Below are 144,179 nucleotides of genomic sequence, written 5' to 3'. Positions count from 1 at the left end.
CTAAAGAAACATTATATTTGGCATCATTGCTAAGCACAAAACTAAGTAACGTATCTAATAAATATATCTTGGCTTCTTGCTGCCTTTTTATTTTGTCTTCCTGCCTTTCATCAATGTGTTATTCCTTTGGGGCATAGGGTCTCTAAGGGAAACTTATAATTGTTTATAAATACCATGATGTCAAATTGTACAATCTTTGGGCTATTTCTTGGGAAAAATGAAGAAAGCATGCCAAAGTTATCCAGCTCTAGAAGGTCAGAAGAAACAGAAGCCTGCTTTTAAATTACCTCCTTCCTTTTTCACTCTTGCTGTGCTTCTGGAAGGGAAAGTCAACACGATCTAATTGTAAGTGACTGGGATTTGATATGCTGGTTAATGATTATCCAAGGGGAAGAAGGGTTTGCCAGGCTGATACACACTCAGAGCATTTCCGGAAGAGAAGCAGTAACAGCCAAGCCAGGGAGCCTGATCACTGAGGGAAATACCTCTTCTTTAATTGGTCGCAAAGCATAATCATACTTAGTGTAGGGAAGACATTTAGAAAATGGATTGACTCTATGTACCCGTTCCTTTGTTTTTTTCCTTTGCAGGAAATATTATCGTTTTAAAACTTTAGAGTGCAGAAAAAAGCCAAGGGGAGGACAACTTTGGTTAAAGAGGAAATGTGTGGTTCTAAAATGTTTACTCCTGACCTTCTACTTATTTTTACTTTCTAAATTGTTATCTCCCTCTTAGTGACTCATTGTAACACTAATTTTTCATTAGGTAACTCCAGGCTTTGAAAACTCTTTCCAGTATTCTCTATTAAAAGAGCTTTCTAAACTCTTTTTGTTTCTTTCTTCTTTATGACTTTTTTTTTTTTAAGATTTTATTTATTTATTTGACAGACAGAGAGATCACAAGTAGGCAGAGAGGCAGGCAGAGAGAGAGGAGGAAGCAGGCTCCCTGCAGAGCAGAGAGCCCGATGCGGGACTCGATCCCAGAACCCTGAGATCATGACCTGAGCCGAAGGCAGCGGCTTAATCCACTGAGCCACCCAGGCGCCCCTTCTTTATGACTTTTTAAACCAAACTTATTATCTAATGTTTCCCCAAAGATATAAAACATTAAATCTGAAAGACAGATTTTTCACAAAACCTGGGAATGATTTGAAGCTTAAAAAGAAAACGTTTGGAGGTTTACTGTTAAGACCTCAGAGCAAGACTTGCTCCTACATCCATCCTTCCTTCCTTTCTTTCTTTCATCTTTTAAGAATTTTTTTTCCTAATTTGCTTATATTTTAAAAAAATAAGCTCTATGACCAATCTGGGCTTAGAACTCATGACCCCAGGATCAAGAGTCACATATTCTACTGACTGAGCCAACCAGACACTTCTCATTTGCTCACATTATTGAACTATGTTTTGTTTTTTCATATCCTTTTTTTTTTTAAAGATTTTATTTATTTATTTGACAGAGAGGGATCACAAGTAGGCAGAGAGGCAGACAGAGAGAGAGAGAGAGAGAGAGAGAGGAGGAGGAGGAGGAAGTAGGCTCCCTGCTGAGCAGAGAGCCCGATTCGGGGCTCATCCCAAGACCCTGGGATCATAACCTGAGCTGAAGGCACAGGCTTTAACCCACTGAGCCACCCAGGCACCCCTCTTCATATCCTTTATGAAGAATTTCATCCCTTAAATGTTATAATCTGCCCCTCCAAAGTCAGGAAAGAGATACTGACGTTAAAACCACTCATCTGTGTACATGCAGTCCTCATTATTTAGTCCCCACAGACTTCAGAATTATCACTCCCTACCTGTCTTTGAATGAGCTCTTTTGTATTGGCACGGATAATTGACCAGAAATCCACCATGTAAATAAGAATGGAGGAGGACTACTAAAGATAGTAGATCCTTCCCCCTTGTCTTTAACAAAACTATTCACGTTATTTTATAATCGTTGAGGCTTTATTTATTTTAAAAATTAACTTACTGATCACATTATTTGCCAAAGAATGAGGTTGGATTCTTACTTTATACCATATACAAAAATTAACTCAAAATGGATCGAATATTTAAACATAAGACCTGTAACTATAAAGTTCTCAAAAGAAAACATCAGGGAAAATCCTCAAGGCATTGGATTTGGCAGTGATTTCTTGGCTATGACACCAGAAGCATATGCAACAACAAAAAAATAGACAAATTGGACTTTATAAAAATTAAAAACTTCCGTGCATCAAAGGGCATTATCAAGAGTGAAAAGCCAACCCACAGAATGGGAAAGAATATTTACAAACTATACATCAGACAAGGGGTTAATATGTAGACTATATAAAGAACTCAGTCCCACATCTCAATAAGACAAATCACCTGACTAAAAAACAGGCAAAAGGCTTGACTTGACCTTTTTCCCAAAAAGATATACAAATGGCCAATAAGTACCTGGAAAAAAAAAAGCTCCAAATCACTAATCATTAGGGAAATGCAAATCAAAACCACATGAGATACCACCTCACACCCATTAGAATAGCCATTACAAAAAAGAAAGAAACAGAAAATAACAAGTCTTGACAAAGAGGTGGAAAAATTGAAGCCTCATGCATAGCTGGTGGGAATGCAAAATAGGGCAATCACTATGGAAAACAGTATAGGTTCCTCAAAAGACTAAATGTAGAATTAGCATACTATCCAACAATTCCACTTCTGGCTATATACCGAAGTAATTGATAGCAAGGACCTGAACAGCTGCTTGTATACTAATGTTCACGGCTGCATTATTCACAATAGCCAAAAGGTAGAAATAAATGTCCATCCACGGATGAATCGATAAGCCAGATATAGTACTGCATACAATAAAATATTTTCAGTTTTTAAAAAAGGGCACATGCTAGGGCGCCTGGGTGGCTCAGTGGGTTAAAGCCTCTGCCTTCGGCTCAGGTCATGATCCCAAGGTCCTGGGATGGAGCCGGCATTGGGCTCTCTGCTCAGCAGGAAGCCTGCTTCCCCCCCTCTCTCTCTACCCGCCTCTCTGTCTGCTTGTGATCTCTGTCTGTCAAATAAATAAAAAAAATCTTAAAAAAAAAAAAAGGACACTTGGTTACAACATGGATAAACCTGGAAGACGTTATGCTAAATGAAATGAGCTGGATACAAAAGCACACATAGTACATAAATCCACTTTTATGAGGTACCTGAATAGTCAGATTTATGGAGAAGAAAGTCGAACAGTAGATACCAGGGCTGAGAAGCTGGGGCAGTAAAGTGACTTGGGAGGAGGTGACGCAGAGTTATTATTTACCAGGTAGAGAGTTTCAGTTTGGGATGATAAGAAAGTTCTGGAGCTGGATTGTCATGATGATTACACAACAGTGTGGATGTACTTAATGCCATGAATCATACGCTGAAAAATAGTTGAAGTGGTAAATTTTGTGTTATACATATTTTAGCACAATTAAAAAAATACACACATTTGTCTATATGTTCTTAATCTGGACTTTCCTAACAGCAGATCCTGGGAGACAAGGGTTTGAGAGTGAGTAGTCTGTTTGGGATCCCCGGAACCATTGTCAGCAAGTGGGGAAGAAAGTCAAGAGAAGACAAGCAAGACGGTTTATGCTAATGCACAGATGAAACGTGATCTGGTTGGGAACTCTGGGATCCAGCACAACACAACCTGAGAGCTAACTCCCTGGTTGGGTGAAGGAAAAGGAAAACGGGTCCACCAGTTCCCATCAGCCTTTCTTAAAAGGCTACTCCCTAAACATCTACTCATTCCCCTGAGCAGGTGCAGCAAAGTAGACGCCTGTGGCTTGATAAAGTCTTTGGGCAAAAGGATCCTTATCTGTCACCTGGACATACTAAAGGCTGAGGCACTGACAAGGTCTGCCTCAAATATTTAATTCAGACTTAAAAAAAAAAAAACAACCTAATTCAAATGGATTGCATAGTTAAATAGGAGGAGATTTCTCAAGGAGGCAGAACTTCAATACTATAGGATAGGATTTACAGGACATGGAGCATATATTAAGCACCACATCGCCCCCATCCTGTGACTGTGGGATGTCTATCTGTAGTATCTTGTGGTTTTGGTCTAAGTCTGATCCTATCTCCTGCTCCAGTAAGGAAAGGCCCCCGCTAACTCCCTTCCTCCTGAAGGAAAACTTGGGCCAAAAATCTGTTTTCTTCTGAATGTAATTAGAGCTCATTTAGTTCCTTTTATATCCCAAAACCTCTATAAATATCTACAGCTTTTCCTGTAAGTATTAAATAAAAGAAGGAGGTGAGGTCGAAGGGGAGGCCAGGATAGGAGTTGGGGAGGGCATCCAAGAACGAAGCTAAGAGGGACTATAAAAGAAGGAGAAAGATCAAAGCTGAATTCATTCACATTTCAATGAATACCAGGGACAACTCGCTTTGGGAGACTATTTATTGTAGCATTGTTTGAAACTTTGCAACTTTCTCTTTGGTGTTTTATCCGTTTCCTGTTATAATTAACAAAAAACCCAAACTTAACCAAACAAAAAGCCCCTGGAAAACTTTAAAAAGGTTATGGGATGTTAAGGCCATCATGGAGTCACATACATTTTTTGATGTAGGGGACACTGGGAGGACTAAAATCCTCTTGGAGACGTCATTGAAAATGAAAGCTGACGATACCTGCCTCATGAAGGGGGAAGAAAAAAAGGAGCCCACCATACCTTTTCCCCTCGGCGTACGACAATTTGTCACTCTGTCTTGAAGCTGAAGGAATCCCCACCACCTGGTGGAGTGGGTGACGAGACCATAGTCTCTTGGCATGCTTCATGTATCAAAACCTTCCCCATGGAAACGCTGCAAAGTGTGATGATTAATTTCTTAAGTACTGACAACAAAACTACAGTTTAACTAGGTTTTGCCTTGAAGACAAAATGTCTTACCATTTCTCACTTTGGAGACCAAACCCATTTTTCCTTCCTTCCTTCCTCCCTTCCTTCCTTCCTTCCTTTCTTCCTTCCTTTCTTTCAAGATTTGTTATTCATTTGACAGAGAGACACGGTGAGAGAGGGAACATAAGCAGTGGGAGAGGGAGAGGGAGAAGCAGGCTTCCCACAGAGCAGGGAGCTCAATGTGGGGCTCGATCCCAGGCATCACCTGAGCTGAAGGCAGACGCTTAAAGCCTGAGCCACCCAAGCACCCTTAAAACCCATTTTCATGTCAGGAAATTCCTCAACTGGAAGATTTAGTGAGAGGAAAAGTTAATGTTAACCATAGAGGAGTTCTTGCTTTTCATTTACCTGTCTGGCTTGTATTCTTAGATTTACACATACATGAGCTCGTAAGCCATAACAAGACACAGAGAAACTTTAAATACATGTTACTAAGTGAAAGAAGCCAATCTGAAAGGCTAAATGCCATATGATTCCAACTATCTAACATTCCGGAAAAGGCAAAATTATGGAGACAGTAAAAATATCAGGGGTTGGGAAGGGAGGGATGAAGAGGCAGAGCACAGGACATTTTCAGCTGTGGAACCGTGCAGTAGGATGCTCTAATGGTACGTACATGTCGTTAAACATTTGTCCAAAAGCATAGAATGTACAACAGCAAGAATGAGCCCTAGTGTAAAAGGAAGACTTTGGCTAATAATGATGTGTGAACAGAGGTTCACCAATTATAATGAAGGCCACGCTCTGGTGGGGGATCTTAATAATGGGCAGTGTATGTGGGGGAGGGCAGAGGGTGCGTGGGAAATCTGTGGACTTTCTGCTCAACATTGCTGCCAACCTAAAACTGCTCGAAAAATAAAGTCTGTTAAAAAAAAAAAGTGTACTATACTTTCAACTATTGTGTACTTATAGCCATACCTCCTCTTTCCTGGATCTGAGAAGAGAACCGTCTTGAGTGGATGTCACCACCTAGTGGCTAATATGGGGAACTGTCCAATGCCTGCCTGCCTTCTTTCTCCTTCAAATGCACGGTGAACTTGTAATATACCAGATTTTCTTTTTGATAGTCACTGTTCCAGCTCAGTAAATCACATTAAAGATGCGCGCGCGCGCGCGCGCGCGCACACACACACACACACACACACACACACACACACCCCAAACTCCTCTTATAACCTTCCCTCCCCACTGTTGCAAATTATTCTTCCTGCTTTTCCGCTAGGCAATTTTGTTATTTCCCTCTCTGTCCTTCTTCTTTTTCTTAATTTGTAACTTCCCTCACTCAAGTTAATGGAAAGCATATGTTTCACATATAATGAGGCACATTGAAACCAATGTTATAAATTTTAAAACTTTTGTGTTCCTCAGAATTGCTCGTCTTTCCTCATAAAGTTTAATGGGGATTTCTCCTCGTCTCTCAATTAGATCCATTTTTTCTCAATCACCAGTATTTAAGTCAACATTTTTTTAAAAGTTTTTATTTATTTATTTATTAGAGAGAGAGAGAGCACGTGCCTGCATGCCAGTGTGGAGAGGAGCAGAGGAGGAGGAAGGGGGAGAGAAGCTCACGCAGGGCTCCATCTCAAGACCCTGAGATTAATGACTCCAACTGAAATCAAGAGTTGGCTGCCCAACCAACTGAACCCCTGAAACATAAGGCAACATCTTAAAATCACTTAAGATATCACTTAATACGTAGGTATTTGCTGATTTGTCACAGGAAAACTGGTAGGATAAATCAAGAACAAATAAAGATAATTTATTATCTTTAGGGTTGAATGCAGGGATAGAAGAGACTTCCTTGAACACAATGTTTATTTAAAAAAAGCAGCTTAGGGCACTTGGGTGGCTCAGTGGGTTAAAGCCTCTGCCTTCGGCTCAGGTCATGATCCCAGGGTCCTGGGACCGAGCCCCACATCGGGCTCTCTGCTCAGCAGGGAGTCTGCTTCCCTTCCTCTCTCTCTGCCTGCCTCTCTGCCTACTTGTGGTCTCTGTCTGTCAAATAAATAAATAAAATCTTAAAAAAAATAAAGTAAATTAAAAAATTTAAAAAGCATCTTAATTGAAGAATTTACACAACATAAAATTCACTCAATTTAATGACTTTTAGTAGATTTACAAAGTTATGCAACCATCACAATAATCCAGTTTTTTAAAGTAATCTCTGCCAAACATGGGGCTTGAACTCATGACCCTGAGATCAAGAGTCACATACTCTACTAACTGAACCAGCCATGCACCTCAAGAACAATCCAATCTTAGAACATTTCCCTCAGCTTCCAAAAAAATTTTGCCCTTATTTGAAGTAGCTCCTCCTTTCCCTTTTTTTTGTTTTAAGATTTTATTTATTTATTTGTGACAGAGAGAGAGAGAGAGTGTGCACACAAGCAGGGGGAGCATCAGGTAGAGGGAGAAGCAGGCTCCCCACTGAGCCAGGAGCCCCATGCGGGACTCGATACCAGGACCCTGGGATCATGACCTGAGCTGGAGGCAGACCTTTAGCAGACTGAGCCACCCAGAAAAAGAAAACTCCTCATTTTCAATCCTAGCCCCAAAGTCTCACAAAGTCCATCATCAGCCAGGTTGTTTTACCTAGGACCCTAACCAGAATGACCTTACTGCATGGCTCCAAGGAAAAACATACTTATGACCCATGTAGACGGTGCCTTGTGAAGTCGTACCTCTCCTCCCTGCCCCCAGGCTGCCGCTTAATCTCTATTGCATGAAGGACAGGTTATAATATTAGTCAGTAGTAGAATATCATGACATAGTTACAGTTTCTTTCTTTTTTTTTTTAAGTAGGCAGTGCACCCCATGTGGGGCTTGAACTCACGACCCTGAGATTAAGCATCACATGCTTTACTGACTGATCAGCCTGGTGCCCCAGATAGATCATGGCATTTGTAGAGCAGAGACTCACTACAGCAAAAGTTTTCGACTACTCAAAACTGTATTTGTATTATAAAGCCACACTATGTGTAACAGTAGCTGGAAATTATTCATCTCCATCATCTAGTGAGAAAAACAATTAAATGATGATTTGAGGTTTTTAAAATAGACTTTAGTTTTTAGAGCAGATTCAGGTTCACAGCAAAATCGAGTACAGAGATTTCTCACATGCCCACAGGCCCCACATGTATAACCTCCTGCATTATCAACATTGCCCTATTTGCAGTTTTATGTATCTCTCCTTGGAATCTGATTCTAGCAGGAATGAGTGATGAGGTCATTCATTCATTCATTCATCTGACAAGTATCTGTTAAGTGTTTATTCTATACCAGGCACTGCTTCAGATGAAGAATAAACAGTGAACACAAACTCCCAGACTTATATCTGGAGAATCCGAGCACTAATCAAACACCCCCACACAAATGTAACCGTAGAAAGTGCAAGGAGACAGGGGCTCACAGTCTGTAGAAAGACATATCAAAGAGGTTGTACAGGAGGGACAGTGACGCATCACCTACTTCTCTTCTAGTTTTTTCCACATCATTTCCCAAGCTTCATGCGCGTAAACTCCCCTCCACTTTAATGGTCCCGACTCTTGCCTTCCCAGAAGCCCAGACAAAACAGATGAGAGAGGGAGTCATCAGCCCCTGGTCCTACCCCCTGCTACAGTCTGGATACAACTGTATGAAGTGAGAACATTCAGAACGCTGCACTTCACACAGCCTTCTTCTGAGCACTCTCCATAAAATGCCAGGATGTTAGACCAAGCGGGAATTCGTCTCCTCAGTGATTGGAAAAGTGAGATTCATTCAATAAATATAAATTATATATCATAATTGAAAGAGCCATATCACCCTGGTTGAGTACAGAACAAAACAAGCATAGGACTGTCTTAAGGCCTGCCAGATACTAACAATATAATACTAGCAAGAAAAACACCAGGGCGAGGAGTTTAGACTTGATGTATTTAGTGATTAAAGTGTTTCCTTGAATTTCCAGGGAAGCCTAAATAACTCATCAAATGTTAAAAATCAAAGAGTTATAATCAAAGAGCTTTTGGGGCGCCTGGGTGGCTCAGTGGGTTAAAGCCCCTGCCTTGGGCTCAGGCCATGATCCCAGAGTCCTGGGATTGAGCCCCGCATTGGGCTCTCTGCTCAACGGGGAACCTGCTTCCTCCTCTCTCTCTGCCTGCCTCTCTGCCTACTTGTGATCTCTGTCTGTCAAATAAATAAATAAATAAAATCTTTTTTCTTTAAAGAGCTTTTAAAAAAGTCTTCATCAGGGGTGCCTGGGTGGCTCAGGTCGTGATCCCAGGGTCCTGGGATGGAGCCCTGCATTGGGCCCCCTGCTCAGTGGGGAGCGTGCTTCTCCCTCTCCCTCTGCCTGCCACTCCCCCCGTTTCTGTGCTCTTTCTCTTTCTGTCACATAAATAAATAAAATCTTTAAAACAAACAAACAAACAAACTCCACAAGAGTCATCTCATTCAGAAACTAAGCAAACTCAAAGTTAAAGGCAAAACATCTTTCATAAACTGAGAGAAAAACTGCCGACCTGAAATGATATACTTGGTAAAAACAACTTTCAAAAATGAAAGCAAAATAATTTATTTTCAGACAAACAAAAGCAGAGGAAAGCAAGGGCCAGCTGACTGGTATTGTAGAAATGTTAAAGGAGATCCTCAGGCAGAAGGAGTACAATGTCAGACGGAACCTGAATTCACACAAAGATATAACACCAAAATGGTAAAAACAGAGATTTTTAAAAAGGCTTTCCCCCCTTTAGTGTTAATGAATTTTTAAAGTGATTGTTGAGAGTGAAAATGCCAACAGTGTATAAAGGAGTTTATAATATATGAAAAAGCAGAATGTGTGGAAACATGAGCACAAAGGAGAGGAAAAAGCAATTGGAGGAACGTTTTGTAAGTTTCCCACACTATACATGAAGTGGTCCTATATTATTGAAGGCAGACTGTAAGGCCAACCACTAAAATTGTTTTAAAAAACAGTGTAACTAATAAGCCAATTACAGAAATGAGTCACCATAAAATGAGATGGTGGTTATAATTCTTTCAGAATCTACCAACCAGACATCTGCCTGGGGTCTCTATGGACTGTCTCCCTCCATGTGTTGTTGTTTTTTTTTCTTTTTTTAAGATTTTATTTATTTATTTGACAGACAAAGACCACAAGTAGACAGAGAGGCAGGCAGAGAGAGAGGAGGAAGCAGGCTCCCCGCTGAGCAGAGAACCCGATGCGGGTCTTGATCCCAGGACTCTGGGATCATGACCTGAGCCGAAGGCAGAGGCTTTAACTGGGAGGCTGAGCTACGCAGGCACCCTTGGACTGTCTCCCTCCTTAAAATTCTGCCGTGGTGTTGCAGGGTTCTGCGTGTCTGTCTTCAGCAGAAATATACTTGTACACGACTCACTTATGGAGAAATCAGAACTCCTGATGGTTCCTTTGCTTGACCTCATCCCATACCTCCATGAGAAACAGCTGCAGAGCCGCTGAGCCTCCCTCCCAGCATCCAGACCTGGCCTCTTGATACATCGTGTATAATACAAAGATCCAATAAACCTCTTTTCTCAAAATACAGAAGGGTTGAAGAAACAGGAAAACTTTGGAAGCTTCCCATTGCGCTAATCACAAAGGTTTCAAAAAATTACAATCTCGGGGCCCCCTGACTTGTTCAGTGACAAGAGCATGTGACTCTTGATTTCTGAGTTGTGAGTCTAAGCCCCATACTGGGTGTAGAGATGACTTAAAATAAGAAAATAAACTTAAAAAAATTAATATCTAGAACCCACATTTTTAACAAGCTCTAAAGATGATTCTGATGAGCCCCAAGTCTGAAACATACTGGAGTAGGAGATCCACAGGCTTTAGAAGGTGATAGGAAGGATGGGTCCACCTGTGAGAGCATGGAGAAAGAGTTTCCCTTGGGAACTGGGATTTTTATTTTTTATTTATTATTTTTTAAATGAAATTAAATTAAATTTTTACTTATTTGAGAGACAGAGAATGAGAGAGAGAGAGAGCATGAGAAGGGGGAGGGTCAGAGGGAGAAGCCAGTCCCCTGATGAGCAGGGAGCCCGATGCGGGACTGGATCCTGGGACTCCAGGATCATGACCTGAGCAAAAGGCAGTTGCTTGACCAACTGAGAAACTCAGGTGCCTGGAACTGGGATATTTAAATAAGTTCTCCAAGTGGTTCTGTGTACAACATGGGGGAAATCTTACCTCCAAGATGACAGCGACTAAGCATGAAGACTTTGAACCCAGATCTTAAGTACTACTATTATTACCTATGCAACTTTTGGGAAGTTGGTTGGAGTTACTGGATCTCAGTTTACTCATCTGGAAAATCAGGCTGATAATAGTGCCCACTTTGTAAGGCTGTAAGGGTTGAATGAGTTGATTAATGTAAAGTGTTTGAAATATAACAAACACTCCATTTTCAATAAAAAAAAGAGCTTCATTTCCATTAGAACGTCCCTCCGCAAAGAAAATTAAAAGTGTTGGATTTTTATTTACAAAATCACTGGGCCAATGTTTAATGTCCAGATTCCTGTTAAAGTTCAAAGAGTTCAAAACCGTGAGAGGTTTTTAAGCAGGATATATGATTCCATTTTCGGTACTCTATTATTTGCCACTAATCCGCATGTCTATTTTTACCAAGATGTCTAATCTTAGGGATTCATTATATCCTCAGAACTGGAGTGCCTACAAAAAGTCAGCTTTTTAAAAATGTGAGTTTGTAGCAGATGCATGATTAAGAAAACAACTAAGTCTTTTAAGATAACAATTTTTGGATGGTTCTGCGTCCCCCCAGGTCTCTTATCTGATTTAAGCTCCTTCATACATCAAAATATTTGTTCTAAAGTTGACAAGAGCTTGGGAATTCTCAACAGATGGGATCTTAAATGGTTCTGGAATACTTCAGATTATGTGAAACAAAACAAACTAAAAAAATAACTCTAATCTTCCCAGGGTTTTATAAAATTATAAAAAGAGTTATTATCTGTTAAGAATTTCTGCCTCACCATGCTTACTAAAATGCTTCCAAGACGAGCATTTATGGCTATTGAGACATCATATATCTACTACTCAGGTATGATGCCAAAAGCTCTTGATTTCAGTTTGTTATCGGGGACCTAAGTGCTCTTCTTTGCAGATGTACCACAGTTGTCCTCTCCTCCTCCTCCTTGATTAAATTGTGCCTGTGACTTGGGAAGTTGGTAAAAGCAGAGAATTTTGCTACCTCTCCTACCCCCACTCCAGTAACAGCTTAGTGACAAACAAGGGATCTCTACCCCAGATGGATTTATTTTGATATTGTACCTTCTATCTGTAATGTTTGATGAAATCAACAAAAACGTTCTCACATTAAGATCAGGATCACATTAAGATCATGGGGTCTTTAGCTCTCATGTCTTTTATACTAATATTTCCTATTCTCCACACTCATATGATCAAGACATATTCGCAAATTCTTTTGGTTGAATAATTGATAATGTATTCGAGACATCCTTAAGTGCCTTGGGCTTGGCTTTGGCGAGTGACTTGCCAGATCCTTTAAGACCTAGAGTCAATCTGGTTCTTAGCCCTAGGGACCGAGCAGGTGACATTAATCAGCAAGCAAAGTATTTGAATGACTTTAAAGCCTGGTAACTCTTAGGGTTCCTCAGCTCTCTTCTCCTCCTCCAGACATTCTAACAGCTTCAGTTTCCATCACTGTGTTGATGGCTATCAACTCTACATTTTCAACCCCAAACTCTCTCCTGAAATCCAGACCCACACAATCCACTGACTGTTGGGCATCTCCTCTTGGATATCCCTTGGCTACCCTATGGAATTCATCATCACTTCTCTCCCCTCCCAAAATACCACTGATTTAGAAGATGTTTCTTATCAGAGTGAATGACACACCATCCACCCAGTTTCTCCAAGCAAAACTCAGACTTGTCTTTTCCTGATCACCCTCCAACATGCACGCATAAATATTCATTATCTTTCTGTTTATATCCAGAATCCACCTAAATTTCTTCATGGCTGCTGCCCCCATCTTCATCCTTAGTGTCCCTCAAAAAGCCTTCCTTTAGGGGTGCCTGGGTGGCTCTGTGGGTTAAAGCCTCTGCCTTCTGCTCAGGTCATGATCCCAGGGTCTTGGGATCAAGCCCAGGGTCCTGGGATCAAGCCCCACATCGGGCTCTCTGCTCAGCAGGGAGCCTGCTTCCCCCTCTCTCTGTCTCTGCCTGCCTCTCTGCCTACTTGTGATCTCTGTCTGTCAAATAAATAAATAAAATCTTTAAAAAAAAAAAAAAAAGCCTTCCTTTACTTCTAGCTGCTGGTCTTGTCCCTTTCCGATTGTCTAACTTCAGCTAGAGAGATAGTTCTAAAATAGAACTTAGGTCATGTCACTTCCTTGCTTGAACTTCCTCCCAGGGTCCTTTGCTGCCCTGTAAATAAACACCAACTCAGCAACTTGTAGTACTCAAAGCCTTCAATGCCAACCCCCCTCCTCCCCTCTTGGACTTTGTTAACTCCTAGGTAGCTCTAAGTCTAAGTCTAAGTCTAAGTCTAAGCTGAGGTTGTTTTTTTTTTGTTTGTTTGTTTGTTTTGTTTTGTTTTAAATTTCTTTTGGGAAACCTTCCCTGAAGTTCTCAGAGTGGGTCAGCTTCTCAGTTCCCACTGTACCTGAGCTTACCCTTCATAACACTTACTTTATATTAACTTGTCTGACTTCTTCTTTATACTGGAAGATCCTTGATAGAAAAAACTATGTGTAGTTCAGCATCGTAATAACATTGCCTGGCAGGTGTTCTGCAAATATTTATCGTGTGAGTTAATGAACAGGGTCACCTCGAGCAAAAGCGTCAGTGCGACGTATGTCCTTAGTGTATGGGTATGTGCCCTCTAGCAACAGAATAAAACACCAACTAGGAAAATTTAATATTCAAGATTCTGTGGTCCTTAGAATAGAACTGTGAGCCATTAATGGCAACGTATGATTCTTGTTATGTTCAGAAGGAACTGGAGTGAAGCATATAAAAAAGCAAGGAGATTAATTCATTTATTAACACAGAAGGTCCTTCTGCATGCCAGACCTCGGGAGAGGCTTTGGAAATGATTAATTTTCATGAGATGATTAATACCTGTTGACCGCTCCCCAGGAGTTCCAAGTGAAGTGGGTGTTAGACTCACAGAATGCTAAAGCTGAGGGAGACAGAAACGACATTCAATTCAGCCCCCTCATCTTACAGAACACACGTAGATGGTTTCTGCAAATTACTCAATAAGTATATAAAAAGAGTGTTTTCTCCTTTACACACCTGCACTCTACCCACCTTCAACTAATCTACTTCCTTAAAAAGGGAACACCATATCAGTGATATTATGAAATCACAATCAATATAAGCTCACCTCGGAAGGAAAAAAGAAAGAAAACATATAGTCCGCCAAAGTTGCGCAGAGGGGAAATTCCTATTTGAAATACTGGCATCATTTATGATGAAAAAAAAATTGTATGAAAGAGTTACAAGCCATCACTCATTAAAATCATCAAGCTGTGTCAGTGGGATATGGAAAGAATTTGATTACACAATCATTTGACTCAAGCATTTTACTGACCAGAAACTGGTTTTAAAAGAGAGATGGGTGTTATTAGACTAAGAGAGAAATGGTTTTTAATGGACATTTTAGGAGCTTCAGTAAAGTGACCCTTGGTGTACATTTCCACGTGTGGATGTCAGGCAAAGATCGGCAAACTGGTTTGCCCCAGGTGAGGTATGAGGAAGTGGCCTACTGCTCAGAATGTTTTTCTTGGACGAGACAGGCACCATTCCCAGGGTGTGTGCCCCAGCAGAGAAGACCAAGCAGAAGGCAGCTTAGAATTAAAAGGTTGAAAATATCTACATTTTCAAGTCAGAAAACCAGAAATGCTCACTTATGGAGGATAGTCGATGCCTTAAATATCTGCTTCACTCACAAGTCACCTGCTTCCTGGAGCTCTGAACAACCGCAAATGGGGTTTTGCATGGACTGGGTTTATATTTAGAGGGTCACTGACCTTAAGGGACTTCATGTGGGCAAAAGGTTTCTGTAGAGGTTAAATAGAGCGTCCACTGACAATAGTTGCTACATTATTATACAATTACATATATATGCATACATATATACTTTATTACATACACAGATTACTTTTACATATGCATACATATACATTAGTACACATATATATGACTATTACATATATATTATATATATATTTAAAGAAAGAGAGACTCATGGTACATTATAAAATCACACATACGGGGAGAAATTTTATTAATAAATCAGACTACTCCTCTGTCAAACTTCAGGCATGATTTTCCCTGTCTTTTTTTGTTTTGCAGACCACGGGAGTGTGGCGAGGGTGGAGAAAAGCTTTTATGTGGAGGGGTGTTATTCACTAGAACAGCAATGATAATGCTCTGTTCCTTCAAGTAGAAAAGTCAAAAGTTACATCTCGTCTGAGAGATTCAAACCGCCTTTAATTTATAGGTTGATCTCTTGTGATTGGACTGGAATGCAATGGAATTTCAATTAGGCATCCTCACCACGGAGAGAACGAAACAGCCTGCATTTTCTAATTACGTGAGCACCGAGGCTTGGATGATAGATGATGGGAAGGAAACCTCCAGGCAGGAATCGTGATGTGCTTTCCCAGTGCTCACAGCACTTACTTCCTTTAATATACATTTTGAAACTGGTGCCTGCTTTCCTTCTGCTCCTTCCTACACTGGCTATATGAATTTAATCATTTGGCCTCTGCTATCCTCTACTTGTTTTGAGTGTGTGAGGCTTATTTTCCTTTTTTTTTAAATTTTTTTTAAATCTTTTTTTTTTTTAAAGATTTTATTTATTTATTTGACAGAGAGAGATCACAAGTAGGCAGAGAGGCAGGCAGAGAGAGAGGAGGAAGCAGGCTCCCTGCTCTGCAGGGCAGAGCCTGCAGAGCAGAGAGCCCGATGCGGGGCTCGATCCCAGGACCCTGAGATCATGACCTGAACCGAAGGCAGCGGCTTAATGCACTGAGCCACCCAGGCGCCCCACTTATTTTCCTTTTTCAGCTATCAGCTTCTAGAGATTCGGGATGAACAATACATTGAAAATAGTGTAATGACTTATTGTGTGTTGCCTGTGAGGTTGTTCACTGTTCTATTTTACGCTCTTTTGAATTTGTTTACAACGTCCTCAGATTTGGAATTATTATCCCAGTTTTACAGTTGAGGGGACAAAGGCTCACGTCACATATATATTTTTTAAGAGGGTTGTTGTTGTTTTTATTGTTTTTAAAGTAATCTCCACACCTAACGTGGGACTTGAATTCATGACCCTGAGATCAAGAGTCACATGTTCCCCAGCCAGGTGCCCCTCTCGTGTTGCATATATAACTTACCCAAGCCCCCTGCTGCTCTGTAGCAGAGCCAGAATTAGAAGCCAGCCTGATTCCAGAGCTTGGAATCTTTCTTGCATCATACCCTCCATAAACCCCAGCCCCCCTGCTCTCGAGTGTCACAGAGACCCCAACCTACCGTGCTTACTCAATAAACACTCACGGAACTGAGGTGAATCCGGGTGGAGACTTCCTCCCCATATCAAGTGAGCAAGGCTTCTAAGGAAACAGAAAGCCAAGCAGATGTGTAGACAGAGAAGTTGACATGAGACCTGACCCACCCACGGGGCTTCCTCACCACTTCCCAGTCCAAAGGCGAAAGATTTCAAAATGACTCCAAATGAATTTTGCATAAGTGGGACAAAGAATTCAAAGCAATGCTTGCCAACTCACTTGAGAGATGGCTAGGAATGAATTTGGTTCCAACTGAGCAGAAATTCAATTTTGGCATCCACTCAGCTCAGAAAGAAGGTCAGTTGTTTAAAATTGTGTCTCAAGGAAAGGCTGAGTGTCACAGGTGATTATCTTCAAAATTCTCCAGCGTCCTGAGGGACCTGACAGGCACAGAGAACATTTGCATAAGCATTGATTAGCCATGCTCCCAGCTTGGTTTGTACATTGGCAGCCTTCACCCCAGGGCACCCTACCATCAGGTTTTCTCAGGTCATTTTAAAATCTCATTTCCCTACAGCAACAATTCTTTGTTTGTGTTCCTCTTGCATATCTTTCTTGGAGCAGACAAGCCATCATTCTCTTTGTTCTTAAGGAGGCAGCCAATTATGGATTTTCATACTTGGGATTCTGAAACATGACATCTGAGACAGGCTTACTTTTATCCACAGATTCCCTAGAGCATGATCTCATTACCGACAAGGTATAATGCCCGTAGTCTTGCAGAGAACTCTGGGAGAAATGCTCTGTATTGACCAGAGATATAAGTAAAAGATCCTTAATGCATGAACCAGCATTTACTGAAACCAAAGAGTGTTAGATAGCCTACAGGATGGTAGGAAGGGGCTGAATATCTTCAAAGGGTTCTCCTAGTGGCTGGGTGGGGCCATTTTTCCGTCTGGTTATGGGGAAGCTATAGGGTTTGCAATAACGACAAACAAGTCTTATCTACCCTTCCACTGGAGGGCAGCAGCAAGATCCTGAGGGGGAGCAGAGCTGAGAGGACTCTGGTTGAAAAGTACAGAGGAGGAGGAGGGAAAAGGCCAGATGTGAACCCACTATAGTGCGAGTTGTTGGATGGAAGTCTGGAAGAGCAGCTCTGCCAGAAGCCAATATAACCATGTCCAGCCCGCTCTTCAGCAAGTCTCTACTGAGGATCTGGAGGTCTTTCTCCCTAGTGAGTTACACAGCCCTCCAGCTGGAGCTACTCCGTACACGAGTTCTGTCTATCTGTAGCTTGGCTCCCGTTGGCATATTTGGCTGGCCTAATATCCAAACCTTGTAACTTTCCTGGACCCTGGCAACCCCTGATACAGGGTACTTACAGTGCATCTGACCTGTCCTAAACTAAACCTGGGTTAACTCTTCTGTCGCCTGTGGCATTTTTGGTTGGAAAAACCAGCTTCACGTCTCCATGACTCTGATGTGACTACCTGAAATGCTAAGCAGTGTCAAAAAGCTGATCATTTTTTGAGTACCGTTGTCACTCATTTATTCATTCAACCTACCAGTATTTACTGAGTACCTTACGTGTTGCTGGGTACTGTCCTAGGTGCTGGTGATAAAGCAGTCAGAAAACAAAACAAAACAAAACAACTAAAAAAACCAGAAACAAACCGATACCCAAACCCCACAAACAAGAAATCCCTGACCTCGTGGAGAGATAAGAAAATTAGATAAGACTATTATAGAAAAAGTATGCTGGATGGATGATACGAAGCCATACGGAGAAAAATAAGGCAGGGGAGAGAGATAAGGAATGGAGTGTATGTGGTGGGGAGGGGCTGCAATTTTAGAAAGGTTAGCCAGGGAAAGACTCCTGAGAAGGCAACATTTGAATCAAGACCAGAAAGGGGTGAGGGAGCAAGTCATGAAAAACAGGTGGGGGGAAGGGCATTCTCAACCAACGACCAATGACCAATGATAACATAGTGCAAAGATCCTGAAGCTAGAAAGTTCCAGGAACACTAAGGAGGCCAAGAGAGGCTGAGTTGAGTGAAGAGAGGGAGGGTAGGAGGAAGTAGGGTCAGAGAGGGAATTGGGCAAGGGGGTGAGAGGGATGGAGGCAGGACAGAGGAGAGGACTTTTAGCTCATTGAAAGAACTTTGGAAGCTGATGGCTTCAGTTATATATGAAATTTTCATTTTTGGTGAGAAGATATAAAGGATGCAATGGTGTGGCTAACTGGGTAGGAAAGAAAACTAACAAGTTCCCATGGATACAGAAGTACATTTCTCTCAGTAGGGCATTGAGATGGTGGTGTTTGTTCACCATGGACTCAAATCTTGTCTTTCCTTCAGCTCCTTTTCTAGCCACATCTCACTCTCTCACTTTGTTCAGACTCTGTTCCAGTGGTGCCTACTGAGTGAGGCCTTCTCTGACTACTTTGTCTGGAATGGTGCCTTGGCCTCTCTAGTCCCTTATCCTGTTTCATTTTTCTTCAAAGCATTGCCATCATTATAGCATAGTTGTGAGTCAATGGGTCAGTTCGTCTTCTATTTTAACAGCATTGTTCTGGCTACCATGTTGAAAATATATTGAAAGGAGGTGAAAGAAGAAGCAAGCAGACTAGTTATTGATAGAATGTTGTTTCTCAATGGTTTCAATAATAGTTTACCGTCCATTTAGAAGATCTTGTACCTTTGTTAATATCATAATCCATTTAAGGATAAGCAACAGGAGTTCGTTATGGGTATACATATTCTCTATTCTTAAACAATGCCAAGAAATACAATGGTCTGACAATTGTCCTCTGACTTTTTTGTCTAAATTATACAGAACAAGATAAAAACACAGAGAAGACATCTCCCTAAACTGAGCAATAGCATTGGGCTAAGAAGGGACAAATTGATTGTGTTGTCATCTTTGAGGTTCATGAAACCAAGCTGCCATCTTCCACTATGGTAAATAGGTGTCTGTATGAGATACATACAGACTCATGTGACACGGATTAGAGAGGATAGAATTTTTAGAAGCATTTCTTCTACTGATTCTGCCTCTGGCACATCTGATACTTTCAGGCCTAGGGACCCTTCCTGGGACTTGTCTTCCTTTTGCTAAATAGGAACAAAAGGCTGACTTGCCTTGTCAGATGCTTCAGCTCTGCAGAATCTGGAATGAAATTGCACTTGTGCAGGGGACGGGAAGTTGTGAAGCATTACTGGGGAAAGGGTCTCCCAGTGGCCAAACCCATCTCAGAGCCAAGGTCTGCGCTGCTGGGAGATAGAGTGTAGGCCAGGCGGTGGAGTGGATGAAGGCATAAAGATTTCAGTTCTGCTCAGTCACTAAATGATTCCTCTCTGGGCCTTAATTTCCTCAACTTTGATGAGGGAAGGTTATGATACATGTAGTGAGAAAATGAATTGTAAAATAATGTTTCTAGCAGGATCCCATTTCCTTATTTGCCTGGATAATATAAAAAAAAACAAACCTTTTCTATTTGTGTTGTGAGTGTCACAAACATAGTATATAGATATATGGAGGATATAATACACAGATTTATACATAGTATGTTTAGAAGTACATAAAGATATAGATACACATACATGCATAAAGACAAAGAAAATTTTTCACCAAATGCTTACCTCTTTGGCCTCTAAGTCTCTCTTTTCATTACTGGCACTAAGCTCACTAGGCCAGGGATCATCCCTCCCCCAAGGATGCGTGGTGAATCTGCACTCCAACTCGATTTTCCCCAAGACTCTCGGATGCTAGCAAATAGTGGTCCTAGAATCTTGTCACAGAGCAGGCACCCACACTCATCCTTTGGGTCCCCAAGCTGAAGGTTGTTTTTCCCTATTTGCAAGCACATCCCAATACTTGCCCCATAAAAAGGAAGAGTTACAGAGGTGGAATCCCTCTTCTGGAGCACAGCCCCATGCCGTGTCTAGTTGTACCCAGCCCAAGTTCATCTGTCCAGAGAAGAGAAGGAAGAGTCCTTATAACGGCTTCCTTTCTGAACTGCATTTCACCCTGTGCTAAATGCTACTTGCAGCTAGCTGCTTGCGAGCACTTGGATTATTGGCATTCAAAGTATCGGCATGAAAGTGGGAGAGGGTGGGGTGCCTGGCGGCTCAGTGGGTTAAGCCTCTGCATTCAGCTTGGGTCATGATCCCAGGGTCCTGGATCAAGCCCCACATGGGGTTCTCTGCTCAGCAGGGACCTTGCTTCCCCTTCTCTCTCTGCCTGCCTCTCTGCCTACTTGTGATCTCTGTCAAGTAAATAAATAAAATCTCAAAAAAAAAAAAAAAGAAAGAAAGCAGGAGTGGGGTGTGTTGGTTGGGGGGGGAGTTGAAATGGAAGTGATGAGGAGAAAGATTATTAACCTGGATATACCTTTACAGCGTACTTACTTAGGTAAGTGGCATTTGTAGGACAGGTGGTGTCGTGGACAAATGGATAAAGATTTCCGTTCTGTTGCCTCCCTCGTCCTCATTTGTTAAAATGAGCATACACTGTCAGTTAAAACCCAGTCAAGAAAAGTAGCCACTAAAGATACTCAAGAAAAGTAGCCGCTAAAGATACTCAGCATACTTTCGAAATGCAATGGATGATCGTCCTTTCAAGGTGCGTGCTGACTCGCTGTCCGGCGGCCTTTCATGTCGTTAGGAGCACTTGGCCAAGCACTTGTGCTTTGCTTGTGCTGGTCCCATTGATGGTTATAAACTTGGGGCTAATTCCCGAGACTGTTGTTAGTAGATTTGCAAAAGAGACAAACATTTTGATATTCACACAGATCTTTTAAAGACTTTGAGCTTTTAAAGACACTTTAAAAAAATGAATTAATTTCAGAAAGAAATTAAAGCTTTTGGGTACCTTAGCTAAGAGTAAATTTGAAGAATTAAAAAAGAAATTCTACTGAAATTGGGTTAATAAAACCAGTTTTCAGACCTAAGGGAATCACAGGGAAAGGAGAACTATGGAGCATCCCAGACATTGTCTGACCTTTCTGACCCCTTAGCTTCTGGTTCTTCTGCAATGATTCTTCCAGATTACATCTTTTACAAACCAGATCTGACCCTGCAACTCTACACTATAACTGTTGGCCCTCATTTGACCTGTACTCTTTTAGAGTTAAAGTTTGTGTGATCTTAGCTTCTTTGGTTACTCTTTTTGCTACATTCAATGTCCTACCTTACTACTTCTCTCCCAAACTAAAAACATGGCAGTGGTCTCACTTTTAAATCATATTGTGTCTATTTCTTTATTTTAAAAACATCTTATTTATTTATTTATGAGTTAGAAAGAGTGAGAGAGGGGTGGGTAGGAGCAGAGGAAGAGGGACAAGCAGCTTCCCTGCTGAGCACAGAGCGTAATGTAGGATTCCATCCCAGGACCCCAAGGTCATGATCTGAGCTGGAAATCAAGAGTGTGATGCTTAACGGACTGAGCCACCCAGGTACCCCTGCATCTATTTAAAAGTGAAATTGTCAGGGGAGCCTGGTTGGCTCAGTGGGTTAAGCCTCTGCCTTCGGCTCAGGTCATGATCTCGGGGTCCTGGGATCGAGCCCCTCCATTTCCCCCCCAAATCAGGCTCTCTCTGCTCAGGAGGGAGCCTGCTTCCCCTTCCCCGTCTGCCTGCCTCTCTGCCTACTTGTGATCTCTCTCTGTCAAATAAATAAATAAATAAATTTTTTAAAAAAAAAGTGAAATTGTCATTGTGTGTTTCAGTTTCTGATATTGCTGTCAAAGGCAGACCATTCCTTTAATTGTATTGCCCATGTCCCATGTGAGATTTTGTAGACAGAGCTGTGCTGATGCCGTTGAATCTAAAGATGAGGGTTTGACACCAGAAATATACTTGCACCAAAACGCTAAGCATTTTTTTTTTAAGATTTTATTTATTTATTTGACAGACAGAGATCTCAAGTAGGCAGAGAGGCAGGCAGAGAGAGAGGAGGAAGGAGTCTCCCTGCTGAGCAGAGAGCCCGATGCGGGGCTCGATCCCAGGACTCTGGGATCATGACCTGAGCCGAAGGCAGAGGCTTTAACCCACTGAGCGACCCAGGCACCCCAAAACGCTAAGTATTTTGCATGGTTTTCATTACTTGGGTAAAGTAAGCCAATAATTCACGTTGTTTTCCATTTCCTAGGTCTTCTTAAGGGGAGATTTTAAAAGATCTGGCTTGAAAAGTGTGTGCGTGTGTGTGTGCATGTGCGTGTGTGTGTGTATGTGTGTTAATTCAAATGGCAGGCAATTCATCAACATGGATTATATAAGCTCTAACTCTCTGTGGTAAAAATTCCAGAAATTTAAAACAATGTGCTAAACCGTTACTAAGCCTTCTTAAAAACACCCAATCTATTATTTATTTCCTCATCCTTCCTCCCATTATTTGAGAAACACACTGGCAAAAGTAATTTCTTTCATTTTCCTATCTCTTCTCGCATTTTTTCCCCTCAGGTTACCGTTTTACAGATGATTTATTTATATTGGCTATTGTAGTTCCCAAACATCACAAGGCTTATGTTTATGCATTTAAATCTTCTGGGACTCCACCAAAGTGATTGCTTTCATCGCGTTCAATATTCATCCTTTCCATATCAACGAGTTTCTAGGCGATTTTCCACAAGGTTCTTGGGGCATTTTCTTGCAATTTTATCTTGGAATGATTTAGGACTTGAGAATAATCATAGAAAAAAAAAAAAAAAAGAAAGAGCTACCCATCTAGGATATGACTAAAATCATTGAAAATGAGGCTGACCTTAAAGATAATGTTCATCAAGCATTTTGTAATTAAAAAAAATTCAGAAAGTATAGTGTCTGAAGTTTCAGTATTAGCTTGGCAGGTATACAGGGGTCTGCTGTGAGGCAATGATCAGGTTTTTCCAAATCATCTCTCTTCATTCACATTCTTGGCAGAGTGTTTGCAGTAATCTATCTTTGAGAGCTACACCTGAAAATTTAAGCATGAGGTCTTAAAGCTTTTAAACTGGTGGGTTTGATTTTGGTATGCTAACTCCTTTCTTCAATGTTTCATTTAAAAAATTTTTCTCTTAAAATTTACTCTTCCTTACACAGGGATGAATTAGACCAATTAAAAGCGTACACATGGGATCCTTTCTGGACTTTAAAATTCAGAGATTGTTTACAACAAAAAATAAGTAGAGTGGAAATTTAATAACCAGTGCAAAGACCAACCTATACAGCCCTGGTTCCTCTAAGTAGGAAAAGATTCCTGAAAACAAAATATCCTGGTTGTATTTTATGTTGAAAGAGAAAAGGGAGACCCATGAGGCTTGGGGTGTTCTAGACAGAGGTACAAAATCTCTACCGGCTAAATTGATGGGGTCTTTGAGGGACATGATCAAGTTAAATGTCATGACGAGAACGAGTTTCAGCAGGACTAAAGGCAGATAATGTCTGTCCTTGAATGATTACCCCAAAATTATTGGGTTTTAATTACAGGGTCTTGTTCAGATATGGTTGCCATTTATAATTTGTGTCACTGATTTGCCTAAGTATATATATTTCATCTTCATTATTCATGGATTCTGAGTTTATTTGCTAAAATTTATTTGTAACCCCCAAATCAACATTCACAGGGCTTTTGTAGTCATTTACAGATGTGTGTAGAGGTTGAAAACTTTGAGTCACCTGAAGCACATGTTCCCAGCTGAAGCTGAATAATGGAGAAGAAAAACAAATCACCCAGAAAGGAGGACGATTATTGCTGTTATCACTGCTATTAGTTCTTCTACCATTTTTCAGATACATATGCATGCACAGCATTGGGACATAATCGAAGACAGTTTTGTGTGCTTTTTAAAAAAACTAAATATGTTATTACCATTTTCTAACTTCAAAGAGCGTCTGGGAATCGAATTTCCATGACTGTATTCCTCCTTAGTCTCACACAGCAAACCTAGAAACCTCCTGGGCTAACTGAAGCCTCATTTTCTACCTTCAAAGAGTCTGGGGGTTTGTCTCCTAGTACTACTTGAACGAGAGTCTCTTTAGAAAGTGTAATGTAAATGTTTTACAGTTTTCTCTGGAGTTCTCAGGGACTAAGTGTAAGAACATAAAGTACAAACATTTTGGAAGCCAACTGGGAGTACCTGGGGAAAATGTATGCTTAAGGAGAAACATGTGCACAGAGAGAAAAATATTCAAAGACGCTCAGTTTAGCCGTCCTTATAACAAAAACAGTAAGCATAGTAAAACAGTAAAAAAATAATAAAACAGTAAAAAAAATTGCAACTAACCAAAGTGACCATCAATAAGGGAGTGGATAATAAACGGTGGTATATTCATGTGTTGGAAGACTACAGAGCCATGAAAAGAAATGGCGTGGAACTGCTTAGGTCATTGTGGGTAAATCTCAAAAGCAGAGCGCTGAATGTAAATAGTAAGTGGCAGGACAGTACCTCGAGCTCACTTACGAGCGTCTGGTTCACAAATGCACAAGGATAGGCAATGAAGAAGGAAGGACGCAAGCAAAATCAGCCTGCTCCTCCTGCCGTGAGCTCAGAGCCGTTCCTGGCTGCACAGCGAGGGTGGAGGGAGTTGTGGAAGTCCTGGACCTTCCGGATTGTAAAGCAGTGGTTTCCAGACTGGGTCTCCAGCTTCTACCCAGTGTTTGTTTCCCACTGTAAAAGTCCCACTCCAGCTTCGGCTGCTCAGGATTTTGTAGGTGAACGACCTCACGGCTCCTGTGCTGGGCGACACGAAGAAGCTAAGCCACACCTTTGGATTTCCTGTGGTGGGCCTAAGACTGGCCTAGGAGAGCTGGGGCTCTGCAAAGACTTTGGCGCATTGCTCCTAGCATCACCCTCTTTTCAGTGCACCCCCTTCCTGGCCGCCTCCTGGTCTTGAGCCTACTCTCAGCTCTTTGGGGCTTGGTGATAACTACCGATTGTTTTGTCCGCCTCTCAGACTTCCTCATGTTCCGCCTTCAAAGTCTAACTCTCGGGGAGTTGTTCCCTTTATTCCCTCTGTGATCCTGGTGAGCCCCGCCCCTCAGTCACGTGACCCAAGCAGGCCCAATCAGGGCCTTATTTGAAGTTCCTCGAAGGGATGTGGAAAAGAAGTCGTGTGTGTGTGTGTGTGTGTGTGTGTGTGTGTGTGTGTGTGTGTGTATCTGAGGCCAGGGCTCCCCGAAACAGTCTTAGTCTACAGGGTGGAGCGAACCTGTGTGGAGAAACAGGCAAGGTCCGTGATGGGTGATGGAAGAAGAGAGAATGAGTCCGGGCGTTGGGGAGTCCCTCTCTCCTGGGGCTTGGTTTCTGCGGCTCCGCTCGCTCTTCAGGCATGTGAATTGCCCTAGTATCCTTCCACAAGCAGTGAGCCGATAGCTTTCCTTTTTATTTCCCCCTTTAAACTGGTTTGAGTTGGATGCCTGTCTTTGTGACCTACAGAGTCCTGGCTAATAGAGTTATCCCTCACTCAGCTGGCCCATCATTGCCTGTCCTTGGTGTGAAGAGTCCAGTTGTCACATAGTTCTCTCTTATTCTCTTCCAGTCCTTCCTCAAAGGACACGGTCTCTCCTGGTGCCTTCTCTGCGCTCTTCTCTCCTCTTCCCAAAGGGGTAGCCAATATCACAATGATTCACAGCTTGGTCTTTTCCAGTAACATGCTTATACACATATACATACAATATTAAGAAGATATATTTTATATAACATATTTATTTAATATATTATATATTTGTCATATATTTATATATTATTATTTTTTTAAATTTTTAAAAAAGATTTTATTTATTTATTTGACAGAGATCACAAGTAGGCAGAGAGGCAGGCAGAGAGAGAGGGGGAAGCAGGCTCCTCACTGAGCAGAGAGCCCGATGCGGGGTTCCATCGCAGGACCCTGAGATCATGACCTGAGCTGAAGGCAGAGGCTTAACTGATAACCTTAGTTATTAAGTTTAATAACTTAACCCTATTATTATTATTTTTTAACATAGAGTTGGGATCTACAGATGTTGTGGCAGAGCAGTGAAAGAAATGTTTAAACCCCCAAAGAGGACACACCCTACACTTGTGCAATCCAGTCTTACACAAAAGAGCCTGCTGGTTCTACTTTCACAGAGAGATCCAGACCCTCCCATCATGGAACCTCTCTACTTTTTACAGTGAGTTGGAGGATCTTTATTTTTACAGTAGCGTTTTAGTAGGTGGTGCAGGTTTCCTTATAGGGTGAGATCTGCCATTGTTGGGAAGATGCTTGATTAAAGCCACTCCCTAAACAAAGATGAACCTCTAGAAGCTGAATAAAGCACTATTCTGCAGAAAACAGGAGGAAAGTGTACCTCTCGCTCCAGGGCTGAAGAGCTAGGGAGAATGGTGGTGAGGGTGTTCAAGAATGGCGTATGCCTTAATAGAAGTTGGCCAGTTCATGATGAGGCATTGCCTGTAGTTGTTTTTTTTTTTTAAGTACTTTATTTTATTTACTTATTTGACAGAGAGAGATCACAAGTAGGCAGAGAGAGAGAGAGGAGGAAGCAGGCTCCCTGCTGAACAGAGAGCCCGATGTGGGACTCGATCCCAGGACCCTGGGATCATGACCTGAGCCGAAGGCAGAGGCTTTAACCCACTGAGCCACCCAGGTGCCCTGCCTGTAGTTTTTGAAGTCACAAGATGCTTTGGTGTGAATGGAAAAAAAAATTTTTTTTAAAATATGCTCTCTGGAGCCCAATGCAGGGCTTGAACTCAGGACCCTGAGATCAAGACCTGAGATGAGATCAAGAGTTAGACACTTAACCAAATGAGACACCATGTAGAACTTCTAAAGAGCTAGACATTCTGTAACCTCACAGCACATTCAGGTGCATGGTGGTGGATTGAATTAACTCAGGGAATGGGTAGAAATATTAGGTGGTACTTGCCTAAGTATGCAGATTTAGAATTTAAAACAAATTAACAAGATAACTGCTTGGCAGCAAAGTATAAGAAACCCCAGACATCTGTCAAAAAAAAAAAAAAAGACACTTTGTTAAACTTTACTTCAATAGTCTTGTAAAAGGCAGTGTTATGGTGTTTGCTTGATTTTGGTTCTAAGGACAAGTTGCCTCAAACAGTACTGTATCTGTTAATATGTGAAAATAGGTTGCTAGGCCTAATCTTGTCATCAGAGGGAAAAAAACAGTATTTACATGACCAATGAACTATTTTTTTAAAAAAAGAGTTTATTTATTCATGAAAGAGAGAGAGCGAGACGGCACCTGAACGGGAGGGGGGCGGCAGGAGAGGGACAAGCAGACTCCACACGGAGCATGGAGCCCAATGCAGGGCTCTTAATGGCATCTAGAAACCAAGACAAGAAGTCATTTGATCCTTTCCAAGGTAGCACACTGTCAGGAAATCTGTGGAAAGGGAAGGTAACCTAATTTCTTCTGTGCCTGACTGTCCCATACTTCTGTGTACCATGTGACTGTTAGCTTTTTAGCTTCTGTCAAGAAAAGGAAAACTAAGAAAGGTCTAAGAGAGAGTCACAGAAGAGAGGCAATGTCTATTTTATTTTATTTTATTTTTAGTATTATTAACATATAATGTATTATTTGTTTCAGGGGACAGGTCTGTGATTCATCACTCTTACACAATACATAGCCCTCCCCAAAACACAACCCTCCCCAGTGTCCATCACCCAGCCACCCCATCCTTCCTACCCCCTTCCACTCCAGCAATGAGAGGCAATATCTTTATCCCAGCGAATCTACTGCCAGGAAGGGAGGGAGAAACTGAGGGCTAGCTCATTGCAAAGGCTCTGGAGAATCTGAGTCTTTACTCCCCAGAATTCCACAGAGTTGAGTAATGAACTGAGAAAAATTCTGAGAATCAAGTCAAATGAGGAAGAACAAAGGGTTAACTGTTTCTCTTTGGAATCTAAGAAGAAAAGTGGACCAAAGGAAAATGATTTAGGATCACCAGAATTTAGTAAGAATGCGTGAAGAAAAGACAAAATATTTGTTTCTATTCTTAATCCCTTGTTGACGGACTTAGTATAGTTTAGTAACACTTGATGGAGTTAGCTATTTTTATATGCAGTTCTGTTTTTATTTTATTTATGCCAAAATTTCCAACTCGAGCAAACCACGTCCATGGCAAAAAGATTCCTGTTTCTCCAGGAGCTTAACCAAACCCATGACTGTTTTCCTGGTGTCTAGAAACCTTCAGTAAGCAACATAGCTCAAGAGGAAATAACCTTTCTGGCATTAAGTTAACAACCTAAAAATATGGCATAATGGTATGCTGTACTCCCACTCTCAGACATCTTTGCTCTTCCTGTTATTCTAGCAACTTCTTTTTCTTAAATTCAGGTGGATAGCAGTGCGGGAAGCTGGAGTCTAGAATAACCATAGTGACTTTGATTTCTCGCTGTGAGGAAGAACATGCTCTTGTGGCCATCCCTCCAGCATCTTGATATCTATGGGGACAGGAAAAAACTACAGAGATCATGGAGGCAGGACATGGCAAGCATCCAAGCGGACAGCTGGACACTTTCTGCCAGTGCATTCTAGGGAGAGCTAGCCTCTGACATTCTCTGCGGTGGCCAACAGAAATGAATGGGGTCAACTCTGAAAAACAGTCACTTCTCAATTTGGAAGGGGGACAGGTTCACTGTTAAATGAATGTGGGCATTTTCAAGACTGAATTATCATAAATAAAGGCAGCAGAGTGGAGTAGAGAGGGCGTGAATGGGCTTTGGAATCAGACAGCCCTGAGTTTAAAGCTAGACTTCCCGATAACTAGCAGAATCATATATAATTTGTCACAAAATTACGAGACACAAATTTTGAGACACAAAATTTTCACCGAGTGAAATCCCTAAGAGTTCACTCTTCTGTCAATTTCTAAAATGCCATAGCTCGTCCTGTGCCCACCAACCCATTGTTAAAATTTTCAACCTTTAAATCATTTTTGTATTTAGCATCTACACAAACCATTTGACTCTTCATACAAATTAGTAAGGATTCTCTAGAGAGACAGAACCAGCCTAGATTTATACAGGAAGAGATTTATTATAAGGTAATTGGCTGAGAAGATCCACAATCTGTATTCTGCAAACCAGAGGCCTAGGACAGCCAGTGGTGAAATTCAGTTTAACCACCAAGGCCTGAAAACCAAGGGAACCAAGGACCAAAGAAGACTGATGTTGTCGCTCAAGCAACCAGGCAGGAAAAACCAGATTCTTCCTTCCTCTGCCTTTTTGTTCTGTTCAGGTTCTCAATAGATTGTGTGATGCCCACTCGCCCTGAGGAGGGGACCAGCTTATTGAGTCTGCTGATTCAGATACTGATTGAAATAATTTGATCTGGAAATACCCTCACAGACATATCCAGAAATAATGTGTAGCCAAATATCTGGCCTCCTTGTGATCCAGCCAAATTGACCATAAAATTAACCATCACATAATGTATATACTGTTGTTATATTTATCATATTTTCCTTTTTTCCATGATGAAAAAATAGGCCCCATAGGGACTAATGGAAAAGACTATATCTTATAACTCTTTATGTCCACTTCAGCAAAGAAGATTCGTCCACTGTTGGGACTGTTTTTATCATTCCTGGACATTTAGCATCCCTGAAACTCAACACTAAATACCAGTAGCATCTGTAAGTCATGGTGACCACAAAAATGCTCTTATAAATTTCCAAGGCTGTACCAAGGATGGTACAGCCTTTGACTGAAAATCACTACTGTGTCTAACACATTGTAAATGTATGTTCAGCATTATGATTGTTTCATTTGTTGTAGTAGAGAGATCTCAGTCTAAAATCCATTACTTCTTAGCAAAAAACGAGCTTGAGAAATCAGTTCATTTGATATTCTTTCAATCCTGGCTCTACCCACTAATCTTTGTGTATCCTTTATGCCTATGATGCAGTTGGCATTCTCTGAAGTTCAGATCTAAGATGCTGTACAGTTCTGTGTGTGTGTGTGTGTGTGTTCTTTCTTTTTCTTCCTCCCCCTCCTTCTCCTCCTCCTTTTCTTCTTCTTCTCCTCCTCCTTCTTCCCTTCTTCTCCTTCCTCTTCCTCCTCCCGTTCTTCTTCTTCTTCTTCTTCTTCTTCTTCTTCTTCTTCTTCTTCTTCTTCTTCTTCTTCTTCTTCTTCTTCTTCTTCTCCTTTTCTCCTCCTTCTTCTTCTTCTTCTTCTTCTTCTTCTTCTTCTTCTTCTTCTTCTTCTTCTTCTTCTTCTTCTTCTTCTTCTTCTTCTTCTTCTCCTTTTCTCCTTCTCCTTCTCCTTTTCTCCTTCTTCCTGTTCTTCTTCTTCTTCTTCTTCTTCTTCTTCTTCTTCTTCTTCTTCTTCTTCTTCTTCTTCTTCTTCTCCTCCTCCTCCTCCTCCTCCTCCTCCTCCTCCTCCTCCTCCTCCTCCTCCTCCTCCTTCTTCTTCTTCTCCCTCTCCTTCTCCTTCTCCTTCTTTTTACTTAGGGAGTTCTTTGGGGATCAATAATTGTTGAGAGCAAGGAAGGAAGGAGAATTAAGCAGAGGGAGAAGTTGGCAGAGTGTGATTCAGATTCAAGAAAGGCCAGAGCCAATTCCACAGGGCTCCAAATTCAGATGACCCTTCAGAGTTGTCCAAGCTGGAGGAAGGGAGCCAGACCTTAAATCCTGTGCCAATATGCCCTTGACTGTAGACTGTAGAAATGCTGTGAGCTGGGCTGAGATAGCTCTTTTCAGCAGAGGACTGGTATCAGAGACAGCTGAGAGCTGAGGGCTCTTGGTGTGTCTTCATGGGTCTAGAGACCAGAAGTCCAAAATTGACGTGTCAACAAGGCTATGTTTCCTCTAAAGGCTCTGAGTTTGAATCTTTCTTTACCCCTTCCAGGCTTCTGGTGGGTCTACATATTTCTTGGCTTAGGGCAGCATAACTCCAATCTCTGCCTGTTATTACTTGGCCTTTTTCTTCTTAATTGTGTCTTCTCTTTTGTCTCTTATAGGAATATTTGTCATTGGATGTGGGGTTCCACTTTTATGATCCAGAATGATCTTGGCTCAAATTCTTTAACTTAATTGGATCTGCAAAGATCCTTTTTCCAAATAAGCTCACAAAAATACCAGGAAAATGACCATTAAACAAATCAGAAGATAACAGAAACAAACAAACAAACAAAAAAGAGATAGAGAGAGGTGAAACCAGACGAAGAACAGAACACAACAATATACTGGATCCTGGGTGTATTTCGGTCTGTTCATTCTACAAGAAACTAGATCCCAAAATAGGAAAGAAAGAAAAATGTGTATATATAAAAATAAGATTGAATACAATGAAAGGCTATCCAAAATGAAATATATATATAACATAAATGTAAAAATAAAAATTTAAAAAGAATTAAAATTAGAATTGATAAAATAAGAAAGCAGCTTGTAAAAAGTGGTTGGTTTTCTATTTGTAGAACTGCAGCAGTTCTTTTAATTTCGCAGGTGTTGAGAATGATTTGCTAACTATCTAGCTGAATTCCAGGGACCAGAAGAAATTAGGGTCCCCTATTCCTCTGGATCTTGAGTTTTCCCCCAAAAAGCTCACATTCGCAGGTTCTAGAGGAAGGGAGCCAAACGTTTATTTTGGGGAGCAACAATTAACCCCTTAGAAAGGGTTAAAGGTAAACGTTCCAGCTTCCTTCCGTAGATCAAATATGCTAATTTTCAAAAGGAAAGAACTTCTATGTGAAATGCAATGTCACCTTGGGGGGTCAGTTTTGAAAATTTGAGAGTGACCACGATTGGGGCACTACTGGTATAATGGCAAGGGTTTGGCATGCTCACTGCCTTGCCACGTATGAGACACTCCGGCATAAAGGACTGACCCATATTCTATATAACTTTTCAAAATCCTACCCAAATGGCATAAGTCCCTAGGTCACTGATGTAGGTGAAAAACCTATTACTGTCATCTGGGTCGAGCACATAACTCCATCTTACGAACAACAAGAAGGTTAGATCATCTGTGGATTTGACTTCAGAGTAGTGAAAGGGGCATTACAAGATATTTATTGTAAAAGGGAGTTGTTGGGTCTGATAGGCCTGAAAGTCACTTACAGGAATAAAAAAATCCCCCTAAGGTGTTGTTCTCAAATCTTTTAAGTGAATTTTCTAGTTGGGAGTATTTTATTAGCATTTCCTAAAGTAATTACAACTGTCAACCTCTCCTTGACTGAGGCATACTTGGATTCAACCGCAGTTCATGGCAGTGTCTTAGAAACCATCTAGAGCTCCTAGCATGGGAAGCGGAGTACCATGTAGCGAGACCTCTTCCCCAGTTCTGTTGGGTGACCCAGGAACATGGTGACCAGCCTCTCTCTGACACTTAACTTTATTATCTTTCATACAGAAATATCATACATCCAGTGATTGTTGTCTAAAGATAAATCTGATTAATCAAATTATCCCCAAATAAATTGTGAGGATTTAAATACTAATGAGATACTGAGAATTAGGAATCCTCTGAATAGAAGGAAACTCATCAAGGCTTATACGTTTCTCTGTCCCACAGCCTACCAGTGCAGACATTTGGAGATAAGAAAGTGGGGGAGGATAATAGTCCATACTTCAAAACCAAACTCTCCAGTGGCGCCCCTGTAATTAACTCCATTAATGGTAGACTATGACCTATGTTTTTAACATCTGTTTTCCTACTCTCACATTGAGTGTCAAAACAATATCTTCTGAAAGAATTGGAAAAGGAGTGCCAGGGAACCCAAAACCTGAAAGATGCAGCTCCTCATGGATGGTGGCCTTCAAATGAAATCTCTACCATGGCCTAAGAGTCTACAAGATCTGGCTTCCTGACATTTCCTCCCCTGTCCTGCTTCTCTGTCTCCCTCTGTCCTTAGTGTCTTTGTCTTGCTTCTTGAAAGTGAACCATGGTTTACGGTCCGTGTCTCCCCTTGGAACTCTCTTCTCCCAGATATTTCCTCATGCCCCATATTTTATGTCATGTACCCTTGTTTTCTGATTTCTTTATATAAAATAGCCCTCCCAATCAATTGGATTCCTTTACCTTAATTTATTTTTCATCTTAACAGCTGACATCTCATTACACATTTATTCGATAACTGGTTTATTGCTCTTGTCTCCCACTGGAATGGAAGACACACAATGGCAGGGACATTGCCTACTTCACTGCTTTATCCTTCATGCCCAGAACAGAATGGCATATAGTGAGCTCCCAGTAAATATTTGATTTTTCTTTCTTAATTTATGTTTTTTACCAGATCTATATTTAATTCCAGGTTGATACTTATTCAGAAGTACCTTCTGCATGTTTTCTTTGTGATTTAAGTGATATTCTTCTCTAGGGGCAAGAGATTTGGTCTTCATTTTTGTTATTTATGGATTTCCTTTTGATAATTAATAAATAGCTTTGTCTGATCAGTTTTTTATTTCCATTCCACCAATTTGTTGGTTATGGTTTAAAGAACTAGTCAGAAATCTGGCTACAGAGGTAAGCTAGGTTTTGAAGGCCTCCAAACATGACTCAGCGAATTCATTATGTAGATTTTGCAACCCGAGACCATTGAACATGGGCAAGATTAATAGAATATTGTAAGGGGATTTACAGGAGATGATGGGAATGTAGACTGCCTGAATTGTTTATTATTTATGCTGTACTGGGAAAAACAGTGGTTACTGGTTATCATAGTATAATTACTGGTTATTAGACTGTAGACTATAAGTCCATGAGGATAGAGATCTTGTCTCTTTTGATCACCTCTGTGTATTCAGGACCTAGAACAGTGTCTAGTATATGAGTTGGGGTTCAATAGATGTTTGAATAAATCACTGAATGAAAGAAGGAATACTGCCATTGGGGAGGGGGCAAGAAGATACTCTGGAAAGTAATGGTGGTAATATTTCTTCTCTTCTCTTTTCTTTTCCTTTCCTTTCCTTTCTTTTCTTTTTAAAGTAGGCTTCATGGCCAGCATGGAGCCCAACACAGGGCTTGAACTTAGGACCCTGAAATCAAGACCTGAGCTGAGATCAAGATCAGACACTTATCCAACTGAGCCACCCAGGTACCCCGATACAGGTAATATTTCTTATGTATATGCCTTTCTTTCACACTTCTATTATCAGCAGAATAATTCAGAGCCCTATCATCACATTCTTAGATTCACTGATATATTTTATCTTAGTTTTGGAAAAACTTAGCTAACAGTATCAATCATCTCAGAATAAGAAGGGTTGAACTCTTCGAGTGTTACTTTTAAAATTCTTTCCTCACAAGAGTTTGTGCTAGAACAATAAAAGTATTCTTTACTACGTGATCAAGTTTTGTACCATGATCACTGTAGTAGGTTGAATGGTGGGCCCCAAGATATATTTCTCTGTCCTAATCCCTAGAACCTGTGATTATTATCTTTTATGGCAAAAGATGTGATTAAGTTAATGCTTATCATGCATTATCCAAGTGAACTCTAAATACACTCCCATACACTCCTCGTAAGACAGAAACACAGAGGAGGAGACACCTAGGAGTGGAGGAGACAGTGAGTGGCAGGACCACAAGTCATGAAATGCTGACAGTGACTCAAAACTAGAAGAGGCAAAGAATGAATTCTCTCCTGGAGCCCCTGCAGGGAGTGTGGCCTTGCTGACCCCTTGATTTTGGATTTTTGCCTATAAAACTGTAGGAAAATACATCTCTGTAGTTCTAAGACACCTCACATGTGAAGATTGGTTCCAGCAGCCATAGGAAACAAATGCATGCACCATGAGGGGAGCCTGGGAGTCAAGGTCGTTTAAGCATCTGCCTTCGGCTCAGGTCATGATCTCAGGGTCCTGGGATTGAGTCCCGCATCCCGCCTTCTTGCTCGGGTGGGGAGCCTGCTTCTCCCTCCCCCTCTGCTGCTCCCCGACTTGTGCTCTTTCTCTGTCTCTCTCTCTTTCTCTGACAAATAAATAAATAAAATCTTAAAAAAAAAATTGAGTTGCCATCAATTTTCCTAAGAGTCTTTCCTAATCCTTTGGCATTCTGATCAGTCTCTTTGGACAGACTGATCCTGTCATCAGTGTTGATCTTTTTTCCTTCCACTGTAAACCAGTAGTGCCCTGCCAGGGCCCGTTCACCAAGGGCTTTGGCTTGGGACGTGAGCAGTTTCCTATCAGTGAGGTGGTGATCAGCTGAAGATTAATTTTATATAACAATTTATGTTTACATAACGATCCACTCTTCAGTAAGTACTGCCAAATTATAACCTCTTTTGCTGCCCTGGCTCAACTCATAAGTGGAGACTCAGAATGAAGGACCCGCCTGAACTCACTGTAAGTAAAGTTAATTCAGAGAGATCAGTGTGGCCTCCATAGAACCGTTGGAAAAGTCTATCAAGAAATACTTGGCCTGTGTCCCAAATGATGGACCAGAGGTTGGCTTAGGGAGAGAAGGCATTGGAAAAGGGCATTTTAGGGCATTCTAGGCCTTAGATGGCTTATGATCTGAGCTGCATCCCCTGCCAACTGTACTTGGTAGGTCGCCATTAAATGCCTTACTCAATCAAGCTATGTCTGAGGTTAGGAGGCTCACTTGGGGCTTTGGTTATGCAGACAGAATCAAAAGCAGAAGAAGCAGGTCTGGGTGGAATTTCCAGCCTACATTTTCACTCTGTTTACCCATCTCTTTCTGAGCACCTGGAGGGTGGCAGATGGACGCCACTTAATTACCTTCCCAGAAAGGAAGTGAGAAGGACAAACCCAGTTTTGATCTGCAGTCAGGCTAAGTGGCATGTTCTGTTCCGTCCATCTACTGATCTCAGCTGTGCCCTGCTACCCTGAATAGGCACTGGGATCCTGACCCAACATACAAATTAATAGTGTAACCCTTTCATTTATTTTGTAGGTACATTCCTAGTACAGCCTGTCAATTAAGTTGACATAAATTGGACCCAATTTCCCCACATTTGGACACAGCATTGGATACAAAAGTCCAAAAATCTGGGTCAGGTCCTGGTCAATTTGATTTTCTAGATTTGTGACTCAGAACTTCCTTGAGTCTCAGTTTTTCGATCTCTAAAAGGATTACTCTCCCTCTCCCAGTGAGATCGCGTGTGGCTATCTTTAGCAAACATAGTATTCCAGGGGCTGCTTGAATAATATCTGGCCTCTCCCTTGGACCATAAGCTCCACAGGGGCAGATGTTGTCTTCCTTGTTCTCTCTTGAATCCTCAGATTAATGGAGTGTGTTGCATACAGCAGAGACTCAACAAACACTTGTTTCAATAAATAAATGAAACAGGTATCACTTCATATTCCCAAGGAGGCTGAAGTCAAAGATGTGAAATCACACATCTTTGGTCTCCTGGACACAGAAGTACAGGACTGCACTTTTTTTTAAAAAAGATTTTATTTATTTATTTGACAGAGAGAGATCCCAAGTAGGCAGAGAGGCAGGCAGAGAGAGAAGAGGAAGCAGGCCCCCTGCTGAGCAGAGAGCCTGATGTGGGGCTCGATCCCAGGACCCTGGGATCATGACCTGAGCCGAAGGCAGAGGCTTTAACCCACTGCGCCACCCCGGCGCCCCCAGCAGAGTCAGAGAACAGCTCATACTCTGATGTCACACCATTCTTTACGTCACAGATTTGTCACCACTATATCATGCAAACTGTTCTATGCATCCTTATGGACCCCGGCATGCTTTGTGAATGTTTTTCTTTTTCCCTGGGAAGGGTTTTTTCTCATCTGCCTTTATAAGTTTTCTAGTGCCACTGCTATCCTCAGGTTTCTTTGCAAAAAAGGGCATATCTGAAGTCCCCTTTGTGGATAAGTAAATCATTCTCTGTCATGAAAGGGAACACTGAATCATATCAGCGAGGTCTTGGACAGTCTGGGCAAAAAGTATTCATCTAGCTGAGATAATTTGTCCCTCAGGAAAAGTTCTGAAATGTACCTCTAGACATCAAGCTTTAGAATAAGGACATTATCTCAAAGGTAATCTATGTGAACAGGTACTCATGTAATGATGAGGCAATCGGAAAAAGTGGTAGGCTTTTCTCCACCTGTTTGTTTTGAGTGTGTCTGGTTCTTTCCTTAGTCCTCTGTTTGCCTGATCTATGAAATGGGTGTGTGAACACCACACCTTCCAGAAGGACTATAACTTTGACGTCAGCAAGCTTCATTAGTGGCTGTTGCCTAACCAAAGAGAATATAGGAGAGGTGGAAAGTGTTTTTTAATTATGTCTCCTCACATGCCAGATGCCACGCATCCAGCTTTCAGATGGAGATTGGCATCAAATAGATCAGCCAAGGAAAGAAACATGGAACAATAGAAACAAAAAGCAGAAAAAGGAGCCCCAGAGAGGCTGTTGAGTATCAGACCTTTGGTCTAGGTTCTGTGTCTCAGGAGAGTGTGATTGAGACATCATGTCTCTGGATCTGGATTAGGCAGGCTGAGCTTCAAATCCCACACTAGGGCCTTTCTGTAAGTTACCTAAATGTCTGAGCACTCTTTCCAAGACTAAAATGGGGATTGTTATCCAAAGGTTCTGGGGTTGTCATGAGACTCAAAGATGGGTATGTAAACCACACACTCCATTGTATCATTCATAATTACCAGCTGATACTGTTTCTGACACTCTGGGAGAGAGAAGGTATGGTTTGATGACTCCCCTTGTACATACAGCTCAGGCTGAAGAAAGTAGCCAATTGTTCTCTTACATGCTAGGAGAAACTATGATCTACTAGTTACCAGTAGCTAGATTTTTTTTTTTTTTAAGATTTTACTTATTTATTTGACAGACAGAGATCATAAGTAAGCAAAGAGGCAGGCAGAGAGATAGAGGAGGAAGCAGGCTCCCTGCGGAGGAGAGATCCTGATGTGGGGCTCGATCCCAGGACCCTGGGATCATGACCTGAGCCAAAGGCAGAGGCTTTAACCCACTGAGCCACCCAGGCGCCCCCAGTAGCTAGATTTTGAAGATGAAATTTTGCTTCAAAAATAATCTGTTGCCTCCCTTACCCATAAGTTTTGTTTAGTTTTGGTTTTCTCTTGAAACATCTCTCATAAACTCACCCTGGATTGTGGCTAAAGTCACTGGGCAGGAATGAACAATGAAATGTAAACTTGTCTCATCCTGATGAGTTTCTTCTCCCATTCCAAGTACCTTGGTGATGTTGTCTTCTTCTGCATGTCCCTGCTCACGCAGACACTAAATATGGACTCAAGCCTACAGAAGGACGTTCTAGAGCCCGAACGACCACACAGGCTCTTCTACTTGCCTTGAGGGCTCCTCACCCCTCATGTCTGTGAGCCTTCTGTTCTGTGGAAACGCTAACATATTTTACAAGAACTCATGAAGTTTTCTGGGGCAAGAATTGCAGCTGTCAGAATCTTTTGTGAGACAAACTGCTCTTGGGCAGAGCCTTGAGGGAGCTAATGTAGAAATGAAGTCCAGGTAAACATAAAACTTTTAGGGGCACCTCGGTGGCTCAGTGTGTTAAGCCTCTGCCTTTGGCTCAGGTCATGATCTCAGCATCCTGGGTTCAAGCCCCGCATTGGGCTCTCTGCTTGGCGGGGAGCCTGCTTCCTCCTCTCTCTCTCTCTGCCTGCCTCTCTGCCTACTTGTGATCTCTCTCTCTCTCTGTCAAATAAATATATAAAATCTTTAAAAAAAATTTTTTTTTAAAAATAAGACTTTTACAAAGGTCAGGAATGGAGAACCCAAAGATGTAAGGGGCGAGTTGAAAAGTCAAGCGGGGGGTTACTGTTAGTTTAGCCCAGATATCACCCCATATATTAACAAGTAACCTTGGGCGTGTTACCTAACCTAAGTCTTATTTTCCACAGCTTTGAGATGGGGATAATGAGTATCTATCTTAAATGTTTATTACTGTGATTAAGTAAGATAATGTTAGTGAAGTGCCTTATAGATTACCCAGCACTTAACAGACACTAAAAAATATCAACTGCCACATGCTTTCTACTGACCCTCTTTCTTGGATGGTGATGTGTTGCAGTTGGCTCACACTAAAGCTAGGGCCCGTTGCATAAATTTCTGCCCCATTTTCATTTCAGGGACATTGTGTTTGTAGCTGGAAATTTGCTGGTGGCATTATTTACACCATGGAAAGTGGCAAATGCCATCGGGCAGGGCTTTCTTATCCACTCCCCTCCTTAGAAAGCTTGTTGGTAGATATTTACCAGCCTACTCCTGGGTACTGACCAGGTAATTTGATATTTCTGAGTCTCAATTCCTTCACCTTTAGGTGAAGGAGAATAAATGCATTCCACCCATCTCACAAATAACAATGAAAACCCAAAAATGACTGAGAGTAGTAATGATTAATATTAATCAGCCAGAGAAGGTGGTAATGGCATTTCCTCCACAGAAGGGCTCTCGAGTCCCAGTTTTTCTGAGTACCCTGAGGAGGTAGAAGGACCACAGGGTGAAAATCTCAAGTACAGTAAGGTTGGCATACCTACATTCTAACCAAATACGGTCAACAAACATGTAAACCCTATACCAAATGCCAAAGATAAAACAGCGGTGAAGATAGTCTCTGCCTTCAGGGGGATTATGGACCAAGCCAAGCTAGGCAAGGGAAGCAGAATAACAATCCTGTATGGTAAGTGTTATGACAAGGGTGAACACAGATGCCTTTGGAAATAACTGTGTGGGCTAGTGCAGCATCCACTAGCCATATGTGGCTATCGAGTATTCGAGTTGTGGCTCTCCCAGTTGAGATGTGCTGTAAATGTAACACACCAAACTTTGAAGGCTTAGTAAAAAAAAAAGTAAGCCAACTCATAAATAATTTTATTATATTACTGACATGTCAAAATATCAATATTTTGGACACATTAAGTTAAGTGAAATATATTATTAAAATGAATCTCAGTAGTTTCTTTCTATCTTTTTTAATGCCACTGCTAGAAAATTTAAAATGGCATCTGTGCTTGCATTATATTTTTATGACCATTCCTATATCTTTGGAGAAATGTTTATTCAAATTTTCTGCCCATGTTTAAATTGGGTTGTCTGTCTTTTTGTTGTTAAATTATAAGTGTTCCACTAGACCCTTATCACATAAATGATTTGAAAATATTTTCTCTGTGCCTTTGGCAGGCTCCCTGCTGAGCATGGAGCCCCACTTGGGCTCAATCTCATAACCCTGAGATCATGACCTGAGCTAAAATCAAGAGTCAGATGCTTAACCGACTAAGCCGTGCAGGAACCCCAAAGCTCCTTTCAAGATTGTTTTGGCTATTCTGGGTCCCTTGCATTTCCATGTGAATTTTAAGACCAGCTTGTCCGTTTCTGCTAAAAAGGCAGTTGAAATTCTTATAGGGATCAACACTGAATCTGTAGATTAGAATATTGGGCCATACTGCTATCTTAACAATAGTAAGTCTTCCAATCCACGAAGATTTATTTAGGTCTTCTTTGACTTCATTCTTGCAATGTTGTGTAGCTTTCAATGTGCACAAAAACTTTTGTATCTTTTCCTAAGAATTTTTTTATTTTATTGATAATATCGTTAATGGAATTGTCACAGTGGGATGATAGTGATTTCATCAGGACTGGCTTGGACCGCTTCCTCTAATCTCCCCGTTAAGCTGTCTGCCTCTGGGAGTTTCACACCCAGCTTCTGCGCTCCTCCAATTGCTGGCTGATTGCTCTATTGCTTAGACAATGTCCGGGTTGTCAACTAGCTCTCCCTCCGATCCGGCTAAATTTGAGGCTTTTACAGAGGTGGCTTTTGAGGCAAGTCTTTGAGGTTTGCTTTGACCCCTGGAGGGCTCTCCTTAGTTGTGTGTTTTCCTGGTTCTTTTTGATAAACCGCTGATCGATGATTTAACTTGTTGCTCTCATGGAACTACCAGCCTCCTCTTCATTGCCACCCCCCAAATCTCCAACATTTTTAAGAGTGATCTTAGGCTTGAGATTCTCCATATTCTGTTTCAAAGAAAGTCAGTTCCTCTGGGAAAAGCTTTGGAACTTTCTCTTCTTATGGATTGCCTCTCCTCCTGGCAAAATCTCTGAGCTTCTGCTCGGGATGTAGAAACAGTGGCTCCCTTCTCCTGTAGTGATACTGCTGCTTAACAAGCAAGGCACTGAAAAAACAAAACCAAACCATAAATGAGCAGGGGACTGGATGAGTGTAAGATCTTCTGGTCTTTTTAGTTTGCCTCTCCCAGCATGGAGTCTCCGCCCTGTGAGTGAGCTAGGGCAAGGATGGTCAGGGCTCCAGTGTTTTCCACCTTCCAGTTCTGGGGCCAAGCCTTTGGCCCTGTAAGTGTGAGATGGATGGAGGAAGGGAGTCCTTTTTCTTTGGGTCACACTCACCAGGAATTTAACTTCAGCACCTCGGAGATGGAAAGGATGAAAAATGCTGATGCTTTGCCCCTTCTGGTAAAGGGAGCCTTGTCTTCTGGGCCACACCCATCTGGACTGGAGCTTCTGTCATGGCACCGAGAGAGAGATGAGGGAAGAAAGGAGAGGTGTTGGCTCAAGCGACCCTTGGTGTTACTACAAAACTGCAGACCCTTGGTGTTAGTACTGAGATTACTGAGATTTAGTCGATTTTCTTGAATAAATGTTTCATTTGTTGTATGCCATTAGCGCGACTTTCAGAAACCGTAAGTGCTTGTTTATGTGCAATTTTCACCAAAATCATAGGTGTTTCCTGTGGAATGGATCCACAGAGCTCCTCATGGTGCCCTTCTGGAAGTGGACATACTAATAATTTCTTTGAACAAAACTCCAAAACCTAAACAGTACAATTTATTGGTACTATATTAGAATAAAAGGTTTTTCTTCAAGAATGGGAAATCTATAAGAAGTGAATTGGTCACTACCAGGTGGCAGACTGTGATAAAATATTAACCGAAGACATCAATAAATAAAATATTGCATATTTTTCATGGAAAAACAAAATATATAGGCATTCATGTAGATCTTTAAGGAAATGATGGGGAAACTAAAAATAGACAATGGATAGGAATAACTGGCTTGCATGAGGAGGAAACTCAGAGCTAATAGGTTCATGAGGAGAGAGAGCCTCATTAGTAGTCATAAAAATGTGGTTAAAATAAGATTCCACTTTAATCCCAACAATGGGAAAATTAAGTTATTTGCTGTCAAATACTGATGAGGGGTGCCTGGATGGTTCAGTTGGTTAAGCGTCTGCCTTTGGCTCAGGTCATGATCTCAGGGTCCTGGGATCGAGTCCCACGTCAGGCTCCCTGCCCATCGGGGAGCCTCCTTCTCCCTCTTCCACTGCTGCTCCCCCTGCTTGTGCTCTCTCTCTCTCTCTCACTGTCAAATAAATAAATAAAATCTTTGAAACAAATGAACAAAAAATACTGATGAAAAATGGGGAACAAGAACCTCACATACTGTTGGTGAGATTGTAAGCTTTTGGAGAGCAATTTGGTGGCATTTAATACAACTGATTCTGCATTTAGCCTTTGACCCAGGAAATTTCATGAAATGAAATTCATGAAAATGAATTTCATGAAATGAAATTCATGAAAATGAATTTCATGAAATGAAATTTCAAATTTCATTTGGTAAATATCAAGTATTTACCAAAAGCATTTGTTAAATACTTTAGAAAATCTTCACAAAGAAACTGGGGGAAGGTGATTCATGGCAACACTGTTATTATTGTTCATCAGAGTGAAGATCTGAAATCCACCTCAAAGTGCATCAACAGAGAATGGATGAACATGTGTGGTATAGGCATATTATCAAATACAGTGTATTAGTCAAAAATAATGAACTAGATATATCAATAAGGACAGTTCACAGATGCAAGTATGAATCAGATATATCAATAAGGAGAGTTCACAGATGCAATATTGAGTATAAAAAGTGAAAGCAAAGCAAAATGAAATGTCTAGCCTAATACAATTGGTGTGGAACATAAAATAACACTTTATGTTGTTCATTGTTACACAGATTTGTGAATAAAGATAAGGATGGTGGAATGATATTCCTGATATACAGGAGCAGGGGTACGCATGGTGGGAGATCAGATGGTAAATGGCAGTGGGTAGGGGAGGTGAAGATGACAAAAAAATAAATGCATAAGAATTAAGTTAAAAATGGACCATACAAGGACACAGGAGAAAAAAAAAAGAATATGCAAGTAGTGCTATCAGTAACATGTCCCAAACTAAGAAGCATGGTTGGTCCCATTAATGCAATTCTGTGTGCCCATGAGTCCAGTAATGTTTTTTGATGACAATAAAATGAGATTATATATGTATAAGTGATTAGCTGTGCACCATCTTTGCTAGTTCTCCTTGCCTTTCTGAATACCTCACAGGTAGAGCAGCAGAATCAGGGAGATAAACACTCAAGATAGACCTTGCAGATTCCTGCAAAAATTATAGTTTGAATTATCTTAGTAAAAATTAGGCATGAATTACTGCTATAAAAATAACTATTCATTCCTCTAAGCTGACCAGTGGTTGAGTCAAGTAGAGACCAACTGGGAGTACAGAGTTTAAAAAGAAAATATTTCAACAAGGAAAGCGGTCAAGGCACATATGAATTAGACACAGAAAATGAAAACAAAAAATTCCTGGACAAAATCTGTAAACCTGGAAATATGGTCCAAATAGTGCCATCTGCTCATAAAATCATGGAGAGGCTGTTGGAACTTTCCAGCACTGGGTTGGATGGTCTCCACAGAATTCTGTGGCACCAGATCTTCAGGAGCATATCCAAGGGAAGAAGGCCACTGGGATGCTTTCACTCTTCTTGTCTTGTTTCTGCACAGCAATTCCAAAAGCAAAGAAAGTGAGGGTTTTCCCTCATAAAACACCAGCCCAAACTAAACTTACTTTTACTGAACTAAATCCAGGAGTGTCCCTACTTGATTCCCACCACCCATCCAAATCATAATCACTCTTCAAACTTCATCTCAGGTCCAAGGGAGAGTGGAATAAGAAAGGGCATTGGATACAGACAAACCTGGTTTCAAATTTAGATCAGCTTCTTATCAGCTGCATAAACTTGGGGCATAAGTTTTTTATTTTTTGAGGGTTTTTTTTTGTTTTGTTTTTTGAGGGGTTTTTTTTTGTTGTTTTTTTTTTTTTTTTTTTTAAGAGGGACAGGGGATTTGCAGAGGAAGAGGGAGAAAGAGAACCTCAAGCAGGCTTCACACCCAGCCTAGAGCCCGACACAGGGCTCAATCTCACAACCCTGAGATCATGACCTGAGCTGAAATCAAGAGTCAGATGCCACCCATGTGCCCCACTTGGGCATAGTTTTAAGTTTCACTGTGCTGTGATTTCCCGAGTAAAATGGCAGGGCTGTAGCGAATACCTAACTTTGAAGTTGTTGTGAGAATGAAAAAATCAGAGCAGATGCTTGAGCTAATATTTACACATTATTTCCTCTTCACCTGCCTTGATTACTCTTATCCCTGTCCATCTCTCCCTTTTTGGAACTTCCCCAAAATATGCAGGTGCAACTCAATAACTTCCTTTTTTTTTTTTGAGGTTTTATTTATTTATTTGACAGAGAGAGTGAGAGAGCACAAAGAGGGAGAGCAGCAGAGGGACAGAGAAAAGCAGGCTCCCCATGGAGCAGGGAACCTGACATGGGGCTTGATCCCAGGACTCTGGAATATGATCTGAGTAGAAGGCAGATGCTTAACCCGCTGAGCCACCCAGGCGCCCCTCACTAACTTCCTATCTTGACTGTAATCTCATTTCATGGTGTAAGTCTTATCTCACCAGGAAAATCTCGGCATGAACTTTCTTTCCCTTTTTTTCACCTTACCTACGGCCTCCTCAAGCCATTTCCCCCTTCCTGTGCTTAGCAGACCTGATACTTATTAAAACCTTGTGGGCATCATGATAAGAATGCTCTCAGCCTTCCCAGAAACCTCCAGGAAGACATCTCAGTCAGGTACAAAATGTCTGGATGAGTGTGGGGGAAAATCTCATTATCAGAAAGTGAAGGAAAATGTCAGTGTTGGACTGACAATATCAATGCAGAGGTAGTACCAAGTGAGTGAACTTTGTCCTTATAGTGCCAACCTCAGGCAACCAGAGAAACCAGCTGGTTTTTCTTTTCTCATCCCTTAAGAACCCAAATTCTCCTTATCCTGCTGCCATGAAGGGAGGTGGACAATTTATTTCTTCTATGATAAATCTAAAGTAGATAATCACTCTTTTCTCCAGATAATAAGGCAACACTTGTAGTCAAAAGGGTTCTCTTTTTCTAGTTCATTTATTTCTTTTATTTTTCCCATTTATTTCTTTTTAAGATTTATTTATTTTTTTGACAGAGAGAGAGATAACAAGCAGGGGGTACAGCAGAGAGAGAAAGAGAAGCGGGCTCCCTGATGAGCAAGGAGCCCAATGTGCGACTTGATCCCAGGACTCTGGGACCATGAACCAAGCCAAAGGCAGACACTCAATTGACTCTGCCACCCAGGTGTCCCTCTAGTTCATTTAAACTCATATGATGATACACTAAATTACAGAAGTAGGTCAGTTTTATCCTACTGCTCCCAATCAGGAAAATAGAGTTTAATTGGTAAGGGAGGGTAGTGATAGCTAAATTTCTTATAAAATCTTTAAGCCAGGGGCACTTGGGTATCTCAGGTCATGATTTCAGGGTAGTGAGGTCAAGTTTGTGTCGAGCTCCACGCTCAGCGGGAAGTCTGCTTGAGATTCTCCTTTTGCTTCTTTCTCTACTTGTTCATGCAAATGCACCCTCTTTCTCTCAAATAAATACATTTTAAAACAAAATCTTTAAGCCATATGGATGATTTCATGACTTTTCATCTTCCCAGTGAATTTTTCCAGTGAATCCTTAAGATTCACTGGGAAAAGAGATGCTCCCTATTTTTCGGGTGCAGAAAGTCAGGTGCTCTCCTTGGTGGGAATGCACATGGGATGCCCTTTCAGTTTCCATGCTTCCCAGAGAGCCAGTGGTTCCCAGAGGGCCAGTCACTCAGCCAGCTCCACATGTCCTATTGCCAAGGCTCTCCAGTCAAGGTCTTTACCCTTCTGCATGTAATACAAATTTTTATGACAAGCTTATAACTCTCAAAGGAACTTAAAGTAATTATATTTTGGCTTTAATATAGATGCCATTTGTCCCACACATTTACATCAATCCAGTTATAGTTCAATTTACACTATTGGTATTTGTGGAGTAGATACTGTGAATAAAGCATTATATAAATGCTTAGGAAAAGCAGTTCTCACTCATGGAGGGAATAGAAGAAGGTCTGGAGAGATTTTCCTCTTTTAAAGACAGTTTTGTTGAGGTTTAATTTACATGCTCATAAAATTTACCCACTTTAAGGGTATGATTCAATGACTTGTAGGACATTTGCAGATTTGTGTGAACATTATCACAACCCAATTTTGGAAGATTCCCATCATGTCTGGATTCTTAAAAATATATGGATGCCCAGGACACCCAAAGCCATGTAGTCAAACTTTTTTTATTTTTTTAAAAGATTTTATTTATTTATTTGATAGAGATCACAAGTAGTCAGAGAGGCAGGCAGAGAGAAAGAGAGAGGAGAAAGCAGACTCCTGTGGAGCAGAAAGCCTGATGTGAGGCTCAATCCCAGGACCCTGGGATCATGACCTGAGCCGAAGGCAGAGGCTTTAAGCCACTGAACCACCCAGGCGCCCCTGTAGTCACACTTTTTGAGGGTGATTTATACAGCTTTCCAAGTGGTTGTGGAATGCAGAATGTGGAGGACTGCCGCAGAGGATACAAATACAGGTGTTTCCTAGTCCCCACTCTTGGAACTTATAGTCTACAACTGTCCCAACCTAAGTACTAGCGACATTTTGAGCTGGATAATTCTTTATTGTGAAGGGCTCTCCTGTGCACTGTATGGGGTTTAGCAGCATCATTGGTTTCTATGTACTAGTAACACTCTCTCCCCCTATTCCCAAATTAAAACCACCAAAAATATCTCCAGACATTGTCAAATGTCCCCAGGAGGAAACTGGCTCCAATTGAGAACCAATGGTTTACAAAGGCAACAAGACAAAACTGCAAATACGCTGAAAGCTTGACAGAAACGGTAATACCATGAAAGATACCCCAAAAAGCTATGCCTCAGTGTGCTACAGTGTCAAGATGGTGGGCTTTCAAGCAACACATGTTTAGACCACTATCCCGGCTCTGCCAGTGACTGGCTTTATGATCTTGGATAAGGTAGCCAAATTTTACGAACCTATTTTCTTATAGTAACCATTCAGGATATATGTAGCTTAATATTATCTGCAAAATGAAGATAATGATACCTTGGCAGGAAGTGCAGAGGTAGGGCACCAAGATTTCGCACACAGTAGGCACTTGGTAGAGTCTTACATTAATTGGGCATCTACCCAGCCAGGCATTGTGATAAATACATTACATAATATTGCATTTCATCTTTACTACAATCTTAGGAATTCTGCATAATGATCATCCCTAGTTCACAGATCTGGGTACATCTTTAAGCTGAAACTTAGAGTCGAAATTGATGAACTTATCAAGGTCTTGGTGTTTGGTAAAGAGGGAGGTTAAGGAAACAGATGGGTCTGAGTATTTGTGAGCTGGGCTCTATGGCAGTGCTTCTGAAACCTGCTCGTCAGAACAGCCCCCTGGTATGTCATTAAAAATGCACAGCTACGGATTCAGAAGTTTTGTGACTCTGTATCCTCTACAAGTGCCACAAATGATTTCTATGAACATCCCAGTTTGGGGGTGGTTGTTACGGTACTTCTCATAAATACTAAATAAGTGTTAAATAAGAACTAAGCTAGCTAAAAATTCTGGCTTGGAAAATTAGGAAAATGGGTAAGATTTCAATAGAAATAGTAAGGAAGGAATAGCATAAACAAAGGTAAGAGGCTTACATGTGGAGGCTGTGCCTGGGTATTATAGTAACAAGAGCTAATGTTGTTTTACATTGACAGACACTGTCCTAAGCATATTACATATATCATCTTATTTAGTTTTCTCAAACCACTTTGTGAGGTAGATACGATTATTTTCTCATTTATAGATGAAAAAAACTCAAGTGCAAAGAGGTGGGGTAACTTGTATAAGATCCCATAGCTGGCAAGTGGTCAAGTTGGGATTTGAAAACAGACTTACGTCCCATCCTCTTACCAACTGAATCAAAGTATCTGAGGCTCCAAGATGTATGGAACTTGCCCAACATAGCCGCTCATTCTCAAAGATTAGATAGACACCTGGATTTGTCTATTCCCAAATCTTGATTCTTCCACTACATCACAATTGTTTCACTCTAAATTACAGGGAGCTTTGGATACTGGAGCTTCCAAATTACTTAAAAAATACTTATTTCATGCCCATCCTTGACTCAATGAATAGTCACAGAGTGCATACAGTGGACCAGAGCCACAGAGCTACACAGGGCTAAGGCATGGTTGTGTCCTGGGAGGATCACAATCTTGTGTGGAAGCAGATGCAGAAGCAATTAATTCTAACAGTAGGGAAGTGTGAAAAGCACTCTGTCTAGAGAACAGAAAGGACTAAACTCTGCCCAAGGTAGTAGAGACTTGAAGAACAAGCCCAGGAGACATGCCGAGGACAGAGCCTAATCTTAATTCTTCAAATAATAGAGCACGGTTGAAAGCAGAGTCAAGATGGCATTTTAAGATTCATTGATGGTAGGATGGAAATCAGTTGTGAGGAGATAAATTGTTAGTCCAGTCAGGAAGTTATGATAGCATTCTGAGAATAAGACACTGGGGTCTTAAATTCGGGCCATGAGTGTGGGAAAGAGAAGGTCGGGGGAGATGGTGGAGAATATGTGCACCGTGAACATGCAGTTAGTTACTAAGTCCTCCTATGTTCTCTCTACTGGGCAGGAGGACTTACAGCGGGAAAGGGTATGAATAATCATCCATCAGTCTATCTATCCATCTGTCCATCCGTCCATCCAGCCATCCAGCCATCCAACACTGACTGAGAGCCAGCTATGTGCCAGACACTGGTCTAGCCATTGGGTATATAGTCATGAACAAGACAGCAAGGGATGAGCCTGGTGGTGGGTATTATAGAGGGCACCTATTGCATGGAGCACTGGATATTGTGCATAAACAATGAATCTTGAACACTGAAAAAATAAAATTAAATAAATAAAACAAAAAGACAGCAAGGGCTGTGCCCTACCAGGGTTTATATTCTAGTAGGGGGATATAAATTTTGAGCGATGTCTTACCGGAAGGATAGTGGTTCACTGTGTAGGTAAGGGAGTCAAGACTTTTCCAGTAGAGACGATAGGACATACAAAGGCACAAATGTAAGAAATAGCATAAAATATAATTAAAGCCCTAAGAAACTTAATGTGGTTGGCTCATAGGATATGTGGTGGGATGGCAAAGGTGGGAAGGAGATGAGGAAGGGCCAGTCAGGCACAGAGCTGGGAGTTTGGGTATTATCCTGTGGTGAAGGGAAGGTTTAATTAATTGTGCAATGTCTCTGCCTTCCTCTTCTCCCTGCTGCTGTGACCTCTCCTCCTCTGTATTCCAGTCAGCACGCATGCTTGTCATTCCCGTCAAATGAGTCAGTGGAGATGGGAGCATTAATTTATTTGAGCAGACATGTGTCAACATCATTTGGAGAAAAGGCACCAGACCCATTACACACACTCAAATAACATGATTAGGACTACTTTGAAAGCAGCAAAGCTCGGGCCTTTCTAATTCAGTCCTGAGTGGTTCAGCCCACTCTGCTGCTCAGTCTGTCTCTTTACCGAATTTCTACTATCCTATCTTCCCACCCCTCATCTCCTCTTTCCCTACATGAGTGCACTCACGCGCGCGCACACACACACACACACACACACACACAGACACACTTTGCCCAACTCTGTCTCTCTCCTGTTATCTTAATTCTTGTTAGGGCAAGTCGTAATTCTCACTGGATTGCCATAGCAAGGAAGGAGTAAATTCTTAGGACCTATCTCCCTTAATGTAGGGGAAGGTACTAGAATAAAAAACATAGTCTGATCCTAATCTCCTTACATCTTTATTAGATTCATGAAATTGTAAAGGCAAGATCTGGACAGGCTCTTAGAGACTGTCTAATGAAATCTATCCCTTTTGTTTTAGGGAAAAAAAGGCCTCAGAGAAATTTATCCAAAGTTAAGTAGGCTCTGGAGTTGAAAGCAACACAAGCACTTTCTAGTTTCTTAATTAATGGGGGATATGCGTGAGTGTGTATGAGTGAGTGTGAGTCTGTGTATGTGTGTTGAAGAGGAGTGTGTGGTAGAAAGCCTTGGGGCTATGTGGGAAAGTGGAAAAGGTAAGACACAATCTCAACAGTCACACAGCTAGGCTTTAGAGATGTTGGAACATTCTTTAAGTTCTGCAGGAGTCAAATGAGCACAAAATCTAGGCCATCTGGCCATGCCCTCAGCATCAGAAACTCTTAATTCCTCCTTAAGGGTTACACCTTGTGATATCCCCATTCTTCTAGATCTCTGTTTCTACTGTTCCCACTGCTTCTTCTATCTCAGGATAATGACTTGAGAAAAACCTTATTTGTCTTCTTTATGGCTTATGCTGACTCTTGGCTTCTCCTGATTGTGGTTTCTGCTTGTTGGTTCTCTCTATGGGTAATTCAGTTTGAGCCCATTGCTAACTCTCTCTCCTTCTGTCTAGCCTTCAAACTCCCTAGGAGAGAGGGACTGATTGGTTCATTTAGTCTCATGGTTATTCTTTTTAGACAAAATTCTTTTGCCAGCCCTTCTTGGAGAGAGCCACCTGGCTTATGGATCCACTGTCCTTGGCCCTTCACCTGTGACCAGGGAAGCGGGAGTTCGCTTTTGTAAGATGGGACTGCACAGGTGGCGGTGTTGAAACTCCTCTCCAAGTAGACTCTCCATAACATGTAGTTACTAAGGTAGGGCTTGAGTCCAGGTTCAGACTTCTACATTAGTGCCCTTTCCATTATGCCAAACTCGCCTGGGTTCTCGATGGTTCTGTGTATTTCTTCCTCACCACCTGCCTGTCCCTTAGCTTCTCAAGCTGTGCATAGCATCCCATTGCATTCACTCTCCCACAGAGCAAGGTCCACGCTTAGATCCCAGAATGATTGAAAAGGACCCAATAGAGTAATTATAACTAAGAAATGGCTTGGTCTCCTTCCTTGGGTATTGACATTTTAATAATGTCTTAAGCTGAGCAAATTACCCTCTAATGTGGCATTTCAGACTGCTCAAGTAGGAAAGAAGAATTTGGGAAGGAGCAAATTTTCCAGGGCTGCTCCAATTACCATATAAACGGCAACTTACTCTGTGCCGATAAACAGACCTTCCAGCCTTTCTGCATACATCGTCTCCTCTGTCACCACCACCTTTATTTCCCTGATGAAGATTAAGAAGTTAATAAATTTTCTGGGCACAACCCAGATGAAGGATGTTGAGATGGCACAGATAACCACTTTTTATGCTCCAAAAGAAGCTTATGCAATACAAGGTGAAAGATGACAAGTCCCAGTATAAGGGAAAATTTTTCTAATTTAAAGAATTCTCCAACTTTCTATTACCCATTGCATTCTCCTGCAAGGCAGAGGTACAGTGATTCACAGACCTGGAATCAGTTGTCTTGTGCTTCAGGACAGAGTTATTAATCAACAGCATTATCCTCATGCCTTCTACAGACTGGGTAAGATTTAAGAAGAGCCCATTAGCACCCAGTACAGAGTGAGTAGTCCCCATGGAAAAATCCACTGTAAATATATATTTTTTAGAGATTTTATTTATTTGAAAGAGAGAGAATGAGAGAGAGAACACATGAGAAGGGGGAGGGCCAGAGGGAGAAGCAGAGTCCCTGCTGAGCAGGGAGCCTGATGCGGGACTCAATGCTGGGACTCTATGCTCATGACCTGAGCTGAAGGCAGTCGCTTAACCAACTGAGACAACCAGGTGTCCTCCACTGTAAATATTTTTATTTTTACATTTATTTTATACATGTTTCAAATAGAATTGAGAATAGGTACATGTATATATATATGCATATATGTGTATTAATATTCTATTTATCTAATTTCATGTTATATTACAGGAATTTTTATATAACTGAACATGTGAAAGATGTTATTTTCAAAAGATGTTATCCTAATAAACTACATAATATTTTACCATTTTGATATACTGTATAAGTTAAATATTTCCCTCTTGGTGGATATTTAGGTCATTTTCAAATTTTCACTATTACAATGATGCTGTAAAACATCCTTATTTGCATTGATTATTATTCCTTAAGATAGATTCTCAGATCTAGAAATAGCGAGCTGAAGAGCATGATGATCTTTTAAGCAAAAAAAGTTGTCTTTGGGACGCCTGGATGGCTTAGTCGGTTAAGTAGCTGCCTTCAGCTTGGGTCATGATCCCAAGGTCCTAGGACTGAATCCCACATCGGGCTCCTTGTTCAGCTCAGCCTTCTTATCACTCTGTGTGCTACTCCCCCTGTCTGTGCTCCCTCTCTCTGACAAATAAAATCTTTTTTAGGGGCGCCTGGGTGGCTCAGTGAGTTAAGCCTCTGCTTTCGGCTCAGGTCATGATCCCAGGGTCCTGGGATCGAGCCCCACATCGGGCTCTCTGCTCAGCGGGAAGCCTGTTTCCTCCACTCTCTCTCTGCCTGCCTCTCTGCCTACTTGTGATCTCTGTCTGTCAAATAAATAAATTAAATATTTTAAAAAAAATCTTTTTTAAAAAAATTATCTTTGAGGCTGAGTTGTAAAGAAGATGCAGGGGCTGATCTCGGAACAATGCCAGGACCCTCATCTCAAGTACAGAGAAAACTTAATGAGTCAATACTCTTGTTTGCTCTATCGTGGGAAGGGAGCCCACTTGAGGTGTGACTTCCATTTTGTCTACCTTTTTGTTGGAGAAATATGTGACCAGAGTTTGGAAAATAAGTCAGTCCTCTAACATCATTGGCCACCTCCCATTCTCCGCTTAAACCATACTCTCCCTTCAATAGCCTTCTGACTACTCTTAGAATACCATCCAGGGCCCACAAGATCCACACCGCCTGGCTCTGACTGCCTTTACCACCACCTTGTGATACTTTTCCCTTCCTTAGCTTCCTTCAGTGGCATGAACATGCCAGGCTCTCTTAAAAAACCTTAGTCCAGCTTTTTCTCTCTGTCTGGAAGATTCTTCCCCACACTGTTTATATAACTTAGATCTCTCTTTCTCTTTAGGAGTCAGTTTAAGCATTCCCTCTCAGAGGTTTCTTACCTGACCATGGCACTCAATCTTTGTCTGCTTTTCAGAACTTATTAAAATGTGCAATTATTTTACTTATTTCTCTGTTACTGGTTTTTTTTTTTTTTTTTTTTTTTTTTTTTTTTGCCCCCTCGGCTTCCCATGCATGATGGGAGAGCAGGTTCTGAGCATACCATGTAAAATCTGGAAAAAACCTGGAGCTTAACACAGTGACTGGCATGTAGTAGGCATTGCTTGACTATTTATTGTTGAATTTCTGATGCATTTGGCCAGTTGCAGCAGTGAGACAGATATAAGATATAAGTGAGCAGATATAAGAAAGAATTATGCTAAGGAATAAAATCCATTTCCCCATTCCTCCCCTGACTACTGCCAACCTCAAATCCTGTTTAGCCCAATTTGGCAAACCATGAAATAGGAAACGTGTATTTCTCTACCTGGCAGAAAGCCCATGGAAATTCCACATAGAAAGCTAACTCTCAGTTTTATTTTCTTCATTTTTTATTTATTTAATTTTTAAAAAAGATTTATTTTATTTATTTGAGAGAGAGGGAGAGAGAGCATGAGAGGAGAGAGGTCAGAGGGAGAAGCAGACTCCCTGCCCAGCAGGGAGCCTGATGTGGGACTCCATCTCCGGACTTGAGGATCATGACCTGAGCTGAAGGCAGGGGATTAACCAACTGAGCTACCCAGGTGCCCTATTTTATTCGTTTTACTTTATTAAAGGTTTTATTTATTTTTAATTTTTTAAATTTTCTTCATTAAAAATTATTAATTTTTAATTTTTTAAAAGATTTATTTATTTATTTGACAGAGAAAGCACAGCGAGAGAGGGAATATAAGCAGGGGGAATGGGAGAAGGAGAAGCAGTCTTCTCACCAAGCAGAGAGCCCGATGCGGGCCTCAATCCCAGAACCCTGGGATCATGACCTGAGCTGAAGGCAGATGCTTAATGACTCAGCCACTATGCGCCCCTTCATTTTTTTTTTAAAGACTTATTTATTTATTTGAGAGAGAAAAAGGGAGTGAAAGAGAGTGGGAAAGAGAAAGGGAGTGGAGGGGAGGGGCAGAAGAAGAGAGAGAATCTCAAGCAGACTCTGCACTGAGTACAGAACCCAATGTGGAGCTCCATCTCATAACCCTGAGATCATGAGCTGAGCTGAAGTCAAGAGTCAGACTCTTAACTGACTGAGCCACCCAGGTGCCCCTCATTTTCTTCATCTTTAAGAGAAGCATAATTATAGTACCTGCTATACAAGGTTATTCTAAATACAAAATTAGATAACACATGTCAAATACTTACTTATCAAGGAACCTGGTATAAGATAAGTGCTTGGTAAACCTAAGCACTGCGGACATGTGATGTTGTGCTGGTGGGCCTGAAGATGCTAGTGATGAAGATGGTGATGATGAAGATGATGATTTAAGAAGACTGACTTCCTGCTTGAACTCAGGGAACACCCTTGGAATTAACAGTTCTCATACAACCTTAAGGGTTGTTTTTTTGGTGAAGGTGGGATTCAAGCAACACAAATTTCTTCTCTTACAATTCTGGAGTCAGAATTTTGAAATCAGTCTCATTGAGTTAAAAGTCAAGGTGTCAGCAGGACGGTTCCTCTTGAAGCTTGTAAGGGGACAATCTGCTCCTTGGCTTCTTCTGCTTCTAGAAGCAATCTTCATTCCTGGGCTCATGGCATTGTTCCATTTTCAAAGTGCATCATTCCAATCTCTGCTTCTTTCATCACATTGCCTTCTTGTTCCTTTGCCCTCTTGCTTCCCTCTTATGAGAATGCTGGTGGTTACATTTATGACCCATTGGATAAGCTGGGATAATATCCCCAACTCAAGATCCTTATGTCTGCAGAGTCTCTTTTACAAGGGAACATGCACGGGTTCTGGGAGTTAGGGTGTGAATATTTTTTTGGGGGTGGGGGGAGATTATTCAGCCTACCACAACCACCCAACATATCCTCATTTCCCACTTCCCCAATGTAGATTTAGGATGATCTGTGAGGTCTCCATTGCATACAAGCTCAACACCCTTGTTCTCAATTTTGTTGTGAGCCTCATCCCTGGGTAACTGAACCCTCCACCGACTATGTACCTGCATCCAAGCAGCTCAATGAGTCTGGAGAAAAATGAAACTGAGCCAGCAGATCCCATCTTAGTTTGTTTTCTTTCTCTCCCTCCTTCCCTGCCTCTCTCTCTCTTTCTTTTCTTCTTTCTTTCTTTCCCACTTTCTTTCCCTTTCTTCCTCTTTCTTTCTTTCTTTCTTTCCCTCAGATCTGAACGGGCCCTCGCATTATGGCAGAGCTCTTGACATAGACCAGGGCATAGACAGACAAGGGAGAGAATCATTCACTTTGAGACAATTGGTAAAACAGAAGGGGAAAAAAAGGTAGAGCAGTTTAAATGGGGATAAGATGATCCACATGGATTAAAAATCAATTGTGAGGAATGTTTGTCCTGACCATGAGGAGGATAAAATAATGCCAGTTGGAGAAAAATGCTGATAAAAACAAAACAGGGAGGAGAATGGGCCATAGAAGGAATTGCTATTTTATTTTATTTTAATTTTTTTTAAGATTTTACTTTTTTATTTGAGAGAGAGAAAGAGAGAGAGAGATCACTAGCAGGGGGGAAGGGCAAAGGGAGAAACAGACTCCCCACTGAGCAGAAACCCCAATGCAGGGTTCAGTCCCACGACTCTGGGACATGACCTGAGCCAAAGGCAGATGCCTAATCAACTGACACACCCAGGTGCCCCGAGGGATTGTTACTTTAGAAAGAGGAGTTAGAGAGGACTTCTCTGAGGAGGTGGCATATGAACCCAGGATGCAGTGAGGGAGTTCACAAAGAGGTTGGTAGGCAAGGAGAATAGCAAGTTTAAAGCCCCTGAGGCAGGATTTGCTTGGTGAGGTTGAGGAGTAGCATGGAAGTGAGTGTGGCATGGGAGGGAGTAGTGTCTGGAGTTGGAAGGGTCTCCAAGGAAGGTCTTCTTGGAGGACTTGATGTCTTTTTCCTGCTGCTCCTCTGGTCAGGGAGACAGATTCCCCATCTCCTCCTCTCAACTAGAGAGCAGTGCTGCCTTCAGCCATGCCTGGTTTTCTGTCCTGCCTGCTGGGAAGCTCTCTTGGATGCCCTGGAAACATAAATAATCACAGCCTCCTGCCTTGTCCCTTGGCTCTGGAGTACCTCCCTATGGGCAAGTCATTGCTTCTCAAGATCTCAGCATCTGCACTGGACCAGCTCTACCTTTCTGTGAGAGTCAAAATGACACACATCTCTTCCCAAGTACCAACATATGAGTCAGCATCACATGTCAGATTTTTTAGAGGATTTACTTCTTTCTATTATATTTGAAAAGAAATTCTGCTGTCTCCTCCATTGTCTAGTTTTGTTTACTTTTCGTATTTTTTTCCTTTGTAATATGATTTGCATTTTTCACCTATAGGTTGAAGACAGGCTCAAAGTGTAGAAGGTACCAGGAAGAGGTGAGAGAAGAGGTTGGAACTTAGAAGGACAAGTGAGAGCAGATGAATAAAGCAAGGGTAAAGAAACAAAATAGAGCAAAGGAGGAGTCTGATCACCCCTGAGAAGTCAGCTTCCACACCATTGCTGCTAATGCCTTCTTCCTGATCCAGGGCATAGAGGGGATGTCCTTGACTGTCTCCACTAGGGGTGGCTTGGCATGGCCTGCCTCCTGCTGCTGAAATGTCAGAGGTCTGCAGAGCTTATCTTCAAGGATGTGGATGAGAACTGGACCTTATGGTTTTGCTTTTTGCTTGTTTGCTTGAAGAATCTTCAAGGTTTTATTGATCTTATGTTGTTCCTATATTCTTATGTTTCATAGGAACTAGGACCATAGCTCTATAAAGAAAGACATTCTGGGGGCTCCTGGGTGGCTCAGTTGGTTGAGTGTCTGACTCTTGATTTGGCTCAGGTCATGATCTTGGGGTCGTGGGATTGAACCCCATGTTGGGCTCTGAGGTGAATGGAGAACTGCCAAAGGAATATTTTAAACCCCTGATAATTTCAAATCTTCCAATATTAAAATAATCCACAAATGATGAGGGGGCAACAAGTGTTTGACACCATGACCTTGTCCCTTATGTTTTCTTGACAATTTCGGAGCCTTGTGACATAAGTCTGTTTTTAATTCTTTGAGGAGCTTCCATACTGGCTTTCCGTAGTGGCTGTACCAATTTACATTGCCACCAACAGTGCACAAGGCTTCCCCTTGTCTCCACATCCTCGCCAGCACGTTTCTTGTGTTGTTGATTTTAGCCATTCTGACAGGTGTTAAGTAATATCTCATTGTGGTTTTGATTTGCATTTCCCTGATGGTGAGTGATGTTACGCATTTTTTCATGTGCCTGTAGGCCATATGTCTATCTTCTTTGGAAAAATATTCATTTGAATCCTCTGCTCATTTCTTTTTATTGGATTGTTTTTATTTTTGTTTTTACTATTGAGTTGCATAGTTCTCTATACATTTTGGATATTAACCCCTTATCAGATATATCATTGGCAAATATTGTCCCCCATTTGGTAGGCTGTGTTTTCATTTTGTTGATGGTTTTCTTTCCCAAGATTTTCAGTTTGATGTAGTTCCACTTGCTTATTTTTGCTTTTGTTGCCTTTGTTGTTTGGTGTCAAATCCAAAAAATCATCACCAAAATCAATGTCAAGGAGCTTCCTAACTTTTTTGTTCCAGATGTTTTATGTTTTCATGACATACATTCAAGTGTTTAATCCATTTTGAGTTCATTTTTGTGCATGTGTAAGATAGTGGTCCAGTTTCGTTCTTTTGGATGTGGCTGTCCAATTTCCCCAACACTATTTACTGAAAAGACTGTCCTTTCCCCATTGTCAATTCTTGGCTTTTTTATTGTCAATTAATTGACTATATATGTATGGGTTTATTTCTGGACTCTATTCTGTTCTGTTCATCAGTATCTGTTTTAATGCCAACACTCTACTGTTTTTCTTTTGATTACTATAGCTTTGTAATATAGTTTGGAATCAAGGAGTGTAATGCTCCCAGGTTTATTCTCTCTCAACATTGCTTTGGTTATTCAGGTTCTTTTGTGGTTCCATAGAAATTTTAGGGTTGTTTATTCTATTTTTATGAAAATATTGTTGGAATTTTGATAGGAGTTTCATTGAATCTGTAGATTGCTTTGGGTAGTATAGACATTTTAGTAATAATAATTCTTCTAATCCATGAGCATGAATATCTTTCCATTTATTTGTGTCTTCAATTTCTTTCATCAGTGTCTTATAGTTTCCAGTGTACAGGTCTTTCACCTCCTTGGTTGGATTTATTCCTAGATATTTTATTATTTTTGATATAATTATAAATGGGATCTTTTTCTTAATTTCTCCTTGATAGTTTGTTACAGAAATACAACAGATGTTTGTTTATTTGTGCCTTCGGTTTTAAATTTGGCCATCAAGCTGGTCAAAATTGAGGACTTAAAGATAAAACTCAGTAGTAACAATAACATTTGTAATGAAAACAATGTAATTATTGTTTGTTTATTTTTGACAGATCTCCTCACCTAAAAAGAGTGCAAAGAGTAGTCCTGCTGGGTGGGCCTGGGTTCAAGTTCTAATTCCGGTACTTAAAAAAATATATAACTTTAGGTATATGGTTATATTTCTTCATGTCAGAGTTTTTCTTGTGTGTAAATGTGGATAGAATACCTGGCTTATACATGTGTGGATTAACTAAGGGGATCTATCTAGCAAGTTACCTAGCCTGTAGGGAAGGCTCATTCTCCCTTCTTCTTTTTAACTTTCCTTCCTCCTCTCCTCTTTCTCCCTCTTCCTTCTGATTGTTTAAAGAGCTGTATGGCATTCCAAAGAAACTTACAAAGTACGAATGTACAAAAATAATTTTAATAAAAGTGTGTATGTTTTTCTCAGGAAACATGTCAGTGTTTATAGCAGGTGTCATACGAAACTCATAGCAATGATAAGATGAGGGAGAAGAAAAGGAAGGAAAAGTCTACATAATTTCCTCTCTCTCTTCCCCACCCCCGCCCCCATCTCTCCCTCTGTCTCTTTCTCTCAGAATATACATTCCCGGAGGGCAAGTTTTCCAAACATATTTTTGTATCAACACAAGTAATGTATTCTAGAAAAAAATTAGATTTACTGTTAATCTTGAATTAAGTAAGCAAAAGTTTTTCAAGCCTCTGTATGGACAGCATTGTTCCAGGTGCTGTGAGGTGATACAAACATGAATAAGAACGTTCTCTCCTTTCAAGGGGCTAGTACTCTAGCTATAGTCGCATACAATCTTACAGAAGTACAGAACTGTAACACAATGCAGACAGCTATGCATAAAAAGAGCATGTGTTAGAACCGAATAACCTAATTGTCCTTTCTACAGGTGTTTGAGGTTTTTATATCTAAGGAGGGTATGAAGACGTGGGGCAAAGCTGGCACTCTTGACACCAGCCCTGGTCCAATCCACCAGCCTCTCTAGTCTGGGTTATTTCAGTAACCTCTTAACTGGCATGCCAACTCCCCCACAGGCGATCCTCAACACAACAGCCAGAGCAATCCAGACAAACACACGTCAGATCATGAAACTCTGCCTGATGTCTTCCTGATTCACTGTGAAAAAGCCAACATTTTATCCATGGTCAACAAAGCCCTGTGGGATCCTGTTCCCGTTGTCACTCTGTCCTCTCTCTTACCACTTTCTAGCACTTGGCTTCCTTCCTTCCCTCCTTCCACCCTTCCTCCCACCCTCCCTCCCTCCTTGCCTTTCTTCCTCCCTAAAGATTTTATTTACTTATGTATTTGAGAGAGAGAGTGAGAGCGTGAAACAGGAGAGAGGGTCAGAGAGAGAAGCAAACTCCTGGCTGAGCAAGGAGCCCAACATGGAGCTCAGTCCTGGGACTTCAGGATCATGACCCAAGCCGAAAGCAGCCACTCAGTGGACTGAGCCACCCAGGCACCCCAGCACTTGGTTTTCTTAGGGTTCCTCCAGAATAATGGGAACACTCCTGCCAAGGCTTTGGCAGGTGTTGCTTCTCCCAGACACCTGCTTGGCTCCCTCCCTCCCCTTCTCAGATCTTTATGCAAATATGGTCTTCCTTGATGATCTTATTCAAAAACTGCGATCTTTCTCTCTCTCTGTTTTGTCTTGTCACCATCATCCTGTAGAACTCTCTCAGTTTGCTGGAGAGGCCATAACAAAGTACCACACACTGGAGGACTTAACAACAGAAATTTATTTTCTCACAGTCCTAGGGCCCAAAGAAAGAGAGCAAGGTGTCTGCGGGAATGGCTTCTGTCTCCCTGTGTCCTTACTTGGTCTTCTTTCTGTACATGTCTGTGTCGTCATCTCTTCTTATGATGACAACCAGTCATATTGGAGAAGGGCTCACCCCAATGCCCTCATTTTACCTTAAATATCTCTTTTAAGGCCCCATCTCCAAATACAGTCACATTCTGAGGTACTGGGAGGCCAGACTTTAACATATAAGTTTCGTTGGGGTTCAGTCATAAAAATAACTTAAGTATTTGTTTTCATCTGTTTCTTAGTAAGTTCTAAAACAGCAAGGGTTACCATGAGTGTTGTTCGTTGCCATGTACCCAGAACTCAGAAAAATGGCTGGTGCATCAGGGATGATTAACCAACATTTGAAATGAATAGGTAGTAAAGGAAAAGACAAGAAAGCAAAAATAATCTTTCAATAGTTTGGCTATGGAATGGCTGGGGGCAATGCAGTTTCGAGAGCTTTCTTCAGTGAGGGTCAACTGGTGAGGGGGAGACAGGTCTTAGATTCTTCTCTGATCTTAGCTGATTCTTGGCTGGATAACACTGCATTTCCAAAAATGTGTCATTTGTTCCTGCCACCAACAGGTGTACTCCCCAAGGGACTGGGAAAGAGTTTGGCTTTATCCCTTGGCCACATGAGCTTGGACTAGTTGCTTGCCTCTCTGAAAATCTGTTTCTTCATCTGCTAAGTATGGTTTAGGATTCTTGCCTCACAGGATTAATAGAAGATATCTGTGAAAATGTCTGGCATATAGTATTCACTCAAGCTAAAGTTTCTGACCCATGAAATTTCAAGTTATACCCTTCTCAGAGCTCTACAGAGATAACACTCCACCTCTTAACCCCGCCTTCCCCATCCTTAAGTCTTGTTCTCTGCCTTCCAAATCCTTCTATCTCAGCCCACTGACAGAAGAATTTGAAAAAGAAGCAATAGAAATGAGGGTGTGTTTTTTTTTCATGGTTTGTAAATAGATAAATTACTGTATTAGGGAAATGGTAATTTAATGCCGTAAGGTGAAACTCATTTTACAGTTACTTTGAAGAGAAAAATTGCATAAAATACCAATTAACAACCAATAAAATCATGTATAACCTTTGCGTTTTAAAATAGTAAACAGCTTTATGTTAAGGACAGAGTTTAACTGATTTTTAGAGTAGGCATGTAAGTAGGATAGCTTTTCAAACAACACTGTTCATAAGTCACTTCAAGAAATGACTGCTTTAAGATAAAATGTCTACAGTGTTCATCATTATGAATTCTTTATGTAGCATTAGTTTTAGTGCTGTGAAGAGGGAGGGCTGAAACAACATTTTTGTTTACACTAAGCTTTTAAAATATTTTATTCTAGTTTTTATTATTTTTAAAGATTTTATTTGACAGAGAGACAGGGAGAGCACAAGCTGGGAGACAGAGAGAGAGGGAGAAGCAGGTTCCCAAGTGGGGCTCTATCCCAGAACCCCAGGATTATGACTTGAGCCCAAGGCAGCCACTTAACTGACTGAGCCACTCAGGCGCCCGAGCCTTTTAAATATTTTAAATATTTCAGTAAAATGATTCTTTTCCAAGCCAACTGTGGTTGTCCATGTTGCTTGAGAACTGACTTTAGATTCAAACAAATTACTTCAACCAAACCTAAGGCACGATTTGGGCAGAATGTCCTAAAATCTTAACACAGTTTTAAGCTTTAATTACTGGAAAAGTGTATATGTTACAAACAACAATAACAAATCATTTGAAAATGTTATTTCAACTTCTTTTGCCTTTATGAAGTTTGAATAATCAATGTTTTATTTTAACTTTCTTTTTTGTTTTGGTCAATGTTCACCATCTTCAGTTAGAGGGACAAAAATTATAATTAAATGTGTATTATCCCAAAAAACAAAAAAAAATGTTGTGACTATACAAAAATTTTTAAAAATTAAACTTTCAAGTGTTTCTTGGTAAGTTTGTAACATGTATACTTCTGCAAGTACTGATGTTTGAAACCACGTTAAGACCTTTGGGGCACCCCTTGGGAAAGGGTCTCTGTATAGTAAGTGCTGTGAAGAATAAAAGTGGAAGATTTAATCAGAAGGGGAAATTTCCTCTCAAGAAAAAAAAAATCCCCTTTTCTTCAGATCAGTTGCTGCAGGCAGGGTACCAAAGACCAATCATCTAGGAAACCACAAAGGCCTTTGAAGGAGTTATGCAGGGTGTGTGTGGGGTGGGGAATTGGGATATGGGATCATATTAATGACATTTCCATTGCTTTAATGACCCTGGATCCAGTTTTCTCTGGATGAAGTTAATGCTGCCCTTATCATTTATAGAAGCTGAAAGAATAGCCCAAGAGACATGCTACAGTGTCTGTTTATCCAAGTGATTTTCTACAACCAACAGCCTATTCTGGTGAGATAATCTATGTATTGGCTAAGCAGGTGAGCTATGAAGCCATAAGACTTGGGTTCAACTCCTGTGTCCACCAATATCTGAGTATGTGACTACAGGCAATTACAGAAGTTCTATAAGACTCAATTTGCCAGTTGGTACAGATGGATGATGAGGGGCTCCTGGGTGGCTCAGTTGTTAAGCATCTGCCTTTAGCTCAGGTCATGATCCCAGGGTCCTGGAATAGATAACTAAAATCTTTAAAAAATCTTTAAAAACAACAACAATGACAACAACAAGGGGATAATGATATCAGTAATACATACCCCAGAAGTCTGCTGTAAGAATCAAAGGAAATAATGCATGGGAAGGGCTTCTGTGGCGTCTGGTATATGTGAAGTGTTCAATACACGTTGCTGACTGTTAGTGTCACTCTGATTACAGTGCCCAAACCCTGTCTCTGGTCCCATCATAAATAGAATCATGTTTCTCCATTTGAAGTTGGCAAAAGGAGAAAACTGCTCCTTCGTTTTGCAAAATGCCCAGTTGAAAGGCAGGGTTCTCGGTGTCAATGCAAAGGAAACTAAAGGGCTGTACATAAAAAGTGAAAGATTTCTTCCTTAGGATGTATAGATTTTTCCATGCAAAATAATGTGGGGTTCTCTTAAGATAGACCTTAGAAAGGTTTGGGGAAGTGCAGGGAGGCTAGGAAGAGGAAAGATGCTATAAAGACCTCAGTAGAGAGGGCTGGCCCAAGAAGCAAGGCGGGAATCTTCAGGGGAGAGAAGGCTGCTTTGCTCAGGTTCCCTTTAACAGGCAAATGGAGCTCAGGACAAAAGCACGTAATCTAACTTTGTGTTGGATGGTAACCATGGTCTCCCTCTGCCAGAAATCTGACTCTTTCTTTAGGCCTTCCCAGATGGGCTCCCACTTGAAATGAAACTTTCTTATACTTTACTGTCACTCTACATTTGCATCCAATATAATAATTATTTAGGCATTCAGCGAACATCCATTGCATAATCTGTGTGCCCGGCTCTTGCTAAGTATTTAAGGCAGTGTGTCAAAATCTGAATGTATTTATATACTTCCAGTAACACGTCTTTCAATAATAGTGTCACCCCTTAAAGGCAGAAGTCACTTTTATTGTATGACTTACTTTGTCGTACATTGTATGACTTACTTTGCCTAGCAATAGATGTTTGCTGAATTGGATGGAATTAAATAACAGAGACGAAACATTAGGATGAATCTTGATTGATGATTTCAAATGGTAGAGATTCCAGGCAGAGAAAATGCACTCCACAAAATTACTTAGGAAAATGCGTGGTGTGTGCTAGGAACATGAGAAATTCTTATTCGCCATAACTAAGGGAGTGCTGGAGGATGATGCAGAAAAGGGAGGTTGAGGCCATACTGTAGAGAGCTTAAAGCTGAAACAAAAATTTTATACTTAATTTTTCAATCAATGGGGAGCCATTGATTGTTCTTCAGCAGATGTGAGGAGTAACGAAACCCGTGATTTAAGAAGCAGACTTTGGCCATGGTGTGTAAGAGTGTTGGGCAGATGAGCTAAAGAGAAGTAGGCCAATAATCAAACTAAGTAGTTCATCTAAGCCAAGATGTTAAAAATTTCGATTAGATTGTTTGTAGAGAGAAATGGAAACAGATGCAAAGACAAAAGAGTCTTTGGTAAAGTACAGGTCTTAGCAGCAAAGCAGATGGGAAGGTTGGAAGGTGGGAAAGAGAAGGCAAAGAGGAGGAGGAGTCAGGGATGGTTTGGGAATCTAGGCCTGTGGATGAGAAAAATGTGGTGCCGTAACAAAACCAGGGATTGCACAAAGAGGCATTGGTTTATTTAGGAAAGAAATTGAGAAATGAAAGGGTTTCTTTATTTGTTTATACATTTACTTAATTTACGTACTTAAGGATGAAGGTCCTTGGATATTATAGGGATGGGGAAAACCAGAAAAGAGAGATTTTTGAGATGCAGGGGGAGAAAGAGTGTTGCTTTTAGAAGCCAAAGAGGGGAACTCAAGACCATGAAAGGGGGCATCAGCCTTGGCAAGGACAGGTGCTTCAAGCGCTGAAAAGGAAGTAAGGAAAGAAAAAGAGGTGAAGTCAGAGGACAATTCAGGCTCATGGAGAAGGGAGCAGAGAAAGCTCACACTGCAGAACCGTCATCAGCAAGACGTCAGAGGAGGGTGATGGGGCCGAGGTGGAGGGAGAGGATTGGAGGGAAAGAGAAGAAGAGAAAGAAGCCTGATCGCTGCCACAGAGCCTGCTCATCTTAACTACTTGGTCACTGAGTGGGTGAAAGGTCAGGCAGAGAGAGAGCAAGTGAGGAAAGGTGAGAAGCTGGTGACTTGATAAATCCCAAAATGGACGAGCAACTCCTGAACAGAAATGAATGATGCTCCAATGTGATACCTCCACACCTCCCCACATCGGATCGGACGTCCTCCTCCCCAAATACTTTCTTCTTCAATCTTCGATGTCCTCAGACTTTAAACAACTTGAACCCCTCTGGGCAAGGAGAAAGTATGTTGTTGGAGCCAATTAAAATCCCAGGACTTTGGGGCACCTGGGTGGCTCAGTGGGTTAAAGCCTCTGCCTTCTGCTCAGGTCATGATTTCAGAGTCCCGGGGTCGAGCCCCGCATCAGGCTCTCTGCTCAGTAGGGAGTCTGCTTTCTCCTCTCTCTCTGCCTGCTTCTCTGCCTACTTGCTCCGTCTGTCAAATAAACAATAAAATCTTAAATAAATAAATAAATAAATAAAAATCTTAAAAAAGAATCCTAGGACTTTGGGAGTCGAGAGAACCACAAATGATCACTTAGTCCATCTTTATCATTTTGCACATCAGGAAGCTTAAACAAACCCAAACAGACATGGAACAGTGCAGTGCCTTGTCCAAATTTGCACAGCTGGCTAAGGTCAGAACCAAGACCAGGAGTCAGATTGCCTGTTGTTCCTTTCTTGACACTATATTGCATTATATCAGAATAAGCAATTTTTAAAAAATCTGTTCTAACCCCCAATTCTAATGTGTCTATGAAGAAATATTACACTTCCCCACCTTTGTGTAATTAGAATAGTTTGTGAAAGATTATCCTCTCAAAAGGGGACTGGAGAAGGGGAGTTGATTTATTGAGTACATACTAAAGGAAAAGCGCTGTGCTAGGAATTTTACATATTTTATTCCATTTATTCCTCATATCACCACTGTGAGAGAGTTTTTATATCTTATTACTGGAAAAGCTCAAAAAGATTGAAGTACTTTCTCATACCCACCCAATTAATAAGTGGTATAACAGATTTGAGCATATATCTGGTGATTCCTTAAACCCATTGTCTTTTTTTTTTTTAAGATTTTATTTATTTATTTGACAGAGAGAGATCACAAGTAAGCAGAGAGGCAGGCAGAGAGAGAGAGAGGAGGAAGCAGGCTCCCTGCCAAGTAGAAAGCCCGATGCGGGACTTGATCCCAGGACCCTGAGATCATGACCTGAGCTGAAGGCAGAGGCTTAACCCACTGAGTCACCCAGGTGCCCCAAACCCCATTGTCTTTCGATTAAACTAGTAAATTTTAAATATAAAAATATAAATATATTTAACAAATATATATAACATATATCTAAATTATGTAATAACTATAAAATACAAAAATTAGATATAAAACTATCAAACTTTCTTAGCAACTTTCACATGAACTGAAAAATTATTTAAAAAAAAAGCTTATGGCAAAATGAAGATATTATAGGCATGGACTCCTAAGGTGCATGGACAATGGGCAATTCAAGGTGAGTCCCATTTTTCCCAGTGCCGACGTTCTCTCCTTCAGGGACATGAACTAACTTAATCACTTCACTGTTCTTGGGAGTAAGACTAAGTTGTCATACCTTCAAAAGGTTGTCTATTTTATTTTTCAAATCATCCCTCTCTTATCATCCAAGAGAGAAGGAAGCTTCTGAAACAGTGTCTATATCAAATAGACTTTGCAAGTCTATTCCCATTTGATCTTATCCAAGAGTGCCTTCATTGTAGAATGTCACCATGGAGACCTGATCAAACTCATGCTCATGCACTTAATCTTGTAATCTGTTGCTGAATGGCTGAAATGCCTTCTTAGGCCAAAGAATGGCAAGCTCGTAAATGAATTTTTGAAGGAAACAGAGCTGCGGACAAAATATTTAACCTAACTATGGGACATGGTATTTTGATAATGTACAAGATTATACTTACTGTTGCAGCAAACAACTCAGGATGTTTAAATTAAGGCTTAGAAAAGGAAAATGTACAATCAGGTGTGTTAACTATTCTGCTGCTTGTCAACTTTTCTAAGTTTGTTTCACTGAATCAATATTTACTGAGTTAGGTAAATATCTTGAATCTTGACTATGGCTATGGAGATTTGAAGATGATTAAGATAAAGACTTTGGCCACAAAGAGCTCAAGATTTGGGTAGGGACATGGAGAGGTAAGCGAACTATAGTATAATGTCATACATGCTGTAACAGAGCCATCTGGGAAAAAAATGAGAGGTACAAACAACTAAGACTTTCCGAGTGAGGGTAGAGAAGGTGAAAAGAGGGTATCACGGAAGCTCCTAGATGAAGTACCGCTTGCGCTTGGTCGTAAAGGGTGGATTCATTGGGATTCCAAAGCAGAGGAGGGGAAATGAAAAGAAAACAACACCTAACAAAGGTCTGGAAGAATCACAGGGACGACATAGTCAAGAAATACAGTGATCTAAGGGGATTGGTATGCCAACCTTGGGGTCTGTAAGGCTTGGCAGCAATGGGGAGAGAAAACTGAGCTGGATATAGGAAGCAAAGGCTCTGTGTGTCTTATTTGTGATGTTTACTCAACCTTGTGGCAGCGGCGAGGGCTGAGTCATAACCAGAGTTCAGAATATGAATAGTTTTATTAGGACTTTGAACTTCAAATTGGGTATAATGAGGGTTCTTTGTTGAGCTTTCAGCAAGGGAATGACATGATCAGATGGGTTGTTAAAAGCTCATTTTCCTTAGGGTGTGAAGAAGAGTTTACTGCAGAACTGAGAGGTCCTGGCAAAACCAGAGGCAGAGATTCCCATCATGAGGCTCGTGTATAGGTAAGAGGTGGAAGGGATATAGAAGAGGAGCAAGGGGGAGAATTTTTGATGTATTATGGCTACCACCCACTTCCAATATTTATGGATAATCATTTTCTTTACTAATAGATGTTTGAAATAAGAAATTGGAATACATTTTCGTATTTTTATTATCCTCAAAGCATGCACAGAACAAAGACCAAAGCAAATATATTCATCAGAAAATGAATAGTTCACACTTGTATTTAATAGAAGGTTATCTTCAGGAGTACTGGGTAGTGAATCTTGAAACAGGTAGCTGAGAAAGTGTGTTTATCTTGAAATAGGATCGAGAAAGCTGGAATAAGCCCAGCACCACCAACTCTCATGAAGGACTGGGGAACCGACATGGTGAAAGTGGTAATTTCAATATAGCATACTCTGAACTGTCAGAAGCTAGATGATAGACACCACTGTCCCAGACATGGTGGTCACAGTCAGGGGACTGACTCCCTGCAGGTAAAACAAAGAAAGGGATGTCAGGTCCTAGCTTGCATTCAGAAATGTAGGAGATGTCAACCAGCCAGGATAATGTTCTGGTTGTTCTTACTTCCAAAGCAGGATGCTAACGTACTTTCCACCCACCCACAACCCACAAAGGCATTGGAAACTCAACTCAAAAATTTTTAACACTGTTTGGGGAGAAGATTTTTTTTTTTTTAATCTTTGTGATAATCAGATTCAAAACACCGGATCCTTAATTAGAAAGATGCACCTGCCCACACATTTCAAGGATTTCCAAGGCCTCCTTGAAGACCACCACGGACCCAATTCCAGGGCCTCTGAGTTTGGAACTCTCAGTCTGGATTTCCTTAACTGCATTTATTAGCCTAGAAGTTTTCAAACTTCGCTCTATATTAAAGATCACCCCGACAACTTTTAAAAATCCCGATGCTCAGACCACACCCCATTTTCGATAGAATCAGAATCTCTGGGGTGGGTCTATTCATACATACATATGTTTTCAACTCTCTAGGTTATTCAAAAGGACAGCCAGGTTTGAGAACTAAGTCACTGGTATTATTTTGGCACGCCTCTGATCTAGGTGTTCCATGGTCGTTGGCTGTTTTTAATCACTGTCGTCAAAAACAGCAAAACAGTGCCTGTCGCAGAAATAATTTACTAAGAATCATGTTAGAAAAAATAAGTAAATTTGGGTTAGGGGCGTGCGTACCTCCGCAGCAGCTTCCCTGGGTCAAAAAGCAGCTGCAATTTCTTCAGCCAACGCCAAGGGGCACCCTCTCCCTCCTCGCTCTACCTGGAACGCCTTCCCAGTTGGATTGCACAAAGAGCCCGGCCTCCTCCCGGGTGACATCACAAAGGGCCGATCCCCCGCCCCTTCGGCGCCACCACGTGTGTCCCCGCGCCCGGCGGCCACCCGACTCAGTCCCTCGCCGGCCGGTCTGGGCAGCGGTGGAGGGTGGTTGGCAGTGGCTGGAGGCTTCGCTATGGGAAGTTGTTCCTTTGCTCTCCCGCGCCCAGCCCTCCTCCCTGGTTCTCCGCAGCCGCTGTCGGAGGAGAGCACGGGGAGGCGCGGGCTGCAGCGGCCGCTGCCTCTCCCCGCCCGGGCGGCCGCACCGCTGGGCAGGTGCTGAGCGCCCCCGGAGCCTCCCTCGCCGCCTCCCTCCTCTGCCCGGCCGCCCGGCTGCCGCAGTGCACATGGGGTGTTGGAGGTAGATGGGCTCCCCGCCCGGGAGGCGGCGGTGGATGCGGCGCTGGGCAGAAGCAGCCGCCGACTCCAGCTGCCGGGGGGCCACGCGCCCCGGGCGCCCCTGCGAGCCCCGGGCTCAGCCATGGGGACCTCCGCGAGCAGCAGCACCGCCCTCGCCTCCTGCAGCCGCGTCGCGGGAGCTACGATGATCGCGGGCTCGCTTTTCCTGGTGAGCGCGCTGGGGAACCGGGGACGGCGGCCGCGCCGGAGCCGAAGGCGCCGCTCTCTGGGAGCGGGGCGGGTCCCAGGGCCCGGGCTGCGGGAGGCGCGGGGTCGACCTGGCTGGGGTGGGGAGGGGGTTGGGGAGGGGGGTGGGCTTGCAAGCCGGGAAGGTATCCGGGTCGTTTGGGGGAACCACCGGACTCAGCCGGGACTCTGGAACGAAGGCGAACTGTTTTCCTTGCAGTCTGGCTGCGCTGGAGGAGGTGCTAGAGGTGGCCGGCCGGCTTCCTGCGCATTTCAGGGCTTTTCCCTCTACTCGGACCCCTAGTGCCCCCACCCCCTCCACAAACCCCCACAGCCACCGGCCGCTGCCCACTCCGCGTGGTGCAGGGCGGGAGCTGCGGTGCGGGGCTGCGAGGGCTGGCGGCGGCCGCCGCTTTGTTGCAGCTGCAGTGTCATGTCGGGATGCTACCGCAGTGGGAGAGTGGTACCGGTGCGCGCCGGCCGCCGGGGACCCGGGAGCGCCCGCGAGGAGCATTCCCGAGCAGGGCGCACAGCCCCTCCCCCACCTCTCCTCCTTGGCTCGGGTGGGTCCCAGTTTCTGCACGCCAAGAAAAGAACCCTTAAACCCACTCTCAGGCGCCTCCAAAGCGCCGGCTGCCAGCCAGCCAGCACGCGGGCCCGAGTGGGGGGAGGGGGAGAGGGCTCTACATAAAGGAAGATGAATTTCTCCAGTCTGTCCTATGCCTTCTTTACCTGTGGCCAAGCAGGTGACCCTGCAAAGTGGAGCAGGTTCCTTCTTAAGCACCCAAGGTGCATTTAGTTACAAGGGGTGCCCTCTGCCTCATCCTCCCTCACTTACCTACCTGGTCAAAGCCTGAAACCACCCTTGACCCAGAACTTATCCCCAACTTCCCCCAGATCCCTTCCCCTTTCTAAAAGAGGGGAGGGGCCAGGTTAAGTGGAAGAAAATTGATAAGAGATCAAACCCTTGAGCCACCATAAGCTTCCCATGCCTATCTTTTTGTCTCTGCAGGGAGAACAGATTCTTAGCTGAAATTCACACAAAAACAAAAGACAAGAGCCCATTTTCACGGCAGGGCTGTGTAAGGGAAAGGCAGGCTTGCTGTCTCCTTCCCAAAAAGGGCTAAATGCCTGGTCAGCCAAGATCTCTTAGATCCCAGGGCATTGCAGTTGCTATGGCCTGGGAATTCATCCTACAGACGCTCTGGTTCCCTGTGTGAGTGTGGGTTTTAAGGGGGAAAGAGAGACTAAAGAAAAGTTTGGTGCTGTTAGCATTTATAATGAGGCAAGTCCCAGTCGCCTTTCAGAGACTTTCCTGCCCATTTATAGTAATGGCAAAGTCAAGATCTGTGTCTTTGAAACAAGTGTGGGGGGCTGCTAAACAGTAAGTGGGGAGTCTCTTCCAATAATGCATCTGGATTGACAATGTTGGTGTGTAGAGAAACCCATTTCAGTGAATGACCCTAACATCAGTGGAGTTAAATCAATCCTTGAGTTTTCTCCTTCCATCTACTACTCTGCCTGCACCCCGCCCCTCCACCCATGCCTATCCAGTTCCTCTAAATATCTGATTATTACATGCCCTGCAGAGTGCACTCCTAGATTAAATCCTAAGTCAGTGTGACACTTCATTCATTTTACAATTGAGCATGAAATAGATAGATGTTCCAAAGTAAAGTCTCCATGTAGCAAAGTGTAGGTTGCTTTAACCAACTGAGAAAGAACTCAGTTCCTTTTCTTAAATCATTAAACTCAGTTTTATCTAAAAATCGTGCACTGGATTTGCAACTGAAGACCTGAGAATTTAAGTTTGGCTGTCTTCTTTAAAAAATGAAATTTGTAATGGAGCTTAGAGGCAATCTCGTGTTGTTAACTAAAATAAGAGTCTTCCTTCTGCTAACTAATAGAAAGGCTCTAATTCAGTCCATGGAATGGTTTGGGGTTGACCCTGTTGTCCTGAAGGGTGATGGAGAGGGTGTACCAGGGATCACCAGGGATTTTGCAGTAACCTTGATGTAACCAGGATGGGGAGGCAATGTCTTTTCTTTTTTCCATCCCCAGTCTACAAGCTCCAGTCCTCAGGATAGACATTGTTCATGTATAAAATGATGCTGTCACGATATTGGTATAAGGATTATTTATCCCACTGGGATTCTTAGCCATGTGAAAATGACAGACACCAGACACTGGAACCCAGCTAAATATGGCAAGTACTCAGAACACCGCGGGATAGCAGGGAAGTTAGTGCCCTACCCATCTATTGCAGTTAGATTTAAAAAAAAAAAAAAAAAACCTCAATAAAATGTCCTGTTTATTATGGCTTCCAGTTACCATCGTTTTTCAAGTATCTCCTTTTTTGTGACAATATTTGTTATTGTCATCATTTTTGACACTTTTTCTCGTGACCACCAGCTAACTGTATGAAAGAGAACTTTCATATGGCTTTAATAAGCTTTAAAAAAACACATGTTACCTAACATATAATGCCACATATATATATATATACATATTACTATGTGTCATCATATAACTATGCTTTATATACAGTATCTCATTTACTCCCAACATCTCTGTGAAGCAGGAAAGTGTTATCTCCATTTCACAGATGAGAAGATGCAGGCTGGGCAAACTTCATTGGTTTGTTCTTGGCCACACAGCTTGCCAGTGATGACGCTCGGGCCGGGAGCCGAGAGCACCTGACTCTTCTTCAGCTCATGCCCTTGCTCCCTCCTGTGCCACATTGCCGTTTCACAACTCCAAATTGCTAGACGATGAAATGTAGGGGCAGAGAAGGCTCACTGGAGCAAAGTTGAGACTGGTGGTTTGGTTTGTTGCAGAATATTAATGAGAATTACATGAGTGCTTGTGGAAGAAAGTGTTCTTGCTCCTCGTACTTCTGTTTCCGATGAGTTGGGGTGTCTGCATGATACTGGGAAGTAAACCACAAATGGAAAGATAAAAACTTACGTGTTCCAGGCCAAAAGTCTGGAGGGGAGATAAGGGAAGCCTCTAAGTTTGTGTCAGAAATGCCCCTAGAAAGGCTGTCTAGAATGACAGGACACTCTCAGATGCCTCTTGCCCTTAGGGGGCTTGCTTTGCCTGGATCCGCAGAGTTTTGGCAGTGAGGCAGTCAGAAGAGAAGGGAATCATATGGATAAAGTCCCATGTTCGCAAACCTATACTGAGCACCCACTCTGACAGGGGCACTGTACTAGGCAGTGGGAACCCAGGGATGAATTGGGATTTGGATCTTGCCCCACAGGCACCGTTTTTATGGTATGTAAAACGTACCTGGCTATCATGGGGGACGGATGGGTTTCATGAGCTGATATGGAATCAGTGGATGAATGTACCCAAAGTAATACACAATATGTGGTTGATGTTAAAATCTTTAAACTACTTACAGTAGCTCTGGGCAGTGTAGTTAATTTGAAAGCTGGCAGAAGAAAAACCTTCCCGAATCTTAGAATAACCTGTATTAGCATTGGTAGGGAAAGCCACTCATACTCAGAATAGGGAGGGCTGACATTTACTGGAATGCAGGGTTTCTGACTTATGCCATGAAGCTGCCATCCCTGTTGCCAAAACGTGCAGGATCAAGCTTTCAAATTAACTAAACTAGCCCAGAGCTAGCCCCAAACCCACAGACCTCCAGTATAAGTCAAATACACAATCAAACCAAATCACCATGAAAAAAAAAATTCCTTGTGATGGAATGTATACTATACTACTTTACATTGAAGAAAAACCCCGAGACTGAATAGACGTAGACCCACCAACCAGCTAAAGGACATATTTTAGTGTGACCACATTTGCACAAAGGCAACCAAGCTTGAGGTGGTCCAAAGGGTTAATGCCCTGTTTTCAGGACTGGGCGCAGAAGGCGCCTGCTCCAGGTGTGCCTGACTGGATAGAGGCAAGGAGGCATGGCCAAACTAACTGGTGGTCTGTGTACTTAGTGCATCGTACATCAGAATATGGAGACATCACACTTGAACTGCACCTTTGACTCCCATCTGCGAAGATGAAGGGTGAAGCTTCTTTGGTGACTCCATAGACAAGCTGCAAATTGGTTTTGTACTCTGCTGGCCCTTTATAAAGCATAACTGACTTAAAGAAACTTGACTGATTGACTGATTGATGCTGGGAAATGGTCAGAAGCGTCGCCAGGCTATTCAGGAGCCCACATGAATTGAGTGACTTTTTACTGCGTAAGTGGCGGTGTCTGTTTTTCCAGTAAGCCCTCACCGCTGTTGGCCTTCTTCCCCCAAACAGGCCTGGCAAATTCTGAGGAGGCCGGGTCACCAGCAACTTCCTGGAAAACTCAGATGCTTGCTCTTCTGTGACAGAAGGAGCCCTGAGTATGTCATCGCCTTTGGGCATGTGCCCGATGACCATTTGAAGCTGATTCAGTCTGGACCATCAGGCGCAGATTTGTGTGTTTGATGGAATGAAATCTGAAGCCTTAATAGGAGGTCAACTTGTTCCCCAAAATTGAATCCCCGTTTGGCGTGAGGACACTGGGTTTTGGTGCTGCTGGGATAGTGGCTATTGAGCTTGATTTTTTTTTTTTTTTTTGTTAGGAAGGGGGGTGCAAATCATGAATAAATATGGGCCTTACCCCAGTGTTTGTATTTGTCAAATACCAAAAAATAAACAAAGAATCCTAAATTGGCTTGTATGCTGCCATCTGGCTTTCCCACCAGTTCCCACGTCCAGGCCGAGTCCAGGGGCGAGGAGCCGGGCAGAGGTTAGAAGCAGGGAGGCACCTGGCAGATGTCAGGGAGCCTGTGCTCACCTTGGCCCTGCAGGGAGGTGGAGCGCACAATAATTCAGGCTGTTGATTCAAAGCTGTGGTTTCACTGATACGAGGCTGTTGACCTCATTCTTCAGAGGGGGAAAGGCCGCCAGGAATGGTCCAATCTTCCTGGGTTCTGGCTGTCTGGATTCCTCCCCTCCCCAACAGATGACAGCACATGGAAAGTGGAGACTGACCCTTGCAGGGGAGGGAAGGTTTGCTCAGAGGGACCTCAGGCAGGGGGAAGCTGGGCCTGGTGGAGGGGAGGAGTCAGGCCACTGAGCTAAATGGAGCCCCATCTCTTTAGAAGATTTGAAATTTGTGTTGAAGGCTTTGTTCAAAACTAAAGAAAAAAACCAAGTCCACAGAAAAGGAGCGGGGGCTTGGTAAGTGAAGTCCTAGCAAGGCTCATTCTCTGATCTTTACAGAATTTTCCCGTTGTTCTTCTGCCAGCGGAAGGGCTTGGCGGATCCACGGCTTGGAGCTGTAAGCAGAACCGTTTTGGGAGAAGGAACACGAATTTAATGGCTTTAGGAGGAAGGGGAGGAGTAAGTCTATGAGTCCTGGGATCACACCAGAGCCACTGTGGATTCAAGAGGGCTTTGGAACAGAAGCCCAGAGGGGAGGAGTATTAATGGCTGTTAATACTAATCATTTATATTGAATTACTGAGCTGTTATTTATTGAGTCCTTACCACCGACATTGTGTTGAATACCTTCTACAAAGGATCTCTGTAAATCTTTCAAGTCCATGATGTAATGGTATTCGCCCCATTTTGTAGATGAGGGTTTGAGGTATAAGAGGAGTCATTTAAGCAATCGGCAGCTTCCAGAGAGAGGATTCACATCTAGGGCCCAGGGGCTTGATACACATTGCTTTGTTTTCTGCCAAGTTGTGGGAGGAGACAAATAACCTTAATTTACTGGAATTTTTTTTCCTTTTTCTTTTTCTTTTCTTTTTCTTTCTTTCTTTTTTAGATTTTATTTATTTGTTTGAGAGAGAGCGAGTGGAGGAGCCAGAGAGGGCGCAAGTGGGGGGAGGGGCAGAAGGAGAGGGAGAAACATACTCCCTGCTGAGCAGGGACCCCAATGCAGGGCTCCATCCCTGGACCCCAGGATCATGACCTGAGCTGTAGGCAGATGCTTAACCGACCGAGCCACCCACGCGCCTCTGGAATTTTGTTTCTTGTTAAGGGACTGATTTTACCTGAGAGCTGAACATACCCTTTCTCCCTGGGAAGCAGTTCGCCTCCATGATGGCGCCTGGAAGTTTAGCCAGAGGAGCCGATTCTGTAAGGGAGAGCAACCTGCGGGTGTGGATTGAAAGCCCAGGGTGTCGAGCCACTGGCAAGCATTTTCCTATGGTGTGACTCTGACAGGCAGGGGTGCCATGGTGAAGATGGAAAGATACTCTCGCAAATTGAAAGGTTAAAAATAGGGAATGGATGCTTTGCTTGCCTGCTAGTTGGATCATTTTGAAAAATATTTGTTTATTGAGTAACAGTGTGACATGGGTTCTGCTTAGCAAGGAGTTTTCCCTCACTTCTCCTGAGAATTTGGTGACCAGGGTAGGGCTTTCTTTGCTGCCAGCCTGATTATTTGTATCGGATTAGAGCATACCTTTGTCTCATCTGTTACTAGTATTTACTTTGTTAACTTTTTGGGTCTTATAGAAACTGGTCTGACGTCCCGATGTGCATGGTCCCGTAAGTCATGCTTTTGTGCATGGTTTATCTCACGCACTTTTTAGCGTTCTTGTCAGCAGGCTTTTAAACTTGTCTCTTCCTAGATTGCAGACACTGAACAGACTAAAGAAAGGCAAAGAGTGAGAAGAAACTTAATCATTGGTTCTGGGAAAGAGGATGGAATTCTGCTTTCCCAAATAATTCAATTCAGACCAGACCATTATTTGACTTCATCCTAGGTATGACCAGGTCAGCCTAACCAGGATTAAGAGAAAAGGGCGGTGGGAGGTGGAGAAGATTCAAAGGCACATGGTGATAGGTTTCCAGAATAATTTAACTGGTTATTATTCACTCCTTGCTCTTCCTTTACTTCTGGGAGTCCATGGCTGCTCTCTCCTTTTTGGTTTGAATCTTGTGTATCTGGTCTAGGAGAAAAATACCAAATTAGACAAGGTTTGGATGTGCTTCATTCCTCATTTGGAATGTTCAAGGCCAATATTGTTATCCCTATTTCAGCTTCTTTTTTTTTTTTTTAAAGATTTTATTTATTTATTTGACAGAGAGAGATTGCAAGTAGGCAGAGAGAGAGAGAGAGAGGAGGAAGCAGGCTCCCTGCTGAGCAGAAAGCACTATGTGGGACTCGATCCCAGGACCCTGGGATCATGACCTGAACCGAAGGCAGAGGCTTTAACCCACTGAGCCACCCAAGCATCCCCCTATTTCAGCTTCTAAAAGACAACATACAATGTGCTATTCATCTTCGTGTTTTTGGATTGATGCCCTGACACATGCTAGTTAAGCAATAAATGATTGTTGAATGAATTCCAGAAGGATCTTGCTCTAAACTAACTGTTCATTCATTCTAGACAGGTTAAAGGTAGTTGGATCTTGAACTACATCTCAATACTTTGAGCTACAGCTGAAGGGATTTGAGTTATTAACAAAGAACATTTTAAACTCAAGCGAATTGGCAACTAGAAGAACCTAGTGGATATGGATTTCTCTTCCCAATTCATTTTTATCCTTTGACACTACATAAACATTGTGTATGGTGAAAACTAATGTCTCCATGCTTGCTTGTATGCTGCTTTTCTTTATGTAGTTATTTTATCTTACAGAGATATATTTTTCATTCAGTTTAATAAATATTTCTGGTGCATTGCTAAATTACTTCGCAAAATGTCAGGCATTGCTGGACTTTGGGTATATGATAGTAAAAGGCCACTCGTGGTCCTTCCCTTTTGGAGTTAATAATTTATCGGGGATGAGAGAAAGGGTGATGTTCTAGAAGAGCAGAAGGAAGAGTACGCCAGTGAGAAGGAACAGCATGTGCAGTGGGCCAGAAGTAGGAAAGAACCTACCTGCTCAGAGAGTAGAAAGAAGGCCACTGGGGTTGGAGCTCAGCAAATAGGGGCAAAGGGACTGTATTTTGAAGTTGTGCAGCAGGCAGGGGCCAGATAGGACAAGCCTTTTAGAGGTCTGACCTGTCAGGATGTTGTTGGGTGTACAATTGTAGCAAGGTTATAATAGATTTTATTTTTGTTTCAAGGTTTTTTTTTTGTTGTTTGTTTGTTTGTTTTTTTAGAGATTTTATTTATTTATTTGGCAGGGAGAGAGAGATCACAAGTAGGCAGAAAGGCAGGCAGAGGGGGAGGGGGAAGCAGGCTCTCTACAGAGCAGAGAGCCCGATGCGAGGCTGTATCCCAGGACCCTGGGATCATGACCTGAGCCGAAGGAAGATGCTTCACCTACTGAACCACCCAGGCACCCATATAATATGGTTTTAATGAGTTTTTTTTTTTTTTTTTTTTTTTAGATCACTCTGGCAGTTCTGTGGAGAATGGATTTGAAAGGGGAAGTGGAGATGCAGGAGGCCAATTGAATTCTTGTGCAGTTAGCTCAGAGTGGGGGGAGATGATGGTTCTGTCGGGGGAGTGGCAGTGAAGGTGGGGATTACTAGACAGATTTTAAAGGTATTGAACAAGGTCTACTGCTGGTGAGACGTGAGAGGGCAGGAGTCGCGGGAAAGCATGACGACTTTCACTTGGTAGTCAAGGCTGACTCCCTGGTTCCTGAGTTGGTGGTCTGATCACTATGAAGGGTGGGTGGGCTTGGGGACCCCAGAGTTTGCATGCGTGTTAGTAATTTGAGGTGCCTGTGATTCCTGCAGTTCAAGCTTCAGGCCTGCCATGCCCTCTTCCCCGGGTCGGCGATGTGTGGAGCCATCCTGCCCTTGTCGGACACATGGGTTGTTGTCATTGTTCTGCAGGCTGGCAGCACTGATGAAGTTGTCTCTGTACAGATCACTCGCTCTTTTGCCTTTTGGGTTGTTCCCAGAAGTGAGGTATTTTGGGATATATTGCCCAAAATGGATTGCTGGGTCACGGGAAATGAATGAATGGTTTTATGGCTCTAGCAGCACATTGCCAGATGGTTTTTAGAAAGACCGAATTAATTTAGACTGCCACCAGGAACCATAAATGTGCCTTCTAACCCACAAGGCTGCCAGCATTGGAGTTCATCATTTTCATTTTATTTAGGTTGCTTTAATATAGATAGGTAAGGGTCCTTGGTTGTGCCCAAGTACATTTCAGGAGTTGCTAGGGATGTCCTAAGTTTATCCATGTGATAATTACCTTTGTGATTACTCATGTCGCCCTCTGTCTCAACTCTTGAGTGGAATTTATGTTAACCTCCTGAACATTTTTTGTAATAAGCTTTTAGTAGCTGTGTAGGACATACATTTTTTTTTTAAAGTAGGTCCTGATCTTTTTAGTGTTGGGTTCGTTGACTTTTCTGGACGTCCCCATTGTGTTGGTGGTGGAAGCTGGGTCTGCGTGTTCTGCAGGATGTTCGTGTATCTTGCATGAGTAGAGGATCGCACGGCCAAATACTCTGGGGAGATGCTGGACTCAACAAAGTCACTGTTTTCTGCAGCTCCCCTGCTGGGAGAAAGACAAGCACACACCACGCTGAGCACAGAGCCCGGCGCCCGGCTTGATCCCATGACCCTGAGATCCTGACCCGACCCGAAATCCACAGTCAGTCCCTTGACTGCTCCACCCTTGTTAAGGCTTTTTTTGAAGTGTTGGTTGGTCCTTGTTTGTCTTTTAACTCATCACCATGCAGTCTGTATTTTGTTTTTGTTTTTTGTTTTGTTTTGTAGAATGCTCCAAGTCTAGTACGGGATGTTTTAGGGCAACAGCTTTATAAATTTGGAGTCTCTGATACACTTCTCAGGAATTGGACATTTGCATTTTAATTGGGGTGTTTTAAAAGATTGCCCAATCCCCGGCACCTGTGTGGCCCAGTCAGCCAAGGATCTGCTTTGGGCTCAGGTCATGACCCCAGGGTCCTGGCATCAAGACAGAGCTGGGGTCCCTGTTCAGTGGGGAGTCCGCTTCTCCCTCTCTCTCTCACACTCTCTCTCAAACAAAAACACTAATTAAAAAAAAAAAAAAAGATTGCCTAGTCCCAAGGGAATGAAGCTACACTACAGTAATATGCTAAGTAAGAAGGAGTGATCATTGAAATAACTAAACTATATGGGGGACTTGTGTCATGCATGTCCCATGAGCTTCACCTATCTTATAATTCTGAAAACAATCTTAGGAGGGTGGGTATTACCATTGTCTATACTCTGCTGATGAGGAAACGGAGACACGAGTTGGGTCACTCCCCGCCATCGCCCAGCTAGGACCTGGTGAGCCTGCTGAGCACACGCCAGGCTAAAATAGGTTTTGTTGATGCTTTCTTGGCGGAACTGCTGTGCTGGCTGGTGGTGGTAGTTTTGCCTTGGTTTATAGAACGATTCTATAAACTCTTAGTGAGCACAGAAGAGTATTTCCCCCTAAACCTTTGTCACTGTCTTGTTTATAACGTGGCTTCTCCATGTAAGTGGGGGTCTTAGCTTACAGAAGTAGCCGTGGGCATGGACGGAAGGACGAAGTCTGTGGCCCAGGACTCCGTGCCGGGTGCGCATGCTCCTCTGCATTGCAGGTTCCCGGGAAGACAGCATCTGGGTTAAGTTGTGCCTGTTTTTTTTCCTTTTCCCAGTGTGCCCTGAGCTTGCCTCCTTCCAGTCCTGGAGTCAGCACATTCTAGCCTTGGCGTTCTTTATATTCTCTGGCATTAACAGCAGTCCCTGCTTTTGCCTTAGCAACAGAAGACTTTTTTTAAGTCAGGGAAGATAATAGGAAATGCAAGATCTGACCAAATTTATATAACAAACCTAGGAACCGTGTGGTCTGTATTTTGGGGAAGCTTTTACCCTTGGAGTTTTCCCTTTTGTACCCTTCTCTTTTCCCTTCGAATCTGGAGAACTCCTCGCAGTCAGGGTCTTGTTATTGTAAATTTAATGTGATTCTCATAATAAAATGGCCAGATATTCTGGGGGTGCCTTGCTCTGCCTGGCTTTTGCCTTTTGATCATCAGTGGGCATATTTTATGGTCACGTCTCAGGAATAATTTGCTTGCCATATCTTTGTTATAATAGCACAGTAACTGAGATCCCTCTTAAAATATTAGTTTTATGCACCATTAAACATTTTCTGTAGCAAACTCACAGTCTGTCTTCGTGCCTTTATAGCTGGTCATTCTAGAACTACCTCTTCTTTCTTTTGAAATTTGCTTTGTCCTCGTGTTTACCTTTTGGTTGCTGAACAAGTATTTATAGCCCTTCTATATCCTGTACAGTTTGGGATGGCACACTGATATTTGGTGGTTTATCCATTGTTGTCCGTGAAATCAGTTATCCTGGATAAATGAAATTTTCCAAATAACTGAAGCTTAAACCAGGACGGAACAGAAGTGACTTCTGAAGAATAATCTCATTCGATTTCTCACAATTACAAGTAACACGTTAGTGTCATTTCTTACAGGATGGGGGGGATGTTTTAAATTCTTCATTACATGGGCTTGTCATCGAAAGCTGAGTGTAATTCTTTTACACCAGTTATGGTTCTGTTAAAACCGTGATGTGGCCTTAGGGTGTTTGAAGGTGAAACCCACTGTGTAGCCTTCTACTGAAGGGTGCCAGGCAGCTTTCCCCCTTGAATTATGATTGTTACACTGTGTTGGCATTTTTGGTTTTCCCACACTTGCTCTTATACCTGTGCTCCGGCAACCTCTTCCGCCATCACCCTTTAATTTGTTGCTTCTGATTATTTATGGTCTGAAAATCCGTTCATTCAGTCAAGAAAGACTTGTCAGGTAGATCATGAGTTGGGTACTGGCTGTGGGGGCTTGGATAGCATCAGTACGTACAATAGACTCCTTGCCCTCACAGAGTTTGCAGTCCAGATGGGAATACACAGCACACTGATAATGTACAACGACAAAATGATGGTAGATGTAGGGGAAGAAAAGGGAGGGGAGAATGGGAAACCTGTTTCAAGTTAGGAAGAGGAAGGCAGGGAGGATCTTTCCCTGGAAGGGTTTGCATTTCATCTTAAGTCCTATGCGAAGCCAGTGAGTTTTAAGCAGGGGATAAAAGTTTCAGATTTGGTGTGTGAGTTGGAATGCCAAGAAAGGAAGCCAAGAGCTCAATACTCATTGCTAGACTCTAGAGGAGGGCTGAGGGTTCCTGTGAATGAATGGGCTCCTGGTCCCGGTACTTTTTGACATTTCTTTGGACTGCTCAGAGCAGGTATTGGCCGGCTTTTTTTTTTTTTTTTCTGTAAAGGGCCAGATAATAAATATTTTAGATCTGTGGGCCATATGGTCTCTTTTGCAACTAGTCAGCTCTGCCATTGTAGTGTGAAAGCGGCTATAGGTGATATTTAAATGAATGGCTGCATTCCAATAAAACTTATTTACAAGAATAAGGGCACGTGGGATATCGTTTGGTGACCTCAGGCTGCTTTGTTTATGATTTCCATGGTCTTCATTATTGAGGTGGTTGGGCAAGGAAGGAAATGCAATCTACCTGGTTGCCCCTGGCCTTGAGCTGCTTGTAATCATTATGGGAAGATAAATATATGCACCTGTGAGGCTATCAACAAACATTACCAGCAAGATGTAATTAGGCACCAAAATGAAGAATAGAAACAGGAAATGTGAGGAAGAGTTTACTCATCTACTTGGAATCTGGGTGTCTAGGATGAATTGTAAAGCCTTTGTGGAGAAGGTGGAACCATACCAATAGTCATAGATACCTTGATGGTTCGAGTTCAGTATGACCTAGTGCAACATACTAATTTTACACGCAAGTAAGACAAGGTCCAACTGAACTTAAGGCAGAGCCTGGACAAAAACACATCTTCTGTTTGCTAAATCTTTGCCCAAATATTCTTTCTTATTCAGGTCTGGTCCTCCCAGAGACTGTGAACACTAATATAGTAGACTCATCTTAATAGGGAGGAGGGGTGTGAGTGAGAGCTTCCAAGGTATGGGTTATATGGAGGTTTCTTTCGTCCTGGAAGGAAGTGATTCTTGAAAGACTGAGAGCAGCATGGTGCTATCTGTTACTTGGGATGGGAAAGACAGAGAAGGGAAATTGGGGTGTGGAGTGGGAAGGCAAAGAGAGGGGTATGGAACGCAGAAGAATGCATGGATACCCTGACATATGGATAAGGAGGCTACTCACATGTTCTCAATAGGAAAAAATCTCTACCTCTCTCAGATGCAGTCATCCTGTTGAAGAGAACTTGGCCCATTATAAGGAATAAAATAGACTTTGTGTTCTGATAGGGAAAGATTCCAGTGATGAACAATAGCAAATCACAGAACAGTTTGTGTGGCCTGTTCCTTTTCAGTATGTGAGACAAAGCAAACCCAAAAGTAATGGAAACGGCCAACTTGAAGTTCAGGGATTGTGTGTGAAAGCGCAGATAAAGGTCTGGGAAGATACACACTAAAATTACCTGTGAGTTTCTCTGAGGAGGAGTGGGTTTAAGTAGAGACTTAAGCATTTTACTGAATTTTATAGTTGTTGGAATTGTTCCAAGAAGGTTGATTTTTGTTGTTAAAACAGTAAAAAGTATAGCAGGTTGGGTAGGAGGCAAAGAAAAGGACTCTGACATTGGAACTGGGGGTTCTCCAAAGGAGTTCGCAGAATCAGGGAAGATTAGAGCCAGAGGGGTCCTGCCTTAGTTCGTGGAGGCCAAAACTTGGCCAGGGCATCAGAATCACTTAGAAAGCTTAGAAACAAAATACAGTCCCAGCTCTATTGCAGACCCACAGTAGTCTCAGATGGTGGGACTGGGGATACGGATTTTTTAAAAAAGCTTCCCAGGTAACTGCTTTGATACTGTGTTTGAAGCTTGAGGCTTTGGGATGAATCTCTGATTTAGTTTGCCTATGTACAAATGAGAGAATTAAAGATCTTCATCCGGTGGAACCAGCCTCAAGTGTTCTGTTTCCGTTTCTTGAAGTTGTTTTTGTTTTGTTTTGCTTTTAAAGATTTTATTTACTTATTAGAGAGATAGAAAGAGACCACTAGTAGGCAGAGTAGCAGGCAGAGGAAGAGGGAGAAGCAGGCTCTCCGTTGAGCAGGGAGCCTGATGTGGGGTTCAATCCCAGGACTCTGGGGTCATGACCTGAGCCAAAGACAGCCGCTTAACCAACTGAGCCACCCAGATGTCCCTCCTCTCTTGAAGTTTTTAATGACTGTGTCTCCTGATTCAGGAGCCTTCCTAACATTCGCTTTTAGGTATCATCTAAACTTGTTTTTACATTTTGTAGGGAACATTTTTTTTTTTAAGATTTTATTTATTTATTTGACAGAGAGAGATCACAAGCAGGCAGAGAAGCAGGCAGAGAGAGAGAGAGGAGGAAGCAGGCTCCCCACCGAGCAGAAAGCCCGATGCGGGGCTCGATCCCAGGACCCCGGGATCATGACCGGAGCCGAAGGCAGAGGCTTCAACCCACTGAGCCACCCAGGGGCCCCCGTAGAGAATATTTTTTTAAAAAGATTTTTATTTATTTGAGAGAGAGAGCGCGAGCTGGGCGAGGAGCAGAGGGAGAGGGACAAGCAGATTCCATGCTGAGTTCAGAGCCCAGTGTGGGGCTTGATCTCAGAACTCTGAGATCATGACCTGAGGCGAAATCAAGAGTTGGACACTTAACCAACTGAGCCACTCAGGCACCTGGAAACATTCTTAAATATTGTTTTTTTGAATGTGATTTGCCCCCTCTCCACTGCCCTTTGCTTCAGCCCCAGAACTGTCTTTGGGGATGATGTTTACATCAATTTTACAAAGTTGGAAGGCCTGTTAGTGGGAAAAGTTCTAGTTGTAGACCAGCTTTCAGGCAACTAAAAGGCTTTAGGGCAGTAACTTCTCAGGGGCCACCCGTGTCTCTCTTAAGAGAAAGGGATGTTGCCACCTCTTCCCTACAGGAGGGTTTCGGTGATCATGAAGAACCCAAGGAACAGGTCCTCTAGCTTTGTAGCTCAGATGGGTTTTGGAACTTTGGAATTGGAGGAAATTTTAGAGGCCCCTCAAGCGCCATGATTTTCAAACTTCTTTAAGGAGTCATCCTTCCTTCAAATGAATTCTTACTTGCCCGCCTCACCCCTCTTTAGCAAATTGGTGAATTGGCAGAAATGGGGAGTTCAGAGCCCAACCTCCCAACCCTGCCATGGGCCCACAGGTGCACCCTCCCGGCTCAAGAATGGTGTTCCATCCTGGGGTCGACTGAGACCAATTTGAAGATTATTGATTTTTTCCCTCTTTTTCCTTCCATAGGTAATCATTCACCAAATCTAGCTGCCCTGACCTCTCAAATCTGTTGCGGTCTTCTCTTTCCATGGACCCCCTTAACCCAAGCCACCCCTGAATTTCACCTTCTGAGTGGTGTTTTCCATGCACTCTCACCCCAACCACTTCTCCCTTCTGCTCTGCTGCCAGTTAACTTCTTTATTCACAGTGTGTTTATATGTCTCTTCCCCTCCACCCCCAATATAAACGAAGAGTGGCTTCTCATTGCATTTTGGATTGGGATCAAAACGCGGAGCCTCTCCAGATTTAACTATGGCTGCTGTGTTTCATTTGAGGGAGAGCTTCATTCTGCTTCAGGTTTTTGCTGTGGGGCTCCCTCTGCCTAATCTGCCATCCCTTCTCCCTGCCCAGAATTACATTCTGCTTCTCTGTCATTCAGAACGAGTCTACACAGTTCTGCAGCATCCCTCAGCTGGGAAATACCTGCTCACCTGCCCCTCACAGGACTCTGGTGTTTCTCCTCAGCAGTAATCTCAGTTCTAATGAAGTAATTCCTGATGTAATTAGGTGTTTCCGTCTGTCCTGCTTTAGAAGATGTCCTCCGTGAGGCTGGAATAGAGTTTGCAAGGTTCCGTTCTCAGCCTGTGGCATAGTGCCTTGTGCACACGTAGTAGGTCTTCAACAAATACCTGTCCAGTGCATTCGTCATGCCTAGTGTTTGCCCAGATCTTATTTCTAGTGTTCAGTCCAGATGAGATCCCGAGGCATCATTGTTAACTCTGTGTGTAGGAGCTGGAATTGCTGCCCGGTAGCTGGGGTAATGAAAGGTCCATTTACAGAGCCACCTTGTCTAAAGTGGGTTACTTCACATGATGCCGATAAAGAGCCCCGGGCTTTGCTTTAGTTAGAAACTTGGTTATTTTTAAATGAAGCAGGAATTGAAAAATCTTGCTTAGTGAGTGGGGAAGAGTGTGGGTGCTGTGGGATTTGGAGGTGGGTTTTGTGTGCTGCTGGAGGGGGGGGCCTCTGGTAATTTGGTAGTCAGCAGGGCTGATGGATCCCCAACAAGTGTGTGCCCTGGGGAAAGAAGTGAAGCTGTAGGAAGACAAGCCCCAACCTTATGCCTGGGCATGTGCGCGCGCACACGTGCACACACACAAGCACACACACACACATAAGCGCACACATGGTGCTGTTCACCACCACCCTGTGCTCGGGGTATGTGCCTGGCTGACTGCCCAGCCTCCAGCACAGGTAGGGGGCCAGACTCAGAGCCCACAGCGCAGCAGGGTGATGTTTGTCCCCGACCTCCGCCCTCTGACCAGATCTCCCGTTACTTTCTCTGCTTTTAACTCACTTGCTCAAGTGTAATAAACTGCCATTTAGGTTATTTATACATCTTTCAAATTCTAGAACCCTGTGGCTGTCTAAAAGTGCTTTTGTACTTGGAAACTAGATGGGAAGGAGTTCAGAGAAATACGGAACAGGGGCGCTTTTGCGACCTCCTGGGGGCTCCTTAGCATCAAGGAGGCTGGGAGGAGATTTTCCTTAGGTGCTTGCCAAATGGAACCCGGGCTCAACATGATGGCGGTGTCTTTCCGCCCTCCATCTAGTACACCTGCCAGATGCAGAAGAGGGTGGCTGGGCTCATTTTGCAGATTGAGGGACCAAGAACAGGAAAGAAAGTCAGAAAGCAGAAAGGAGAGATAGTGCAAAATTTACCATTATCAAACAAGATATTTTTTTCCTTCAGTCCAAAATGCCATTAAGTTTCTCACTGAGAAAAATCAACCACTAGCCCTTTTTTGTGTGTCACACATTAAGGGAAGGATGAATAGATTCTTACAAGCCAGAAATTTGTTTTCGGTATTGTTTAACTGGAGGCAGGTCTGGGACAGGATAAGGGACTTCAAGGGAGATATTTTTGACTCAAATTGTTAAATTTTGAGGTGGAGGGGAACTGAATCTTGGGTTAACTTTCAAGGTGCTAACAAGACAGGAACTCTGATCAATTTTTGAAGAGATTCTTGTTTTATTCTGTTAGTTCCTGGTATTAATTTGGAAGGAGCTTGACCTAACAGGCATCTGATCATATGGGATGGCCATTATTTTCTTTTTTTAAAGATTTTATTTATTTATTTGACAGACAGAGGTCACATAGGCAGACAGAGAGAGGGGAAGCAGGCTCCCTGCTGAGCAGAGAGCCCAATGTGGGGCTCCATCCCAGGACCCTGGGATCATGACCTGAGCCAAAGGCAGAGGCTTTAACCCACTGAGCCACCCAGGCACCCCACGGCCACTAGTTTCTTGACACAGAACAGTTCTCCATTTTGTAGAAGACCATGGAAACTTCCCCATTGGAACCTCTCAATCTTCATTCATGCAGAAAAACTCTCTCAATATTCATTCTTAAACATTCCCCCCCCCGCCCAGAAAGACCCCAGGATTTACTACCACAAATATAATTTCCTATCTTCCAACTTTTCATTCGGAAAGGTAATATAAAATCCTATCTAGCTGGGAGACGTTTCTGTCCTATGAAATTTACTTGGGTGGAGTCCCTGCTGGGCCCAGCTTTGTGCCTGGAACTCCTAGGTGTCTGCAGGTCCATGCTCCAGTGTGACCATGACCTTTAGAGGCTGAGCGAACAGGATATACCTCTAAAAGCAACAACACTGTTGTTTAAAGAAAATTAAGAATACCAAGGGCCTGCCTCTGTTTTGCAAGTAAAACAAAACCAAAACCGAAAGATGTTTGGCTTTGCATAGACAAAACCTTTGAAAAACTCCAACATTATCAGTGAAGTCCATGTGCGTAATCTGGTGCTCTAGCAGAAGCAGCCTGACCGTATTCCATCCCCCTTCTTCATTGTTTCCTCCTGGTACTAAGAAATGACAGCATTTGCGCCATGGGAAGGAAGACAGCTATTCAGCAAGTTATTTTCTTCTTGCATTAGGATGTTTCTCTTCAATGCAGCATTTAAAAAAAAAATTTTAACTTTGAAAGAAAAATTTTTTTTTAAGTAAGCTCTATGTCCCCAACATGGGGCTTGAACTCAGGACCCTGAGATCAAGGGTCGCGTGCTCTACCAACTGATCCAGCCAGGACCCTGTGTATAGCATTTTGAAAATAAAGAAAAGTGCTTACATAGTCATATTCTCAATTGAACTTTATAATCAATTTGAGCAGTATTGTCAGCCTCATTGAACAGACAGAAAAGAAGGAAGTTGAGGCAAAGGCCATGGAACAAAACCAAAGCTTCGTAGCTAGTAGGTCAGGCCCCAGGATGGAATTGGAGTATTTCTCTCCTACTGTGTCGCTCTAGTAGTATTAGGAGGTTGGAGGACCGGTTAGATTTTTAATGGGAATGATGGTCGTGGTGTTGGGATTGTTTCATCCTTTCTTCTGCTCTGTTCCTGTGTAACCCCTTCTCGGTTTTTGTTCCTTTTCCCTCCCTTTTTCTTTCTTTCAGCTCGGATTCCTTAACACCACCACCGCTCAGCCAGACCCGAAGGCCCCAAATCTTGTTGGCAAATACCGCCATGTCGACCATGCCACCGGCCAGGTGCTAACCTGTGACAAGTGTCCGGCAGGAACCTATGTGTCTGAGCACTGTACCAACACGAGCCTGCGTGTCTGTAGCAGTTGCCCTGTGGGGACCTTTACCAGGCATGAGAATGGCATAGAGAAATGTCATGACTGTAGTCAGCCATGCCCACGGCCAATGGTTGAGAAATTACCTTGTGCTGCCTTGACTGACCGAGAATGTGCTTGCCCACCTGGCATGTTCCAGTTTAATGGTACCTGCGCCCCCCACACGGTGTGTCCCGTGGGCTGGGGTGTGCGGAAGAAAGGGACGGAGACCGAGGACGTGCGGTGTAAGCAGTGTGCTCGGGGTACCTTCTCCGATGTGCCTTCTAGTGTGATGAAATGCAAAGTATACACGGACTGTCTGAGTCAGAACATGGTGGTGATCAAGCCGGGGACCAAGGAAGCAGACAATGTCTGTGGCCCACTTCTGTCCTCCAGCACGACCTCACCTGCCCCTGGCACAGCCATCTTTTCACACCCGGAGCACATGGAATCCCATGAAGTCCCTTCCTCCACTTATGTTCCCAAAGGTAACTTAACCTCATGTGTTAATTATTTGAAAAAGTCTTTGAGCACAATGGAACTACCCAACATGGGCTTGTATCAAGGATGTTTTCTCCATTTTGTATATTCCAAAGTCACCCCTTGTAGAAGGGGCCTCCATTTTGTGGCTAATTTAATCTGTCTTCTTTGGATGTATTAGAAATATTTAGACTCAGATTTTCTGTTCAGGGGGATCAGATATCTAAAAACTAGGTCACATCAAGCTTAAAAAAAAAATAACTGAGAGAAATAAGGACAGTACATGACCTTATGTAAGTCACTTCTTCAGGCCTTGGTTTCAAACTTGTCAAATACATGAATGATTTAGATGTTCAAGGTTCCTTCCAGATTCAAAGCTTTCCAACATGGAATCAATCCTGGATAGGCATAGCCAGAAGGAAAGAAGGAAGAAGAGGAGAAAAATACCATGATGCCTGGAAGGGAGGGATAAATATTACAACCAAGGTGGGGCAAAAAAGGGGAAAAAAGTTAGAAGTTTTGGGAAACAAACACGTTTGTAGCCTGCTGAAGATAACTAACATTCACATCTGGAAAATAATAAGTTTAATTTTTTTTGAATGATTTCAATTTTATGCCCTTCATTGAATATCCTAGCTGTCTTCAGGATTTTGGGTCTCAGGCAGAATATAAAATTTATCCTTTTTTTCCCACATCCTTTCTGGTTAATTTTCTTGAGGTGATTGCCAGCTTAAGTTGTGCTTTCTAGCGTACTCTTCATGTGTGATTACATTGAACCTTCATGATAACTCTGTAAGGAGAGCCTTATGACCGCCATTTTGGAATGAAGAAACAGGCTCAGAGAGCTCGAATGACCTGTGCAGGTTTTCTCACAGACTGATGCAATCCAGGTCCTGTCTCTTAGGACTTGAAATACCTGGCTTTCACACTCCTTAGTGAAGACTACTGTGGAAGCTTCTCTGAAGGAAGTCCACTAAGCGGTCAGACCAAAACTTATCTCTTAATAATAGATCCTAAGAAAGTCCTGCCTTGTTTTATTCACCGATTGGTCTCACCAGAGCTTTCACTGGTCAGATTTGGATTTAAGATTGAGCTTTTCCCTAGCTTAGTCATATTGTCAGTTTTACCATTGTATCTTGAAATGGCCAAAAAGCGGGAAAGGAAGACTAAAGGGATTAAACTGGAGCTAGTTTTGTGAATAATTGACCCAATTTTAAGAGCTGAACAGAGCCCTGAACATACATGAGTCTGCTCCGTATGTGAAGCACGGGGGAAGCTTCCCTGAAGTTCAGATGGTGGGTCTCTGAGATGCTGTTGACTTTGCCATGAGGAAGCAAGTTTAGCTGTAAAGTTGAGTTCTTACCTTCCACATAAAGGTGCTGTTAGAGTCTTTATGAAAATGTGCAGTATAATTTATTCTTAAGCTCCAAAGTTTATCTTTTCTTTTATTATCTGGCCTGGCTTGGCGATGAGCAGGAAGAGGAGGCATACACAGATCCCCAGATATAGAAAAGCTCTCCCCCCTCCTTTTTTTCTAGGCATGAACTCAACAGAATCCAACTCTTCTGCCTCTGTTAGACCAAAGGTACCGAGTGGCATCCAGGAAGGGACAGTCCCCGACAACACAAGCTCAGCGAGGGGTGAGGAAGGCGTGAACAAGACCCTCCCAAACCTTCAGGTAGTCAGCCACCAGCAAGGCCCCCACCATAGACACATCCTGAAGCTGCTGCCGTCCATGGAGGCCACTGGGGGTGAGAAGTCCAGCACGCCCATCAAAGGTCTCAAGAGGGGTCACCCCAGACAGAACTTACACAAGCATTTTGACATCAATGAACACTTGCCCTGGATGATTGTGCTTTTCCTGCTGCTGGTGCTTGTGGTGATAGTGGTATGCAGTATCCGGAAAAGCTCAAGGACTCTGAAGAAGGGGCCCCGGCAGGATCCCAGCGCCATTGTGGAAAAGGCAGGGCTGAAGAAATCCACGACCCCAACCCAGAACCGGGAGAAGTGGATCTACTACTGCAATGGCCACGGTGAGCCTCCTTTTCTCCTTGCTCACACATCCCCCGCCTATCCTTTCTCAGTCCTTGCTGCCGGAAAGAGGGGGAGATGCTAAGCTTCCAGGTGTTCCTATCCACCAAGGGCCATTTGATCTAGTTGTGTTATGAAAAGTGACATGGTCAGCATTGGCTATAATATTCAGAGAGAATAACCACTCTGCCCTTTTCTCCCGTTGGCACATTTAAAGGAGACTGTTGACACATCAGAGACCTAGGGACTTTGTTCAACCGTGTCATTTAACAAGCGAGAAGGTAGAGTTCGTGGAGGTTTGGCAGTGTCCTTGACCCAGGCTGGTGGTTTGTTCAGGACAGACGGGCCTGACTCCACATCTCCTCTTACTGTTGGGTGGCTTGCTTCTACAATACCAGACTACTGAAAAGTTAGAAGGCAGAAAACCCAACTTGTTTTAATTAAGTCTGCCTTTTTGAGTCGGAACCTTGCTTAGAGATTCCTATCACTTTCTCACGTGAATGTGCTTTTCCCCTTCTTGAATTTTTAGGATCCCATTTCTATCAGGAGGATAGAAAGATCTTTTAGATTTTAGAGACCCTAAGCTTAATATACTGGTTATCATCTGCAGCCGGAGCCTACATCTTTTGCCTAGCAGCCAGCCTTGATACAGGCCAGGACATTTCAGTTTTTCCTTTTCTGAAGACAAGCAACAGCTTATAGAACTCGTCCTGCAGCGAAATTTGGTCTGAAGACTGCAGGTTTGAGCTTGACATAGTAACTTCCCTTTCTTTAAATCCTCCCTGAGCTGTCAGCCCCAAGTTTTGATAATCCCCTTTGGGTGTCTCCTTTTTCCTTAAAGACAAAGGCATAGGCCACATTTTTTTTTTTTAAAAAGTCGTTTGACCTTTTTTTGCATTGAATCTTAACAATGTTTATACCCTTTGCCCCAGTAACTTAATGTTGTGACTCTGTCATAAAAGTAGAAACCAGAAATAGTAAAAAAAGATTTAAGCACAAAGGTCTTAACGCATTTAAGTCAGCATCATGTGTAATAAGTAAAAATTGAAAATAATCGATTGTCCAGTTTTAGGGAAGTGAATAAGTAAATTATGGCATATCCATATAATGGAAAAGTTGTTGCCATTGAAGATTGAATCAAGTTTTTTTTTTTTTTTCCTTTTTTACCCATGACATAGGAAAATGTTAATACTAGGTTAAAGGAAAACAATAAAACCAAAACAGGCTACATACTTCATACAATATAATCCCAATTCTGAAAACTTTGGGAAAAAGACTGAAGAGAAATACACCAAAATAAAAATAATGTTTCTTCCAGTTTGGTGGGATATGGTGGGATTTATGTATGTTTCGTTTTCTTTATTAGTTTTCTGTTCTTTTCCCCGAATTTTCTATAATAAGCACATGGAATTTTTATAATCAGATATTTAGAGAAAGTTTAAAAAAAAAAAAACCAAAACCCTTAATTTTGCTTCCTTTTGCTAGTCTGTGCGAATGACCAAACCAAGTGAAAATCAGACTGAGGCCAGCATCCTACCTGGGATAGAGCCTGCACAGACTTGAATAAGACATCTCTTTGCTGGCAACCCAGCTGAAGAAGGAAGGCTTCAATTCTCCCCTCCTTTTTAATAAAATGTATTTTTGATTGGATGTAATTTCAGACTTCAGAAAAATTTGCTATAGTACAAAGAATACCAGTATATCGGTGCCCAGATCGAACTATTGTTAAATTCTGCCCTTTTGCTTTATTTTTTGCACTTTTTACATAAAAATACATACAGACTTTGTATTATGACATATATATATAATATAGACTAATATGTTACATATAATGTTAGTTACATATAATGTTATATAGTATGTATAATATAATTTTTTTAAAGATTTTATTTCTTTGTTTGAGAGAGAGCATGAGTGAAGGAAAGGGCAGAGGAAGAGGGAGAGGCAGCCTTCCTACTCAGTGTGGAGCCCAGTGTGGGGCTGGATCCCAGGACCCTGGCATCATGACCTGAGCTGAAGGCAAACACTTAACAGACTGAGCCACCCAGGCATGCCTGATGTTTTATAATACATGATATACAGTATATATGTGTAGACTGTCCCCGACTTAATGGTGGTTCAACTTAAGATTTGTTGATATTATGATGATGCCAAAATAATATGCCTTCAGTAGAAATCAGTCGTACTTCAGATTATGAATTTTGATCTTTTCCTGGACTAATGATACACAGTGTGATCCTCTTTCATGATGCTGGACAGTAGCAGCTCCCAGTCAGCCATCAGATCCCACGGGTGAACAACCAGTACACTTAGAACCATTATGGACCCAAATAACTGTTCTGTTTTTCACTTTCAGTAGAGCATTCAGTAAATTACCTAAGATAGTCAACACTTTATTTCAAAATAGGCTTTGTGTTCGATGATTTTGCCTGGTGTAGGCTAATAGGAGTGTTCTGAGCATGGTTAGGGTAGGCTAGGCTAAGCTGTGATGTTTGGTAGATGAGGTGTATTGTTTTTAATTGAGCATAATGGGTTAGATGTATTAAATGCACTCACGACTTACTGTATTAAATGATGTTTTCAGCCTGTGCTGTGTTTATCAGGATGCTGCCCCATCATAAGTCATTATTGTACATATGTACAGTAATTTTTCTAAATCATCGCATGGCACTTTATACCTAGATACTTTTGTATGTATTTCCTAACAATAAGGACAGTCTCTTTAAAAAAAAAAAAGTGGTCATTTTCAACTCAATCGATTTAATATGGATATGATATTTTAATTCACTGTCCGTATTCCAGTGTTGCTGATTGACCCAGTGAAGCCCTTGACTGATAGCATCTTTTCTTCCTCTGGTCTAGGATCCGTCCAGGATCAAGTACTTCATTGAATTGCCCTTTACGTGGCCGGTCAGAACACTCATTCTGATCTATCTCATTAGGAGAAAATTAGCGGAGAACATCCTGCTGGATTTGTAAATGTCTGGAACTCTCCTCCCACTTTATTAAAGAAGTGACTTTGTTGCTCTAGTGGTTGCACTTACGATTAGATGTCGACCAGCTGTATTTCTAAATGTTCCCTGCAGCCTAGTTGTCGGAATTCTTGAGAACACTGGGAATCGTAGAAGTAAAACTGGGTCCAGCAGCAGAAAGCAGCCTAATGCAGGAACTTACATGTTCCTATGACCACTGTCACCTTGTAAACTTCCGTGCCTGTGTCCTTGAAACAATATCCTGTTTCGTAAAAAGAATACCAGTGCCAAATCAAACAAAGCCGGATCATGCCTCCTAGGATAGCAGGACCTGGGCGAGATGCTTTTCCAGCTAAATCACAATAGTCTCATTCAGGGGCAGCCCCCTCTTCCCATAGATTAACCTTTCCCCCAGGTTTTTGCGTCAAGATGTTTATATTTAAGGTGTTTTTTTGTTTTGTTTTGTTTTTTTCCTGAGGAAGGTCTCCTCTTTCCAGATCGCTATTCTCAAAGGTACAACCAGGTAAAATCCCATTACAAAGAGAGGTTCTGTTTCATAAAACCGTCCCAGGGGCTCAGAGAGGCCTCTAGAAACTCTACCTGTTTGATCTGATCAACTGTGAGTTCTGGGCAGCCGATGATCCCATATAATATGGTCTTAATGTGGTCCTCATCCATTTGCCACTGAATTGTTCATGAAGATGAGAGTGGGGATACAATCACCTAGTTCTGGGGCGTGCCGTATAAGAGGGTGTGCAGGACCTCCCTTACCCCCGCCTGCCTTCAGCAGACCTGCCCAAGATCCTGAGTGCCTTATAGACATCTGCACTCTGAAACTGGGGTCTTGGTTCCCATCTTTGTCACCAATGACTGCCTCTTCTCAGAGGGGTGTTAGGCCCCACTCACCCCTCTCTACCTACTGTGGACTTAGGGTTTTTTAAAGTTGAACTCTAGAAAACTGCAGTCCCACTTTCACGGAATTCTAGTGTTGGAAACAGTGGGTGAGACACTATGTAGCCAGAAAGATCGAGGAGCAAACATGCTGTGGTACCTTGTGTGCTTCCTTCCTTTCTGAAGTCATTGCAGTGTTGCATCTGGTAGGTTGGGACTGTACTGTGGTTCCCTGTAATAGGTCTCCAGCAGCAACAGAATTAGAAGCCCCTTCAGAATTTTTAGACACAAGAGTGTGTGAGAGTTCATTACCGTGTCCGAGTGTCATCAAGATGTACGTCGATTGTTAACGCCCCATTGCCATGTTTCTGTCACTTTTAAAGAACTTTAGTTCTTTCTGTAGTAAAGCCTAACACAGTGAGGCAAGTGGTGCTTCCAAAATAGTCCATTTGAAGTTAGGAACGAGTGGGGGTTCACATTAATTGGGAGGTTACATGGGAAACAGTAGTTTTTGTTTTGTTTGTTTTGTCACAAAAGGCAAAAAAGTGAAGATAGTAAAATTTGGTCTGTACTTAACCGGCTATACGTTGCAATGCAAGAGGTTCAAATGATCTCGAAATAGTCGTGCCATTCGCTTCCTGGTAAACACAGAAGATAGAAAACTGTCGTCCAGGCCCCCTTGAGAACGGGGATGCTGAGAACGGCCATCAGCTGCTGCTCTGTCTTCACTGTTCCTTTATGGGCCATTTCTATTTACCTTTCCTTCCCTTTTCCCTCTTCTCTCTCCCTTTCCTATCTGTCTCTCTTCTTCCTTCCTTTATTCCCTGTTCTCTCCGACTATTTGCAGAAGGTTCAAGTTGGCTTCCCGGCCAACCGGTTGGCCTAGGGCTTCGGAGGGCAAGTTTGAAAAACAGGTTGAGGAGTAGAAATCTGCCTGAAAATGCTCGTGGCAATGAGAGGAACATCCAGGGAGGAGGGCCTTGCAAAGTGACAAAAGGAGCAAGAGATGGACAATATTTCTCCCTGATCATTTTTTCTTTTTCTCTCATACTTAAGGCTATGAAGAGAAAATAAAATGAGAGACACAGGAATTGGATTTATCTCGTTTGCACCGAGCCTCGCCCCTGATTAGCGCATTCTTCCTCCCAGGTCTTGGGGAGATAGTAAGCATTTGGCAGGGGCGGCGACCCTTCGGGTGTAGCTACTTCAAGCACAGGACATATAAGGACCTCAAAAGTGATAGTACAAGCAGCTGGCACGTTCTTTCTGTAGTCGACTGTTTTGTAAACCCAGTAGCCAAAGGGTAAAGGACTCTTTCTGTAGAACTAGATTCCAAGATGCTGTTTTGTAATTCCCGTAGCTCTTACTGTCACTGCTGACTTGTGTGTGTGTGTGTGTGTGTGTGGTTTGTTTCTCCACATTGCTTTGAAGTCCTTAGAGAGCAGACAACTGGGTTTTACTGTGTGACCCTGTGCCTGATCAGTAGCTCAGGGTCCTGGGAAGGGTAGTCTGGAGCCCAGCTGGCCCATATGGTAGCCACCTGCCCTGTGTAATTTAAAGGTGAAATGAACGAAAATAAAAAAATTCAATACTTCGGTTGTACCCGCCCCAGTTCAAAGGCTCGATGGCTGCATGTGGCTAGTAATGACCGTATTGGACAGGACAGATAGAAAACATTTCCATCATAGAAAGTTCTGCCCATGAGCTAATTAATCTACTTAATCCTTTTCAAGGTTGGTTGGTTTTCAACCCATTGAACTATCGGATTTTTTCCTTTTGAGTTGTAATAATATTTGGTGTTAGGGATTTAACATGAAGATCTGAAGGTGGGTTCTTGACACAAGATTGCCACAGATACCAAGAGTTAGTATTCAGAGCTAAAGGAGGCTTCCATGATAGCTGTGCTTTAAAATATGCAAAAAACAGCTACAAAAATTGCTGGTATTCCTCCATCTGATTTGCTTCTTCAAAGTGGAACCTTTGACCCATGGACACTGGGGAGCTGGGAGACGTGAAGACGGAGAAAACCACTAATTCGCGAATGCTTCCATGCTTGTGTTTAAGTAGAACGGAGAGGGCTTGGTCTGGTGGGGAGACCTTAAGCAGGGACGCATATGGGAGTCCTGTGGTTGGGTCTGAGGCAAAAGATAAGGGGGCCTGGGAAGAAAAGCAGTCTCACGAACTAGCAAGGACAGCGGTAAAGCTGGGTTCTCAAATTCTAGGTTTTGCATTCCCTGCTCATTTCACTTTGAAGTGAACTTTTAGAAGGTTGGGGAAAAAAAAAGGTGTTATCAAAGCACTAAAGAGCAAAAACTCTGTAATCTGGTTCCACTTACTAGCTACGTGGTCCGGGTCCCATTAGTTAACCACCCTATGCCTCATTTTCCTTATGGGTAAAATGGGAGTCGTAATAGTGCAGGCTTTGTTGTGAGAGTGAACTGAGTGTGTGCCCGGTGCGCAGCACGTTGCCGGCCGCAGCGCCGATGGTCTGCAAGTAGTAGTAATGACAAGGGCGGTTGATGATGGTAGAGATGACTCATGAGCCCCACTGTCCCCTCCGGTAATCTCTCCATTTGTTTCCTGATTCACCCCCAGAAAGGATGACCGTGAAAAGGGCTGAAGTATTGGCCTTTATCATGCGTGCAGCTGTCCTTAAGGAAGCAGTCTAGTTCTTCCTGGAGAGCTTCTTGAGTTCTAGCCATAAGTGTTCCTTCGTATATTTATATTAATTAATATTAATTAAGTAACATGATTATTTATTTATTTATTTAATATATTTCTGTTAGACTGTTGCCCAGTCTGCAGACCGCTGAAGGGATGAGTTATAAAACAGGACCATGAGATACATGTGGGAGTGAGGAAAAGGCGGCAGTTATCCTGTATTTTGCTTAAAAATGGCTCCATTTCTCCTTCGTGTCCTCCTGAAAAAAGACTAGTTTTTACCTCACTGGTCTGCCCACAGAGGTACCATGCACTTGCTACAACATGTCTCTCAGGCACACCAGAGCTGTGGAGGGAGAGAGAGTCGCTTGGGGAGCGGTCTGCCCCCCCAAACCCTTTCATCTGCTTGCTCAGGGAACCGATAGACTTTGAGTGGAGAGAGGGGCCGTGAGGTACAGGAGACAGATGCAACCCGCTGCAGACTCCAGCGCACCCCTGTGTCCTCAAAGAGAAACCAAGAGAGTGAATGGCTGTGAATATACTAGTTCAGTGACTGACTAGTGCTGTGGAGGAGAAGCATGCCGGATTGCCACACAGGGTCAGGACGTCCCAGATGCCATCCTTTTTTTTTTTGTTTTAATTTTTAAATTTTTTTATATAAACATATAATGTATTATTAGCCCCAGGGGTACAGGTCTGTGAATCGCCAGGTTTACACACTTCACAGCACTCACCATAGCACATATCCTCTCCAATGTCCATAACCCCACCACCCTCTCCCTACCTCCCTCTCCCCCCACCCCTCTCAGTTTGTTTTGTGACATTAAGAGTCTCTTATGGTTTGTCTCCCTCCCGATCCCATATTGTTTCATTTATTCTTCTCCTAGCCCCCTACCCCCCCATGTTGCATCTCCACTTCCTCATATCAGGGAGATCATATGATAATTGTCTTTCTCCGATTGACTTATTTTGCTAAGCATAATACCCTCTAGTTCCATCCACGTCGTCGCAAATGGCAAGATTTCATTTCTTTTGATGGCTGCATAGTATTCCATTGTATGTGTGTGTGTGTATATATATATATATATATATATATATATATATATATATATACCACATCTTCTTTATCCATTCACCAGATGCCATCCTTTTAACAGGGATGAGCTGGCTGAGTGGAGTCATGGGCTAGTTCTTCCGAGTCTGGGCTGCAGCCCACAGACTGGCGTGGCGGTCAGAAATGACATTGGCCTGTGAGACCTGAAGTCCAGATCTGGTTCTTCTCAAATGCTGCATGATCCCCGGCAGAAGGACTCTCTTTGAATCTCAACTTTGTTTGTAAAGTAAGGGAACTTGAACCCTTCACCACAGGGTCGCCTGATTTTGATCGATGTGGCCGTTTTGCTGTGACCGAGTGCACTGCTGTCCCACCAAAGTCTGTCCGGGGAAACACTGCCCTGATTGATCCTGCGGGTGCCGGAGAGTAGAGTGCCGGGGCTGCAGGGCAGAGATAAGAGGCCGCCGGGCTTAGCCCCATGCTGGTGCCCGATGCCAAAGAAGGCCTGTCTGTGTGCTCCCTGCCGCACGGGAGAGCTTGCCCTCATGCTTATAAGAGAGTAAGGTCAGGATAGTGAAAATTTCCACTTGAGCCAGGATGCACAGTTGGGGAGGCCCAGGAGAACATGCAGTAACAGTGCGAGCTTTCAGGGAGAGTGTGAGACATTTTGGTAGCATAGTAGAAACTGAGCAGCGGTTAGAGAACCACTTCTGGGTCTTTCAGTCCCTTCAAGTGTGTTACCTTGATTGCAGTGGAGAAACTGTGTTCAGGGCTCTCGTGCATTTCTGAATTTTTATGCAGAGGGAGACCTTGGTCTCCTCCTATGGGCCAGGAAACCCCAGCCACAACAGAGTTCCTGAGAACAGCTTTGCACTGGTCACAAGGAGGGCACACTTGGTAAATGCTTTCCTACTTTGGAAAAGTTAATCTGCTCGTACTGGCTGGCGGGAGGCCAGCAGCTCACATCCACCTGTCGGGGTGGGCGGCTTCTAGCATACACGTGTTCAGGCAGTACCCTCCTCTCAGTCTAAGTAAAGAAGCTCAGACCTTCACTGCACTGAAACCCTCTTTCACTTCCATGTATTCTTGTTAGTTCTTATTAGCTCGTTAGTGTCAGTGTTGCTCTCCCCTGTAAAGAAGTTCTTAGGGGCACGTGGGTGGCTCAGTGGGTTAAGCGTCTGCCTTCAGCTCAGGTCATGATCTCAGGGTCCTGAGATCAAGTCACACATCGGGCTTCCTGTTCAGTGGGGAGCCTGCTTCCCCCTCTGCCTCTGCCTGTTGCTCCCTCTGCTTGTGCTCTCTCACTCTCAGTCAAGTAAATTTTTTTTTTTAAAAGAAGTTCTTAAATTACACATTTACCACAGATCCATGTATCTTTGTAATTCATTGGGACTTTACACTTGAACTTTTACAAGATAATCCTTGAGGATGGGGGAAAATGTTACTCACATAAGAGTGGAAGGCGGGAGTTACAGAAAGAATTTATTTCACTGTCCACAGGATTTGTCTTTAGCGAGGACAGCCATGAATTTCTTCAGGGAAAAATGCTGTGAGAGATATTAGACTGAAGAGGAGCTGTTCTCCATCTTAGTTACATGTTTCTCTCTCTTTTTGGTCTTTTGCTGTATTATCTCCTGTTTTGAGAGTTGTCCATATGTTGAATTGTTTTCCTAAAGAGAAACTCACTGGTCAATCTGCCCGATTCTTTGGCTGAAGTTGGGGACGATAGGATCTGAAGTAAATTTTCCTCTTTGTAACCAGGTTCACCTTTAAGGAATCCCACAGCAAAAAGAAAAGAGAAGATAAGGACATTTCAAACAGGACTCATTATTAAACTGCTTAACTTCTGTTATTTTTCATTTAATTACATGTATGTGAACACCAAGTTCAAGGTACTGTCCTAGGATTAGGCTCTAGTGTAACATAAAGGGTGTTTGTTTTAGTTTCTTTGGGGAGAGCTTCAAGTTGGAGATCATGGAGAATTGTGTGTGTGTGTGCATTGTGTGTGTTGTGTGTGTTGTGTGTGTATGTGTCTAATCCATCATTTTACAGAAGCTAAAACTGAGTCCCAGGGAAGAACAGTGCCTTGCCCAGGGTTATGTGGCCATAACTTAACTCCTGGGACGGTGATTTTTATATTTTCCATGTTGCCTCTCTGCTCAGAGGACTACAGGTTTCTGCCCAGTACAAAGGCTATTGTGGTTTGAAAGCATTTATTCCAGTTTCTTGAATGACAAAGTGGAGAGGCTGTTTGCTTGTGAGGCTTGTGGGGCTGTGGCTGTGGGACCTACGAACTTAGTTAGCCCTTTGGCCTCAGGGACTCAGGAGTGAATGAGGGAGAGAAAGATGAAGGCATGTTTCGGAGGGGAACATCTTCTGGCTTGTTTCTCCCTGGATTGCCTTCATGGGAATGCTAATGGCCCCTAGGTGGTCATTCAGTGGGGGCTGGAGGTGTGTGTGGTGTTCAGCTTAATTAATCATCTTAATTGGATGATTTCAGACTGGGAGAAGTGAAGGAGCTGATGGCTGGACTGGAGGTGAAATTAAAGAAATGCTTAAAGCTCTTAAAATCGACATGGAACATTCCCACCTTGACCTTGAAGAGGCAGAATCATCCCCCCTTCATTTATCCTTTCTTTACACCCTCTTAGCCTGTCTCTCAGGCACTTGAGCACCTTCCTGATTTCTCTTGACATTCTCTGACTTGAACTCAAGTTTTACTTGTCCAGGATTGTTCTCTAAGCAAATTGCTCCAAGGGAATCTGTGTAAAGCATTATTATTGACACACTGGTTTGGGGGAAGAGGAAGAAATAATACTTCATGGTTATTGAATGCTTAGTGTGTGCCGGGCACTATACTGTGGTTATAGGTACTTTCTTATTGAATTCCTAGAACAACCTTCTAATGTCAGGATCATGCCCATTTTACATATTAAGAATGTAGAAGGCACAGCAGGGTTGCATGACCTGACAAAGATCATACCTCAAGTCCATGGTGTGCCAGGACTGGCACTCAGGCAGTTGGCCTTGAATTCTGAGCTGGTAATGAGTGTGCAACACCACTGCTCACTTGTGTCCCTCCAGTGTTTGGAGGAGGAGGGGTGTGGTGTGGGCAGACAGTTGAAGCCTAGACTATTGCAAATATTTTTTGCAATTGTTTATTGTAACACATTTGTCCATTATTTCCATTTTCTCCTTTTCTGTGATGCCATGAAGGGAAGTAGGAGTTGGCAGAAGACATATTCAAAGAAGCAACCAAAACTCAGGAAAGACATGGTTGGTAACGCTGTGCTTAGCCCTGGGAGGCAGTGTGGTGCTGTGAGGGATGAGGGCTGATGGGTCGGACTCTCCGATTTTGACTCTCAGCCCTCACTAGGCAACTATGCCAAGCTACTGAACCTCTCCTCAGTTTTTCTATCTGGAATGTGGACGGAACTCCTGTCTCATGGGGTTGTTTCTAAAGATCAAATGAGATCATCTGTAATATTGATCAAGCTGCCAGCTCGGCTTTTTTTTTCTTTCTCCCTTTCCTCACAGGATGGTCAGGAAGTTGAGCTGTACTAAGCATTTATGCAGAGCTGATATCAGGGTGAGGGACAGTTGTATCTGATGTTCAACACAAGAAGAACTCCGTTAAGTGTGAGACTTAGTGAGTCATAGGGGCCAGGAAAAATGGCTGTGGAGAAAACATCTACACTAAGAACGTTGGCCATAACACGCCTCAAGGCCTGACTGAGCAGCACAAGAAGAGCTTGAAGGGAACTGACGGTGTGGCACATGGCGTCTGGTTCTCAACATTCTTGAGGGTGAGACAGAGGGCTTTTGCTCACCCAGCCTGCCCCCATGGTGTGAGGAGCACTGCTGAGGTGATAGTGTGGCCTTGGGCCATGGGGGTTGGAGAGCACCCTATGCCCGGGGGACAGGTGCAGTGGGCCACCATTGACAGAGAGGGAAGCTGTGGAAAGAGATAGAGTTTGTGGGACCTGTTAGTGCTCACTGGTGTGACGAAGGACTTGGATTCAAGTATCTCTAACGTCTTCCATTCTGAAGTCCTATCCTTCAGTGTTGCAGAAACTGAATGGTGAAGTTGAACACAGTCCACAGCCAAACTGCTTCCGTATCTCAGGCTTGAAACCCCAAGATGAAGTTCAAGTGTGGACTAGCTGGCTTGGGGGTTGAACCTCTTATTTGCATAACTCGATTGCATAACTTTATTCGTATAAGATCGGTATCCCAATCTGGATGTAAAGACTGTTCTTCAGGGGAAACAGTGCTGCTTCAGAACCGGGAATAATTTGCTTGTGTAAAGTTCAGACATAGTCCTTGAACCGTGCTACCTTTTAGGTGCGGAGAATTTCTGGTAATATATCTTTTGTTTCTTCCATCTTGTCCCCTGTCCACAAGCCACTGCTCAAGCAGAGCGATACGTGACATCCTCCCACATTACCTAGCAAACAAGCAAAACCTATCCCTTCTCATCTGCGTTGTCTTTAGGTTTTACTCAGGAACAGCATTCTTGGTTCTAGTCCTTAGGAATTCCAACGATAGGTTTAGGAAATGTGTTTCCTTCTTTCCCAACCTGTGATTCCTCCTTTAGGATGGGTCTGGTGTAGGAGCATTGGTTTTTATGGGGGTTGTGAAGGAAACCCTTCTCTTGGATTCCCAGCCCTGCAGCCTTCCTCCTCTTTCTAGGGAGGCAGTCTAATTGGGATGGTGTTTCTGGCACGAGTCTTTCCCCAAAGTTTCAGTGACTGGTTAGGGGACAGATGTCCAGTAACCAGAAGCTGTGCCCCATATGTATTTGAACAGTATCAATATTCTCTTCCATCAGGTTTCAGAGATGACTTAAAACATTTGAACTGAATTATGAAAACTTCTCTATTCCGCATTCAGAGAAGAACAAATGAAGTGTGCTAGGAATTGGATAATAAGTACTTCTCCACTCCTTTTTTTTCCCCCCTAAAGTGACACTGTGGGGTGTCTCTTAGTATTGATATAGGCAAGATCATGAAGTGATTCTGGGACGCAAAGATGACCTCTTACACTGATTATGAAATCTGTTTTTCTAACCTTATAAAAAAGGTCTCTCTCTTGCTGCCATTAAATCTTGTTTACTTTTCTTCAACAAAGACTTATCTCGTGCTGACTGAGCGCCATAACCTGCTCCAGGCATTTTCTAAATATTAACCTAATTTCCATAACTCTGGGAGGTAGGCCACTATCATTACCATTTTACAGATGGGGAAACTGAGGTGGAGGGAGTAACTTGCTCAAGGTCACGCAGCTAGGAAGTGGCAAAGCCAGGTTTTAAACTTGGGCGCCAGTCTGACTCTAGATACTGCCCCGTGACTCTTACAGTCTGGATTTCCCATGAATCACCTGAGGCTGGAAATGGCTAGGTTTTTATGGCTGATTTTTTTTTTTTTAATCATGCGGCATTAAGAAAACGTTATTGCCCTTAGCAAAGCCCAGCTTATTCTGAAGGAAAACAACTACAAAATTGTCATCAGTAAAGAGTTGTCCTTTGTAGAAGTCACACTGATTTCCTGCTTTTCGGTTTTTTTCTTCGATTGCTCGAAAGGAGAAAATTCGAAAGCCAGATACCCAATGGGCTTATGGCTCCCGGGGTTCTTGTAGTAAATAAAGGCTGTGACCAGTAAGTCAGAGGTGTTTTGCTAATCAGAAGTCACATCTGTTGAACTTGGGTTTTCCCAGCCTCAGATAGCAGACAGCTGCGAGCAGAGAAGCCTTCCTTTTTTGCCTGAAGCTACCTTGCCAAAAATTCCAGACGGTCACCTTACTGTCGGTCCACATTTCCTATGAGAACTTGAAGTGGAAACACCAGGAAGCTGGGCTGAAGGGAGTACAATGTCTCACTGAAGAGGCCACCGTGTCCTTTGCCCCTTCCCCGGGGGCTATCCTACCACAGTGATTTTCCAGCGGCTGGAAGAGGCTTTTTTCCCCATGAACCCCTCACCCCACTGCCTTTTCCACCTTTGTGTCCAGTGATGCCACTTCCGGCAGACAGCACCTTTCTGTTTAACCTCTGAGGATGTCTGACAATTATACAGCAACAGAACCGTTGCAGGAGAAAAGCTCCTCTTATCACTGTAGCCTAAAAAGCATCATCTCGCGCACAAAGTGGCCAGAGAGAGGGGCGTTTGCCCTGTGGTGTCACAGGCTGCTGTCCACCCCAACCCCCCCAGGCCTTGCCCATGATAACGTCTTCCTCTAGGCTTTATGGAGAAGGTATTTAAATTTTAAATGCTTATACCTGTACCCCTGAAACAAATAATATGCTAAATGTTAATTAAAAATATAAAAAGAAAAAAAAATGCTTATTTTATTTTGTAATTTACCTAACGAGCAGATTTTAAATTTAAGCTATTTGGGGTATTGAAAGACAAATTAGCGTTTTCCCCCACAGAGGACTAAAATACAAATAGAAACAAAAAAATTCTTAAAAATGAGTGCCCTTGAATCAGCCTGGTCAGGTGTTATCTAAGCAGATTTTGCCGAGGAGGAGGAATTTCTAGATTTCTGTTGATCGATCGTTCTTCACGAGTAACTGGTTGTTAACATCAAAGGCTACGCACAGAATTTGACACATTAAGTCGACTTTTAAAACGTAGCTGGGTTCAAGTTTATACGTTAAAAAAATAATGACTCTTCCTATGTTTTATCAGATCTAAGACACCACTGATGGTGACCTACCATTTTTTTATATTCCACGAAGGAAGAAAACCCACTGACCAAGCTATGAACAGGCGTTGATTCAAATACACATGCACCCAGATGTCTTAGAATCCGTGAAATATGGCAGCATCTTAGCCACAATCTTGCATCTTTTCTATAGAGTCTGACAACATGATTCTAACTGAACTGTTAGTTTAGTTTCCTGTGCTTGGCCTTTCACCAGCATTTAACACACTTGATTCCCTTCTGCCCGAAACACTTCTTTCCCTTTGCCTCCAGGACACTGTTCTCTGGGGTCCTCCTCTCACCTCTCTGGCTACTCCTTCTCCATCTCCTTGGCTGCCTCCTTCTCTTTCACTTGACCTGTGAACAGTAGATGGCCCCAGGGCTGAGGACTTGCACCTCTTTTCTGCCTGCACACTCTCCCTCCCGTGGTGACCCAGACCTTTAAAGACCGTCCATCGGCTGGTTATTCCCGAGTACATAGATCCAACTTGGTCCTTGTATCTGGACGCAACATGCAAATATCCTCTCACTTGCATGACCAACCCAGACGTCTAGATGCTTGACAGCTAAGATGTCTAAACCAAATTCCAAACAACACCCCCACGTCAGTCACCCATTGCAGAAAGAGGCCCCTCCAGCCTTCCAGTTGCTCAGCCCAGAACGTTAGAGAGTGCCTCCTTCCCTTTCTTTCACACCCCATAGTTAGCAAACCCGGTAGCAAATCCCATCAGCTCTTCCTTCAAAATATATACAGAAGTTGACCATATCCTGTCATTTCTACTGTGGCCCCTCTGCCCCAAATGAAGTCAGTCCCCTCCCTTGGAGGATGTCTGTGGGCTCCTCCTCTGCCCTGGCCCTTTCCATGTCTTCCTGGCACAGCAGCCAGAATGATCCTGCCCACATGGAAGTCAGATGATGTCCTTCAAAACTGAGACATTGAGACCTCGTTTAAAAGTCTCCAGTGACTTTTTGTTGCACCCAGAGTAGCAGCCTAAAGACCCAGAACAATCCATACCCCCATTTGTCTCTCAGCCTGTGACCCCTGTCACCCTCCCCCTTGCCCACTGGCTTCTGCCACACCAGCCTCCCTGCTCCTCCTTGTGTATGCAAACGCCCTTCCTTCCCCCCAGACCCGCTGTTCCCTCTGCCTAGGAGTCCATTGTCTCACATACCTGCATGACATGCTGTCTTACCTCAGCATGATTTAAATGTTTTTAATTTATATGTTACCTCAGTGAGGCCTTTTAGCTCTGAGGGAGGAGGCCCCAATTCTAAAATGTCAGTCCTGCCCTCATATCCCTGGTCTCTGATCTGTTTTTCTCTTTAGCATGCCTCACTATCTATCACTAAATATTTTATTACTTCCCATGTCCCCCAGGACAAGGAAAGGCTTTGGTTTTGTTGTGTGTCCCGCCATGCCCCCGGAGCCTAGAATAGTGTCGGGGTGGTCACTGCTCTGTACATTTTTGTTAGATAAATAAATGAACAGCTTCAGACATAGACTAAGACTAAAAATGGCTAAGGAGTCATTTTGACCTTGTTCTTTTTGTTTTCTTCCATGGGATGAAATAAAAGGTTATTGGTTTTCCTCACGGCCTCAGTGATATCTGTTTTTTCCATCTGGAAAATTGTCTGTTGTTTTGATAGAACTTGTCATCGGTAAACAGTCCATCATTAGCTTTATGAGACCTTTGCACTGTGGTTTTAGTAGCTTCTGGGCTTCATCTGAGCTTATGATTGCCCATTAAACTTTCAATAAGATAGTGATTAATTCAGCTTCAGAAGTCACCTTTTGGGTTAAAATGAAGTCTAAGCAGTTCCTCTAACATTTGTACTTCAACGAGGCAAAGACTATTTTTAACTTGGGGCATTCTGAGCTCCCAAGCACTGATGAAGCAGTTTCCTGTGTGATGCATTGGAAGTGATCCCTGTTGATAGCCCATTTTTAAATCATCGTATGATATACTAGTTATTACAAAACACATGCGCATGTTTCGGGTTTGTTGCTCTTAGAAGCACATATTGTGTAATCTGGCCAGACAGATCTTGGTCTAGACAGCTGCTCTCTACAGGGGCAGAACCTGGGAGACTTTTCCTCTGGTGCCTGACTTGGATGTGGTGGGCCACCCTGATGGGGGAGAGGGCACCGCCAAAGGGAGAGACTCTTGCATAAGAACTGGTTCCTGTGCCAGGAAGCCCAGCTTCCACCCATCAGGGACCACATGAGATTTGGCATGGCTTCATGACAAGGGAGTGTTGGCCTGTGGCCCCCCAGCTTCTCAATAGCTGCAGTTATAGAGATTAATGAGATGATAAAAGGTGGTGTAGGGGATCAGGAAAGAGGGGAAGCTAACAAAAAAGGGATTCATCCATCCATCCATCCATCCATCCATCTTATTCCTAGTATGTGCTAGGTGCTGGAGATAATGGTAGTCAAAGTCAACATGGGGATTGGGCAGAGGGTAGTCAGAAAAGTCGTCAATTAGGACATTGCCATTGTATTGGGAAGAACATCAATTCTAGGAAGGCTAAAGCCACGCTTGTATTCAGATTTCGAACTTGACATTCGTTGCTGTGTATGTACTTTGAATGCGCTGCCCTGTACCTGCAGCTTATAAGCCTGAGGCCCCAGTGTGTGCTGATTACCAGCAATGTCTGGGGGGCAGGAATTAGGGTGATGATAGAAGGGCAAGAATCTTGAGCTCATTGTCTCCTGTCGTTTGTGTACCTCACAGGAGACTGCTGTGTGTACAGAAACCAGCATGGGGGTAACTGTGGAGTCATCTGTCCTGGGAGGAGGTTGTGTATTAATTGCCTCGATGGGAATTTTCTCATTATTTGCCCCTCTGTCTCTCTTTCTAGAAGAATAATGAGAACCAATGTTACATTTCGAGTATAGGAGATGCCGTGGGAACGTTTGAGTCTTTTAAATGATGAGAATTTGGGACCATCACAGAGTTTATAACCTACTCACTCTCCCATGCACTCGTTCTGTGTGAAGCCGGGTGCGGAGCGTGGACTGGGGTGCTGTGTTGTGTGTTACAGACGGCCTTTGTTTCCTCTGGCTCCGTCATCCCTGGCCTTCATCCCTCATCCAGTGAGGCTTTAATGTGGATGCTATCTAATTCAGGATTTTAGAATGCACAAGAAAAATGCCGTTTCATCCACAATAGCCCGGTCGATGACTTCATGCCTCTGTTCTTATGTTCCCTGATAGGGGTCTGGGCAGTGTCAGCAGTGAGTACGGATGGGACACCCTGCATGTCTTTTTCTTGGACTTTTTTGCCTTTCTCTGAATGGGGCCCTTCTGTGTGGTGGTACTTTTGCCATGTACTGGTGAAGTTCCAGGAAGCCAGGATTGTGGCTTTTGCCTTCATCGTTCCATACCTACAGTCCTGGTGCTAAAACCCAAGTCTCTGCAAAACTCCTGCCACCAGGTCCATTGCCCTGATGACTTGTCTGTGCAGAGATGGCGGGGACGGAGGAAGTGAAACCGGTGTGTAACTCAGGCTCTTGGCTTACCGGTTTTACTAACTGATCCCATAAATCACCTTACCTACCCTATGAGAGGACAGGTGGTGGTGTCCTTTTATCGATGTGGATGCTGAAACTTTAGAGATCATGACTAACAGGTCATGGTACTTGAAACCATATCTCGTGATGGCCAAGTTCATGATCTTTCCATGATCAGCACCTTACAATTCAAAAGCTCAATCCTGGGGCTAGGGCCATCTTCTTTCTTGCATGCAGCTCCTGGTGAGAACAGTGTCTGGTGGATGAGGGCTTGCTTGACTCCTTCTCGGAGCGCTAAGACCTGACATCACAGGAAAAGCAAAGTTAAGCTACACACCCCTGTCTGCATTTCGGTGGGTTGAGGGATGTGTGTTTTTTTTCAACTGAAGAAAAAAGATATTTGGCTTCATTTTCAGCTAAAGGAGTCAGATGGATCCAACACACCTGTCTCTAGTCTGGATGAAAACTTGGAACTCTGATGGGGCAGATGATGGAGGCACTCTGGCAGCCAGAGAGTTGGTCTCCATTTCCCTCACCCTCATGTCACAGTCATAATTGGGGTGGGAGCTTGCATTATCTTGTGTGTGTGTGTAAGGGTGTTTTCTTCAAACACAAGACTTTTCTAAATCTTTATACCATTTGATAATTAGCGATGGTCCCTTAAAATTGCAAGTTTTAGGGGTTGGTGAACTATCATCTTGGTGAACCATCTCATATGGCAGGAGGAATTGCAAGAGACCTCCCTGTACTCAAAACCTAATACGCTGACTGTTGCCCTTTACAGAAAAAGTTTGACCTCTCCCCGCCCCCAAGGGTACCATGCTGTAATTTTTAAAGAAAAGAAATAAACTTTTTAGCCCCAGAGAAAACTTTCCCAACATCTGCTTGGGCAGTAATAACAGGCCAGGAGGAAGCGTACACACCATATCCAACCCAAGTGCATTTGTAATTCCAGCATAATAAAGCTCCTCACTACACTACATGTACCGCCAACAGAGGTACCATTAACTAGCTAGCTGATCTTGAACCAATCATAAAGTAATAAGATAAAAGGAAGACCCATTTCCCCAGCATCCAGTTTAGCAAATAGAACCTTGTGACGCCCTTCGAAGTCCCTTCTGTTTCTTTACCCAGTAACCTCCGCCTCCCACCCCCAGCCCCCAGGTTACTATCTTAATTTGGTTTAATTATCTTCCTGCTTTTCTCTGTAGTTGTATTCTTTAGTTTTGCCTAAAACTTTTTTTCTGAACAAAGAACACTTTCAGAGCCCAACAAATTTTCTGTTTTATTGGCATTGCTTGATTTCCTTGGGGATAAATTCTTTCTGCATTAGAATTTTGTAAAGGTTATCAGTGCAGCAAACCCAGGAACCTGCAGTGACTGCTCAACAAATGTTCTTGAAATACCTTGAAAGCTTTTCTTTCCCCTTTGGTGGGTGGGGACAAGGAACAGCACACTCAGGGACCCCTCCCCTGCTGCGTTGTTGGGACCCTACGCCACGTTGGAAGGCTGCTGTCTCTTGCCGTTCTCTCTGCCAGCTTTGGATTTATCAACTGTGCCATGAGAGGGGGTGTGGAGAAGAACACGGCCAACCCGGGGGCAGTTTCTGTGCATTGACTCCGTGTTTTCATAGTTAAAAAAAATAAGATGAACCTGATTTGTGGGCCTTAAATTTAGCTTCCGGTCAGTGTTGGTTGACGGAAGATCTCATTGTATCCATTCTTCGTGTTTTTCTTTTTTCCTCTTTTTTCTTTATTTTGTGGCTGAAAAGAAAGTATAAATACTGGGTTTTGGAAGAGGGAACTGTTGTTATGTTTGAGCCCTTTAAACTCTGTAATTACTCTATAAATGCTGGGTATTTGCCTCAGAAATGCATTTAGTCTTAAGTTTTAGTGTTCAGTATATGGAACATTTATAATGATGGGGTACTTCTAAAAATAAATCAAGTCTATAGAAAATGTTAATCAGCTCATCCCCAGGGACTGTAGTGAGTATGTCCATTGTACAAATGAGGAAATGGACATGACAGTTAGTGGTTTGCCCAAAGCCACACTGTCATTGGCATTATGAAGATTTAAGCAAAGGTCCCATGTACAAGAAAATGCAGTCATGTTTTCATGTAAGGCACTGTGAGCCTTCCTCAAGTGAACCCAAATTACGATTCAGGGACTAACATGCCTTTCAGTATTTGAAAGAACCTACCACATCAGTCACAAATTGCTAGTTTGCTCCTTAACGTTACCTGCAAGGTTTCAAGTAGGGCATGGCATTTTTTATTTTTTATTTTTTTTATTTTTTTAAGAGGAGTCTGTTGCTTGAAATCAAAAGCTCTGTATCTGGCCAAACATTGCCCTGAAAATTGAAAAGTAGCTAGTTCAAGTGTACTTAACACGGCCAGAGAAAATCATGTGAAAAGTGCACCAGTGCTCCCCCTCTGTGGCATTCTACTCTTAGAGTTGACAAGGAAGCAGCCTTCTCCTAGGAACTTAGTTTTCAAAAGCCATTTGTGGGTGGTTGATTCAGGATGTGTATACACTCTTGGAGGTCATCCACCTTTACAGGTTGGCATCGCAGAATGAGGATTTATGTTGAGGAAACGCCAGGTCCTCCATTTCCAAAGAAACTTCTGGAATTAGCCTGGCTCTTTTCTTAGGCAAAAATCGAGAGCTGATTTTCTAGATATTTTCACCAACAACTGTTGGGAGCAAAAAAAAAAGATATTGTTTTCCTCTGGTTCACCTCTAGTTAAGTGAAAAATTTAGTTCTCTATAATAGGAAGCTTTTCTTTATTTTCTCCCCCCCGCCCCACTTCACTTGGAAACTTGACTTTTTTTTTTTTTTTTTTTTAATTGTTAGTGTTTTAAAGACATTGTGAACTATTATAACTCTGGTATCTGGGCATGTGGGTATGGCTTCATTCAAAGACATGGTATTGGCTGAGAGGACTCACCCCCCCCCCACCCTGTCACGTGGTAAACTGCCAGATCCCATGCCGTGAGGTTCTCTGTGACCGCATGTATCCGTTTGGGCAAAGCCAGTGTCTAATACAGAGAGAAGGTGCTGTGAAGAGGAGGACACCACAGCGTGCCACTCAGGGAAAGCTGTACCCAGAGGGTCGGTGCCAAGGGTTCCTCTTGAGCTTGCAGCTTCGAGATTGGATTTGGCACTGCACACTGCACTCATCAGATCTGAGTACCGCAGACCCACACTGACCCAGTTTACAAGTGACAGTTACAAGTGCTCCCATCAGTTGTTGGGGAAAATATCTAGAAAATCAGCTCTCGATGACAGAATGGCAGTAGAGTACACAGTCCAGTGGGTTGGGTTGCGCTCCCACCCTGCTCCCTCTGTGACATTGGGCAAATCACTAGTTTTCTAGGTGTTATGTCTTATCTGTCCACTTGGAATGTTAATGCTTTATAAAGATGTTCCAAGAGCCCATGCCTTAACATAAAACCCGGGAGACTCTCGTGATTGTTACTATACTGTCATTTGGGTTGTTGTCTCCATTATAACTGTACAGGTCAGCTTAGGAGACTGAATAATAGATCAGAAAGTTGCTTGTTGAGCATAGGATTAGAGCACCAGGAGCCAGAAGTCCTGCAGGAGTGCCTCCCGGGGACTGGAGTGGCTGGGTACTGTCAGTTGACATAAAAGACATTATTGCTAGAATCTGAAGACCCTTTACGTAACTAGACAATGTTGGATCAACTCCATGCCGGTTTTAATTCATGGTTTACTTTTTCCTTAATTTCATGAAGTCACCACTTTTTTGGTCTGGGGGCCTCTATTGTGTTACTCTTGTTTTTAGCAGTAACAAAGGAATCACTATTTTGTTCGGGTTTGGCTTTCCAAACAGCTTTTTCGGGGGCTGTATATTGTCTTTCCAGGATTGGTCCTTCTTCTCACTCCGCATTCAGGAAGTGAACTTTGCAGGAGGGAACCCAGTTAGTCCCCAGGAGGGGCTTCGGATGCTGAGTGCTCAGAGAAGGCAGTCTGTTCCTTTGACCGATAACAATGGGAGAACGTGCTTCTTTTTTGAGTCCATTAGAACAGAGTAGCTGTATATATAAAGACTTTCCCTCCCATGCCTGGATTTGTCTTGAATTTTATTTTCTTTCTGGTTTAGGGATTGACATCCTGAAACTGGTCGCAGCCCAGGTTGGAAGCCAGTGGAAGGACATCTACCAGTTTCTGTGCAATGCCAGTGAGAGAGAAGTGGCTGCTTTCTCCAACGGGTACACAGCTGACCATGAGCGGGCCTATGCCGCCCTGCAGCACTGGACCATCCGGGGCCCCGAGGCCAGCCTTGCTCAGCTCATCAGCGCCCTGCGCCAACACCGGCGTAACGACGTGGTAGAGAAGATTCGGGGACTGATGGAAGATACGGCCCAGGTATTGTACCTGGGTTGTTGGTCTTTCCAACTAACCTTTCACTCCTTGATATATGATAAGGAAAAATACAGGTATTAGGTCTTTTGGTTCATACACATTTCCCTTCGAGGGCTGTGGTTCTCGAAGTGGTTGTCCATTACAATCATCTAGAAACTTTATTTATTTATTTTTTTAAACTGGGATTTGTTTAAAGATTTTACTTATTTATTTGAGGGAGTGAGAGAGAGAGAGAGAGAGGGTGCACAGGTGATGGGAGGGGCAGAGAGAGAGAGAGGGAGACGCAGACTCTCTTGATGTGGGGTTCCATCCCAGTTCCCCTGGGATCATGACCTGAGCAGAAGGTAGACACTTAACTGGCTGAGTCAGCCAGGCACCCCCATCTAGACTCTTTAAAAAAATTCTGATACTTGGCCCCTACTGTAGACCAGTCAGATCAGAATCTCTAGGGGAAGGACCACAAATTACCATTTGAAAAAGTTCCCTAAATAATGCTGATGAGCAAAGTTGAGAATCACCGTGTTTGGGGTACGTTCAAGCATCAGACTGTGCAGCCAGATCTGCATCTTGTTATCTCATGTACAGTCTCATTTTGCATAACACACTTAGAACACATCTAAGAAGGAAGATTTTTATTTTTATCTTTTTTCCTATTCTCACTCCCTCCCCCGCTCCCCGGCCAATGCCCCCAGGATACTTCTTGTGATGTCATTTAGAGACGCTCAGTCTTACCTTCTGAGCATGCCAGTGGTGCTGACAACGGAGAGTAACAGGATTGATCCATCCTTCTTCTTGGGCTTGTTCATTCTGCACATCACATGGGCAGTGACGGGACCCAGGAGGGGGATTTACTAATAGTGGTAGCTTAAGTAACTGGTCGCTTAGCTTTGGCTTTGGAACCCAACTGCACTGGATTTGAATCCTGGCTCTGACACTGATTAGCTGGATTACCAAGGGCAAGTTACTTAACTTTCTTTGCTTCTGTTTTCTCATGTATAAGACCTTATAGGCTAATTAAGATTAGGTTACATGGAATGTCTGATGCACTGAAGGTGTTTTTGGTTTTTTTTTTTTTTTTAAAGATTTTTTTAATTTATTCATTTGACAGAGAGAGATCACAAGTAGGCAGAGAGGCAGGCAAAGAGAGAGAGGGAAGCAGGATCCCTGCTGAGCAGAGAGCCCGATGCGGGACTTGATCCCAGGACCCTGAGATCATGACCTGAGCCAAAGGCAGCGGCTTAACCCACTGAGCCACCCAGGCGCCCCCTGAAGGTGTTTTTTTAAATGGTGGTTATGATCATAACATAACTGGTTTTTCTTAGCCTTTCCTTAATCCTGGTGTACATCCCTGAAAGGCCATCCATTAAGTACAAGTTTGGGTATGGACTTCTATGTCTCACAAACTTCAATTAAAGTTTCCAAATAAATTCCCCAAGTAAAGGAAATGTTGCCACCGAGAACTGATAAAACCCCACTTAAAATTTAAAAGGCCATTCTGTTGCTGTTATTTTTCAGGGCTCTAAATTCATTATCTAAAGACCTGGAGAGAGACGTTCCTCCATCAACTCTAATTCACAACCATTATGTACCAAATTTTGTATATCAAGGAACTCAATTTTATATATTTGAGAGGTCCAAGTGCTTTTATTTTTTTATACCAACACTGTAGTCTTTCTTCACTATGGAAGTAAACATTCATCAGGAGGATCTTTTATTTAAGTGACTGGATAAAATTTATAGGTGCTAATTGACGCCGAAAGTGGTCTTTGAACTCCTGGCTTATTTTTAACTTCTTTGAGATATGGAATTTCAGGAAAAAAAATTTATGAATAGATGGGTGGTAAACATGCAAAGGCACACACCGGTGTTTTGTGACTTCCTGAGGATGGTATCAGAAGTATGGCTCAAACATGAGTGGTCTTCCTTGGAATGCTGACTTTTAAGGAAGGAGCTGGCAGGATGAGCAGCCGACCTGTAGAAGGATGGAGATACTGGAGAATAAGTCATTCCATCTTTTCGACAATACTTACAAGAAAGTGAGAATGAGGTTGATGCAATGTTAGGATTTTGTTAACATGGAATACTTGAGAAAGTGGAAAGATGAGGGGCGCCTGGGTGGCTCAGTGGGTTAAGGCCTCTGCCTTCAATTCAGGTCGTGATCCCAGAGTCCTGGGATCAAGCCCCGCATCGGGCTCTCTGCTCGGCAGGGAGCCTGCTTTCTCCCCTCTCTCTCTGCCTGCCTCTCCCCCTGTCTATCAAATAAATAAATAAAATCTTAAAAAAAAAGATTAAAAAAAATAAAGTGGAAAGATGATCATAATGAATTTTTAAGGGAAAAGGAGGTTTCTCAGTATAAATATAACCATGGGAAAACAAAAGCATGGGGAAATGAAAAAGCATAAATGTTCATGTTCTAGTACTAAATCTGGTGGTACGATTAGAAGTGATTTTTCTTTTTTATTATTTTCTGCAATGAAAACACATTACTTTTGTGATTTAAAGTATTTCTTCAGATGACTGAGCTGAAGGGGCACCCGAGAAAGGATAGGTAGGGCTTTGTTTGTGCTAAATTGAGAGAGCGAGGCCCTCCTCGTTGCAGTTTCGGGAGAGCAGACGGTGGTTTGTGTGCCAATCCATTCTTCCTTGTTAGGATTGACTGAGGTTTGTGATGTTGGGTCAGATTTGGTCCCCCACCCCCCAAAATTGCTAAGATTTACTTCGCTTTTGTATTCTGCAAGTCTGTCTCATTTTTCGGTTGTACACTCAGTATTTAGAGTCTGGTTCTCGTCTTTGGGGTTACTTCTTGTTTGGAGGGCGTGGTGATGATGGTAGAGTATTGACTGTAGCACATGACTTGTATGTTTTTCTGAGGATTCTGTTGCGGTCCATGAATGTCTCCTGAGCACCTGCTTTATTCCAGGCAGTGTTATAGGTGCTGGGAAAGGTGGGCCCAAAGTCTCTGCAGAGGAGACTGATCAAGAGACTGATTCAGGGGCGCCTGGGTGGCGCAGTGGGTTAAGCCTCTGCCTTCAGCTCAGGTCATGATCTCAGGGTCCTGGGATCGAGCCCCGCGTTGGGCTCTCTGCTCAGTGAGGTGCCTGCTTTCCCCTCTCTCTCTGCCTGCCTCTCTGCCTACTTGTGATCTCTCTCTGTCAGATAAATAAAAATCTTAAAAAAAAAAAAAAGAGACTGATTCCTAACAAAAATCATGGAATCGGTGAATGAGAAGCAAAACAAAATACGTAGTCCCCAAGTGCCAAACTCTTGTACCCTTTAGTTCTTCCCTCTTACCTCGTCTATATCCAACAAGTTTCTAATATCTATTTTCTTAATCATTTTTTAAGGGAGAGTGGCATCAATGCATCCTACAGCTTTTTCTGTGGTCCTAGTGTAGCCTGTGTGTGATGACGGAGACTAAGAAGCCAATATGAAGTTTCTCAGTCCATGTTTTAATAATGCCCATCATTGTCTAGCAACACTGTGGACCCAGCTCTTGACTCTAACTGGAATAGCCAATGAACACGGATTTCTGCCTTCCACCTCTTATTAGTTGCACAGTATGTAATTGTCTGCAGGTTATCTCTGAGATTAGTTCAGTCAAACAAGACACAGAATGCGGGGGACATAATTAAGACTTATTCTTCCCACTTTATGATGGATTTGTATTCTTTGTGTATTGTGGTACTGCTGTGGACTTGAGACTTGGCCCTAGGAGTTAATGGAAACTTAATGTGTAAAAATAACTGTGTGTGTATGTTTGAAAATGGTTAATATTTTTTTCTATTCATGAACCAGAGAGCACCCACGTTCTGTTCCACTCAAAGGATTAGCCTGGTGGTAGCTTTTAGCTACCTCTGTCAGGAACAGCTGGTCCATCATTAACCACGGTGGCCTATTAGCCCTTTTTTAATTAAACACGTCCAGAGTCTGACTTTTTCTTTTTATACATATATATTTTTATGTACTAAAAATATTATATAGGAATACTCACTTTTTGGTGTGCTGTTGAGTCCTTTTTTAAAAAATGAAGTTTCAAGAGAAGTTTTAGGTTTAAAACAAAATTGAGAGGGAGGTACAGAGATTTCCCATATACCTTCTATTCCAACATATGCATAGCCTCTCCCACTGTCAATATCACTTACTAGAATGGTGCCTTTTTTTTAAACCAAGGATGAACCTACATTGACGTGTAGTAGTCACCTCAAGTCCATACCGTAGAGCTCAGTAAGTGGTGTATTCTATAGGTTTGGACAAATGTATAATGACATATATCCATCATTAAACTGTCATACAGAATATTGAGACCGCCCTAAAAATCCTCTGTGCTCTGCACATTTATCTCTCCCTCCTACCCCACCCCTGACAACCACTAATCTTTTTACTGTCTCCATGGTTTTGCCTTTTCCAGAATGTCATATGCAGCCTGTGTAGCCTTTTCAGATTGGCTTCTTGCACTTACTTATTTATCCATTCACCTGCCTGACTCTTTCTTTTTTTTTTTTTTTTTTTTTTTTAAAGATTTATCCATTTGACAGATAGAGATTACAAGTAGGCAAGTAGGCAGAGAGGCAGGCAGAGAGAGAGAGAGAGGAGGAAGCAGGCTCCCAGCCAAGCAGAGAGCCCGATGCAGGGCTCGATCCCAGGACCCTGGGATCATGACCTGAGCCGAAGGCAGAGGCTCCAACCCGCTGAGCCACCCAGGCGCCCCCTGACTCTTTCTTTATCAGAGGTATGAGTTGTATTTTTCGAGGTCAGCCTCTAAAGCCTTCCAAAATCATACGCGTTCTTCCTGCCCAGGGTATCGGCATTTGGTAGAAGCAGCAAAGCAGTGGGACAATAGTTGGAAGTTACTGGGACTTTGCTAAAGCATTTAAAAACCCTAATACAGCTTTCCAAATTGCATGCTTTCTCTTTATTTCCATCCTTTTATTTTGATTTTTTCCCCCGAGGCTTTATTTAAAGAAAGACTTGTAAGTAGCATATATTTAAGGTTTCAAAAAAATCTAGTCTGACAGTATTTGTCATTTAATTAGAAAATTTGAGCGTGGTTATATTTCTTATGTAATTCCTCATATATTTGGGTTTAAATCTACTGGCTGATTTTTTTTTTTTTTTCTGACCTGTCCCTGTCTTTTTTCCCTTCTTTCTTGCCATCTTTTGGATTAATCAAGTGTTTTTTTATTATTCCACTTTTCCACCTCTTTCAGCTTGTTAGTTATAAATGTTTTACTTTACTTTTAATGGTTCCCATAGAGATGACAACTTGCACACTTAAATTATGGGAGACGTTTCCTCAGTGTGTACTTCTTACTCTATCCAGACAGCACAACGGCCTTAGGAGACTTTAATTCTATTTATCCTTCTCTTGCATTACATTTTTTATTGTCATGAATTTTAACACCATGCATTTCTTAGCTCCCAAAAGGCATAATTATTATGATTGTACACAGTCGGGATTCTTGTGGATTTGCCTGCATGTTGATCTTTTCTGTCATTCTTCATTCCTTTCTGCAGCTTCAAATTCTACGTGAGGTCATTTTTCTTTGGCCTCAAGAATACTTAGTGCAGGTTTCCAGCAATAAATTCTGTTTTTCTATGTCTGCAAAATGCCAACTAAATAAATAAATTGCATTGTCCCCCCCACCCTTTTTAAAGATTTTATTTACTTATTTGACAGAGAGTTCTGAGAGGGAGAGACACAGAGAGAGAGAGAGCGAGAGCTTGAGCAGGGGGAGGGGCAGTGGGAGAGGGGGAGGGAGAAGCAGATGCAGGACTCCATCCAAGGACCCTAGAGATCATGACCCGACCTGAAGGCAGACACTCAATGACTAAGCCACCCAGGTGCCCCTCCCCTTTGTTTTTGAAGGATAGCTGGAAAAGAGAATTGAGTTTGACTTAATTTCCTTTCTTTGCTTTCATATCTGGATTTAAGTTTCCCCTGCTAAAGAGCAAAGAGGATGACGTGACTTTCTGTTCATATCCATATTACATAACAAGTTAGGTGTATAGTATTATACCAGACACTTTGGGCAACTCAAAGATGAGTATAAGACAGGGTCACTGCTGTCAAGGAAGCTTACGGTTGAATGGAAGAAACATATCTACTTACATAGTTTAAGGGAATAAATCCACAAGGGTGGGATGAGGGCAAGTGTTGGATGCACAGCTAATCGGCCATTATGACTCCACGTGGGAACATGAGTGGGGATGTGTGCCAGGTTAAATTCCTGCCCTGGCAACATATCACTTGGGAAACATTTTGGTAAGTTACCTGGCTTCTCTGCCTCAGTTTGCTCCTGAGGAAATGCCAACACGATGAGTGCCTGTCTTATGTATGAGCTGTTGTGAGATTTAGTTGAGTGTGCCCCGCAGTAAGTACCTGGTGAATGTTTACTCATAGTTGCAATTATTTCCTGGCTCTAGAGGCAAGAGAGATAGAAGAATGCTTCTGAGTAGCCCCAAAGCATACACATAATGGGCCCTTTAAATCCTGAACACCGAGGGGTTCGTTACTGACTGGTGAGGAGGTACCTCCATGCAACACTGCTTACAGGGCACGGCCGGACATTGGGGTTGCCATCTGGGTCCAGTGCCTAAGAACTGGAAATTCCAGCTAATGGTAAATATTTATTTCTTACTGCCTGAGCAAATGTTCCTAGGCTGGGAATGTTTTCACTGGGAAGAAACAAAGGCGGTGGTATGTGTGAAGATAGTGGTTTGCTCTCTCACTGGCTGCCAGAAAAAGGGCAACAAAACCGAGAAACTTAATTTCTGGGTTTACTCTTGCCTCACCTCTCTTCCCCCTCCTCCCCTCCATCCCCTCCTCCCTCCCTCCTCCCTCCCTCCTCCTTCCCTCCTCCCCACCCCCCTCTCCTTTCCCTCTACTTTTTTTTCTTTCCTGGACTGGGTATATTCAAATAAGCTTAACCAGTGCAACCTTTTTCTTTTCTTTTTTTCGGCTGCTTCGAGGGGGTGGGCTTGGTTTTTTTTCTCTATAGGAAACCTTGGGTAAATGATTTCTTGGATTCAGGTATTCCATTTAACATGGGAAATCAAGTGGTTATCTGAATTAAATGAGATACCGTTTTGTTAAACTGTGGGCTATAAGAAAGCGAGGTAGTAAAGCGATGTTTATGGCTAGCTCAGGCAGGAATTGTGATCTGAATTTCAGTATTCCGCCATTGTCTCATGTTGATAAGGGATGGAAAAAGGAGTTTTATCTACATTAAAAAATGATAATCTTAAAAACAACCACAGTGATTTAAAATAACATAAAGTGTTACTCCATCTGTCTGCTCTGACCATAGATTCACAAATGTAAAGAATTGGAGTTGGTTGGGGTGCCTGGGTGGCTCAGTTGGTTAAGCGTCTGGACTCTTGGTTTCAGCTCAGGTCTAGATCTCAGGGTCGTGAGACTGAGCCCCACATGTGCTTGGAATTCTCTCTCCCTTTGCCCCTCCCCCAAATAAATAAATAAATAAACTAACTAACTAACTAACTAACTCAAAAAGAATTGGGGCTCATCAGGCAGGGGAGTTAGGCACCTTTTCCCTTCTTCCCTCCTTCCATTAGATTAGATAGAGTAAAACTCCACCATAATTTAACTAGTGGGCCTGGAGCCAAAGTGGTGGTTGTGGGCTGCTGTGTAGTGGAATGATCCTTTGTTAGAGATTCTTAAACCCTCCCAGAAACCTCGCAGGAGACCTATGTTCCAGAGACTGAGTCTTCCCCCTGCCCCCTGACTAGAGTAGCCTGTGTTTGGAGACTAGATGACTTTTGCTCTGTAAAATCAACTGGGAGGATCTTGATGGCGCCCAGAGCACCGGGCATTCTGTCTTGGCAAGGACAGCACCGCTGCTTCTAGAAGCGCAGAGGGAACTATGGCTGCTGATTTTTCTGTTGTTTACCAGCTGCAGGATGCAGCTGTCCTTATCTACGGTCTGACTGAGACCAGCTATTTTCAGAAATTTAATACAGTGAGGGCGAGTTGAGGCAAATAGCAGCTGTACATTTAACTGCTGACTTTTTGGCTATTCAAATTTGTCTTTGTCTTTAATTTGCCCTTTGGTCATCTCTGAGGAAATGGGGATTATTATCTCCAGACCCTAAGTTGTGAGCTGAACCCGCCTGGATCTTGTGCCCACAGCGCTGAGGGGCATTTGAGGTCAAATTACTTCCTTTGCAGGGTGTGACTGTGGGCTCTGGGGAACCCCTGGTGTGGTGAGAAGGGGACTTTATAAAGGGATTGCTGCCACAGGACAGGCCCAGGTCCATTCAGCGGTGTTTGTGTGGAGGGTGGTCATCGGTACAAAGAAGGGAGATGTGTGACTAAGCCTTTAGGTGCTTGAAGTCATTTCAGGCCATTCTACTTACTACCATATTCCAAGGTTTCATTCAATTAGTCAACAATCTTTACAGTCTTTTGTGAGCACCACCTGTGTGTGTGGTACTATGTAAAGAAGGAAGATGATCTCTGGGGCTTTCAGTAGCTCAGTCACCGAGATGAGGACTCTTAGGCAAATAATGACAATTCAGTGTGATCAGCAGGTGTTAGAACAGAAGGGTACACAGGAAATTATCAGGTTGTAGTGGGAGGCAGGGGTACTGACCCACCAGAAAACAAGAGCAGACATGTGTTTGTCCATGTGAAAGTCATTTTTTAAAGAAAAAAACCTGACTGTAGATTCTTTTGAGACCAGGTTTTGGTCCTCATCTCTGAGATTTTCCCATCTCAGGGAAAGGAGGTTCTGCCCCTGGAAGAAAGCCTTTGACTCTGCAAAGAACACTTGTCTTACTGAGAACCTTGTTGTGTTTTGCTCAGTTGCAAGCTTTTCAGAAAGCTTTCAGTGTTATGCAATATGAAAACTATAGGAATAAAGGTGCAGTGTCTCACTCGAAAGGCTGGAGTTTGAACTTTGAAACTCTAAGAACTAATAGAAGAGACTGGTGGATCCAACAATTTGACTTTCAACTCCTTAAATTCACAGCTGGCCTGTAGGCATCTGGGAAGGATTAGAGACAGAGCGTAGACACTGGAGATCATGAGGATAAATGCCTCCTCCTGCACTTGACATTGAGTAGGGGCTCAGTACATGTTTGCTGCTGTCTTCTGTATTGAAATTTGAATTCTGTGTTCTCCTTTTTTGACTCAAGAGCAAATGGAACCCCTCTGCACATTAAGAAGAAAGGGAACCAACATTTGCTGAGTACGTGCTGTGTCCCAAACACCGTCCCGGTGCTTGACACCTGTGATTACCTAGCAAGCTTTCACGGTCCTGAGAGGTTTTGGTCAGCATTGAAATTCAGACATATTTCTGTATTGTGTTGAAGGCCATGTTCAGTGTTTGAGGCACCACTCTACACAAGACTAAGGAAGTTAGTAAAACATTACCATTTATAGTTGTGAGATAGATCCCTATTTGAGAGGTGTTAAAATGTGAAAAAATTTACATCACAGAATTGATCAAATATGATGTAGTTGAGGTTGAGTGTACAGTTTATAAGGAGAAGTCTAGAAGCAGATTCTTGGGGTCTTGAGAGTGATACACTCTCTTTCCTAACATGTATTCACACAAGCTTTTTTTTTTTTTCCTTTTTAAAATTGTCTTTAAGGATAAGATGGGATTAACATAAGCAACGCATTTAGTAAACACTGATGGAACACCCAATATGTTTCGAGCCCTGTACCAGACACTGGAGATACTAGATGAAAACACATCCATACCAAACACACACAAACAAAATACAAAAACAGGGAATCCTCCTTGAAGATGCTGAGAGTTTTATAGGAGGGATGGGTGTGTGAGCCACAATGTAGAGGACATTCTGTGGACTTGAAGTGGGCTTTTATTTTTTTCCTGAGACACAGTGTCTCCATGTTCAGAAAAGGCCAAATTTATTAGTCGATGACACTTTCAACCCCTTAATCCACACCCTTGCTGGCTTTCTCAAATAATCCACTGAGAGAAAATCAGAATCAATATTTGTGAAAACAAGCTTATTTTCTCCATTGACTACCAGTACTGGATATCATATTTTTATTTATTTTTGAGGCCAAAACTCATATCTGGATAAAGCTTGGGCCTAGCTTCAGCATCCTTTGTTTATGAGATTGTCTCTTGATCTATCATAACTCATGTGCCTATAACATACACTTGATAATGAGAAATTGCATCATGGTCAACAGCAGGTTTTATGATACACCAGTTGATTTCAACATTTTAAGTACATATTCCTTATATTCTTTGGGAACGTCAGCTGTCACTCCTGATTTTCCCATTACATTTTTTTTTCCCACAGAGAAACTTTGATTTATTCATAATTGGGTTTTGTCAGGGGACAGCTGGAATGACCAACCACTGAAATGACTTGTCACCAAAAAAAGAACCAGAAAAAACATGGGGAAATTCTTCTTTGTTTTATTCTCAGAATAGGAGGTAAGTCTCTTCTGACAATGATAGAAAACACTGAAGTCATACAGGAAAGAATCAACTTCTTAACAATACATGTACAAGCCAGAAAGCATCATAGGCAAAATCAAAAGACAGAATAATGACTGGAAGAAGTCATTCACAAGATAGGGTTAATAGGCTTAAAAAAAAATGAAGAGCTTTTACAAATGAATTAAGAGACCAATGGCCCAAAAGAAAAATGGGCAGTCTGTGAACGAGAGAGTTCAAGAAAAGGAAATACTGAAGATTCTTTAAGGTGGGTTTTTTAGCCTTGTTCAGAATAGGGAAGAATTAAAATGGGAACCTATACTGAGATACAGTTTTAAGCTCTGAGATGGTAAGGAGGGAAAGGTATGACACCATTTTTGTGTTGTGAGGGTATAGGAAAAGAAGCCCAGTGTTCGTCCTGATGTGTGTACACTTCAGCCCAGCCTTTCTGGAGAACCAATTGGTATTTTCTCCCAAAGTATATGGCAGCTGACTACTGACCTTACACTCCCAGGAATATGTCCTACCTACCGTCCCGCCTACCTCCACCATGTGTGTGGAAGATTGCAAGCCCAAATATTCCTCGTAGCATCCTTTGTTAATAAAAGAGTGGAAACAGCATAAATGCCCTTCAACAGAGAACAGGTCATGTAAGACAGTGGAACAGTCTGCACTTGTCGAAAGGAGTCAATCAGCCATTTATGTGCTAACCTCGAGAACTGTTTTTAAATGATAAAAAGGCAGAGTGCACAACATTGGGTATGCTCGGCTGCCATATTGTGTTTTTTTAAAAAAAGAAGTGAAAGTAAAAAAAATGTAAAAAGTGCAGAAGAGCTGGGATTGAGTGGAGAATACATATTACCTATTTATTGGTGTGTCAACTGCGTGGAGGAAGACACCAGGAATTGGTAAGAGTCACCACTGGCAGGGGAACTGAGTAGCTGAGGGAGAAGTATTTTTCACGGTAGCCCTTTCGTACTTGTGGAATTATATACCAGGTATATTCTGATTCTAATGGTATGCATCCAACTAATGATCTTATTAAATAATACTAATTTAATCAAATTGAGCAAGTTCAGAAACACTTTGAGTCACTGAGATAAGCGTGAACCTTCTTACCTTGAGGTCAGAGGTTTCCTATTATGAAGTTACTTTCTATCTTCCACAGGGCCTTAAGGCAAGCTTGTAAGATTCATGCAACTTCTTTTCATGGTTAGAATTGTTCAAAGACTGTTTTGTGGGAAAGGCTTCCTCATGGGTTCTCAGTGAGTGAAATTTAGGGAAGCCCACGTCATTTCCAGCAGCATGATCTCCTCATGTGTCCACGGGACTGAGCTCTTGTAAGGCTCAGCAGTATGTTTGAATGTGAGTGAGCTCCAGCTCTGAACCCAGAGAGCCCACTTACTCTATCATCACATCCTTTTTCAAGAAAGCTAGTCAGTGAGTCAGCTCAGGGCTGCAACATTACTGTTGATGTCAGCAGCCTGGACAGCTTGCAGACACGTGCGCCAGCAGCTGGGCGGGGCTCACCCTGCGTTCCTTCTCCCTCCAGAGCCAGCTGGTTCTTACCAGCTCTGGCAACCTCGGACAGCACTACTTGTGGCTTCCTGTGGCTTTTCCCCCTCTGCATCCAGGAGAGGAACGGATCCCTTGTTTAGGGCGACGATTAGCCACTCCACTTAAATGTGGGTGGATTTAAGTTTTGAAGTTAACTCTTAGGAATGAACAGAATGGATGGATGACATATACACTCAAGACTAGAAACTACCTTGACTTGGGCTTGGGGTAGTTAAGGGAGAAACACACTCTGGCCAGCTAACCTGGGATAAAATTTAAAAATAGCCTTAAGTGAGGTTGCAACTGATACAAAATACTTTCTTTATGCTATGCTTGGATAGATCTAGGGGGTGTGTGTGAGGTGTCTTTTAAAATAATTTCCCAGTGGCTTTGCCATTTTTTGGCCAATTTAATCCTCTGAGCCTCCCGAGGGTGAGTTCCTTCTTTCTGCAGGCTCTGCTGGGGCTCCCGGCTCTCAGAGACTCAGTGTCCATTCAGCTCCATTACGGCTGTGGTCTGACACAGGGCTTCCCAGGGAAGCTGAGCAGGGCTTCTTGGCACTGCACTCCTCTTCCCACTTGCATCCCATGACCTCCAGGGGCCCTGGGGGGAGCTAGACCACATAAGGCCAGCAATGTCCACTTGGCAACTGATGATTTTGTTTTAAATATTAGCCCATTCCCTGCCTATGCAATGGAAGCACCTCGTTGTCTCCCTTTCCTGTAGCAGGGGCTGGGCAAGAGAAGAAAGATGGAAAGACAGCAGACTAAAGAATCAGAAGCCTAGGAAGTTTGGGGAATTTTTGTCTTATAGTTATTTGGCTCTTAACCCTTTTGTAAAATTATTTTCCAAACTAAAAAGTAAGGCTTACGAAACAAAGTTGAAAACATAGTAAACACTCCTGAACTTAACACCATCTAGATTTAACAGTTAATTCACATTTAACATCTTTGCTTTATCTATATACACGTATGTATATTTCTAGCTCATATTTCCATTTCCAAGACTTCCCTCCAAATGTCTTCAAACTGCTATCACTTCTTCTAAGGGCTAAGGAATCAGCATCTTTCCATGTCCTTCTTTTCTCACTTTTTGTTTGCAAAAAAAATTTTTTTACTCTGAAAATTTGGCTTATTCTTGCCAAGACCTCTTACCCTGAGTTGGATTTAATAAGAGTTCACACTAGAAGAGTAAAGTCATTGTCTCCTACCCATTTTTCCCTTTTATTCCTTTTTTTCCCTTTTTTTTTTTTTTTTTTAAAGGGAGAAATTGTATATCTCAGGTATTATTCACTATCTGAACTTGGGAACTGAATAGATTCAGGTAATTTTTTAAGAGACCGTTGGTAACTGTCATCATCTGAACCCTCATTTATGTCTGAAATCCTGAAATTACGTAGATTGAGATAACAAAACTCTCCTTGTTATCTACATTCCTGTTCTCTAAACATAGGAACACATAGATTCAGATAGCTAGATATTCATGGCAAGGGAGATAGCCCTTGCTTTTATCAGAGCCTGTTCTTATATACCTACTAGACCTATAGGAGGTCATGAAATCTAATTTGATTTCCATTACATGACCATAGGGGAGAACAGGAGAAACGAGCTTGAGATGCTATCATCATCCTTAAATAATTTTAGTTATGTATTTATTTGTGACTGTAATTCCTTTGAGATGAAGCGTCAGTGGCAATTGAATGTCTTTGTTTTTTTTAAACAGTCGCTGGTCTGTTGGGATCTGAATATTTTCAAATACAAAACCACGTTATTGGGCCACAGTTGAGGTGTCTGATATTTGCAGAATCTCTCATCTTTATCTCAGGGCCAGAGTGTAGGCCCTGCCTTTTGTCCCTTCCCTCAGAAGCCAGAGCAGCTCCTTGTGGTCATGTGGTTGCTTGTGTTGGGCTTACGGGGGTTTGACATTTCCTGTAAATGTCCAGTGGGTCCAGACAGAGAAGTGACAAAGCTCAGCAAAGAAGATCGCTTGGAAACTAGACAGGCCTGATCTTGAATCCTCACTTTGTGACCTTGGGCAGCTTATGCAAACCTCTTAGAGGCTCAGTTTTCTCATCTGTCAGATGAAGCTCAGAAGAGATACCTTCACAGCAAATGGATTACTTATAATACATGACGAATCATTTTGCACAGTCCTGGTAATGGTTTATTTCTTAAAGTCTCCGTTGCTTACGGGATCTGAGCAACAAGCGGGTGACGCTCAGATGGAATAGCAATTAGTTATCATTGAATTTAGCAAATGGGCTTTTAAAAACCATTATTAAAGGGATGGAAAATTTCACAAACGTGGCATAGGATTTTCCCTTCTTTTTACATGTTGGGTGAGATCTGGAGGGAAAGTTCAGTGGAAAGGGTAACCTTTGGCTGTAAAGAAGTTCTTCTTGAGTCTATCAGGCATATCTGGCTATAGAGTGGGGGGAGGGGGCCTTGTGGAATCCTGGGTAGTGCCAGGAGCCAAGGGGTTAAGTTGAACCACTTTAGCAGATTGGCAAGGAGCATCTAGGCTGGGTAATTAATACTTCATTTCAGGGGGTCATTGATGCATCAAAGTTGTTAATTAGTTTTATGAAAACAGATTGTGCAACCACAGGGAGATTGTAATTGGGTAGTAATTGAAAATAACTCAGTGGTAAACCTTAGTTGAGAGAACCAGTTGGGGGTAAGTTGGAAGGAGAGAGGGAGTTGAGGGGGGTGGGTTGGGTGTGGGGAAAATGACGTGGCAGGACTGACAATAAATGAAACGTAGGTTGAACAGAGAAGACCTGGTCTAATCTTTTTTGTTCAGAAATGAGGAAACCGGTCTAAGGAGGGAAGGGGTTTTTTCTAAAACCACACAACTAGTTAGAAGTCTTTCCTTTCTTCCCTTGCAGTGAAATCCCAGGATATTAATGACTTTGATGTTTGGGAGTTGGCTATGCGGAACATCCAATGCATGCTGGAAAAGACTTCCCTAAGTGTATACTTAGGAAAGCTGCTAGATCACAGGAGGGAGGAAAGGTAGTCTTAGAACCTCGTTTCGTTTGTAAATCACTTTTGCCATGACCAAGATTCGCAAGGATGTTCCTTTACCACCCATTATTGGACCATCCCCCAGGACTAGAAAACTCTTCAGCCTTCCACAGTGTATACTCTTAGGAAGGGCCAGTCAACGGGGCAAGTGCTTTTTGGTTTGATATTAAAAGAGAAGACTTATTTTTGAGCTACAGTTTCAGGCTGTAATTTAGCCGAGCACCAGAGTGGGCACTTGGCTTTGGAACCTGTAGGAACAAGGGTTTCAGGGACACAGCTGGAAATGGCTCATTCCAGTGTAGCCCAAATACAAGTTCAGTCACCGTTCTCACAAACGCTGCTACAAACCTCTGTAGCCCAGGGGTGTTCAAGCCCCCAAATTTCAATCAGTACCTTGTTGACCTCATCCATTTGGCTGGTTCCATGTGCTCAGTGGTTCTGGTAATCAGAAAGGAAAACAGGTCAACAGAGGAACTTTAGGTGTGACCCAGCCGTGGAGTTGAGGTGAACCGTTTATCTCTCTTCCCCTATCACCTGGGACTAGTATTTGGAAGGACTAAGTGGACTTGCATGGAGAGTAATCAGGAGGACATTTGGGGGCTCATTGGGCCAAAATAAATCGCATGCTCTTTAAGGTCACACAATAGAACCACCCGTCTGGTGTTGGCTCCCTGGGGAGCTCTCCCCTCATTATCTCTGCCTCCTCCCCTTTCTCTGTGTCTTACCATCTCTACCTCATTTCCCCAGTGAGGCTTCCAAGTGAGCATGATGAGCTCATGGCTGGAAGGCAAAAAGAATTGGCTTTTTTAAGTTCCTGCAAAGACACTTTGATTATCTAGTGGATAGATGGCCCCCACTGGCCAAGTTTCCTGAGAGGCCTTTCTCTTAAGGCTTAATATCTACCTCACTGCAATAAATTGGGGGGCAGTATTGCCCCTTTGGGTCTGTGAACTCTTCAGAAGAGTCTAGAGAGGCACTCAGCCAAGTAGGTGATCTTCAGACTCTCCTGTTCCTTGGCTACCAGTGTAAATAGGAACCACGGCAGCCATAACATTTTCAAGTTACCAAAGGGAAAACATACTTATCAGTGGTAACTGCTTTTAAAAATAACATGTATTGTTTTTATAATCATGAAAGTTAATATTTCCCTGTAGAGAACTTGGAAGGCCCAAAGATGCATGAGGAATAAATTAAGTCACTTGTAATCTATTTTGTGAATGTTTGGGTAAGTTCATGCTTATAGCTTTTGCAAGAGGATGAGACCCTTTCCTGGCTTTCTCGTTTAGAATATTTGTCTTTCAGTATCTAAATCTTATTAGAGGTATTCTTTATTTGCTGTGAACTCAACAGTGAACTTTCTGAATCAATAAAGAATTAATTCATTCCACATGTCCTGATGACTTCACTTCCGATTAGAGCTATCAGAGGTCACACAATGCTTGAGTTGCTGTGCTGCAATGCAATTTTGATGGATATTATAAATAGTAAGGTCAAGGGAGGAAAGAAGTTAAGTATCTATGAGCCAGGTTTTCTTTTCCTATAAGAAAAAACTGCAGATAACTGGAGAAATCTGGAATGCAGCTGACTGCTGTGTATCCTGGGTAAAGCAGGGGATGCCTATACTTAGTAGCTGAATAGATTTTCTAGAAAGATGATTGTCACATGATCTTGGGCTTCGGTTATGGTTGTTAACCCCACTGTGGCGACACTAAAACCATTCTTAGGGGCAGTTTCATATTCACTTGACTCATTGTTAATTACAGGAGAGCATTCTGCAACAGTCTGTCTTTCTGAAATGACGTTGGAAATCATGTACTTAATTCCCACGGATAGGGTCCTCTGGCAAAAGTGGGGGAAAAATTAAATATTTAAAGTTTTGAACTAAGTTCAGGAAATGGGTGGGTGGACTCCTTAGTCTGTTGGCATGTGATTTGTGGGCAGGACTTTCTCTCTTTAAGCAAGAACAGTGCACTATATTGACTGACCATGTTGTCCAATGTAATGTTGTTCCTGAGAACCAAAGTGTTAGACAAGTGCTCTTTGTCTAATTGAGTGAATAAAAAATGTGTATTGGCATGAATGGCCATGTGCGTTTCTGGGAGGTGGGGCACATGCCAGGGCCCTATTGAATTAAAAAGTTTAAAAGCACATACATAAAACTTTGTGGATTGGAAGGGGCAGCTGGGAATGCATTACCCAAGTCTTAAACTTGCATGGGAGGCAGAAGCGGGGTATGGTGGTTGTACAGAGGACAAATGCTGTTGGAACGGTAGACACGTGCAGTAATCAGTGGTCTTTGGAATCTGCAGTCAGTTGTAAGAATTTCTCAGGCCTTACAGGTTGTAAAAGAGACAGTTGTGTTTGCTTTGTGTTTTTTACAACCCTTCAACCTAATACTTTGAAATGATGAGGGTCAATGTCTTCCCGATTGAGGAACTCGAAAATGTTTTGCTTGTCACGTGTGAGTGAAGTCATGAGGGTTCTAATGAGTGGTGATCAACATTCCCTAAACCTGCCCGGTGGGATCTGGCCACCTGGCTCCCAGATTTGCATGCCTGCCAGAAGAGCCAATAAAAAGATTAAGGTCAATGGACTTGGTCCATTAAGGTCAATGCCACAAGTGCCTGCCAGAGTTTGAAAGCCTAGCGGCAAATGACAAGCCGAGTAGAGGTATCGAGCCGACTTGAGTTGAGCACTAGCTTTCTCCCCATGGCTGTGTGCCCTCTCTGGGCCTTAGTGGTTTCACCTGTAAAATGGGGGGGATATCACTTACTATTTCCCCATTCCACACCTGGGTGCAAGCTGTGGTTTTTACCTCCCCCAGCCACTGTAGCAGCAGCTTAACTGGTCTCTCTATTTTGTTTCTTGCCCCCCTAAAATCTATTCTCCATATACCAGCCGATGCTCATGAAGCTCACCATTTCCATCTGAAACCTTCTTGTTTGTTTGCTTGCTTGTTACTGTCTTTCTGACCCTCCCCTCCAGAATGCGAGCTTCATGAAGGCTTCCATGAAATCCCTTGGAGCTGTACCCTGGCTCCCTGGGGGCGGTCCTCCCTCTCTCCATCTAGATGCTTTTGCCTCTGGTATTCTCGAGAGCGGCTCTGAAGTGGGAGTTAGGAAGCCTGGGGTCTAGCCTTAGTTCTGCCCCTTACTGAGCAGGAGCCCGTCATTAAGAAAGTCACATCATTTCTCTAGACCTCAGTTTCCTTACTTGTAAAGAGAGGGTGTGTTAGTTTGCTTGGGCTACCATGATGAAGTGTACCACAGACTGAAGCAAACAGGTTTTGCCACAATTCTGGAGGCTAGAAGTTTGAAGTAAAGGTGTCCTCAGGCTTCTCTCCTTGGCTTGTAGAAGATGGTAGCCTTCACCCTCTGTCTCACGTGGTCATCCCACTGTGTGTGTCTGTGTCCTAATGGCTTCTCATAAAGACACCAGTCATATTGGTATAGGACCCACTATCCCCTAATCCCCTCTTTTTAAAGTTCCTTAGTTGGCCCTGTCTCTCTGTACAGTCACATTTTGAGGCTCAGGAAGTTTTGACTTCAACATATGAATTTTGATGGATATAATTCAACCCATACAGAGGAGAATGTACTACGTATTATCTCAGACCATTTCCAGCTCTATCAAATTATATTTTAAGTTGGAGATCTTCTTCTTTACTCCCTTGTCCAGTTCCACTCCTGTGAGGTAACAGCTTGGTGCATAAACTTCCTTTTTTTTTTTTTTTTGTAAGATTTTATTTGAGAGAGAGAGAGCAAGCAGGAGGGGAGAGAAGCAGAGGGGGAAGAAGACTCCCCGCTGAGCAGGGAGCCTGATGCAGGATTCAATCCCAGGGCCCTGGGATCATGACCTGAGCGGAAGGCAGACCCTTAACGGACTGAGCCAACCAGGTGCCCCTGCTTCCTAATTTTTAATGCTTACACATAGCTCCATGTATATTTTTGAAGGGTTTCAAAGTCTCTGTGTGTGTGTATTTAGCAATAATGTAAGTTATGGACTGTCAAAACAGCAGAATTTATATATAAAACAAACGGAACAAAAAGAACACCTGGGGTTTCAATTTCATTTTTTTCTCTATAATTTTTGGAGTATGTAATAAAAAACATTTTTGTTTGTTTCCTCCCCCAGCTGGAAACTGACAAGCTGGCTCTCCCGATGAGTCCCAGCCCTCTTAGCCCAAGCCCCATCCCCAGCCCCAACACGAAACTGGAGAATTCCACTCTGCTGACGGTGGAGCCTTCCCCGCTGGATAAGAACAAGGGCTTCTTCGTGGATGAGTCCGAGCCCCTTCTTCGCTGTGACTCCACATCCAGCGGCTCCTCGGCGCTGAGCAGGACAGGCTCCTTTATTACCAAAGGTACGGACTTGGCAGGATGGTCCCAAGGCGTATTCTGTAAGCCTCCCCCAGAGGAGACCCTGGGGTTTCTCCCCCAACAGTTGCACAGTCCAGGGGTAGCTGAGTCATTTGGGTGACCTGCCCAGAAAGATGTATCATAGACCCCAGACGATGGGTCTATTGGGCCTGAGAGAAACCACGTCACTCGCCAGCCACGACACACCCAGAAGGTCTTTACAGCTCTGATTATCTGGCGGAGAGTCTGCATTGGCCGCCCTTTATCCTCATGACGCTAACAAAGGTGTTTCAGGAAGGTCTGATAAAATGCAGTCTGGCAAGTTTTGTTGAAAATTATTTACCAGGTTTGTAGAATCCAAGGATTTAAAGTATAACCTATCGTGAGAGTCAGAAGTGTAGGTTTCAGTAACTCAAATTAAAATTAATCCTCTTAAGAATCGTTGCAAATAGCAATGTTTTAAGCATTGTGAGTTAGTATTTTGGTAAATAATTTGCCACTTGCGGTTTTTAATAGCACTATAGGGATCGGCATGCACGCTGTATTGATGACAAATTTTTGTTCAGAATTTCCTGGTTTGGGGAATTCCAATTATACTTTTGTGAAAGGGTTACATTTTATGTTTACAAAATATGTTCTATTTTCTATACCTTACCAATTTAGATGATCTCTTTTATATTTATGTGAAAGATTTGTATTTTAGTTTGTATTTTATGTTCCATGTTATATTTTGGAGAAAACTTTTTTATAATAGTAATAAAAGTCAGAGTCCTTCACCACATTGTGTGAGGTCTGGCCCAAGAAGCAGTATTTTCTTCTTTACGTGCTTTTGCTCTTAGCAGTTTAGTTTTAAAATTTGGCAATGTCATTAGCAGTCAGATGAGCAGACTACATTGATCTGGAATTTTTGAGAGCCAGGGTGGACTGATGTCTTTGTTTAGTAAACACATTACAGATGGGAGAGGGTTGTTTCGTTGTGTTTTCATTTTATTTAAGTTTCTGTAAGTATCCCAGCATTCTCCTGAGATTTGGAAAAATCTAGATGTCTTTTAGGTTGAGGCAAAGTCATGCTAATGACAATCAACAACCCAGTCAAGTGGTTCCCTGTCTGATCTCCAGGACTCAAATCTTGTTTGTTATCTTAAGTGCAAGGCACATAAAAAACTCCTGGGTTGTTTAAAATGTGCCAGAGGTTCTCTTACTCACCTTGAGGGTGGGGGTGGGGACAGCCTTCTAGGTGGGGAGCTGTCCCTCCTAGCTCTCCTCCTCTCCTCGGTTTCCCCAGTACCATCCCTTACCTCTGTCCCCTTCCCTCCCTTCTCCTCCCCGCAGAAAAGAAGGACACAGTGTTGCGGCAGGTACGCCTGGACCCCTGTGACTTGCAGCCTATTTTTGACGACATGCTCCACATTCTGAATCCTGAGGAGCTGCGGGTGATCGAAGAGATTCCTCAGGCTGAGGACAAGCTGGACCGGCTGTTTGAGATTATCGGAGTCAAGAGCCAGGAAGCCAGTCAGACCCTCTTGGACTCTGTGTATAGCCATCTTCCTGACCTGTTGTAGAACCCGAGGTCTGCTATGCTTTGGAAGTGACTCGGTTTAGTGGCAGGATGGTTTTTCGTTGGTTTTGTTTTCGTTTTTCTAGCTTTTTGGGTGTGTGAGTGTGTGTGTGTGCGTGTGTGTGTGTGTTTAACAGAGTATCTGGCCAGTGTTTCGAGTTCTTTCTTTTTTTAACCCTTCTAGGACATTAGTCTATAAGCCTTCTCGAGGTGTAACTGTTGAAAAATACCCACCACTAACGTTTTTTGGGTTCCATATTTTCTTCGTTTTGATTTCTTATGTATTTTCCGAATCGTTCTGTGCACTTTAAATTCACTTAATGGACCCCAAATACAGTGTGACTTTCCTTGCACACTGGATTGTGAGGCTCTTGACCTCTTAAAAGGATAATGGCATCTTGTGAATTCTCTAAGCAGTCTTCATGTCTCAACATCCACGTCTGCTTTTTTTTTTAATGATTACTATTTTTATTATTAATTGTAATTCACAAATTTTGTTAAGGGTTGAAGAAATGTAATACCCCGTTGAGTTACTGTAATACAATTAGACTTTGAGTTCTCTTTTTAAAATGCCTTGGTGTACAGTTCATATTCATGGCTGAAACTTGACCACACTGTTGCTGATCATATGGTTTTCACTTGAGCACTGTGTAGAATGCTTGATTACTTGTGCTCCTCTTATGCTAATATGCTCTGGGCTGGAGACATGAAATCCTCAAGCCATCAGAACTTGCTATTTAAGTGGCTTGACAACTGGGCCACCAAAGAACTTGAACTTAATCTTTTTAGGAATTGAGCTGTTCTGGAACATACTGCTGCACTTTGGAAAGTCACAACTGAGAGCCAGTGCACCTTTTTCCCGTAGGGAATTTGCCCAGCTTTGCTTTAAAAGATGTCTTGTTTTTTATACACACGTAGCCGGTAGGTCCAGTCCGCCTCAAGGCCTTGGTCTTGGTGGGTCTCCTTCGTCCTTCAATCACTTTCATTAAAAACGGCTGCAGCTGTAAGAACTCTTGTCCGATATATTTGCAACTCTGCTCCCATTTATAAACCTGCGCGCTCTCTAATGTTCAGTTGGCAGACTCGCATGCAAAGGTGGTGTGGACTCCCTTTGTGTGGGCGGGGGTTGTGGGTCATGGTGAGGGACGGATATCAGAAAAATGCCTTCAAGTGTACTAATTTATTAATAAATATTAGGTGTTTGTTACTTGAGTAGTTTGAGTGTGTTTACTACTTGCCTTATACATGTGCTCAAGTTGTAACCCTTTGATGAGTCTCTTGGAAAAGAACGTGTGTATTGCAGAAATCTCAGCATTTCTGATCTGTAAATCATGCAGGTTAACAAAGCTTTGCGTCTGGAAGAGTATCTGGAGGTACATAGAGAAGGATGACCAAGCGTTAAAGGTGACTAAACATTCCTAGGTCTTTTGAGGGTAAATCGGAGGCTCCTAGGTTTGGAGTTCATCCCTGTTTTAAGAAATGAGGATTTGGAGGTGGAGAGGTGGAAATGAGGACCAGGCGCTGGAGTATATTCTTTCTTGTGTCCATCTAGGAAGTTTACAACTCATGGGGGGTCTAGAGCAGTTCACAGGCTTCTGTGTGAACCTTCTTTCTCCCTGAGTAGCTTCGGGGGGCTTTCTTGACCACTGGGCAAGGTAAAGTCTCATGTTGATGGAATATATTACATCACCTTATATGTATTGTTTTATATTACATTGTATCTTATAATTGATCACGTAACTGCCTTAGCCTGAGAAACCCCAGCTCTATAGAGTTCCAATGGCCAGGCCATCAGCAATTTTGAGTTCCTCTTTCAGTGGGAAAGTAGAAGTAGATGGCCTGTCTGAACACTTTGACTCCCTTGTCAGTGACATTAAAGGGCTTTTCTGCTTTCAACCACTTCCACGTGGTTGGTTTCTAGAGAACACTTCTGGCATTTGGTTTTATGGTTCTCAGTCCAGGTTTCCCTTCCTCTTTTGTCAACAGAAGGCAGAAACTCTTTACAAACAGAAAAGCAAACTAGAATGGGTTAGAGATAGTGGGGGAGGAGACAGTGTGTTTTTCAGATGGTTTCAAGACTGCCACTTCTTTTTGTGGGGGTTGAAAACATAAATCAGTGTTGTGGTTATTAAGTCTGTAAGTTATTCGTAGCATGGGGATTATTTCTCAACTATTTATGCAGCTTTATACTTTACAAAGTGTTGTTTACATTGTCTCATGAAACCTTATAACTACCTTACAGGTACCATTGTTGTACCCATTCTGTAGATAAAAAATAGGCTTGTAAAGGCTAAGGAGCTTGCTTAAGGCTCTACAACAGAGTTGTACAGATCAGACTTGAATCTGAATCCCAGACTGTTTACTCAGGACTAATAACCAGAACTACTTTGTCAGACTGAGCCAGTGAGCACAGAGATCACAGTGATGAAATTTCTTTGGCTTATAAGGAAAGCCTGATACTTAAAATTCAGTAAATAATTGCAAAAGTATAGAAGTGGGGCCGTATCTCTTGATGATCCAAGGGAAAGGGACATAGAAGTTGTGGTTAAACAGAAGCTTAATATTGAATTAACATAATGTAAGCAACCCCAAGCTGCATTATTCTCTCTCTCTCTCTCTCTCTCTCTCTCTCTATATATATATATATATGTAAAATGTTTGAGTCAGAGTTTACGACAGTCTGATTCATATGTTTTTGTGGCTCACTTTGGAGGTTTTTTTCTCTGGTTTGAGCTGCCCGACTTTGAGGGCTATGCTGAACTACAAGGTTTCCAATGTGGGGGTTGGAGGGATCACCAGAAGAGTAAGAAACAGAATCAGGAGCAATTGCTGAGAAATATAAACCTCACGGCAAAGATCATTTGGGCGGGAGAAAGACTATCTTCAGTTATTTGCAGGGCTAAGGAAGAGACTATCTCTTTTTCTTTAGAGAGTAATACTGTTTCCTCTAGGCCAATTTAGGTTAAATGCAGAGAAGCTTTTAAACAATTAGATCAGGCTGTTTTTCAAAGGAGAAAACGACTCCTACTCTGGGGAGAAGTTGGACGTGTTTCAGTGATTCTCAACCTTGCATGGAGATAATCACCTGGGAATGAGCAGTCTTGTAAAGGCCGGGTCCCAGAGAGTTCGATTCAGGTTTGCAGTGAAGGAGAGAACCGGCATCTCACACCTTTTTTTCTGGAAACTCATGGTGGGATAAGGGCATGAGATCCTTGCCACTGTGGACCGCCACAGCACCTGGGAGCTTGTTACAATGCAGACATAATTTGACGCCACTTTGTTATGCTCCTTAAACTTTAATAAGCAAATGAAACACTCGGAGATCTTGTTAAAATGCAGATTGTTTCAGTTGTTGAGAGGGGTGGGGACCTAGGTGATGTGGATGCTACTGGTCTCTAGATCGTACCGAGGAGCCCGCAACTGGGCCTCGGTTTCATGCACAGTAGTGCCCATATAGAAGAAGATGACACCAATTCCAAAGGAGAGAAGTCAACAATCCGAAGAGATTTCAGAATCCAGCAGTCCGGTCAAGATCTACAGTCGTGGTTCTTGATCCTGGTTGCACATCAAAATCAGCAGCGGAAGCTTCGGGAAATCCAGTGCCCCGGGCTAAACTCCAAACCAGTTATGCCAGAGTCTAATGGCCCGGGACCCAGGCATGAGCATTTTTTAAAGCTCCCCAGGAGATGCCAATGTGTAGTCAACTTGGATGACCACTGATTTCAGAGTCTGTGAGGAGAATACCTATCAATCCTCACCCCAGCTCTGATGGGTAAATCTTACAGGAAGTTAACCCGGAAATCCACAATAGTGATTTTGCTACATATAGTCCCACTTACTTTCGGACCCGTGCCCCTACTGTAAAATTCTATGTAACTGTTAAGAATTGCTACGCTACCAAGCATGGATGGGGCAACATCTTAAAGTTTCATTGCACTGATGAATAACTAATTGATCAACTGATCAATTCTTCATGGCTTTGAGCATTATGTATAAGTGTGATTAACCAAGAATATTTGGGATGTGACGTTACTCTGATTTGTGTTTCTATATATATTGGATTGAAGGTTTGCCAATTTTCAAAAAATAAAGTAAGATCTGATGAGTCATAAACTGCACTGACTGTATCATAAAATCTCAGATTGTTGTAGCCCCTGGGCTCTGGGAGCATCGGTCTTATTGTACAGTCCTTTAGGTGCATCAGGCACCTTTCTTAAACTTGGATTTGAGCAAAGGAGACGTGATGCATCTCTTGGTTAAAAAAATTTGTAGCCCTTACCTTCGTAAGGAAACTTGGACATTCGGGAGAAATCATGTGGTTTTCAGGTGGGAAGTGAGGCTCATTTCTGCTACATAATGACCTTAGTCCCTGCCAGCACTCTTTCACTATTTCAAGATCCTTATTTTACCTCTTCTCTTGAAAGGAGATAGAAAACAAAGGTAACGATGTGAACAAGAATTATTTGAATTAGAAATCCAAAACAGTTTTTACCCTAGTTGACTTCAAGTAGCTTACTATGTGAAGCATGTTGGATGCCAGGGTCTTTATTATTTCCAAAATACAGATATTCATAAAATACCTTCCAAGGACATATCAAAAACATGGCAGCTGATACCTCCAGGGAGCGAACAGGCTTCCCAAGAGACAGGAAGAGTAAAGGAAGGACATGTTCTTTTCATGATTTGTTCTTTGCAGCCTCTTGAGGTTTACACCATGTGCATATGTTGTGGAATTTTAAAAACTATAAATAAAAATTATTTTTAGAATACTTCTGAAGCATCCAGGGAATGTACGCTCATGAAGACCAAGGTAAGAGTCGTGTGAACCAGACTTAAAATGTCAGTAATAGTTTTGTCAGGGGCATTTTTGTAAAATCTGAAAAGGGAGACGGCATCCGGCTCTGCCCACCACCAACCCCAACCTCTGTGATTTTAGATTCTTTTCCTGGACTTGGCTCCCAAACAGACATAATTAATGCAAAATTGAAATGGAGAGACTTCAAACTTAGAAATTTAGAGACATGGAACATTGCAGCGATTTTCTGGCCCATCTTTTTATACTTCCCAATATAGGAATCACTTGCAGTTAATAGCTTCAGGAGGAAAAAGATCAGAGATTTCTTAAGAGTCTTTGGGTGGATCTTGATCCCTACTGAGGAGATACTCCATTTCTGCACTGGCTTTGTCTGGTTTTCACTCCTCTCTTGCTGTATCCATAGCCGGGAGCCAAACTGGAGATCTGGAGGGAGGTGAAGAGGCAAAAAGGTAGCTCATTTCCAATAGTCCTATGACAATTGTTTCTCATTCTCTTTAGAAATTAGAAGAGCTGGAGTGCCTGGGTGGCTCAGATGGTTAAGCGTGTGCTTTTGGCTCAGATCATGATCTCAGGGTCCTGGGATTGGCCCCACATCAGCTCCCAGCTCCGGCAGGGAATGTGTTTCTCCCTCTCCCGCTGCCTCTCCCTCTGCTTGTTCTCTGTCTGTCTCTCTCTCAAATGAATAAATAAAATCTTTAAGAAAGAAAGAAAGAAATTAGAAGAGTTGATTTCACACACTATTTGGTTCAAATACAGGGTCCCCATCAATAGAAGCGTTCATTTTACCACTCCACTCATCCATCCATGAAACATCTGAGCACCCTCCGTGGGTCAGGCACTATGTCCGAAGCTAAGAATGCAAAGAAGAATTCCATACAGGACAGTAGCTACCATCCACACCAGGGTATTTGTTCTTTGCTGACCCTCGGCATCTAGAACAGTGCCTGGAACGCAGTAGGTGCTCTGTTACCGTATGTTGAATGAATGAAAGCACGCAGGCTCAGAGCTCAAGTTCACATATCAGAAAGGAAACAGACCTATGGACATTATAATCCAATGTATCTAAGTGAAATGATAGAAATACAAAGGAGGTATTAGGAGAGTTCGAAACAATACGAATTAAGGAAAAAGATCACAAAGATTTTTTGGTGAAAGTCTTTTTTTTTTAAGATATTTATTTGACAGAGAAAGTGAGACATTTATTTGACATTGAGATTATTTATTTGACAGCGAGAGAGGGGGAACACAAGCCAGGGAAGTGGGAGAGGGAGAAGCAAGCTTCACACTGAGCAGTGGATGCTCATCTCGATGCATGATGCAGATGCATCATCGATGCATCGATGCAGATGAGCAGATGATGCGCATCTCGATCCCAGGACCCTGGGATCATGACCTGAGCCGAAGGCAAGATGCTTAACCCAGTGAGCCACCCAGGCGCCCTGGAAGTCTTCAAAGAAAACTGTGCCAAAAACAAGGGGCTGACAGTTGCAGTCTCATATATTTCAAAGCTCTGGGGAGTGAGATAGCTGGAAAAGAGGAAGCAATTTGAGAAATAAAAGGAATGTTATCTTTTTCTTTTCCTTTTTCTTAACGTGATCTCTAAAAAACACATTCCTATTATTTGGTTTGTTGAAGTGCAATTACTTATGTGACTATGTCTGGCAGAAGCAAAGAGCAAAACTCATTTTTCCCCCCACATGGACACAAATGCTCCCTACATGACATGTTGCTGTGGGAGGTCTTTATTTTGCAATTAAATAAGAGTAAGGAGAATGTTCTGAAGTTATTGCTTAGTGTCCCTCCCCCAATTCTCCCAATATCTTTTCTTAAAGATTATTAAAACCAAGGCTGAAATGGCTTTGGTAAGGTAGAATTCTGATCTTAAATAAATTGGTGAACACTTAGCAGAGATACGTGTAATCATCTAAACCCCACTTTTCCTACCACACCTAGGTGTTGCAGACATTATTTTACAAGCAAGGATTTCATATTATTTCTACCCTGGCTGACGATCATGATGAGACATGAGGCCAGTCTTGCGACTGCTTTGCACGTATCACATCTTCAGAGGACAGAACATATGTGCCCCTTCACGGAACTCCTCCTCCTCCAATAAAGTACCCAAAGCACTTCGTGTAATTCACTCTAATCTTCACCTGGATCTCGTGATGCGGGAACTGTGAGAACTTCCCTTCTGCTGATGGGCAATCCGATGAACAGATGGCTTGTGACTTCCCCCACATCACACAGCTAGTTAAGTGGCAGAGCCAGGACAGCTGTCCTAGAACTGTGTGCGCCAGGCATGGTCCTAAATGACAAAGCAAGTGATTCGATGCCTGCCCTTCTAGAGCCTCTCATCTGGATTCAACCAAAGTCGAATTGCTTTCTCTTCCGTTTTTACTTTTTTGGCTTTCTCCCTGTTCTTTCTTTTTTTTTCTTTTTCTTTTTTTTCCCTCTTTGGAATAATTTAAGAAACACAAGAAGTCCCAAAGTGATATAGGGAGCTCCTACCCACCCTTTGCCTAGCTTCCCCAGGATAACATCTTTAATAGCCATAGTATTACCCAAGCCAGGAAAAACATCCACACAATTTCATTAATCAAGCTATAGACCTTACTCAGTTCATGCCAGCGTTACGTGTGCTTTGGTTGTTTATTTATTTGGTGTGTGTATGCAATTATTACATATGTGGATTCATGAAACCATAACCATACTCAGAATACAGAACTGCTTTTTTTTTTTTTTAATTTTATTTATTTGAGAGAGAGAGAGTGTGTGTGTGTGAGCGGGGTGATGGGAGAAGGAGAGGGAGAGAGAGATTGTCAAGCAGACTCCACACTTAGCACAGAGCTTGTCAGGGGGCTGGATCTCATGACACTGAGATCATGACCTGAGCCAAAACCGACAGCCAGAAGCTCAACTGACTGAGTCCCCAGACGCCTCAGGAACTGCTTTATTACTGCAAAGAAGTTCCCTCCTGCTGCCTCTTTATAATGACATCTTCCCCTCTGCCCTAAACCCTGACCACTGTTTTCCATCACCAGTTGGTCATTCAGAAGGTGTTATATAAATGGAACCATGCAGAATGTAACTTGAGATAGGCTTGTTTTCACAGCATAATTCCATTGCCATCTAACCAGATTGTTACACCTCTGAACACTTTGTTCCTTTTCATGGCTGAGGAGTAGTCCATGGTAGGGATGTACCACAGGGCATGAAACTGTTCATGCACTGGAAAACATTTGGACTGCTTCCATTTTTTGGCTATTACCAATTAAGCCGCTTGCACCATTTGTGTACAGGTTTTATGTGGAAACAAATTTCACTTCCTTAGGATATTCAGATGTAGAATTGTTAGATAAAATGCTAAGTGTATTTTTAACTTTATTAGTACACCGACCAACTGTTTTCACAGTGGTGGGAGTGTTGTGTATTCCCAGAATGATCCATAACAGATTCAATAGCTCTGTATCCTTGCAAATCCTCGATACTTCCTGCATTTTTTATTTTAGACATGCTAGTATGTGTGTCTAGTAGTACAAACCTAAATTTATAGTTATGGAAACAGGCAAAAAGAGTAAGAATTTAAAATTGAAAAGTGCTACCCTTCAGATGTTCACTACTTTTTGTTTTCTTTTTTTTTTATTATTATTTTTATTAACATACAATGTATTATTTGCCCCAGGGGAACAGGTCTGTGAATCGTCAGCCTTACACATTTCACAGCACTCAGCATAGCACATGCCCTCCCCAGTGTCCATAACCCAACCACCCTCTCCACACCCCCCTGTCCCCCGGCAACCCTCAGTTTGTTTTGTGAGATTAAGAGTCTCTTATGGTTTGTCTCCCTCCTAGTCCCATCTTGTTTCATTTTTTCCTTCCCTACTCCCCAAACCCTCTGCTCTGCTTCTCAAATTCCTCACATCAGGGAGATCTTATGACAATTGTCTTTCTCTGATTAACTTAATTCGCTCAGCATATGTTCCATCCACGTTGTTGCAAATGGCAAGATTTCATTTCTTTTGATGGCTGCATAGTATTCCATTGTATATATATACCACATCTTCTTTATCCATTCATCAGTTCACAGACATCTAGGTTCTTCCCATAGTTTGGCTATTGTGGACATTGCTGTTATAAACATTCGGGTGCATGTGCCCTTTCAGATCACTATATTTGTATCTTTAGGGTAAATACCCAGTAGTGCAATTGCTGGGTTGTAGGGTAGCTCTATTTTCAACTCTATTTTCAACTTTTGAGGAACCTCCATGCTGTTTGAGTGGTTGCACCAGCTTGCATTCCCAATAACATTGTAGGAGGGTTCCCCTTTCTCCACATCCTCGCCAGCATCTGTCATTTCCTGACTTGTTAATTTTAGCCATTCTGACTGGTGCAAGGTGATATCTCATTGTGGTTTTCATTTGTATTTCCCTGATGCCGAATGATGTGGAGCACTTTTTCATGTGTTTGTTGGCCATCTGGCTGTCTTCTTCGCAGAAATGTCTGTTCATGTCCTCTGCCATTTCTTGATTGGATTATTTGTTGTTTGGGTGTTGAGTTTGATAAGTTCCTTATAGATTTTGGACACTAGCCCTTTGTCTGATATGTCATTTGCAAATATCTTCTCCCATTCTGTCAGTTGTCTTTTGGTTTTGTTGACTGTTTCCTTTGCTGTG

At 42.6% G+C, this 144,179-nt stretch overlaps 1 protein-coding gene across 1 annotated transcript; it reads left to right on the top strand.

The window, feature by feature from the left end:
• Positions 1-70,128: 70,128 nt before the first annotated feature.
• TNFRSF21 (TNF receptor superfamily member 21) lies at positions 70,129-135,899 on the top strand. The gene is made up of 6 exons (XM_046005943.1): positions 70,129-70,260; positions 88,893-89,541; positions 91,072-91,566; positions 113,487-113,752; positions 132,906-133,134; positions 134,462-135,899. Exons 1-6 carry the CDS (start codon positions 70,174-70,176, stop codon positions 134,689-134,691), a joined length of 1,956 nt encoding a protein of 651 aa, XP_045861899.1. The 5' UTR covers positions 70,129-70,173; the 3' UTR covers positions 134,692-135,899.
• The last annotated feature ends 8,280 nt before the right edge of the window (positions 135,900-144,179 follow it).

Source organism: Meles meles, chromosome 5, assembly GCF_922984935.1.
Source record: "Meles meles chromosome 5, mMelMel3.1 paternal haplotype, whole genome shotgun sequence".
Classification (NCBI taxonomy): Eukaryota; Metazoa; Chordata; class Mammalia; order Carnivora; family Mustelidae; genus Meles; species Meles meles.
This window is presented reverse-complemented; position numbering and strand designations above follow the sequence as displayed.

Coding starts and splice junctions, on each gene's coding strand:
- TNFRSF21 (XM_046005943.1), top strand. CDS start 70,174: ATGGGGACCTCCGCGAGCAGCAGCACCGCCCTCGCCTCCTGCAGCCGC. Junction 91,567..113,486: donor CTACTACTGCAATGGCCACG/GTGAGCCTCCTT, acceptor TTTCTGGTTTAG/GGATTGACATCCTGAAACTG. Junction 133,135..134,461: donor AGGCTCCTTTATTACCAAAG/GTACGGACTTGG, acceptor TCCTCCCCGCAG/AAAAGAAGGACACAGTGTTG.